At 39.7% G+C, this 144,179-nt stretch overlaps 1 protein-coding gene across 1 annotated transcript; it reads right to left on the reverse strand.

Moving 5' to 3' along the window:
- Positions 1–4,472: 4,472 nt before the first annotated feature.
- LOC126425228 (collagenase-like) lies at positions 4,473–58,686 on the reverse strand. Its single transcript, XM_050088184.1, has 3 exons — positions 58,407–58,686; positions 50,124–50,260; positions 4,473–4,634 (listed from the first exon to the last, which is right to left on the reverse strand). The coding sequence occupies exons 1-3, from the start codon at positions 58,684–58,686 to the stop codon at positions 4,473–4,475; spliced, it is 579 nt and encodes a 192-aa protein (XP_049944141.1).
- Between the last annotated feature and the right edge of the window lie 85,493 nt (positions 58,687–144,179).

The following is a 144,179-nucleotide window of genomic DNA, read 5'->3' on the forward strand; positions in this document are numbered from 1 at the left end:
CCTTCCGCCGACCACTGGCGACAACATCGATGTACTGTGGAGACCTCACGCCCCACGTGTTGAGCAATTCGGCGGTACGTCCACCCGGCCTCCCGCATGCCCACTATACGCCCTCGCTCAAAGTCCGTCAACTGCACATATGGTTCACGTCCACGCTGTCGCGGCATGCTACCAGTGTTAAAGACTGCGATGGAGCTCCGTATGCCACGGCAAACTGGCTGACACTGACGGCGGCAGTGTACAAATGCTGCGCAGCTAGCACCATTCGACGGCCAACACCGCAGTTCCTGGTGTGTCCGCTGTGCCGTGCGTGTGATCATTGCTTGTACAGCCCTCTCGCAGTGTCCGGAGCAAGTATGGTGGGTCTGACACACCGGTGTCAATGTGTTCTTTTTTCCATTTCCAGGAGTGTAGAAATGGAATAATTTCCCATATGGTCTTATGTATTGGCAGAACCCTAGGCATTTTAATTAATTAATTCTTCTTCTTCCTTCACCTTTGCATTTCAATGCACTTTTTGCTGCTGACACCACTGAATGGAAACAGTTTTTTAAACCTCCTTGGGTTTCTTTTTATTCTTTAGGGTATGACGAGCAGTGCACGTAACTTGTTGGAAATTTACTTCCAAATCCTATTTATACTCCTGCATTGTTTTATAAGTTGCAAATGCTTCACTGCATTGTTTGATAAATGTGTCTCTTCTCACATGTATTGTCTTAGCTTGATCTGCTGTGTGACATTCTGCCTGACTCTGATTTGTAGCATATGCACTACATGCTTCTTGCACGACCATTCAACATATTAATTCTGTTATCATCATTTGTTAACTGTTTTTGAAACTATGTCCCATGTCCATTGTATTAATATGTTGAGTTGTGTATTCGATTGGTATTTCATGTATAATACTACCGCCACCTGTGATGCACTTCCTACCACACATGTTATGCTACTGCACAGTTTGATGTTTGCAGGTCCTGTAATACAGCAAATCACAGGCATCCGGCCAACTATCATCTAATAATGGGAAACCAAGCTACTTAACTAAAGACCTAACTCTTGATGTATTATGAAACACTCTGTGAAAAACATATCTGACTCAGAGCTTTTCTCCAATTCGTCTGTGTAAAAACGTCCAGCAGTTTCTTCACCTTAGTATCCTTTAAGATATACATTCCAGCGTTTGTTCTCTGCTATTCTGTACGTATGATTTATCAAATGCAGTCTTTTATTCTGAAATGCACGCCAAATCACCTACATTAAATATCTGATTCTGTGGATATGCCATTTTAATATGGCTGTATACAGTATTTAGAGTCTCATTATTACGATTGTCAATTGGTTTCTTTTGGACTGTGTGAGGTATATTTCAGTTACACTGTTCAGTTCTTTGGGGGATGATGTCTAGCCATTTGTATGACACTCAAAAATTAAAATGCATCCAAATTTGGTTTTTTATTGTCCTATTCAATCATTCCAAGATACTAGATTTAATGTGGGAGGACGTAGAGTATTGGTGTGTTCTATACTGCTCCATCACCAATTTGAAATGCTTATTGTAAATTTCACGTCCATGGTTAGTTTGAAGGTTTCCAGGCTGCAGCATCAGTTGTTCAAACATCTGTGCAACAACCTTCTTCCTTTAAGGTTTCACATGTAATGCCCAGGAAAATGTGGAGAATATATCAGTAACCATTAATCATTTGAATCCTTTATTCACTCTTAAATATTGCATTGTATCTACAAGATCAGCCTGCCACATGTCATCCAACCCAAGAATAATAACATGCCTATGGGAGAATATTTCGTGTGCTGATCTGCGTAGTTCTCGAACTACTGTCCTCATAATTGTTCCATGATTTGCCTTTCCCTAAACTCAGAAGTGACATGTGATTTCATTCATATGAACTGTATTCCCAGCGGTGTCTGATGATGTGAACAGGCATAGCTGCCCTATTATTTGAACTGAGTCGTCATAATATATGTAGTCCCGAGACTAACTGTTCATCCTTCTATGCTGAATGTCAAAACATTTACTGGTGCTACCACACAACATGTGTTTAATAATTATTCCATATTTCCTACTGTGAGGGCTTTTTGTTCGTTTATTTTCCATAAGTGTGTTTGTCATATGTAATATTTCACCATATATTTTTGAACTTTGGATGCATGCTAGGCATCCTTGGTAGTTTTTGAGAATATTAGATCCATTAGACCAAGTGATCTTTCAAATACTGTTGTCTCAACAAATAAGACATGCTTAGGTAAGCTTATAGGCTGTGGACCCTACATATATGGTTCTTTCCCACTGACCCAATACGTGGAGTCTATTTCAGTGTCTCAGTGATGAATAAAGAAATCAGCAACAGCACAGCCTTCTTATTCTTCTGCTTTGCCCCCATTTCACTTAGCAGGTGTGTATGAGAGTCGCTTGATAGATACAGTTGGATCAAAATTTTTTCTGAGAGACTGAACTCATTCTGAATGTTCTATTCTTAGCAATAGTAATTTCTGTCGAATAGCCTTCTGTGCATCGACAAGATGCTGTTGCATACTAAACTGATTTCGATACAATATGGAACTTGTAAGGTCTCTGTAGATTTATTATTTACCAACTTTCTAAAATTCGTTCATTGTCATTAACCTTTACATTTAATACATCGATTAATTTCAGTAGGGTTCTGATATTTGCTTCTTATTGAGTGTTTGTCCCCTTAGTCTCTTCAAGCTAGTGTTTTTTGTATCTTGTAATGTTTACTTAATTAACATTGCCCTTGCACTTTGCATATTAATTATCTTCCAAATGTTCTTGCACTTCTTAAACTTTGCATCAGTGTGCTGATTAAGTGTCACAAACTTCATGTCAACCATTTCAGTTGATTTTCTGCTAATGTTTTTTTTTTCAGTTTTCTCACTATGATGTGATAGAGTCAATCTTTGCATCCATCCATGGACTAATTTTCTGTGTATTATACCTCTCCTCTCGGACTGAATAAATGCCATACATGTGAATATAGTCATCATGTAATGTATACTGGTACACTCAACTCCTTCATTGCAATATGTAGAGACACTGCTGAAAGTTCCATCTTTATTGTATTTCTCAAAATTTTCCTGTTTTATCAGTTATCAAATACCTACTCTCTCTGTGATACCAATGGACTCCACATATCTATATAAATTCATTAAATGTCACAGAATTTCGTACATGTACTTGATAAATGTGTTTTTAATTCATATTGTCTTGTTTAAAAACGATAGTAAAGTTTGTATTATCCCATACCAACTGCTTTGGAGTCCTATGTCAGACTCATATAAAAATGTGGAATCCCATATGATGGCAGATAGAGAAATACTTCAGTACTTGATCCTGGTTTTCGACTGCAGCGTCATCGAAAATATATACACATGTTCGAAGCAGATTCCATCTGGATGTGTTAGTAATGACATGATAACATTCATGTTACCACAGTGAGATGGACCTACAATTATCGCTCATGTACTATCAGAGAGCAGTGTTCCATTTTTCTTCTTCCAGTCTTCTGTTGTAATGGAGGGCAAGTTAGTTACTGCGAGGTCTGAGAAGCTGTGAAACAAAACTTTAACCTTCAGTGCTATGTTACATACAGTAAGCATCACTGTCACTCATTAATCGTACAGTCTGCATTGTCCATCCTTTCCTGACAGACTGAACTGTGATGATATAAGCTAAATACCCTATATAAGAGTCCTGACTCAGATTTTGTGAATGAAGAATTTATACTGGTGGTCAATGCAGTGTTCTGCGGCAAAATAATACTAAAACTAGAAATTTAAGAAAAATTATGTAATTCACCTAAATTTTAGGACCTGTTCAAACTGATTAGTATTTTTGTTCGAAAATTACTGAAATTTTTGGAATATTCAGAAAAATTAATGTCCAGTGCCTAAAAACTATGAAAACAGTTCCACTGGTATTTTTAGTACAGGTCGTTACCGAATGTAGACCCAGTAGTACATTGAGAACATCTATCACTATGTTGTTGTCATGAAACAATAATAATTATTCATTAGATTTAAGTATATTAAAATATTACAACACTGTCTAAACACATTCTAGCCATAAATTACTAAAAAGAAACATAATTCTTATATTAATTTTATTGCCTGACACCATGCTGACACAGAGATAAACAGTTTTCTTCAATCACACATTGTCACTTGCTGGGAACATCAAGAGACGAAAACAACCAATCTGCAGAAAGCACATGGTGTAAAGTATATGCTACAATCTAGCACAGCGAGTTCAGTATACTTCCTCATAAAAAAAATAATTGGATGTTGTATATATGCTACCTTAGCTCTGAGGTGGACAATGTTCTCAGAACCTATTTTTAGGCAATTATTAAGTGTTATGTACTAATTTTTAATTTTAATTAAAATACATGCAGAATATCATGTAGTAACGGAAGTGTGTCACAGGCAGTCCCAGCTTCTCAATCAATATCGATTCCAGCAGTTCTTGTGATCCAGTTGAGGAAGTAGGTTACCCGGGTGTAGCCAGCAGGTACAGGTACCTCACACTTGTCATAATAAAAGCTGGCAATGCCAATCTGCTTGAAGCTATCTTTGAGAACAAGTGGTGCACCATGGTCTCCCTGCAATGTAGGCAGTTATTACCTGTGAAACATCTAGTATACTTCTATGGCTAATATTAAAAGCTTATGGACGATATTACACATTGACCTACATAAAGGATGCATTGGGGGAATAGAGGCCTCTTTAAAATCTGTTTACCAATGACACAAGTAAGCTAATGAAAGGTACAAACACACCCATACCAGGAACAGCCTGTGAAATAACGTAACAGTCTCATAACTGGTTCCCAACAAACAACTTGCCTTCCTGCGAAAAGCTGTATTGTTGGAATCCCGGTATCATAAGTAGATATCAGTGGAGGTCCACAATGGATGGGACTCCACATGAGACGTTCTTTGACATCGAGGTGCATAACAGATTGATGTCACACCATCATGTGGACATGTTTGGCAAGAACGTTTAAGTAAAACTGCTATTTAAGAATTTGTGGAAGTCTCTTCAATGACCTTGGCATTATTAAACTTGAGTGGCAGTACATATACTCTCTAATCGTACTTGAAGTTATTAACAGGAGCCTATATACAATGAGCTGTGGAAATCACAACAGTGACAGACCTATTACACTGCCTGTGGAGTACTCCTTACAACCTAAGTTTCTTTTATATCTGTCCACATCAGCTTTGAAATCCTGAACCCAGTCTCGAATCTGCTTCAATCCTCGGAACGTTTGCACTATAGTTTTCATTCGAAAATGTGAAGCTGTATCAAGTGCCTTAGGGAATCCAGGAAACAAGTGCATTGCTACACTTACAGTATGTGAATAAAAATGGACACAGTTATTCAGTCAATATGAATTATGTTATATAAATGATATCTGTTATCGTACTATGGACAATAACTTATTTTGTCCACCAAAATAAAGTTGCACTGGTACGAAATTTATGAAAGTAATCACAAATTTGTGGCCTTAAGAATATAAACTTATAGCAAGTCCTACCTATTACCCAACAAATTTATGTTTCTGCTAGTAAATAATGACGTACCTATGTTTTTAAACTAAAGTCTCATAACTGTCAGGGCATTTTGTTCATTTCAAACTGGTTCTATCCACAATTATTTTTGTCAGTAATTTTGTGCAGTTTCTGTACTTTTCATCTAGGGGTTTCTTTGTGTTCTATCCATAGATGCAGTATGCAAAGGCTTCTTGCACACTTCTGATTTCACCATCAAACTGATGTGAAAATTCAATGTTGCTGAAATTTCCATTACATACCTACAGCATACCTACAGCAAAAATCGTAGGTGTGAGGCCTGGGTGAACTACAGGATAGTATTCATAATTTTATGATAATGCCATCTGATTTAGCTCATAATTTTAACTTCTTTGTATCGTCTCTGCAAAGTGTATCTCTCAGATTTAATGGTTCAACAATTTCCACTGATGGTTTCAATTTTTTAAATATTCTTATACACTGTTGAGTTAATCCAATTACATTCCCACGTTTCTACTAAATGATACCCATTGTTCCATATTTATGCATTTTTTATGAACGTTCTTTATATATATCATTCATTGATTCATTATTTTTTATTATTAATCGTCTCAGTTTTAAAACATTTTTTACAGCCATCCCATAAACAGCCATAGTTCTGATAAATGGTATTTTTTATCAAATCTATTTTTTCCCGCTATTTTTCTTCTCCACCACTAAGGGCTTATTGAAAGTTATTACTGTTTAAACCATTTAAACAAGCTATATTTTTTTTCTAGAATTTTCTTTTTGTTTTTTATCTAATATTACAATTTTTCTGTTAGGTATCATATTTAGATCTGTAAATATTTAGATTTGTAAATACCCAAACAAACTCTGGTAATTCTTAAATAACAGGGTGGATAAATATTTGCTATTTATAGAAATTATTTTCTTAACACTAAACAATCAGTATATCTACATCAGAATGACAGTAATAATAAATTTCTTTCCTTGTATTGAATACATAATTTTCGTGAACTTTCTGATGATACCATTTGAGAAATATTTGTTTTTCTTTTGGTTTCTTATTGTCAGCATAATAATATTCGATGCCAGGAATTAGTCCAAATAATTTTGTATTGAATAGATGTGGGAAGTAACCTATCTTTAATTCTTTCAAATGAAACACTTTTGGGAATTTACTAAGTTATGCTGTACAAAACTGCTGCTATTTATAATTTTTAAACCAAACTCTTGGATCTCAAATAAAATTAATTTATTTCCTGTTTATGTGGTATGCAGTTTTATTATATATTCAACATAGTACTCGGAAACAAATTGTGAATCACAACCTTTATCATAATTTATAAATCTTCCTTTCTTTAGATATCATCCAATTACATAATTCGATATTTGTTTTGAATTTCTAAACATCGCCACCAAAATTATCATAAATAACAAGATTATGAATCTGTATTCCTGTTTCTTGTTGAGCGTCATAATAAAAAATTGTATTTTTCAGTTTATTTCACTTGGAGATCCTTTTTGATAACATTTAAAGTCTTTTTCTTCAGTTATTTTATTGAATGCAACATAATAATAATCTGTGAATTCTCTATTTGTATGACAACCAATGTTATTACAATTTCGGCATCCATCGACTACATAGCCATCTCAAATTTTTCTTTTACAAATACCACATTTTTGCAATCTGTACTATATGTAACATTGATGAATTTTAATTTTTACTTCTTTTTTAGAGTTTCTACATTTTTCAGTGCCACACTTATGCTCTTTGGATATCTAACAGATCTTGTTACATCCTCCACAATTATAAGCTGCATTGCAAACACCATGGTGATTGCTTAAGCCTTCTTCATTATAATGATATCTACTACATTTTCTCCAATATATTTCATTTTCCACAGTTTCAGGTTCTGGACAAAAGCATACAAGCACTTGTTTTTATTTTACACAGATGTTTTTTGTTCTTATATGTTTTGTTATATTTACCACAGAAATATAAAGCTCCTAAGAATGCTGCCATTCTGCTAATTACATCAAAATGGTCGTGATTTTTATAGAAATATATCTATATCACCTTCTTGGGACCAAATAGATAACTGAAATAACATTTTCAGCATGCACAACATTTTTATGAATATCTAAATATCGCTGAACATTTTTAATATTGTCTAGAGTAAATCCATCTTTGTTGTATTCACCTAATGGGTTACCTATTATTCTAATTGCCTTAATCTCACCAGCAGGTAGTTTTCTTCCTAAGATAATATTTGTGTAATACATTAACGCAACTCTTATTCCGCTGGGGCAACATAGGTTATCACTCTCATCGATTATAGTAATACATCTTTCAGTCCTTTTGTCATCAATTTAGTTTTTTACTTTATTACATTTCCTACTTCATGGAATTGTTAACATGTGATTATTAAATATAATATTTGTTACGTCAATAGATTCATCACATGTTAATATATCTCTGATTTCATTACGCAAATCTTGATCCAATTGTTTAATAATATTTGTTACTATACATCCTGCACAAAATGGATAAGCCATTTTTGAATTTGAAACTTTTATGTTCAGTTTATCTCCTTTTCTGAATTTAAGCTACTTGTACCATAGAATTGAGTGCTTTCGTTATATAATCTATTTTTCCATAACAATTTCGAGTTTACTAATCTAGTCGTTATTAGAACTTATTTTATAGTCAACAGACCAAGCTTTAGATTTTTGGATAAATTTAGATCTTATTTCTTTTATCTCAGATGAATGTTTTTCGATGGCTTGTTTTACTCTCATTCGAATAGTTTACTACTGAATGGATAAATTTGGTCAAGTGTCACTACTTTTTTTCCCTGTCTCACTAGCTGAATTTCTCCAACACTGTCGGCTACATATCTGTAAAAATAATTTAGAACTGACACACGTTTTGGCATTGATTTGGAATGTTTCTGGATGAAAATCTAATACAGTAATTGAATTAATTAATTCTGATTTCTTTAATTTATTGTAGCCTTTAATACCAAGATTTTTGGTGCTGATATTGAGTTCAGCTACTCACATATTACTGAAAGTCCTTGGAGGTACAGCTTTAGTAGGCCATTAAAACAATATAATGTACAAGTAGTAAGGTGCAACACTCTGGCAATGCCGAGAAAATCAAAGGAGAATTTTTACACATCTGTTACATAACTCATGTATCTGCATAGGGACCCACTATATGAATTGATGTGGTCAATAGTTTAGCATTGAGCTTCATAAGATGAACATGTATGAGGTGACAGTTCGAGTCCTGCTCAAACCATTCTATTTATAATAAAGTGTAAATATGTGATATTCAAAAAAATTGCACCTACACTATTCGTTCTCACTATGTTATCACTACCAAGGTTAACTGCCAAATGGGCTCAGTCTCTGTGTCTGCAGCATTGAGGCGCAAAATAGTTATTGGTAACTTGCCAGACTGCATGTATATGGGATTTTGCAAGTCACAACAGCATTTATTTTCAGGAAAACTCTATGTGTTTTTTTCATTTACTTGTCAATAGTTATAAATATGTCTGTTCTAATAATTAAATTTAATCAAAAGTAGTCAGCAGTCAAATAACATGTACTCACTAAAACTTCATGCAAATACATGTATCTTCTAAAACTATGTTATCTCTGAAATAAATTGAATAATATGACCACTGATGACAAAACATAGATTAAAAACTAAATCTGAGCAGTAGGCGAAAAGTCGCCTCTTTCATGTTTGTCTCACCATGCACAAAAACGACCTGCTTGGCCACCATGAACTCTAAAGCAGGACACCTATGCATAGATATCTCAGTTATATAATAGACGTGTAAAATTTGTGTTGCAATTTTCTTGGAATTGCCAGAGTAGTGCACCTTACTATTTGCACATTATGTTGTTTTAATGGCCTACTAAAGATGTATAGAGTTTGAAGTGAAACCATGAACCCAACATCTTGACCTCCCCTTATAAGTAACCATAATCATTCAAATACTTTAGAAACTTCTTTAGTAGTCTACAGACCAGCCACAGCCGAAGTAATCTCCAGAGAGTGTTGGGTACTCATTTCTTTATTTCTGTCATCCGCAACTACTATTTCCACAAGCAACAGTACTAGAAGAAACTTAATTTATATACGTAAAATACTATGAGATTAATTTAAACCCCTCCAGTCTCGAGGTACTGAAAGGAAATTAAAAAATCAACCACATTTATTAATGAATTTTCAATTTATTAATAAAATTTCATGATTATAAGAATAAAAATGCTAATAAAAAGGTTTTATGAAATTGAGCTAATCATAGATCTGGTGCAACCTAAAGTGTGCTTGAGCAGCTTCTTGATCAATGAGAAGATTACATGTAATAATACGCCAGTGGTTATGATAAAACAAGAATAAACCCTGGTTTTATGCAAACAAAGTTTCCTGTCTTTTAGGATGTGAACACCACAGGAAAGCAATTTAAGCCCATCTTAAACAAAGATGTTGTAAAACATGAAAAATCATTGTAGTCCTATTTCGGTATTACCTAAATACACAAAATTGAACATAATTTATCATAACTAGAGTTCCAAGATGCCTTTTGCAGGAGATTTCAAGATTGGATTTATGAAGAAGTTTTCCCATCATTTCGTAAATATGGCGAATACAAGATTAAAAATGAAGTGAAATAAATGTATTAAGGTGAAATTTAAATAAAATTCAAGATCACACTCAAAACTTAAATAAATTAGTTGATAATGAGTTAGAAGTAATACAAGAAGAACAGAGACATAGATATATTATTATCTCATGACACACCTCAAACAGTTAATGAAAATTTAAGGCCTACTTTTTTCTTTTAAAATTATTTGATGAACACTGTTACATAATTATTATGTCATCAGAACACAATGAAACATTTACATAAACAATCGAAGACGGACACACAAACTGTGAAGAAATGTGAAGACTGAAATATAATCATAATTCAGTTGATCTATACCAAATAATGAAGGAAACTTTAAGAATTCTTTATTGGCACAATTATTTTAATATTTTGGATGAATATACACAAGAGCAATGGATTAATGATATATTTGATGGCAGACAAAAAATTTTTTAATTATGTTGTTTTAATAAGATTTCTACACATTAGAAAAGAACCATGATCTGCTAACCAGTTACCACTAAATTATTTATGAAAAATACGATTACATTTAGTTTTTACAAATTGATAATTTTGATCTGTTAGGCATTTAGAACAAGTGATTGCCTCAGCAACTGTGTGGTAGCGCCATCCACTCCATTCTTAAGAATTAATTATTTTATAAGGTCATACTATTTTTTGTATGAATGATTCAAATAGTTTTTTGACAGCATAAAATATTTTCCAAACCTATTTTATCCTTAAAGTCTATTGCAAAATCTTTAGACAATACTTACTCACTTGATCTACTATCCCAATCTAATTTATCTTGAGATTCATGCATAAAGTCTTCATGTAATTTTTGATTTTATGCTATTTTATCCCAATCTATTTTATGTTGAAATTTATGACCAAGTTTTCAGACAATTCTTGCTCAACTGATAAGTATTCCCAAGTTCATATGTTTTCAAATTCTGTCATAAAATCTTCAGATAATTCTTGATATGTTGATATTATTCCAACCATATTCATTCTGATATTGTCTTATAATTATTCAGATGTTTTTTGATGTGCTGATGTGGCTTTATTTTCTATTGGAATTTTCTTATAAAGTCTTCAGGCATTTCTTGCCTATATGATATAGTATCATAATAAATTTTATCTTGGAATTCTCTAATAAAGTCTTCAGATAATTTTCGATACAGCATAAAGTACTTTATCTTGAAATTCTCTAATGATAGCTTCAGATATGTTTTGTGTCCTTGAAATACACCCAAAATCTAATCTGTCTTGAAATTCTCATATGTAGCTTTCAGACATTTTACGATCTTTTGGTATATAATGCCAGTTATCTTGATCCTGAAATTCACTAATAAAATTGTCAGACAGTTTTGGATCATATGATATAGAATTCCATTCAGATTCATTGCAAAAATTTTTCTTTTTAATGTAATCAACAACTGTATTACAATATGTTTAATTAGTTATATACTGATTACAGAACTGTTCAGAATTCAAATTTTCACCCATAAGATCAATAATTTGAATAAGTTTTTGTTGTTTAGCTTTCAGTTTACTCATTTCATTCTTGTCGTTAATTTATTCCTAACGAGATCAATAAGCTCTTGTTTTCTCATTATAGAATATCCTTTTATTTCTAAGTGTTTTGCTCTAGCATTTAATTCGTTGAATTTTAGGGTTTTCAAGCTCTCCATTTAAAAGAATTATTTGTATTACACAAATAAAAACATATTTTTTCCAGATGCCAGTAATTATGAAGGTTTTGTTCTTTATTCGTTATGAAATTTCATGGTCTATGAGTCTAAAGCCTGGAAAATTAAAAGATGCAGGTTTACTCAAGATCAAACCTGGAAACTAAACAAAAAAAGTTCATATTAAATTCCTTAAAGAATTTCGTTTCATATCAGCTATCGCAAGTACAACTTTAAGACAGGGATGTAGTCTTTCAGATTTACTGCTCAATCTGTACATTGAAGAAGCAATGATGGAAATAAGAGAAAGTTTCAGGTGTTTAATTTAGATACAAGTAGAAAGGACATCAACGATACGATTCCCTGATTATATTGCTGTTCCCACAGAATGTGTGGACTGTGGGAAAACTGGAAAAATTTAGGATGGAAGTAAAGATCATTATCTGGAATTTCTGAAACATAGTGATATTTTTTTCAAAGAAATACATAACGATAATGCAATTGTTTTAGAATATGAATATATTCAAAATGAAATGACAACATTAAGACCTAGTAATCTTGCTCAGAGGTTATGGATCTTATTGACAGTTGATGATTTTAAGGAATCGATTATCACGATGGATAACAAAAGTAGTAAAGAATAAGAAAGTATTGTATCACTTTAGAAAATATTATTGGATTAAATTAAATATAGAACAACAAAAAGAACAACTATCCATTGACTTCAAAAACAAACTTAAAAATAGAAGAAGACTGAAAATAATAATTTCTTATAGGAAAACAAGAAGAAAAATGTAAAAATTAAAGACACAGCTGGGTAAACTACAAAACATTGAAAATATAACTGAATGATATTATCTACATCACCAAAATTGATGATCAACAAAAAGAACATTCCCTTAAAGTTGGCAGAACAACAAAAGGTAATCAAATCTACATTATCTGCATATGATAACTGAGAGCATCCAGCACCAGCTGAAACAGACTTAAGCCAGTGGCTAGACAAAAAACTTTATTATATGTATTTTCGTGAATATCTCAAGTATAAAGTGATTGAAGAAAAATTTAAATCTGTTATTAAGAGCTTTGGGATTGGAGAAGGTAAAGATATATGTAATCTGAAATTTGATGATACAAAATACTGTAAAAGGATTTAATTTATTACTGCGTAGTCACAATCTCAATAATGAAGAAATTAAAAATATATTTTATGACAATATCTAACACCACGATAATATATTCAGCCTCATTAAGTACCACAAAATAACTTACAAAAGTATTGATAAACAGTACAAATTTCTTCACCCTTATTCCTGGGTAAGCAATTCACCTTCATATTAGTTAATTGATTTATGAATTTATATACAAATCTTCATCTTAAGGATATCATACACAGAGAAAATATGATAGTGTTAATTTTCTCATTCATATTGCAAGATACATGTAAATATAAAAAATTTTATTAATGAAATATGAAAATTTAAGACCATCTAAATTGGATGCCTTAACATATAATGAAAAGCAAGACTGAGAGTTAGGAATATTTCATAAAATAACATTTATGTAACCAACTATCATGTGAACTACGAAATCCCAGCCATTTTACATTTACTTGGTTTCCTTTCTTCCCCAATGCATCCTCAAATACATCTTTTTTCTGTAACTCATACTAAAAATATTACTTTTACTTCTTCACCATTTAATCTCTCAATTTGTATGTGATTGGATTAGAATGAATAACACTTTCAATTTCGAAAAGTCTGTTAAACAATTAGCTGTATAAAGTTTTTCAAAAATCACTTTAAGTTTAATAATCCAAACTTTATCACATATTTTAAATTTTGCGTCATCAGTAGATATAACAAGAGCTTGATTGTAATTTTTTAAAATTGACTTACATTGGATCCATTTTTATTGTTCAATGTTTTGTGTTATTGCGTTCATCAAATAATTTATAAGCTAAATCAACCCCCTTATAATTTCTTTACTATTATCTGTCTGTAAATTTCTTGACTTCCCCTCTCTAAATATTTCTTCAAAAGCATCAACTACATTCTCAGTTGTTTCACGTTTAACTAGAATGGCTGAAGCATATTTTGAATAACTGTGGGTTACAGTTAACAAATATTTATATCCTTTATTTATTTTAGATATTCCTTTTAAGCTACCAGGATCCATTTCTACAGCTTGCCACAAATCATAAATATGAAGAGAAATGGCATTCCTTGTTTTAAATTTTTTGCTCATTGGTTTATGCAATTTATTAACATTTCTCTTCGAATATTTGACCGAAGCCTTACCTACAAAATTTTTTAACGAATGTGCTCTTTTTAGTTTTTACATACTATGCAAACAGCTTCAATCCTTTGTCTTCCATTTTTGATTGTTACTGTGTGAGGACTATATGTCTGAGTGAATTTTTTACATTACAAACAGCAGATACGATTTACTGACATAGATTAAAAATTTAATAAATTTAAAATAATTGCTCCATTCTATCACCACGATTTGATTCCAAAATCAATTCTCCCAACATGAGTAATTCTTGTGAAACACGTACAGTTTTAAAATATTTATTTGGGGATATAAATACTTTATTTTTCATTTCCATTTCAAGTGATTGATTATTGAACTGTGTTGGAGATAAAATTAGCAGTTCGTTGACATCATGTTTTTCATCTCTGTTTTAAAATCCGTAGGTACCAAGTCACCATTTACACTGGCTCCAAATAAAATAATTCTCTTGTTGTTTACAACTTACTTAAATGTGTAATTTAATACAGGGTGTACACAAAATTCCAGGAACACTTTTAATTAGTTATTGCACAAAAACTAAACATTATACAGGTGTTATACATATTGCATTTTGAAGAGAAACGCTGAAAGACTTTTTTTTTTTTTTTTTTACAAATATCCAAGATGTGAACCATGAGTGACCCTGCAGTCATCAATATGGTAATCGAATTCGTGCCATACCTGTCCCAGCATGGCATCATCAGCTGTGGCAGTCGCTTCCCATATTCTCTCCCAGAGCTCTGCTACGTAACGTGGTACATACACCAGAATTTTTATGTAAGCCCCCACAAAAAATTCACGATTAGTGAGATCTGGTGATCATGGAGGTCATTGCATGAAAGAGCTCACACTGCGCCTGAGGTCGCCATGTTTGCGACTAGCACTGACTGTCATCAAATTATGAAACTATGCTGTAGCGGTATACATGAAGATGTTTCTCTTCAAAATGACATATGTATGATATCTGTACAATGTTTGGTTCTTGTGCAATAAATAATTTGAAGTGTTCCTGGGTTTTATGTGCACCCTGTATGTTTTGTGAAGTGTTCTTATTTGGAGATCAGTTAATTGACTTAGATATGGAGTTTCATCTTTTCCTCGAGAAATAATTTTTAAGAGCTCTTTCTATTTCCTTTATTGTGAAGTAATTTGTAAAAGTGTAGTAGTTATCACTAAGTAGTTGATTACACTTTTCATTAAATATGTTTTAGTGAGGTAATTATTGCATTGTGTTAGAATACTTGCATAGTCAGTCTCTGTAACAAGATTAGCTAATTCATTTTCTAAACATTATTTGGTAACTTTGTCATTACAAGTTAGTGGATATTTTAAGTCTGATAACATTCTACCTTTAAAATCAATATAGCCTTTAGTTACTTCAAAACCGTCTCATAGTTCTTTATGAAACTGATTACATTTTCTATTTTTGCTTTTAATTCATTTAAGTTTATTTTCATTTCACTGCAGTCTTTAGACTGGCTACAGCTGAGGCCATCATCAGACTCTGCCTGTGTCTATGCCTGCTGCCTATTCCCAAAAATGTACATTTATTACATTCAAAATATCATTAATAGTTTTAACACATATAAACAGAAATGACTGAAATTATTTCATTAAAATTTTGTATTTGTTGCCAATTACAATGCAGCTCACTTGAGCCAAGGTATTTAATCACTTCTTCAGGAAAATTTCCTCTAAATAAACAAAACATAAATGTTTTTCCTTTATTCTTATAATCCAGTGTGAGCCACCATGTTCAACTGTATCTAAATTTAGTATTCCAGAGTCATATTCTCTAGGATGGTTAGCGACAGCTGAATGAGTCTTAGAACTGGCGACCAGGAAGCAGCGGCAGCTGGAGCAGCCTCTGTCGCTACACCAGGCTTCAGAATGTCTCAGTGTCATAGTAGTTCATCAATTATAAAATCACCACAGAAATGTTTAATTTTTAATTGCTTAGCAAGTTTTTCTATATCAAAATTACTTAATGCATTATGATATATATACGTGAATTTTTTTTGCTTTTTTTTACTCCACTGACAGATGAAGCAGCCTTGGGATTGAGCCTAGCGCCAGCCATAACAGCAGAAATCCAGCTTCATGTTTTGTTGTTCCTGAACTTTCTTCCTTTTTTTAAATATTGAATAATATATTTCTTTTGCAACAGGAATACCTAATGTTTAAAGCAAATTTCCACCAGTTTTTGTATCTCTCTTTCTTTTTTTGCATCAGTTAAAAAATTATCTGTACTATCTCATTGGTTATTGTTTAGTTTATTTTTAATTGATTTTGGTTTAGTCTTGTCATTAGGTAGCAAAGTATAATAAATGCTGGAGTTATTCCTTTATGTAGATAAACTGTTTATAAGAAGAATGAACATCTCTAGGCAGCACTGAAATGGTGCTGCTTAAATTTTTATAATCTCCAACCACTATCATCAAGCTGCAGGCCAAAGTCTGGGCGTAGCCCTAAGGCTGCTTCATCTGGCTCAAGTTCATGTCCCAAACCTAATTTTCGTTTTCCATACATTACTCCTCTATAGTAAATAGACAGATTATATAATGGTAAGACAGAGATTTAGGAACCAGGTTTTAAATTTTAAGACATTTCCAGGGGCAGATGTGGACTCTGACCACAATCTATTGGTTATGAACTGTAGATTAAAACTGAAGAAACTGCAAAAAGGTGGGAATTTAAGGAGATAGGACCCGGATAAACTGACTAAACCAGAGGTTGTACAGAGTTTCAGGGAGAGCATAAGGGAACAATTGACAGGAAGGGGGGAAGAAGTACAGTAGAAGAAGAATGGGTTGCTCTGAGGGATGAAGTAGTGAAGGCAGCAGAGGATCAAATAGGTGACAAGACAAGGGCTAGTAGAAATCCTTGGGTAACAGAAGATATATTGAATTTAATTGATGAGAGGAGAAAGTATAAAAATGCAGTGAATGAAGCAGGCAAAAAGGAATACAAACATCTAAAAAACGAGATCGATGGGACATGCAAAATGGCTAAGCAGGGATGGCTAGAGGACAAATGTAAGGATGTAGAGGCTTATGTCATGGGGGGTAAGACAGATACTGCCTACAGGAAAAATAAAGAGACCTTTGGAGAAAAGAGAACCACTTGTATGAATATCAAGATCTCAGATGGAAACCCAGTTCTAAGGAAAGAAGGGAAAGCAGAAAGGTGGAAGGAGTATATAGACGGTCTGTACAAGGGCGATGTACTTGAGGACAATATTATGGAAATGGAAGAGGATGTAGATGAAGATGAAATGGGAGATACGACACTGTGTGAAGAATTTGACAGAGCACTGAAAGACCTGAGGCGAAACAAGGCCCCAGCAGTAGACAACATTCCATAAGAACTATTGACGGCCTTGGGAGAGCCGGTCCTGACAACACTCTACCATATGGTGAGCAAGATGTATGAGACAGGCGAAATACACTCAGACTTCAAGAAGAATATAATAGTTCCAATCCCAAAGAAAGCAGATGTTGACAGATGTGAAAATTACCGAACTATCATTTTAATAAGTCACAGCTGCAAACTACTAACACGAATTCTATACAGACGAATGGAAAAACTGGTAGAAACCGACCTCAGGGAAGATCAGTTTGGATTCCGTAGAAATACTGGAACACGTGAGGCAATACTGACCTTACGACTTACCTTAGAAGCTAGATTAAGGAAAGGCAAACCTACGTTTCTAGCATTTGTTGACTTAGAGAAAGCTTATGACAATGTTTACTGGAATACTCCCTTTCAAATTCTAAAGGCGGCAGGGGTAAAATACAGGGAGCGAAAGGCTATTTACTATTGGTACAGAAACCAGATGGCCGTTATAAGAGTGGAGAGGCATGAAAGGGAAGCAGTGGTTGGGAAGGTAGTGAGATAGGGTTGTAGCATGTCCCCGATGTTGTTCAATCTGTACATTGAGCAAGCAGTAAAGGAAACAAAAGAAAAATTCGAAGTAGGTATTAAAATCCATGGAGAAGGAATAAAAACTTTGAGGTTCACCGATGACATTGTAATTCTGTCAGAGATAGCAAAGGACTTGGAAGAGCAGTTGGACGGAATGGACACTGTCTTGAAAGGAGGATACAAGATGAACATCAACAAAAGCAAAACGAGGATAATGGAATGTAGTCGAGTTAAGTCGGGTGATGCTGAGGGAATTAGATTAGGAAATGAGACACTTAAAGTAGTAAAGGAGTTTTGCTATTTGGGAAGCAAAATAACTGATGATGGTCGAAGTAGAGACGATATAAAATGTAGGCTGGCAATGGCAAGGAAAGCGTTTCTGAAGAAGAGAAATTTGTTAACATCGAGTATAGATTTAAGTGTCAGGAAGTCGTTTCTGAAAGTATTTGTATGGAGTGTAGCCATGTATGGAAGTGAAACATGGACGATAAATAATTTGGACAAGAAGAGAATAGAATTTTTCGAAATGGGGTGCTACAGAAGAATGCTGAAAATTAGATGGGTAAATAACATAACTAATGAGGAGGTATTGAATAGAACTGGAGAGAAGAGGAGTTCGTGGCACTACTTGAGAAGAAGAAGGAACTGGTTGGTAGGACATGTTCTGAGGCATCAACGGATCACGAATTTAGCATTGGAGTGCAGCATGGAGGGTAAAAATCGTAGAGGGAGGACAAGAGATGAATACACTAAGCAGATTCAGAAGTTGCAGAAAGTACTGGGAGATGAAGAAGCTTGCTCAGGATAGGGTACCATGGAGAGCTGCATCAAACCAGTCTCAGGACTGAAGACCACAACAACAACTCCTCGAACTGCAGTTGCAGCTATTTTTTCTTGAAGTGGTGCACGGCTTCTTTCTTTTGCAGCTAACTGAAGTTCTTTAGCTGCATCATATCTTTCTTTTCTATCTCCTTATTATCTCTATAGGCAATATCATGCCTTTTACAGGCTTCATCAAATAGATTTATTCTTTGATCTCCTCTAGCTAATCTGTCACCTAATTTGGTCCCTGGGTCACGAATCTGGTAGCCTGGTACATGCATTTAGAAGGGAAGTTTGTTACCCAAATTGTTTACTAAACCTTTTCTATATTTTTCGCTTTTCCAGAATGTGAGGAAGATTATTCAAAAATCTAATCAAATATGGAATTCGTTTTGAATTGTTGAATATGAAAACACTAAGCTTATTTCTTTACATTTGTGCTATCCCTACTTTTTCAGTATAATAATGTTTATTTGCAGCTAATTCTTCTCCATGAGTTAATGCTAATCTATATGTTTAATCCCTAACATCATTCATTCAAACATCTTCAACTAGTCTTTCCGTATACTAATTTCTAGACCTTCACTTGATTTTTTGGAACTTGCACATTCTCTTATTTTCCACCATATTGCTTTTATTAATGCACCATATGTCTCATCTTTACTTGATTTAGGTTTATTGGAATTTGGATTGTTATTTTGAAATATAGCAGTTCTCAATATTAATATAGCTTCATAGTTTTCTGTAGCACCCTCATCGTATTCATTGTCAAAATTATTTTTAGTCAAGAGTTCAATTACATCTTCATTTTGTTCACTCATTAAGATGTGGTCATTGTTAAATTTAACTTCAGAATCCACAATATAGTCATACCATTCATAAAATGAAAGCAAAAACTGTATCATTAAGAGCACCAATATACTTTGTTATTGTTGGACCAATATAGGCACTTAGAAATTAAACTTGTTTTGGTTCATTTTTAGTTTCCCTTTTCTTCTACATTTTTCAACATTTCTTCAATTGGTTTTCCTCTTTGGGGTGGTGGAATTTCATCATCTTAATGTAATAAACTTTTCTCACATGAACATTCTGACAGTGTTGATGGAATAGGAATCATGTCATCATACTTTTCTTTGTAATGATGGTAATAAGGAACCGTCAGTTTTTCAACCTCTCTATTTTTTTCAGTAGCTTTCAGAATATTATCATCTAAACTCTCATTTACCTGTTTAACTTGTTTGGTTGCTTCAGTAACCTGTTGATCTTCTTTTTCATGTTTTATGTAATCTGCTCTTGGTTATTTTTTCAAAATTATTCTATCACTTCCTTAACTTTTTACTATTTCTTTTAGCTTTTTTTAATAACTTTTGGGTGATATTTCGAAATATCATTAAATTTATAGCTATCAGGTAACAGTTTTAACGCAAATAAACAAAATGACTATGTTTTAGATTTATGCTATACTGTTGAAATATTTAAAAATGAGATTATCTATGCATAATTGTTTAGATATTTCTGAGAAAGTTTGAGCTATATAAAAATAATGTTTGTGTTTTGATTTCTTCTCTGCAATTCTAATTTTCAGTTCCCAATTCATTTACATTTAATGAAAATAATATTTATTAAGAACCTTCAACAACACAGCACATCAGCAATCATTGGTTTATAAATTAAAAACTAGAAACCCACCTCGATTGCGAAAAAAGCACCTAGTGTTAACCTAGGTTTTGGCATAGATAGGTGCTTTTTTGGCCGTCGAGGTGGGTTTCTAGTTTTTAAAATATTTATTAATATGAATATATACAGGAGTAGATTATTTCTATTATGTGGGAAGTCTCTGTTCCCATAAAAAAACTTAACTGTAGCCTGTATGAGACAGCTTTATTAATGTAGCACTACTTGGTTTTATACAGCATTTCTAACTCCAAATATTGCGCAAAAAATAGTAAGGAGAAACGATCGAAATTCCTGTTGGCCAATACAGTAAAAAAGCTTAGAAAATTTTATTGATACAGGCAGGACAGATATTCACATTGAAGCAGATGAAATTTTAAATAGCATTATTATTGAGAGTGACGTTAAATTATATATGGATATAGAAGATAGTATTGGAAATGTGCTTGGTTTTAGTGAAGTTAATAGAAAAGGCCCTAAAATTATTCTATTCGAATTAATTAACATAAATTTTAATTTACCTGATGGAATGTTTGTAAAGCATACTGATCATTTTCATTGAGAAACTAATATTATTGCTCATTGAAGCCGAATGCAGAATTTGTTGTACCAATAATTCATGAACCAAATTATCCTGTATATATTGTAATTTTTGATCCTATTCAGGATTTAGAAATAACGATAAGTGGCGAAAAATATAATTTGATTGACTTCAGTGGTTCTAGTATAATCGGTGCTCTAGAAATGACAATAAACTTTATTCTTTAGTGCATAATAGTGCAGAATAGAGAATTATTACTTTTACTCACTCCCTGTGAACGAGAAATCTAAAAGTAATTTAAATTTACCTAACACAGATAGAGAGATTAATTTGAATAATGGCAATGACTGGATACATCCTGGCCACACACAATTATACATGAGCTTCAGTATGATTGGAGCTGATGGTACAGTTTATCGAATATATCATGAAAAATCCAATAAAAAGTTACATAGCAAAGCTATTTCATTTTATAACTATAAAGAAATTAGGTAATATTTCCTCTATAATTGGGCACACTTTTATTTCATTATCAGTTCTATTGTATTTGACTTCATCTGTTTCTGACAAAATAGGTGTCGAGGGACATATACTTAATAATGGTAAAATAAATAAAATTGGTGGTTTCTTTAGGGAATGCAAAGAAATTTTATGGGAAGGTGATCTTAGTGTAAGTTTTACTTGGAGTTCCAGTACTGGAGATGCTCATCTTTGATGGCCTGATAAAAATTATGCTGGAGTCGAAATCAAAGATACACTTCCAAAAGAAGAAAAATTCGTGTACTAATTATGAAACAAATTACTAACTGGAAAAATTAGAAAATATACTGAAAATCCTAAAATTCTGATACCTTTTTATGAACGATGAACTATAGCATTTACTGGATTAAGTGGTAAGAAAAATTTTGGCTTAGATATTACGGATTTCTACAACTCTGCGGAGATTGATATGCCGCGTTCATATTTGTTGCATATAAAAAAAACTGTAAAAATAATCAGTTACAGGACTCTTCTTTATTCGATCACTTTTAGCTACGGAATATGTACCAGAAAAATGGAAACTATTAATCCATCTAATAATTTTCTCAAAGCATATGATGCATTTCTAGATTTTGAATGAGTTACACTACTCAAAGGAGATACTGACATAAGTCCATTTAATTTCGTAATGAACTATCCTATCTGTGTGATTAATATGACTCATAGAAAAAGTTTTGTAACAACTTAGAAGACAACTCTGAAATTAGTTGTAACTTTTAACGGAAATATTCCTGGAGATACTTTAGCATACATAGTTATGTGTGGTAAGAAGTGCCTCACCTACAATGTACAACACAAATCTTAACTGAGAATTTTTAAACTGAAAAATCACGTTTGTAGTTATATCCAGTTTTATTCATTATTATTTTCGTGAATAGCCACTTCCATGTAGATTGTATTAGCATTTTGAATTTTAAAAATCGGTCGAACACTTTTTTCATGAATTAGGAATTTCCTCAGTGACAGCAACAGTGGAAGATAAAAACCAGCTCATGACTCAAGGCAGCACGCTCTCTTACACATATCTGTGAAGCTTCACCAGTGCTGCTGACAGCCTTAAGAAAGAAGTTTGTGTAGCGAGCATCGGATAGTGCAGTTGCCAGCATCCGTTCACATTAATCGACGAACATCATTTTAAATGCAAGTTATTCTTTTTCAATGATAATTTGAGCTTTGTCGTTGATATTTACATGTTCTTCGAATTTCACTTCTTCAAATAAATATAATGTTGTGAAGAAAATAATTCATTTGTACCCGAGAGATTGATGAATAATTATTTACTTTGAACTCAATTTTGTCACTCAAATACCAACAATATACAGATTTGAGGTTTCTTTACTTCGTCAAACGTTGATACAGATATGTGACTGAAGGATGTGGCCATTATCTGATGGAGTTTTAAGTGCATCATGCTTGAGGAGAGCATACGGTTTGACGAAACATTCTTTATCCTCGCTTCAGTACAACTCATCACCATCCCCGGGCTGGTTTGAGGCTGACCTAAAGAAGGAGTGGTGCGTTTCAGCCCAAATTAAAGGACTGCTCTGTTAACTCAGAGATGGACACTGTTCCATGCTTTTACAGATGGTCAGAGGCCAAAAGCTCGGCGAGGGCGTGGGTGATCACCAAGTGCAAGATGTATAATAGGGAATGATTTGCACTTTTTGAGAATGAATTATGTTTTTAAATTAATTCTACTGTGCTCAATCTACTCATAAAAATTGTTATAAGTACTAACTTGGTACACTGAGTGTTTTTAATGCCCAACCGTTTTTGACGAATTGGTAAAGGAATAAAGGGTAGCAAAAGCAATTGCTGCAAACATTTCTGACTGTCAAAAATTTAACCCTCTGGTTTGTCCAAATCGGGTGGACTAAAAAGTATAATTTTTGCTTATCAGAAATGTTGCCAGCCTTAATTTCTTTATTATTTCGTAAAAGACTGTGTATTAAAAACATTCCTAATGCAGCCAATTTACCCACTTACTACTGTTGGCAACATGGATTCCACTACAGCTGAGTCAGACGACACAGTGCACAAAAACAAACATAGCAGCACGCTCAGGCAGTGAAGTGCACAGAGTGTTTTGACCTGAACTGCAGTCCACATATCGCAAACTGTGAAAATATGTGTAGTAATGAGCACAATTTTCCATGTGCATTCGATCAACAATACTCATGCACATAAAGTAGTCTCAGTCTAGTCAGTATACAACATTCATCAGTTGTAGGGACGGCGCCTCCAGTCATTGACTTCTTGCTTGAAGAAAGCTTGAGTAAACAAGAGATAGTTTCAATCTTATATGGATGAAAAGGAATCTATTCAAGCAGTTGTGTTCATTCGAAGATTTAAAAATATATTACCTAATACTTGGAGTGAAAGGCAAAAAATCCAGTTTATTTTGTTTCACATTCAAAGTGAACAAACATTATGGGCCACACACGTGGCAAAGAGTTCGAAAAAGCATTTCTAGCAGAAGGCTCGTCAACTGGTATTCATCAGGGTTTACAAAAAAAAAAAAATCTATAGTCCAGAATTATATAACTAAAAACAGTGTTCTCTGAGGACGTATTTCGAAAGATACATAAATAAAGAGCATTACTGGCATGAACCAGTCTCTAATAAAAACCACATTTGTTTATTGAAGGCTACGTTACCTCACAATATCAATGAAACGTTACTCAATGTTTCCGAAAACGACCTTGAGCAACTTCTGTCCACGCTTGATCAATGCTTGACTTTATTGACCTTATATAGGAAGACATGAGGCATAGTAGTGAGCATGGGAGCAATAGCGCATCTCTACCTAAGCGAGGTAGACGCAACCTTTCACCACATGGCAACGGCAGTAGAGGTGGTAGGAAGAGTGATTACAATCACAACAACAGTAGACAACAAAACGGTCACGGAAATCAGTCTTTAACCGAAAAAGGGGCCACGAAGAAGGAAACCACTCAAGCCCTCATAATATGCGAAATGGAGAAATACTAGGAAAGAAGGATATTACGTAACATCAGGGTCCACCGCCTAGTAATTCGAACATGCAGAGTAACATCAGCCAACCAGTTGTGCAAGCGCTAAATCTGCATGTACAACAATTGCAAGGTCCTAGTATAAGTATAAAATAGAAATGGGAAAAATGTTCACCTGCATTACGTCTTCCTCCCAAGCTGGTGTGTATCTTTCAAGCGTAATAATTTTACTTTGGTATAAAAAAAAAGAATTTTCTAGTTTTTTTTAGAAGTTCTTGCTCCGTATGATGCAGCATTGCATGTTATAGGTGGGCCTCTTCATCTGAAATTATGGTCCTGTGTTGGTAATGTTCTCGTTTTCGTGATATATGCTACGTAATACCTTTTTAGGCACCGCATCTGTGTGTTGTATTATATTTTAAATTTACCGCCCTCTTTTGTATTTTTACTGCGTCATAATTTTTGGATAAATGAATGCACAGGTGATGCTTCTAGTAATTCTATCTTAGTAATGTTTTATGTGCATTATATTTATAAAGTTTTTAGTGGCAACGTATATCCGGTTAACGATCTCTCGTTCTTACTAGCAGCTGCGTGGCAGCGCCATCTAATGAGGTGATTCTGTGTTAGGCGTCAGTACTAGCGCATGACGCAGTGGTGCATTATGCTTACTACCAGAGCCTCATCTTATTTTATTATTTGCTCCTGTGAACGTGTACGCGTTATGCAGGTCTTGGAGTCACTCATGTGCATCTAGAAAGGTAAGGCCTTATCATAAGACTTCGGCAATATGATTACATTCTGAGTGTTCGATCATTGGTCAATTCTCTTATTCGTTTTTACTGTTTTACATTTCTAGTATTTACTGAGGTTAACGAAGGTGATGATGGCCAGATGTACTCGACGACGCCCTTTTGCTACACTGTCTAAAGGATAGTCCATAGAAATACCACATTAAATAGATGTATTTGTTCTCTGTTTTCTATGTAGATCACCCTGAAGATACCTAAACAAGGTGAAACGCGTGGCTGATAAATAAAAAAAACTAAGACTGCAACCAAGACTGTTTTCAACTAATAGTAATAGGATATTTATTATGGATATTATATTTATCTAAGTACAGAAATTTGTGTTTTGTGGAAAATGGCTTTTAAGGTTTTTGCTTGTATTTTACATTCTTTTAGAACCGTCCAGCACCGTAAGCAGGTTCTTTTTCATTTTCTAAATCAGTTTTCTTCCTTTTCACATTCCTATGAAGCACTCTTCTTGATTTTATCACCTCCAAAAATGATTTATCTGCTTTCAGTACTCGATCTCTCTGTCCCTTGCATACAAAGTTTTGATGCAGTTCACTCTGTACTTAATTTCCATTTTCTCTAAAACATAATTCCTGCTTTGAACACCATCATTAAAACATGAAACTGCATCATAAACACCAAAGCAGGTGGATTTCTTCCCACAAAAATTATTTTTGTCAATATTTTCCGTACACATTGGTTAAAACTTTCATTTGGAGATTGGGTACCACCATGAAGACATTTCTTCAATAAGTTTTCATTGGCAAGGTACCTGAATATAGGTCTGATGGCTTCCATTACAGCAGTTGGTAGAGAATTCCTGTGATGATATTCTTCACCATCAACAATTGACCTTTGGTAGCCACACCTTTTGGGCACACGTTGTGGATAGGATTATTGTATGTGGACATTTTGTGGAAGTATAAGGCACGAAATGCTTGTTTCATATTTTTCAAGTCAGTCTCCTGTGTTCCTTCTTATTGCCAAGCCATAATATGTTTGTAGTGTGTCAATTTCTATATCTGTCAGTCGGCCTCTCCCTTTTATTCCCTTCCCATCAGATAATTTTTTCCTGACAAATTTTGTCTCAGCCTTCTAAGTCTAGCGCCAAGTCTTTTCTTTACATGTACCACACATTATAACTTCTGCACAATAGTATCAGCTCCATATGGTGCATACTTTTGAACCTCAAGGAAAGCTTTACTGTCACCATCACCAAGGTACTTCACATAATGCGGGCCATGGGAGGCAACAGATCTGGCAAACAAACGGACAACTCTACACCCCCACTTGATTCTTCATACTTCATATTATATTAACAATCTGGAATCGCTGTCACACAACTATGACAAAATTTGCTCAACACTTCAACACCTAGTACTTCACCAGTATCAACAGATGTTGTAACAACACCATTCAATGATGTTTGCCCACTTTTTTGCCAGGTACCATCAAAAGCGGCCACTATGTCCTGTCACCATCATTTTCGATGATAAATTCTTCTGCAGTACTTTTCATTGATGATTCTGCAACTTCTTTTACAGCCCCAAGCCATAAGCCATAATATCTCTCAAATTTTGCTGGAGCAGGTGAAAGATTCATCACTGCACAAAGAGTTCTGACTGCCTTCTGTCCCTTACCAATACAGCACAGGCCATATTCTGCCCTCCAATTCATATCATAGCCCTTATTTACGATTTTAGATGTTATGCAAGACTCACCAACGTTGCATTTGCTGCATATCACAGATAAGTTCATAGAAAGGCCTTTCCTGGCAATCTCATATTCCACCACAGAAACAGACTGCACACCAAAGTAATTCTTGCACATAACATTGTCCAGTATTAACTGTGACAGTATGTTAACGTCAATAAAAAATATTACACGAACTTTCAGATTCTCAGGCCCCATTGTCATTAGCACCATAAACAAGTTTCCTTCTTGAAGCACTCAACGGTGGTTTACTGGTTCTGAGAGGTTGCAGTCTTGAGCTACTGGCGTAACATTTGTTGTAGAACCCTTTACTGTGTATGTGTTGCCCTGGTGACGCTGTTTACGGTTCAAGAAAAGAATGATAGGAATCTTGTGCGATAATATGCCACAAACGAACACAAAACAACACAGACCAATGGAAATTGTTTCGAAATTCACAAAACCAGACTGCATGCCTTTAAAAACAAACAACAAAGAAAATCAGCGATCAAAGCAATGCACATCGATAGCAGCAGAGAGTGTATCGATATCAACAGTCCTTTGTTTCACATATGACAATCTTGGGCGCAAATATAAACATTCGAGTTCGATAGAGCGAAATATACTTACGTATGGCAGACGAATGCTGTGCAAATGGGTGTGGTGCTGCATCTTGGTACAATTAAGACCAAACAATGTTCCTTATAATCTAGAATGAGATTTTCACTCTGCAGCGAAGTGTGCGCTGATATGAAACTTCCTGGCAGATTAAAACTGTGTGCTGGACCGAGATTCGAACTCGGGACCTTTGCCTTTCGCGGGCAAGTGCTCTACCAACTAAGATACCCAAGCACGACTCACGCCCCGTCCACCGCTTTACTTCTGCAGTAGCTCGTCTCCTACCTTCCAAACTTTACAGAAGCTCTCTTGCGAACCTGGCAGAACTAGCACTCCTGAAAGAAAGGATATTGTGGAGACATGGCTTAGCCACAGCCTGGGGGATGTTTCCAGAATGAGATTTTCACTCTGCAGCGGAGTGTGTGCTGATATGAAACTTCCTGGCAGATTAAAACTGTGTGCCAGACCGAGACTCGAACTCGGGAACTTTGCCATTGGCGGGCAGGTTCGCAGGAGAGCTTCTGTAAAGTTTGGAAGGTAGGAGACGAGGTACTGGCAGAAGTAAAGCTGTGAGGACGGGGCGTGAGTCGTGCTTGGGTAGCTCAGTTGGTAGAGCACTTGCCCATAAAGGCAAAAGTGCCGATTTCGAGTCTCGGTCCGGCACACAGTTTTAATCTGCCAGGTTGCTTTATAGTCTCTCAAATATATATGTTCTACACATCAAATTATTTAGGAAGATGTACACTACAAAATAGGCATAATTTTGAAAAACCGAATTTCTTTAAATTTTTGACTTCCTATCCGCTTTAATAAGGAAGCTAAATATTTGGTAGACAAATTCGTTTGTGAACCGGTAGTGCTCGTTATAGGTCTAACAGACATATATTCATCCTTACCCTTCTTGTGACCTTTAGGAAGCCCATAAAATCTCAATGGTACTTATAAGCACTCTTTTAATTGAGAACAATATTACCAGGCTTGTTCTCATACAGGTTAGAGATGATCGATGGTGGAAATAATTAATAGCATCAAGGGCGTACCCAGGATATGAACTGGGGGGGGGGGGGCAGGTCATACTAGTCTCAGGAAACAAGAACTCTAGACAACATACAGCACTTCTTACTAAATAAAACAGTAAACTAGTGAAAAACTGCTTTTAATAAACATTTTAAATACAAGAATGCACTTATACAATTTATTATTAAATAAAACAGTAAACTAGTAAAAAAACTGCGAATACCTTCAAGGGGGGGGGGGGGAGCAGCTGCCCCCTCTGCCCCTCGCTGGGTACGCCCATGAATAGCATTGAAAAAGTTTTAATTAAAATTATCCATATACACTCCTGGAAATGGAAAAAAGAACACATTGACACCGGTGTGTCAGACCCACCATACTTGCTCCGGACACTGCGCGAGGGCTGTACAAGCAATGATCACACGCATGGCACAGCGGACACACCAGGAACCGCGGTGTTGGCCGTCGAATGGCGCTAGCTGCGCAGCATTTGTGCACCGCCGCCGTCAGTGTCAGCCAGTTTGCCGTGGCATACGGAGCTCCATCGCAGTCTTTAACACTGGTAGCATGCTGCGACAGCGTGGACGTGAACCGTATGTGCAGTTGACGGACTTTGAGCGAGGGCGTATAGTGGGCATGCGGGAGGCCGGGTGGACGTACCGCCGAATTGCTCAACACGTGGGGCGTGAGGTCTCCACAGTACATCGATGTTGTCGCCAGTGGTCGGCGGAAGGTGCACGTCCCCGTCGACCTGGGACCGGACCGCAGCGACGCACGGATGCACGCCAAGACCGTAGGATCCTACGCAGTGCCGTAGGGGACCGCACCGCCACTTCCCAGTAAATTAGGGACACTGTTGCTCCTGGGGTATCGGCGAGGACCATTCGCAACCGTCTCCATGAAGCTGGGCTACGGTCCCGCACACCGTTAGGCCGTCTTCCGCTCACGCCCCAACATCGTGCAGCCCGCCTCCAGTGGTGTCGCGACAGGCGTGAATGGAGGGACGAATGGAGACGTGTCGTCTTCAGCGATGAGAGTCGCTTCTGCCTTGATGCCAATGATGGTCGTATGCGTGTTTGGCGCCGTGCAGGTGAGCGCCACAATCAGGACTGCATACGACCGAGGCACACAGGGCCAACACCCGGCATCATGGTGTGGGGAGCGATCTTCTACACTGGCCGTACACCACTGGTGATCGTCGAGGGGACACTGAATAGTGCACGGTACATCCAAACCGTCATAGAACCCATCGTTCTACCATTCCTAGACCGGCAAGGGAACTTGCTGTTCCAACAGGACACTGCACGTCCGCATGTATCCCGTGCCACCCAACGTGCTCTAGAAGGTGTAAGTCAACTACCCTGGCCAGCAAGATCTCCGGATCTGTCCCCCATTGAGCATGTTTGGGACTGGATGAAGCGTCGTCTCACGCGGTCTGCACGTCCAGCACGAACGCTGGTCCAACTGAGGCGCCAGGTGGAAATGGCATGGCAAGCCGTTCCACAGGACTACATCCAGCATCTCTACGATCGTCTCCATGGGAGAATAGCAGCCTGCATTGCTGCGAAAGGTGGATATACACTGTACTAGTGCCGACATTGTGGATGCTCTGTTGCCTGTGTCTATGTGCCTGTGGTTCTGTCAGTGTGATCATGTGATGTAGCTGACCCCAGGAATGTGTCAATAAAGTTTCCCCTTCCTGGGACAATGAATTCACGGTGTTCTTATTTCAATTTCCAGGAGTGTATAATCTCTCATCAGAATAATGCCCGCAAAAAAAGTAGTGCTTCAGCGAAATCAAATAGGGTTCAACGCAGCTACTTTTGTTTCTAAAGTCTGCTTTATTAACCAAGCGTGGGTATTGTTAGTTCTCTTGTCTTGTTTTCTGCACTCTGAATAAGTCTACGTAGCTGTGGCGTGCGACATGGGTGCCTGGCATTTCCGTTTACTACGCTACGGAAGGGATCAGGGCACATTTGTTAAACTGCAAGAAAATTGACTATAGTTCATTTACATGGGACAGACTTTTGTGGTTAGGCCACGGACTAAAAATATCTGATGAATTGTGTGGGCGAGAAAAAGTATCGCTCAGTATTAATTTTATTACCTGTCGAATAACCGATGATAGGATTTGTGGACCATGTGAAGGGACGTTAAACTGAATATAGAAACGGAACTGGACACTTAGCTTTGTGAAAGTAAATGCGTACGAAATTTGAATGACAGTATCGAAGTACAGTAATGGGCCATAGTCTTTGCTGTAATATCTTTGAGTGACGAACTATAAAAATCGCGGACATTTTAGTTGCCGTATTTAATTGCTGAGAGCAATTGTGAATCAACTCTCCTTTTCCCTATGCACAAAACGTAATCATTCATGATCATTTAATTATTATTGAATGTACTTAATCGAAAAAACCAAAGTGATTTCCATTATAGCGTGTGTGTTAGTAAATCTTAACAAACATCCAAAGACGTTGTTAACTACATCGTCTTCGCTAACGCAGCAACAAATGAAGCGTGATCGTCTGAGCGAAAAGTTAACATTAATTGTTAGTATTAAAACCCCAAATGGATGTTTGCATCTAGTCCATCTGAGGTATAGATATAACGGAAAGTCGGGCACATACAGTAGATGACAACATCAATATCTTACGTCAGAGAAGTCGACGACAGCAGATTGACGGAGGGCGGCTACATACTGCACCTCGCACTTTTAAACTTCTTTGGTAGAGATGAAACGTTCAGCAACGTATTGTCACCTTGTTGGTAGGATCTTTGTTGATCTTCCTGTATGCACCAGAACTAAGTAAACTACAAATCTTTTCCTTGCAGCCTTCCTGAGGCAAAAGGACGGTAGCATTATGTTTATCAGCGCTCAGGGCGACTGTGTCAGTATCCTCACTCAGCTTTCGTATCGCAAATCTCTCTTCCTTGGAAACATTACTTCTCTATGGACGATGTTTCGGAATTGCTCGGCAGCTTTCACCTCTGATTTCTTCAGCTGAATCCTCTGATAGCGGTCGTACAGCTTCTTTAATGGCACTGATGAAAGGTGATATCGGCAAAGTCTTTGGAGTAGTGGCAAAATTTAGCTCTTTACTTAAGACAGATAGGTAGCTTTGTCCAGATCCTTACCCGTCAAATTTATGAAAGGAAGTCGAATAACAGAGTCAACCTGAAGGCTGGTCTAATCGGTTATACTTGACAATCTGTCTTTTTGTAGCCACTTCACGAACCCAGTCAGACTTAGCCCATGTCGTGCCATGAACCTACCCATGTGAGTCAAGAGGTAAAACAGCTGCTATCTTCAGATGCAGATGATACAGGTGTTCAGAAGTAATGTCCAACTTGAGACGAGTAAAACGAATTGTTTCTCTGACAATAGCAGAAGCAGCCCTAAATAAAATTTTATTTACTGCTGCGTTCTTGACAAAGTGAACCAACCTTGCAAATTCTTGGAACAACTCCGTGGTCCTGGCACTTCAGTAAGAAACTCAAGGAGCTCAGTAGTCCAGTCCTCTTCTGTCGTAATTCGTCCAAACTATGGACCCATGAAACCCTCTCCTCCCCGAAGAGGTATTTGAAGTGCATTTTCAACATTTCACGGCATAATGAATAATCAGATAAATCCATTCCCCTCATATTTCGCCCGCCTATCGTCCGACCATCCTCAGAATAAGTTGCAAGACTGAAGATAAGGTGCCAAGCGCGGTCTCATATGCTCCATCGCGGCGATACGCACCTGCGAATCACAGACGCTGATCGGCAGAGATACGCTTACACACGCGCCGCCTGTGGAGAAGGCATACAGCCTTATGACATATGTTCGGCGGAGATGACATCATGACGACTTCTCTGCAGTTTAATAATCGCAAGAGCCGGATTCCATTCTTTGTCCAAATTAATACCATTATCTCCATTTATTAAATTATTACTAGTCTATCTAATCTCTATAGCTTCTTTGAAGACAGAATCCCAAAAGGAAGAGGTGGATGTTAGAATCTTCTAGTTCATGGAATGCCCTGTATCAGTACAATGTTCGGCCATGAATTGTCTGGCTGTGGTAAGAATGTGTATATTCGATGTTCCACACATCTCTCCTGAATGGTACGTGTTCTTGACCTATGTATGACTTCTCACAATTTCCGCAAGGAAACTACACACATAAAAAAAAAAGTTTTGCATCACCCCGGTTCCCAGAACGATGACTGTGGATATTGTCTCACAGACACAGTCCCTTTGACCTTTCAGAGATGTTACTAAACCCACCTAAAGATATAAACAATCTTGCATGAGTGGCGCCCACTAGACGAAGGGGGTCCGACAGCCGATCAGTTCCAGTCATTCCACCAGGAAGGAGGTACACGACTCGTGTTGTCTGTAGCTCAAGCACACATTGTTACTTTGTGCCAGGAAGGGCTCTCAACAAGGGATGTGTCCAGACTAGATACAATGTGCTACGAAACAGTACAATTATATCTGTTGAATGTTACAGTGTAGTATGTATATATTTGATAGCGTCCCTCTCCTTGATATTCTCTCTCTGAATCATTTTCTCTGACTGACCTTGTTATAACTTCTCTCTGTGCCTTCAACGCCTGTACTACGGTGTTATTAATTGTGAAATTTTTAACTTAAACTGTTATTTAACGCGTTCATTTCTTAGTTGTGATGGTCCTGTGTCAAATAACGAAGCATTTACAGCAATTCTAGGACGCTGGGCATTCGAGGCAACGTAGCATCGCAGGAGCTACAAGATAGCTGCCATTACGGTACAAATTTGGATTTTAATACTCTTCTTCATAGTTTCGCGACTGCTCGCGCAGTTAGTATATTTCTATTCCACAGGAGTCTGCGGATCTGGAGGAAATTCTATTTATACTGAAACAAGGAGGTGTACAATAAATGACTGATTTTTCACCTGGCCTGGCTACGAACTAACAAAGACGCATTTCCAACTCATATTGGCTGCTGATTTTTGGAAGTCTGAAGTCTAGTTCCGGAGACGGAAAGTAAGTGACTCATGTTATATAGGAAATGTGTGGGAATATGAACTGTTAGACAATTATAGTGAAAAACATTTACAATGGCAGTCATTTACAGTATCGTAGCTCATTCTGTGCTGCAAAAATAGGTACTTAGACGTATAGTCGGACGCCTATCGTCACGACTATACGTCTCTGAAGCATTTTCTCTGACTGACGTTATTATATAAGTTCTCTCAGCGTCTTCAACGTTACTGCTTATAACAGCATTTACGCCACGCAGTCACAATAATCAGATGGAAGACTCAATTCATGAGTATTAAAGTAAATGTGGCTAAGAATTGTCCTGCAATTTACGTCGCAAATGAAAGTGCTAAGCTTAGTGCAATATTTTATGAGCTAATTTCCAAACAATACTCGGATTTATTCAAAGAAAAGCATAAAAGCATTTAAGTACCAAAAACAAACATAATTTTCAATCTCAGGACGCCACATACTGCTTTCTAATGGAGGGAAGTGTATTGCACAGCAAATTGATACACAGTAATTGGTGAAGCTGGGGAAAAACGAAGGCATCTCCTACAGATAATGCACACTAAAACTGACAAATGTTACTGAAATAATGCAACAAATTCTTTTGGTTTTGCCAGGATTCCAATACGCCGTATTATTCTTCTCTCTTCTGGCTAGAAATCCTATTTCTCAACATAATCTCCGTTGAATCCGATGGCCTTACACAGCTTTACTGGGTGGGCAAGTAACCCCTCTGATGGTGGACGTCGGAACCAAAGTCTTGCTGCATAAATAACTTTTCCGTCATCCACGAAGTGCTTCCTGCAGAGTGCATCCTTCACTGGGCAAACAGGTGGTCCTTCATCGGTCTTTATGCTCTTTTGTTAGGCAGCGACGAACCCAGTGGGTCCGCAGCTCGTGGTCGTGCGGTAGCGTTATCGCTTCCCACGCCCGGGTTCCCGGGTTCAATTCCCGGCGGAGTTAGGGATTTTCTCTGCCTCGTGATGACTGAGTGTTGTGTGATGACCCTAGGTTAGTTAGGTTTAAGTAGTTCTAAGTTCTAGGGGACTGATGACCATAGATGTTAAGTCCCATAGTGCTCAGAGCCATTTGAACCATTTGAATTTGAACCCAGTGGGCACATACCTTTGAGTACCCCAGCTGCTGGACGAGTTTGTCAGCACTACCAGCAGAGTCGTCCTGTTAAGCGGCGAGGTGTTTGACTAATTTGTCGATCACCTCAAATGAGAGTGTCCACACATTCCAACACTGCAGGAGACAGAGGAGTGTGCGACCAGCCGGCATGCAGGAGGTTTGACAGTTTTCCACGACCTCGTTGCGATGATGACTGACGCCTAGCCCAACGACTCACCGTGCTTCTGTTCACTGCCAGTTCTCCAGAGACATTCTGTAACCGCCTACGAATATCTGCGATGCTCTGGTTTTCCGCCAAAAGAAACTTAATGACAGCTTTACGCTCGAAAAGCACCTCCATTATAGGCACCATTTTGAGGGCTACATATAGCTTCGAGACCGTTCAGAACTTCACAAAACTATAAACACCCAAGCGGGAATATTCCACGATGTCCCACAGCAAATTCCGCATTTTTTCAATTGAAATTAGCCGAGAAAAAAAGCGTTGTATTACTTATTGAATGCCTCTCGTATATGGTGCAACCGGAGTAGTAATATCAGTGACGCAGCTGGAAGAAAGAGTTATTGCACAGTCAATGGCATGTTTACTTCACATCTGAGCCACGGACATATTGTGAGCCGGCCGGGGTGGCCGTGCCGTTCTAGGCGCTACAGCGTGGAACCGCGAGACCGCTACAGTCGCAGGTTCGGATCCTGCCTCGGGCATGGATTTGTGTGATGTCCTTAGGTTAGTTAGATTTAAGTAGTTCTAAGTTCTAGGGGACTGATGACCTTAGACGCTAAGTCCCATAGTGCTCAGAGCCATTTGAACCATTTTTGATTCACGTGGCCAGAACTGATGCACCATCGAAACAAGTACGCACCAAGCCAGTTTACATATGACACATTTTTTTGGTATAAGGTATCACAGTCAGCTAGCTGCCAGTCTTGAGAAAGGACCTAAGCTGGTCCCCAAGTTTACAAGTCTACAAATCAATGAATATATCAGACTGCAAGGCTCAATCAGTCCCCTCTTAGACTGTGATGTTGTTAGTCGTGGCACTGCTGTTGGTGCCAAGTCCGATGATGTGGACTTATCGCTTCCCAACCAGTGGGCCACTTGCAGGGCGTGTTTCAGCTGCTTCTACCTCCCACGCGGTTCGCATCCAATGACATGCAACCGCTCGTCCACCATCTCCTGGGTATGCAAACTTCTTTCAGCTTATTTGGGCAGGCTCTGCTGTTGTGAGCTGCCTCTTCTGCATGCGTCGACAGCGTGACCGTCCATGCCTTGGCTATCTCTATCTGGGGCTGTAATGGCATCAAGTCAGTTGGGCCTATGAACTGTTCTGTCCTGCTGGGTCAGCGCTTTTGCAATTCCAGTGCCTTCGCCACTACACCACCTGCAGGTTGCTGAAGTGTTGGCAGAAGAGCCAACACCGTGTTGCTAGAGGAGGCCGAAATGCACGCTTTTAAGCTCACGCAGATTGGCGTGAGGTCTGGAACATTACAAGGAAATGAGAACTTAGAAAAACGGCCGCAGTTGCTGTAATACTTAACTTTAATCCATAATTGTAGAACATCGCTCTTGTTGATACATTAATATAATCTCAATATAACTGGTAATGGCGCCTTGCTAGGTCGTAGCCAATGACGTAGCTGAAGGCTATGCTAACTATCGTCTCGGCAAATGAGAGCGTATTTGTCAGTGTAGCATCGCTAGCAAAGTCGGCTGTACAACTAGGGCGAGTGCTAGGACGTCTCTCTAGACCTGCCGTGTGGCGGCGCTCGGTCTGCAATCACTGACAGTGGCGACACGCGGGTCCGACGTATACTAACGGACCGCGGCCGATTTAAAGGCTACCACCTAGCAAGTGTGGTGTCTGGCGGTGACACCACAGTTGCCATGCACCACGTGATGAATGTGGCATCTTCTGCGACTGGGTACACACTGCTTACATCCCGTGAGTGATGGCGTCCTGGGGCATCATCACAACGGATGCATTTTGATTTATAAATGAATGAGTTTCCACTATTTCTCTGGCATATCACCCAGCATCTAAAAAGCACCAATTCACCACTCTACTGGGACTCTCGTCTTGTGTGGTGATATTCTGGCAGCATGATCACGATCCACCTCGTTCTGCCATCCACGATAGAGGTAGTCAACATAGTCGTTATAATACAAATCTTTCTCTCAGTACCATCTCTAAATTTCACCGTCATCATTCCTCATCTTACAGTCTGACCGACACTTTAACCTCCTGGCACAGAGCGACACACATGCTAGCTTATCACATACCAAAAAAATGCCACAGTGACTCGACAATGACAAAAAGTGTGCCTAGCGTACTGAGTGTTCTAAAATGTCAGACATGCTGGCTAGCAGGTGTTAAGAAAAGACTACGAGCTTAGGAAGCACAGTACTCTTACGTATTGTTGGGCACATTCTGTTAGGTTGATGGTGGGGCGTTTCTGGTAGGAGGAGCTGCAGCAGGGGGCTCATGAACTTGCTTCAGTGTGTCAGCGGTCACTGGAAGCCAGCCAGAGTCATCACTAGCGGACATAGAGGCCACGCTGTTGCCTTGGCAACTGCTGGTGCGAAATTCTGCTGCCTCAGGCTCTCCACACTACGAGTATCATAGTGACAACTCATCAGCATTCGGGCAGGGCCGATATGGGGACACTCTGCATTTTTGCCAGATGTATCCAAGATGGCGGCAATGAAGTCATCGAAGATGGCGCCGTGTAGACTTGGCAACATCGTATGACGTCATCAAAGATGGCAGATTTTGGCGGGAGGTTTGAATATTGGCGGAAGAAGGTCAGTTGGGCTACCTCCACTAACCTAACCTCCCCTTCCCCTGAAAAATTGCGGGAAGCTCAAATTCCAGCAGGACAATGCATCACACCATGGTTATCTCTACTAAGCAAAGAAATTCGCTGAAAGAGGTCACTTGGACTACCTCCACTAGCCTAAGTTACCTCTTCCTACGAACTCGTGCCAAGTTTGAATTTTGGTGGTAAACAAAGGTCAATTCGCTTATCTCTACTAAGCTAAAAAAATGGCGCGAAAGAATGGACACTTGTACTAACCCCAGTCGCCCGACGGCCACATCCTCCTACGGATTCGTGGGAGAAAAGGACTTGGAGATAAGTCTTTATTATTTAACCAATTTCATGCAGGTGTGTTCACCACGAGGTCCAGAGCACAAGTGACTTAGTACACATCGCCATCAGCAGAGGGCGCTCTCGTTTAAGACGTAATATAAGATGGCAGCACCCAATATGTCCACCACGAGGTACAGAGCCCAACTGACTTAGTACATATCCTCCACCGCCAGAGGGCACTACCGTGACGTCAGGTGATGACATCAGTACTATAATCCAAGCTGGCTGCATACAGTGTGTTCACCACGAGGCCTAACACACAGTAAAACCAGCAGAGGGTGCTGTCGTCCGTTTCATGACGTAATCAAAGATGGTGGGGGACAAACTGCGGGAAAACGACCCTGGACACAAGTCTTTATTTTGCAGGCAGCCTCTCCACCACTAGATCTAGAGTCCAACTGACCTAGTGCACAGCACTGCCACCAGATGGTTTTGTCTTCCCTCATGTGATGTAACTCAAGATGGTGGTCTGGAGGGGGAAAATAGCGCGGAAATGACTCAGCCTGCTCTGGGTTCCTGTATAGAGCAAGGAAGCACTGCACTCTATTTATTTTCAAATAGTTTATTTAGGTATGGAGTATATTTATCACACTTACACAAAACACACGCTCTGACATGCTTGTGGCCATCTCACACAGCCCATAAACCTCTAAACTACTTCTAAATAACGCTCTCCTGACATGCAAACAATTCCTAATTTAACGAAATTATTTCATTACATACTTGCAGACTCCTCCTAAATAATGCAGCACAGGGATGTGTAGACACGCTCAGTACTCTTAAACTGTCCAAATAACACATAGCACAGCCTAGAGACCTGCTCGCAAAATAATGCAATCAACGTACGCAAGCGCCCTCCGCCAACCCCTGTCCAGTAGAGCGCACTGGCAACTTCAAAGAAGTGGCGCAGCCATCAGCTGTCAAACCACGCACAGGCACTCGCATCACATTCATACTTGCTATCTGAGAAATTCCTATGTAAGTATGTGCTCACCTAGGCACACATGCTGACGTGATTGGGCGGTAACACTGACACGAGCTGCCGCCAAACGCAGGTGAAAAATGCATCTCGGCGCCATTGATGATGCGACCGGACGGGAGCGAAGACTTATTTACAGAGTGCACGCTCCAAGCAGGGCCGCGTGCATGGGTTCGCCGCTACCCTCGCTCTAACTGCGGTCCTGCGAAGACGTTGCAGACATCCACTCCACAATAGCACGAGCTGCTTTCTCCTTAGCGATTCTAACAGACCATGCATAACATTTGACTGACACTTCGCTGCGTGTAACTACTTACCACCGTAAGCGCATCTAGCAACGTTCTCAGTGTTGTACTGAAGCCACATTGCTATCTAAAATAATAACCAAGTCGATCTCTAGTAAATTGCGTAGTCCCCCAGAAGTACTTAACGTGCACTTTTGCAGGAGTTTCCGTATTGTCTCAGCTTGTATGCATGGAAATTCTTGCCCTAACAGAACCTCTTTACGAAAATAGCGCAGAATAATATAGAATGCCGTCTTCCTCGCGGACGTAACGTGCTACCCATTCCATCACGTGCTACCCTTCCTGCTTTCAACATACACAAATGTTCTCACAGCTATGTAGAGGCTCCAATATCCCGGCACAAAGGATGTGACTGAATCGAGCATTATGATTGGCTCTTATCGAATTTACTCGCCGAATTACAGATGCCGCCGGTATCCAAGCACCATCTATCTCTTCTTTCTGGGACTTCCAGCGGTAAAATTATTTTTCACAGAACGCTAAAATGCATCGATAGTTAAACCCATAAACTTGTCTGTAGATCATCAGATACATACGAGACTCACAAGAATATTGGAAGCCAGGAACATATCTACCAGTGTAACTACAATTGAATATTACGATTGCTGCTAAAGTCTGACACCGATCTATGTACAGGTAATGTCTCCTCTTGACGGCTGTGCTTCTTGAACCAATCTCATTATCTATAGCGCACATAATTTTCCACATAAACAATCTCTCCCTTTTATCTATGTGCTGAATGTATACGTCCCACATGATAGGACACACAGTCATCCTCTCTAGTCGTGCCACAACATAAATCACAGTAACTTTAAAATGCAATATATACACATTTTACACAACATAAGCCACAGCAACATTACAGTTCAATATATACGCATTTTACATAAACAGTGCAGTTATCTTTCATATCTGTACAGCACCCGAAAAAATTATCGTATGCGTACATTCACACAGGCTAAATGTCATGATGCCCCCCAGTCCTAGGGAAGCACAGTCTACCTCTTCTTTTTTTCTACAGACGTGACATTCAGCCGCAATAAACTATTTAACACTCATCGCCATATTGCACTGACAACTAAACCTCGCAAACTGACATACATATAGTCAAATACGTAAAGACACCTACTGTGTTACACTGTCCTCCCACTGGTACTAGGAGCCTGAATATTAGTGCGTGAAACCATTCTATAACTCAGCATTATATCAGCGCGTACCGTGTCGATCTATTAAACATACAATTCGTATCCTACGCCATACAAAATCACCCCTTTTACAGCAGAAAGCCCTCAGCGAATCGAAGTCACTCTCAGAACTGATGTGCAAAGACAGACTTTCCCCCTCAGTACAAACACACTTCTGCTTCTGGTCCGGACCTGGCTTCTTGCTCGCATTTCTACACCCATCTCCAGACTCTGGAATTACACGAACACAGCTATTTTCGCATCGTCCGCCATAATGATATATCATTTTCGCTGTACTTCTCGATATCAGGCACACAGCAGTAGCCTCCCAATCACTCACACAACATAATTTGCGAAGATATAAACTGGAAATTGTTTCTCTACAAACCCGAAACTTTAGCTAGGTGAGGCGTGCTCTAAACCACTGAGTGACTAGAAACAAACAGATGAAAAATGATATTTCCACCTGCGAATACCGATCGCGCTAATTTAAAAAATTCCAAATCATCCCTATAATTTATAAGCCAGCTAAGGCCTTTCCCATGTCTAGAGAACAGGCAACCGTGTCTTCCACATGCCAGATGCACACACCACAATCGATATTTTCTCAACTAAATAAAGGTGTGAAATGTGCAGAAGCAGTGAACCAAACAATTTACATGGGAGGGAATAATGGTCCAGGACAAACGCACCTCCATACACAAATTTCCATTTGATCACAAAAGCTGCTCATCTTATGATCACGGTGTCAATTGAACGTCACTCAACAATGAGCCAATATTAGAAATACACCATGCTGTTGACAGTGGCTCTGCAAATATAAATATCAATACGTTTCTTATGACTCGATATACTGTTCCCTTTGCTATCACAGTACTCCAAGCCAAATACCATACATACCCTCCTTATGACTGGACATAGTCATTTCCTTTATACAAACTCAAACGTTATAAAACTGATGCTCACACATGGACCTATCATGCATCCCCTACCACGTAAGTATTGTAAGCGTTGCTTCACGCAGTGGAGAATGGCAAAACAGAGGCATCCCGGCGACCGAGGCGTTGCGAAGTAAGCAGGCACAGAGAGCCTGGCTGACAGCATCAGTCTGCCAACAGGCTGACGCAAGGACAAACAGAGACCGAGCGCCGAGCGAAGCCTGGAGAGTGCTGAGTAAGGGGAAGTGAGGCCAGCACGCTAAGTTACGCTGCAATATACTGCGGGAGTAATAACAGAAAGCTACCACCGAGGGTAAAAAACGTCCTCCTGCCGGATATAAATAGTGGAGCGCAGGCAGCAACAGACAGAAGCCATTAGGAAGCAGTTCGGATCTGAGGACGGACGTGGTCCATGTCCGAATGTTCAATCTTCGTAGGTGACGATTCCGGAACTCTGTTCCAGCTCACAGGAGTCATCTGTTCTCCGCCAGATGTCAACTTCAGCTCTGGAGGTCAGCCCGAGTTCGGTCGGCACCATGGCTGACTAACTACCATGAGAACTTCCAGCAGGACCAGAGTGCCTCTGTTTTTCCATTCCCCACTGTGTGAAGCAACGCCTACTACATGTGGCCGCAACAGTATAATAGATTGTCAATAGATGATAGCCTACTATATGATGTATCTTATATTTCTTCCTGCGAGTGCTACCACTGTGTCTTAGAAAGCGATAAGTAATCGGCCAGATGTTAAAAAAAACCATCGCAACAACTACTGCATATTACTGTCACAAGCGATCTTCGTTCTACACTGCATAAAATTATCCATGTTAAAGCTATACCCGCTTTACAAATCGAGGTACGACATTACTCCTGAATGAGGTTGTTTTTTCCTGACATAGTATGAATGTGATCGTAGAAATGTGTACTATCAGCCCACGATGCAACCTCGTGATAAAATTACCACATTTTCAAAGTGATTCGGGTAAGAAACGTAGTATGTAAGCGGTATTTGCCACGCCCTCAAACCGATAATTCTATAGTATTTCTAGCGCATTCTGTCTCGAGATCATATAAAAGGTTCTGCGATATATCCTCTGAGTTATAGGCGATGACTGATTGAGGAGGAACACAAACAGTAGTAGTAGATGATGTGCCGAGTGAGGTCGTAAGAAAATGTACACTATCTTCCGAGATCTCTAGTGCTACACTTTCCGCTAGAAATGATGTCCATGATTTGGAATCTGGTCTTTCCATTCAAACACATACCTGCCTTTTATCCTACTGACAATTCCTTTAATTATTACAACCACTACTCGATCATATTTCTGGCACTGTCATATGTCGAAGCGAGCTACCTTTCCTGAAACTAGCTGCTACAGTAAAATTCCAACATGATTTTAGTCACCCCCTACGCATCTTGCAACTGCTCCCGTTTCTACAGCTTTCCGCATGTGATCGTTCCAATTTAAGTCGGAACTGAGCAAAAGTCGGAGAAAGAGATATCCACCACCTTCTGCAATCCATGTAGAAACAGAAAGATAGGAGTTAATGCAACAGGACCGTGTTTTGACTATTCTGCAGAAATGCGTGCAATGTTGCACGTCCCCAAACTACATACAAGTACTACAGATACACGTCCATTCAAATCAGTCAGCCAAACATGCTATAATAGTTACTCTCTACCCCCCAACAGAGATAAATTACGAACTATAAAAGCTCATCTGATTTGGAAGTCACCTAGGAACCGATGCTGGTGCAAATGGCTCTGAGCACTATGGGACTTAACATCTGAGGTCATCAGTCCCCTAAAACTTAGAACTACTTAAACCTAACTAGGCTGAGGACATCACACACATCCATGCCCGAGGCATGATTCGAACCTGCGACCGTAGCGGTCGCGCGGCTCCTGACTGAAGCGCCTGGAACCGCTCGGCCACAGTGGCCGGCCCGATGCTGGTGCAATGACGCATAACTGCGGTGCAGTCCAGCGCGGAGAAAGAGATTTCACAATGGTCCCTGATGCAAAGCTGCCTTGGGGCTCCAGTACGGAGAACGAAATTTCGCAATACTCCCCAGAATAGCGCAGCGTGCAGCCATCAAGCATTCCTAACGGTATACACAGTCCCTCTCTGAATTTAAACCTCGAACTGCTGCTGCTACTCCTGCTGTGTCTTACGGCTGATAGCATAACACTGGATGATTTTAAATAAAAGACACAACATAAGCAAACTGGAAGTGTTTGCTCACTTAGTGCAGAGTCCCCAGTCTGAAGGTCATTCACGAGCTCTACATTTAGACTTGTATGTCACACGGACGGAATAGCTGATAACTCTACGTTCCATTTTGACTGATTCCTCATATTGCAGGCATGTACGCGAGCACTGTTTCACTGCTAGCAGCCCTCAGAAGGTGTCACCCATCCACAAAACTTTCCCCAACTCAGACAAGCGCTGTCAGTCAATCATTATGTGCCAACCAGCACCGAGCCAATGCACAGATGGGATGGAAAAGACACCGCCGATGTACTGTAACAATAAGCATCAGTTGACAGTGCGGACAATTTTACAGTAACTTCAACACTGGCCAGTGATGTGACAGCATGTCTCCCCAATTTTACTATCATAGGTAAACCAACCCTTCTCCACTGTGCAAGTATCACTGCGATCGTGGATACATGACTGCGCAGTACATCCATTCAGTGTTAATTCTCGAACACATAAATCATCAAAGTATACCAGACAGCGCTCCACATATAAAAACTCAGACTTCCGCGGCCGGTGTCATATTGATTAAAATTCTTCTGAATATTATGCCGCGTCATTGCTAAAAACTAACAACAATAATAAACTAAAACCAATGTTTCATCCGAATTGCAACGGCCTTCCTCAGGGCAGGACTGGTTTTGCATGGGGATAGGTGCTTCTGTGTATTTATTACAGACTATCGATGTCTGACGTCACTGTTGTAAAACTTTTAATTGGCCCTCTAATATGATTGGCTAGTCATGACGTAAGGGTAGATGGAAGGAATGAGGCTATTCGTGGATGTCCATGTCGTCAACGATTGGTAGCTGTGCGCCAATCAGCGTTCGGCTTCTGGTCTGGAAGTTTTCCTGCTGGTGTGCGCGGATGTGGACTGACAGTTGCTCTACAGCTGGTTGTGCAGATACGCACGTGTCCCGTGTAGCTCCTGCCCCGCGACTGGGATGGCCGACAGCCAGAACCTTGGGAATTTGTAGCAATCTTCTCTGTTGATGTTTTCAGGCTGCTTAATAATTTCGATCGCCTCCCGTATTTTGCGTTCTCGCATCCACAATTCTTTCGCCAGTACTCGGGCTTCCTGGAACCCGATAGGTTGTCCACAGTCACGGTGGTGTTCCGCTATCGCCGATTTATTATGTTGTTGTCATCGTACATAGCATCCGTGTTCTGCTACTCGTAAGCTGACAGATCTCCCTGTTTCTCCTATGTAGGCAGCTCCGCACTCATACCTGCAGTGTTAAGATTGTTGGCTACATCGCCGGCCAGAGTGGCCGAGCGGTTCTAGGCGCTACAGTCTGGAACCGCGCGACCGCTACGTTCGCAGGTTGGAATCCTGCTTCGGGCATGGATTTGTGTGCTGTCCTTAGGTTAGTTAGGTTTGGGTAGTTCTAAGTTCTAGGGGACTGATGATCTCAGAAGTTAAGTCCCACAGTGCTCAGAGCCATTTTTGTTGACTACATCCTTGGTGGAACCTATCATTTCGTGGATCCTGTGACTGCTTCGAAAAATCGGTTTGAAACCTCGTCGGCGGAGGACGTTGCCTAGCCGTTCACTGACACCTTTTACATATGGTAAGTGTACCAGTGGAAGCTTGTCTTCTTTGCCTTCTTATCGTGTTCTTCTCCCTTTAGTTTTAGCTACCTTTCTTATGATGTTGTCATCATAGCCATTGGCACGAAACGTGTGTTGTAGCTCCTTTAATTCTTCTTTGATGTTATTTTCATCGCTTATCGGTAGGATCGGGCAGTTAACGTGTGCGGAACAGAATACTTTTGAGCTGGGTGGTGGTGGCTCTCCGCATGCAGGTACCGATTAGTGTGCGTCGGTTTCCGGTACACTTTGTGTCCCAGTTTACCTTTGGCAGCTCTGTATACTTCCACATCCAGAAATGGCAAGGTACCATTGTTTTCAGTCTCAAGTGTGAACTTTATATTTTGTGCAGGCTGTTTAAGTGCTGGAGGAAGTTTCCCAATTCCGCTTCACCAAGAGGCCAGATAACGAATGTGTCGTCCACATATAGTAGCCAACAACTGGGACGTAATGGAACAGAAGCTAACGCCATTTGCTCAAAGGCTTCCACAAAGATGTCCGCAGCCACAGGGGATAGCGGGGAGCCCATTGCCACTCCATCTAACTGTTCGTAATATTTTCCCCGCCAGGTGAAGTACATAGACGAAAGGCATATGCGCATTCTACAGGACTGGATCCCACCAGATATCTGCGATCGTGTCATCAACAGTGACTAGATGTAACTTCCGCCTGCGTATGGCGGCAGCTCGTGTCTGCGCTCTCGCCCAATCACGTCAGCATGTATACCTAGGTGAACACATACACTGCTGGCCACCGTAAATGCAACACCAAGAAAGACAAGAGGTAGCACAACAAAATTTATTCTGTAGATAACATGTTGACCAAGTATCAAATGATTACGTTTACAGACGTCTGTGATATGTAGTTCCTGCCAGAATCAGTAGCCAGAGTAGCCGCCATTGTTGGAGATCACCGCTGCCACACGTCTCGGCATTGAGTCAAAGAGACGTTGGATGTGTTCCTGGGGTACAGGAGCCCAAGCAGCTTCCACACGTTGCCAAAGATCATCTGGTGTGGCAGCTGGGGATGTAATCTGGGTCACTCGTTGAGCAACCATGGACCACATGTTTTCTATCGGCGAAAGATCCGGAGAGCGAGCCGGACAGGGAAGCAATTCAATCTGGCTATTGACGAAGAACATTTGGACAATGCGTGCCACGTGTGGTCGCGCATTATCCTGTTGAAATATGGCTGTGGCCGAGCCCTGAAGGTAAGGAAGGACAACTGGCTCCAACACCTCGGATATGTAGCGCCGGCTATTTAAAGTACCGGCAATGCGTACTAGAGGCGTGCGAGAGTAATATCCAATACCGCCCCATACCATAATACCCGGTGCAAGACCAGTGTGGCGGTGCATAATGCAGCTGTCCAGCATCCTCTCTCCACGGTGTTTCCACACTCGAATCCGACCATCGTGGTGCTCCAGACAGAAGCGTGCCTCGTCAGTAAAGACAACGTCATTCCATTCTGCCGTCCACATCCGTCTGTCATCACACCATTGGCGACGGAGACGTCTGTGGTTCTGCGTCAGTGGTAGACGAAGCAATGGACGTCTTGCGGACAGACCACTCTGCTGTAAACGGCGTCGAATGGTACGCGCAGACACTGGATGATGCGTTACAGACGCAATGTGCTGTGCTATGGTTCGGGATGTCACTGAGCGATCCGTCACTGCCATGCGCACAATTTGCCTATCAGCACGTGCAGTGGTGCACCGAGGTGAATGCGATCGACCACGTCGGTCCGTCGTACCCTCCTGCATCCAACGGTCACATATCCGCATTACAGTTGTTTGGTTTCGTCCAACACGACTAGCGATTTCTCTGTATGATAATCCACAATCTCGGTAAGCCACTATCCTTCCTGTGTCGAACTCGGATACTTGATCAAACGATGTTCGCTGTTGTCTACGAGGCATAACTGATCGTCTTCTGAAACAACCACAAGGTAAACACACGTGCCGAACGTACACTCGTCGAAATCGCCAAGCCTTAAATGGCGCTATGAGGTGGCGCCACAGGCACGCGTGATGTGCGTCTGCGCTGAAATTCTAATCAGTTGCATATCTTATCGCTGCAAACCCATGGTGTAAATTTCACTTGATTCGGATGCTTCCTTCAGGGTGTTGCATTTACGGTGGCCAGCAGTGTACTTACATAGGTGGCCTGTGCCCTCTACTGGACAGGGGTTGGCGGAGGGTGCTTGCGTGCGTTGATTGCATTATTTTGCGAGCAGGTCTCTAGGCTGTGCTATGCGTTATTTGGACAGTTTAAGAGTACTAAGCGTGTCTACACATCCTTGTGCTGCATTATTTAGGAGGATTCTGAAAGTATGTAATGAAATAATTTCGTTAAATTAGGAGTTGTTTGCATGTCTGGAGAGCGTTATTTAGAAGTAGTTTAGAGGTTTATGGGCTGTGTGAGATGGCCACAAGCATGTCAGAGCGTGTGTTTTGTGTAAGTGTGATAAATATACTCCATCCCTAAACAAACTGTTTGAAAATAAATAGACTGCAGTGCTTCCTTACTCTATACAGGAACCCAGAGCTGGCTGAGTCATTTCCGCGCAATTTTCCCCCTCCAGACCACCATCTTGGGTTACAGCACATGAGGGAAGACAAAACCATCTGGTGGCAGTGCTGTGCACTATGTCAGATGGACTCTAGATCTAGTGGTGGAGAGGCTGCCTGCAAAATAAAGACTTGTGTCCAGAGTCGTTTTCCCGCAATTTGTCCCACACCATCTTTGATTACGTCACAGGATGGTTGACAGCACACTCTGGTGGCAGTATTGTGCACTAGGTCAGTTAGAATCTAGTTCTTGTGGTGGTGACACTGGCTGCAAAATAAAAACTTGTGTCCAGAGTCGTTTTCCCGTCATCCCCCCCAGCATCTTCGATTACATCACGAAACGGACGACAGCACCCTCTGCTGGCTTTACTGAGTATTAGGCCTTGTGGTGAACACACTGTATGCAGCCAGCTTGGATTACAGTACTGACTTCATCACCTGATGTCACGGTAGTGCCATCTGGCGGTGGCGATGTGTACTAAGATATTTGGGCTCTGTACATCGTGTTGGACATATTGGGTGCTGCCATCTTGTATTATGTCTTAGATGAGAGCGCCCTCTGCTGGTGGCGATGTGTAGTAAGTCATTTGGGCTCTGGACCTCGTGGTGAACACATCTGAATGAAATTGGTTAAATAATAAAGACTTATCTCCAAGTCCTTTTTTCCCATTAATCATTTTCTTATCTTAGTAGAGATATGCAAATTGACCTCTGTTTACAGCCAAAATTCAAACTAGGCACCAGTTCGTAGGAGGAGGTGGCGGTCGGATGACTTAGGTTAGTACAAGCGACTTATCTTCTGGTAATTTTCTTAGGCTGGTTGCAAAACTCCAAGTGGCATTTCTTACTGCAAAAATTCAAACTTGGCTCCAGTTGGTAGGAGGCTGTGGCAGTCGGGTGACACAAGTTAGAGGAGGTAGCAAAAGTGACCTATCTTTGCGGTATTTTCTTTGCTTAGTAGAGATAACTGTGCTGTGATGCATTATCCCATTGGAATTTGAACTTCCTGCCATTTCCTGGGGGAGGGGGTTAGGTTAGTGGAGGTGGTCCAAATGAACTTCTAACCCCCACAAAATTCAAACTTCCCACCGAAATCCGCCATCTTTTTTGACGTCATCGCCGCCATCTTGTCTGACGTCATGCGCTGTTGCGAAGTCTACACGATGCCATCTCGGATGATGTCCTCGGCGCCATCTGGGATACATCTGGGAACAATGCAGAGTGTCTCCATAATGGCCTTGCCTCAATACTCTCAGCACCGCTATACACGCTCACAATGAAATGTGCAACAACACAGATATACGATGAAAGGTCTATAAAGACTAAAGTGGTCCTGAGATTGTGAGTAATGCAGTGAGAAAACTGCTGTGGTTTTCATTAACAGTAATGTGTGCTGGAAACATATTAATTGTGTTGTCCTCATCGTCATTTCATCCTCATCTCTGGCGTGCAAGTCGCCCAATGAGGTGTCGACTGAAATAAGACTTGTACTTGGTGGCCAAACTTCCCCGGACGGAGCCTCCTTGCCAACGATGCCATATGCTCATTTCATTTCCATTAATCATGTGAGAATAAGCCCTATGTATTCACTGCAGTAAATTTATAAGCGATCCAAAATACACCTACTCTCCAGAAATAAAACGATTGTTTCACTTCATGTTTATATTCCTAAAGCTGATGCACCTACACCTTTCATCTGTTAATGATTGGAAGTAGCACATTGAGGCATAATTTTGTTTTAAATTAATAATGTATATTAGTTTCACAGCCCCTGACTATAGAAATTTCCATCGACATCTAACCTGCCTGAGAGTGTAGCTATCAACAAACCTATCAATAAAATGTCATGGAGAAGAAATGCAGTGGACAGTTTCACCTACCTCTAGTTTCACTCACATTGACATCTGATGACAATACCAAACTAATAACAGAAAAACTTAGGAGATCGGGTGTCGCTGGTAGCTGTATTACAAAATACGTTGATAGTTTATCAATGTTTACAAGCAGACAGCATGACTTACATATGAATAACAAATTCTGTTAATTCTATGGAATAGATTGTTACAATATTAATTACTTACAAATTAGCATTTTAAAAGTCATTTATGAAAAGTCATAGAATAAGAAGCTAATAATCAGTAAGTTTTCGGGATGGACCACACTTTTTACTCACACTGCAGATGCCTTTGTTCTTGTTTCCAGCACACAGCGTACTTTCACGAATGAAACCTGGTTTATAGTCCAGCTCGCATACTGAGTTGGGAATAACTGTCACATCAGTGTACTGGAGAGTCTGAGAAGGGTCTTCCCCTGTAACGAAAAGAATTCAATCATGTCACATTTGTGTCTGTTTATGAACGTGAGCATCCAGTTACTGTACTCCTCAGCACCAACATAACATAAATAACTAACATCAGTTCCAAGGTGTTTGCAGCGTAAGGATCTCCGGACTGTGAATTGCTAAAACCACAATAACAATTATAGCAAGAATTTTTGCACGCAGGTGGATTATTTACCGAACTCAGTTTGTCCAATTTGTTTTGTTATGACAGTGATTGAATCAGTTTGCATCTCACGAATAAATCACATGCTTGTGTACACAGTTACATCCTGACTATTCATCGATGCAGGGACACCGCATAGAAACATACAACATTTCATTATCACATATGTACATAACAGTTTTAAGCAAGTCGAACAGTACTTGCAAAACTTACCAAAATGAAACTAAGAAAGTAATATGTTAGTCCTCTTGACAGTTCAAGTAAATTTACGTCTAATCGAGAAACATCAGTAAAAGAAAAGGAGTTCCCGAAAACAAGCAGCTTCAGATAAACACTACACGTCTTCTGTTATTAAGGGTCGATTATTGTGACATTCTGGTGTGCTGTTTGCACGTGCAAGTAGAACTTTTTTCAAGAACGTTAAAGTAAACACTTTTTGTATTTTATGTTTCTGACTACTATCCTTTAACAAATTCGCGATGAATGAATTATTTATAACCAACTTTATTAGCAGTTATATGTGCTGGAGGAGATGCAGCTACGCTTCTCTAACTCTTCATAGAGAACTTTTTAAAACAGTAGTGAAGGAACAGTAATGTTTACCATCACTGTCCACTTCTACCACACTTTTGTTTATAGAGATGAACTATTTCAAAGTCATTTTGCAAAGGACACAGGTGAGAAAAAATGCAGTATGCACCGATCAGCCAGAAAATTATGACCGCCTGCCTAATAAACAGTATGTTCAATTTTGGCACGGATAACAGCGGGGATGCGTCGTGATATGGAAGCAATGAGCCTTCGTAGCTCGCTGGAGGGAGCTGGCGCTACATCTGCACACACAAGGTTTCTAATTCCCATAATTTCAGGGGAGGGGGCGATGAGCTCTGACGTCATGCTCAATCATATCCCAGATGTGTTCGATCGGGTTCAGATCTGGCGAGCTGGAGGTGGGGGCAGGGCAGCACATCAATTGTAACTCGTCTCTGTGTTCCTGAAACCACTCCATCACATTCCTGGTCTTGTCGAATGGCACATTATCTTTTTTAAAAACGCCATTGCTGTTAGGAGTTATGTTCAGTTATGAATATGTGTACGTTGTATTCAGTGTACGACACTCCTTGGCTGTCATGGTGCCCTGCACGAGTTCCAATGTACCCATGGGTGACCTCGTGAATATTCCCCAGAGGCATAACAGAGTCGCCACCAGTTTGTCTCCATCCCACAGTACAGGTGTCAACGCGCTGTTCCCCTCGAAGACAATGGATTCGCGCCCTTCAATCGGCATGATGAAGAAGGTATCAGGATTCATCAGACGATGGAACTTTCCCCCACTGTGTACACTTCCAGTTCTGATGGTCACATGCCCAGTTCATAGTTGCCTATGTCATGATTCGCACACGCATGGATCGTCGGCTGCGGGGGCCCGTCATTAGGAGTGTTTGCTGCAGTATGTGTTCAGACACACTTGTACTCCGCCCAGCATTAAAGTCTGCTGTTAGTTCTGCCACAGTTCGCCGCCTGTCCTCTTTTACCAGTCTGCTCAGCCTACGACATCCGACATCTTATGGGGGGTGACCGCCCAATCCCACAACGTCTGGGTGTGGTTTCACCCTGGTTTCGCCACATGTTTGAAGACACTCACCAGAGCAATTTTCGAATACCTGACAAGTCGTGCAATTTCCGAAATTCTCGTGCCGAACCTCTGGGACATCACAGTCTGCCCTCAGTCGAACTCAGACAGGTCGTGCAGCTTGCTCATTATACACACAGACAGCACCCTCACTGATGCTGCATGCGGCACGCGTGTGCCTGACCAGCAGCCACTCGGCTCCAGGTGACGTCGCTGTCGGCTGGTTTGGTTTATATCGGTAGTGGGTTGGCGGCCACAGTGCTCTAGCCGATCAGTGTACAGTGATACAACGATTTCTTCCCTAGATGAACAAGGAATTAATGTTTGAAAATTGCTGTGGCATTTAGTTGAAGAAGTTAAGTAGTGTTTACAGCGCATTACATATAAAAAATCAGATCAGTGCCACGCGGGGTAGCCGCGCGGACCGAGGCGCCTTGTCACGGTCGGTGCGGCTCTCCCCCCCCCGGCCCCTCCGTCGGAGGTTCGAGTCCTCCCTCGGGCGTGGGTGTGTGTGTGTTGTCCACAGTATATGTTAGTTTAACTTAGATTAAGTAGCGTGTAGGCTTACGGACCGATGACCTCTGCAGTTTGGTTGCATAAGGCCTTACCACACATTTGCAGATCAGTATGTATTTTTTTGAATGTCTAACATGTTGCTTTTTCAGGTACTGTTCTTTATCTTCTACCTTTATACTTGATATTAATAATTACATAGAAAGTGCAGAAAGACAAATCAGGACTGGATGGTGGAGAAATATGGAATTTTTATAGTCATGCTTGTGTATAGCAAATAAAAATCTAACACATATAGGAAAATTAAAGTCACCTTTGGGCAACAAACAAGCAGGTGTATGAACATCAAGAGCTCAGGTAGCAAACCAGTGACAAGCAAAAAAGTGAAGCCAGAAGGGAGTAGACAAGATATGGAAATCTTCGAAATGGGAAGGGGGAATTGTAAGAGGAAGGGGAATAGAAACCACGAGAAGAACTTGATAACGCACTGAGAGACCGTGTAAACTTTTTCGTCATTACTGGATTTAAATTTTTATCCAATTTTAAGTACTTCATGTTGTATCAAACCACTTAATATATACGAAGAAGGAAATACTCGACCTAGAAATAGAGCGGAAAGCTCATTTATGGAGACAATGAAAAATAAATTTAAAATATGAACTTTCTTTTTAACATTTAAACTATTATTTAGTAAAGAAAATTAGAGTGTACTTATGTACAACATCAAGTTATATAATCTTTGTATAAACATGAAGTATGTAAGCAATTAATGAGCAATGTATATTATAACTAATTAAAACGCTTCTTGATGTGGTGAGATGGTGCAACTAACGCTGGCGAGTGTTGAACAATGTGAAGAGCAGCTGTGCTGGAGTGCAGTGGGGCAGCTCTAGCAGCCGTGCGGGGCTGTGGCCGGCTCTCAGCGAATCGAGCTCAGATCAGGACGGCTTGGCGTAACCTAAGGTACTGCGTGTCTGTCAGTTGCCAGTACTGAGTGGAGCCGTCGCACGACATATATGGAGGACTCCGCTTTTATCTTAGAAACTGGCCTAGGTTATCAGAGAAATTAATATTGGGAGGTGTGTTTTAAATGCTGATAGCAGCGTAGCATTGGCTCATACGTTTGCTATTGTTATTACGATTATTCTTGACCATAGGTGACTTCGCACATTAAAATACAGGCTAAAAACCGAAAAACTGCATGGACACATTCCTGACTAGAAATAGAGGAAGAGAGGTCCTAAGGACATGTGTCTGGAAATGTAAAGTGTGCATGCAATGGCAACAGATCGTCCCAGAATGCAGTACACAGCTGCATTGCATCCATGTCAATACAGGTGTTTAAAGTGGCCTTCATGAGATGCAATGTACACGTTCACACGTGGCATCGCGGGTTGCTGCACTCTTTGACGCCTTCCAGCCTCTCTCCAAATAGTGTCACAGGCGTCAAGAACACGATGCTGAAGGATCGGCGCACCAGGAACTGGTTCAGCATACACAACTCATTTCAGATGCCCCGAGAGGCAAAAATACAGGCATTTAAGGCTGACTATCCAGTGGAAGTGGGGTGGTGCTCCGTCACGCAGAAAACACGTAACATATGGTATTTTCAAGGACAAATCCTTGAGCAGCCCAGACAGTGTATTCCATAGGAAGTCTAGGTACGTTCTTCCAATTCCATGTTGTGGAATAATGACCAGACTAGGTATATGGTCGCTAGGAATGCCTGTCCACACGTTGATACTGAAAAAACGCTGATAAGGCGCCTGAGCCATGCCCTGAGGTTTGTGTGTAGCCCACTGATGACAATTGTACAAAATGATGATGCCAGTTCTTTTAAATGTTGCTTCATTGGTAAAGAGAAACGATAGCAGAAACCACATAATTGTGATGGTCTGGTGCTAAAATCATAGACAAAATTCTTCCTGTAGAGGCAAATCCATTGTTGATAATCCTTGCACTCGTTGCAGGTGACAGTCATGCAGGATACACACAGTCGTACTTTGGCTTACACCGCGTTGGCGGGCTATTTGCCTGGCGCTCGTATTAGGGTTCATGTTAGTATCCTGTGGAATCTAGTTCTCCAAGCCTGGTGAACGCACAGTCCGTGACCTTCCTGGACGTTTGTCTGTTTGAAAGGATCCATGATCACACAAATGCCCAAAAAGCGCTTGAAATTTTGTGATATGTGGTCAGTGTCTGTAAGGGGATTTGTTTGGTATAGCAGTGTTGCCTCACTACCGTTTCCATCTGCTTGGTTGTACACAGCCGCAAATAACGGATTATTTTGCTTCTTAAAGTACGCTGCGTCAATCACACATCCTGTAGTACACAAGAAACACGTGGCCTGGGGTCAGAGGAAGTTTCATTCGCTACCTCCATCTACAGTGGACACGATGCATTTCTGGACACATGTTCAAAATGGTTCAAATCACTCTGAGTACTATGGGACTTAACCTCTGAAGTCATCAGTCGCCTAGACTTAGAACTACTTAAACCTAACCTAAGGACATCACACACACCCATGACCGAGGCAGGATTCGAACCTGCGACCTGGACACATGATCATCGCACCTTTTTTCCTTTCTTCCCAGTCAGGAATCCTTCCCTGTAGTTTGTCGGTTTTATTAATGTTCACCCTGCATGAGTAAGACTACATTTTAATTCAAAGTTCTGGACGCCCTTTTGAAACACAGCAACTGATGGCGATCAGTTGCCATGTTGATAGTTATGAAGGTATAGAGCGTTATTTTATTTGTCGCAGAAATATAATAAGGGAATGCTTGATTACTAACATTAAGCGCGTTTTCCGTCCACCTCCGAAAATGTATGCACTCTGAGGTACAGTGAAAGACGACTTGGGGCTCCAAACACTGTGCCTTTACCTCATCCCCTCTAAATGTGGTAATGCATGTGTCAGGTAGACTGTGCGGATAATTGAAGAAAGATATAACAAACACAGAATTCACACCGAACTTAAGCAACCAACAAAATCAGCGTTTCCCAAATATTGAATGGCCCCAAGGGACTCAGTGGAATATGAAGAAATGGAAGTATGTAGATGCACCACATCATCTAAGTCTGTGTTGTGATGGAGGCTACTCAAATACGAATAGCCAAAGAGCTGATGAACAGAGATTTTGGCTTCACATTCAGCAGATATTGTGGCCCCATCCTCACCCAACTAATATCAGAGCATTGGCCAAACACAACTTCCATACCTGACAGGGGCTGCAGAAGCGCTGAGGGAATGGAGTTTGCACCCAGCCTTCCTCAACCCCATCACTACCCACCCTCCACTCTACACAGCATGCGGGAAGGTGTGGGGAGCGATTACAGTGTAAAGGAGGCGGGATATAACGAAGATGCTCCACGGGCATTGGCACTGCATTCTAGTGCAGGTGGCAGTATGGCGTAGACCTGACTGGCGAGGCTTTCATAAAGAGAAATTTTTCATCATTATAGAACGTCGCTTTGCAAGAAGGGCCACACAGAGATGATCGCCCCCCTCCCCCTCCACCCTTCCCACTATTTCGATGGACTCGATCCTGAGCTCAGACCAAGAGCAAGAGAGAAACGCCACAAGTAGAAAATTGGGGTTGAAATGCGGATGTGGATGCAGCCTTCGCCATGAATGCACATCGCTACAACCAAATTCAATCAGATAGGAGGAGTGTGCCTGCAGACATGACATACTCATTGCTACACAATGCCTTGCCACAGGCAACCTGCTCTACAGGCACAAAGAGAACAACGCAACATTTTCGACTGTGATGGCGATGGTTTGTGTCCCATAAAATAACATCGCTATGATGCAGTCCTCTACCACCATCTCAGCTGACAGGAGATCGCAGTCATCCATGGCCACACCTGACATGGCAGTACAAGATGCTCCAGCAGACAAAGCAAACCCTTTGTACCAGATGATCGATTCCCTAACGGCAAGTCACACGATGGGCCCATGTAGGCCATGAAACTCTTGTGGAGATGTGCTTCTGTAACAGACGAGGATGTTTCCACCCTTAGGTCACCATACACAGGCCACGGGCGAAAAAGTATCACAGAAAAGAGATGCTCTGTCAACATCAAAACAGGAAGAAGAGTACAGTTTCGTCGTTCCCCCGCAGAAGCACGCGTCCAGGAATAAAATGTGCTAGTGGTTGCTGCCAGAACTGCTTCAGACAACATCAAGCACACAGAAATGCCGGAAGCAGTGAGTCACTTGGTAGTTGGTGGTTTCATACACAACATCGCTGTTACAGTCTATGAAACCAGTTCATAGTTATTGGCCACTGATGGCATAGAGTATATAATTGGAGATCATACCCTTAGCGTCAGTTAAGGCCTGGAGATGGTGTACTGGATCACTAAAACTGGTAGCTATATAATGAATAACATGGAAAGTACAGCTGCAGGTGTCCCATTTTATTACACTTCGTTCAGGAGCCCATCCTTCCGCATGGAAACATGCGGAAGTTGTGGCTGTTCTGAAAACCCAAAAGTACGCACGTCAGAAAGCCAGTCTCGGTCCCACCAGCCTGCTCTCAACTCTCTCGAATGTGTCCGAGTGGCTGAACAGCGAAAGGCCGATGCAACACAACATTCAAAAAAGCTTCATACTTAACGAACAGTTCGGATTTGAGAGCGGCCACTCCATCTCTCACCGGCTGTTGTGACTGCCGACACAGGCGATGTGGGACGGTGTTTCTCGATGCGTCCAGGGCTTTCGACTCGATGGCCTCGCGCACAAACTCTTTCTCCACGGGATACTGACGTCACACTTTGTTCTCCTCCAGTCTTATCTCGCTGGGACGACCATCCATATGAGTACAGACGACATGTCATCCACCGAGCGGCAGATACATGGAAGGGTGCCGCAGGGTCGATAGTCAGGCCCTTGCTGTACTCCTTGTAGAATGTTGATGCACCGCGAGTGGCGCGAGTAGAGTTGACGCTTCACACCGATGATGCAGTGTTGTTCACCTGCAGCATGAGTGTCCAGACGATGAGACGCCACTTCCAGATCGGGTTCATGATCGACGAAGTGGCGCTTGAAATTCATAACCGCCAAGACCCACGCAGTAATTTTCAGCCGAAAGATGCTGTTGTCACATCAGCCACCTGTTAACACCGTGGGAGGCCGCATCCCACGGACGCAGACCGCGAAATAGCTCTGCGTGACCCTCGATCATGGGTCACATGGGCGCCACATATACGTGACACTAGAAACAGAGCTTTGGGGCGGCCCGCGCCGCGTATCCATCGCATAATCGTCGGTCATCGGTGCGTCCGTGCCACGGTATTACGCTATTAGGGGAGAGCGGGGGAAATACACGCACCTAAGGAAAAATCGATGTGAACCATTCGATACGTCATTAAAACCTACGAAAATAAGTACATACCATACAATGGACATTTCTCCACGTATTCCAATCGTCTGTAAATAGTTACAAACAGTATCTTAATTTTGAACATTAAAATAAAAAAAAGTGCAAATGCGTGGTATTCCCCACCCCTGAGGGTAATGGCACGCAAAGTACTGGGTAATAACACTCAAAACAAACAAACCAGAAAAATGTACAATACTTGCTATTTTTATTTGCTTATTAGTTACTACAAGTAGTAAACAGTATATTTAAGAACGAAATAATGTAATTCTACTAACATCTCTTATAATTTTCGTTTTTTACATTTTTATTGATGTGAAAAGAGTTCATTTTTCTCATACAGCAAAGATCGCACTTGTAACCTTTTGGAGTGTTCCAGCCACTACATTCTTCATGACTCCATCTGCTACAATAAATACACCGGTACCATAGTTCTCCATCTTTCCCAAACTCTCCACAAACTAAACATACGTTTTCTGGAATCGCCAATGGATCAATATCGTCCATTTCATCGTCATCACAAATGTTCTGCAAGTCCAGATTTAGGTCATTCTCGCTGCTGCTTTCACTTTCTTGGTGGTGTTTCTTCTTATACAATGTCTGTTTCTTCTTCGAGACTTTTGTAACTTGCAGATTTCTGCTCTTATCTGCTTTATCCTTAATACTTCTTTTCTTGTGTCCTTCAGCTTTCTTTTTCATGGCTTCTTTTTGTTTCTTTATTGATAACTCTGTTAGCAGTTTATTCTTCTCTGACTTTCCCTTAGGCTTTCCCTTGGCTTGTTTCGTCTTAGGAAGAAGTTGTTTTTGTTTAGGAACAGGATATATGTGAAATACACTAACGTGCTTAACACATGCCCTCTTAGTTGATGTTGTGACCTCTTCTAGGCCTACTAGTAGTGGAACATCTTCTGCTGGAGATCCAGGAATCTGTTCTTGACTCCTTTTGGGAATATGTGGCTCGTTTGTAGATGCAACCACTTCATTTCCATTTGTTGCATTCGGAACCTCTCCATCTTCAAGGAAAACAAATCTGAAGATCTCACATTGTTGTAAGTCATCATGCTGAAATTTGTTTGGATTGAAAGAGCAAATCCCACCTGCCTTAAACCCTGATGCCCTTTGTCCATGGTAGCGACCTTAATATACGCCTTATTAAAAAGTCCTGCTAACTCACATGGTGTAATTTTTTGATACACCTGTGACTTCATATACATGTCACATACACGATTGAAGGCTGATTTCAAAGAAGAAAAGAATGTAACATCTAGTGGTTGAAGCTTGTGAGAAGTGTGTGGAGGTATATGGTTACCATGAAAATAGAATCTTTTTTTACAAAATTCAAAAATTTCAAGTGAAATGTGGCTGCTGTGATTGTCTAAAATCAGCAGCACAGGGTAATCAATAGATGATTTTACATTGGTCTGAAAATGTTGGATCCATTTGAGAAATAATGACTCATTGGACCAGCCATTGACGGAACAAACATATATTGCTCCAACTGGCCCATCTTTACTTAAGAGATTTGACATCCTCTTCCTGGGAAGATAAACGTAGGGGGGATGTAGGTACCAGCAACACTGAAACAACATATCACAGTCACGTTTTTCCCCCTTTCCCAAGACGTGGCCCCACCTATTTGTTTAACACCTTTAGGAGCCAAAATTCTCTCGGACTTTTGTACAGTATTTATGCCCCTTTCATCGACGTTGAACACTCGCCCCTCATTAAATTTATATTTTTCAAAGATATGTGCAAAGTTTTTAAAATATGCATTAACCTCTTCTTCAGTAAATGCCTGTATTCTGTTAATGCTAGTTGCTTCAGGTTTTCTCATGCGGGTTTCTTGTTAAAAATAGAGCTAGCCAATCCTTTCCAGCTAACCTACATGACTTATCAAAATTGTTTGCAATGTTGTTAGCCACTGCATGCTCAAATGCAATCTTTCGCAGTTGGATGCATGTAATGCCATAGAACTGCTTGGACATTGTAATAACATGAACCCTAATCTCATTTTCCTGTTCTGTCGAAAATGTTGGGTTTCTTCCAAGTTTTGGACCCTCGGTATTTTTAACGTTCATTCTCGTTCACAGAGTAGCTTCATGAATCCCGAAAGCTCTTGATATTTCTCTTATTTTTCTTCCAGATTTGATGGCATCAAGAGCCTTAAAAAGTTCCTCTTGTGTCCATTTTGTTTTCTGGGTTTTTCTTTTATAATATCTACCCATCTGAAATTTAAAAAAAAAACTCGTCAGTATCGAAAATATAACCTGCAAGGGGGAATAACACGCACTTCAACAGCTGCGTGGCATTACCCCACTGTAAGTTCGATGACTAACCTAAGTATAACTCGGCACATAATTCAAATAGCAGGACAAATCTACAATTAAATTAAAGGTTTCATCTAGGATTAGTAGTTGATATGCAAGAATTACATTAAAGCAACTTATAGTAGCACTTACCTTGCAAAATACAGCTGACCAAAATTACATGAGACACGCCAAAAGTAGACAATAATTCACTGCTCCAACAATTCCACTGTAAAATGGCTGGCGTAAGCTGCATAGTAGTTGTTACTCCTGCTGGCAGGCTGTAGCACCAACTGGGAACAGCTTGCGCCATCCAAACTGCGTAAATCAGCCTGGGTGGGATTACCCACATGCGTGTAATTCCCCCACCTTCCCCTACGCTCTATGTCTCCCTAGTGAGTCCTGTGTTAAGTGTACGCTGCCGTGCTGTTGGGGAAAGTCGTCAACATTGACACAGTAGCACTGCAGAGGGTGCAGAATCAGGTTCTTAAGCTCGCTTTGCATCTTCCGAGGCTACACTCAGCTCGTCTGCTGCACGAAGAGACACGCACCCCGCTGCTGCGTATAAGATTCCAACAGATTGCTCATGTAGAAGATGGGTCATTCCCAAACCTCTCACATCACCAGAGCCCAATACTGCTGTGGCATAATTTTCCCCATAGCAGCTCGAGGGAAAAACCATGAGGGCAATCCAGAGAGTCAGGTAATCATAACAGCACATCAAGAGATTCAGCTGGAATAACATTTTAATGTTTAACCTGCACACATGCCAAACAAGGAGTGCTCACTGATAAACATCAGCCTCAGAAGACGCTTATTTTACAAGTATCTTCTGAAGTGCAATGTTCTACGTCTTGGGGAGTCATTTTTAAATCGAAGAATAAAACTAATGACGCATAAATCCTTCAAACCTCTTCAAATTGCTAAAAAATTTAAAGAAAATAAAACGTCATCAGTTGATGGAATAAATACGATCTGTAGTGAAATTTCTGATGAGCTAAAGAAATACAGTCCACTCCCTTACTGGACCAGAATACTAGGGAAAGAAGGATGAAAATGTTGTTCTATCAGATACACTGTATGCTGAAGTAACAGTAAGTAAAGGAGCAAAGAAGAAACGTGAAATCATAGTATTATACAATGCAAAAGCAAAACAAACCCGCAATAACTGATTAAAGTGCACAAAGCTGTGCGAGGAAAATGTGTGCATAAATTGGAAACCACTTGCGCTAAGTGTATCTAGCAAATCCCAGTGATTTGAGTAAAATGTAGGACAAAGCCTTATGTAGAACACATGCAAGTAAGAGACCACTTTCCATCGTTTCATAAATGTCAGAAACTTTGCAAAATCATTCTAAAGCTGCAGATCATTTGTAAGTCTCAGATTACCGTCGGTAGTCTAGCTATAACAATGATTGTGTGTGAAGAGTTAAAAAAATGGGGTACAGTGGTCGAGTGGTCGATCAGGTCGTCAAAAACCACAAATTTTGTATTGATTTGGACTGATGAATCAAACTGTGCCCTCTGGTAACCAGATTTAAGAATTAGGTTTGTGCGTATGCCTAGCACACATTGCCATGCATCATGTATTAGTGCCAAAAGTGAAGTATGGATTAGGTGTTGTTACAGTATCATAGTGTTAGGAGTTAGCCCCAACCTACGCTTAACAAAACACTAAATGTGGAAGGATGTGAAAATATTTAACAGAATTGTATGCACCATACAATAGACAGACAGTTTGGAGATCATATGGTCTATCGATAATAAAATTACCGAAATGGACTGGTCTGACCAGAGTCCCAATGTGAACGCAATGGAACATATTTTGATAAGACAGAATGTCTACTTCACTCCAGACCAAGCGTCCAATACTAATACCCACTCTGGTACTGGCTCTTTCGGATTAATGGCTACCATTCCTGCTCAGACATTCAGATCCATCATTGTAATTGTCTCCAGCAGAGGCCAAGCTGTCATAAAGACAATGCATGGACACACCTCATATTAATCTGCTAATAGGTGTCCCATTACATTGACCCACTAGTGAATGTCTAAAATGCCCCCAGCAGAATGAACACCTTACAGAAAACTGCCAAAACAGTGCAAACTGTCCCCTGCATAAACAAAACCACCTCCATAAACAGGTTCATAATTTATAATACCTAACAGTGATAGTTGGGAGCCCCACACCAGCTGTGAGGTTTTGCTCTCTTGTAAAGATAAGTTATTTAGTTTCAATAGCAGTTTGTTTAGTAAAAATTACAAATTAAGTAGGAGTACAAGATTTGTTTCAAACTTTGTATTAAAGGTTTAACTTTTCTTTATGTATTATTATTCCAGAAAAGATGGAAATATTATAAAATCGGGTTGTAGGTGCAATTTTGTTTTTGTTTTGGTCCAGTATAGTAAGAGAATCCCGTTATATTGTTCTGTTCTTGTTTAGAGCAGTTTAAATGGAGCACATCCATTCATTATAAGCTCATATTTCTGTAAAGTAACATAACTCTTAAACTGTTAGATTTAGGAACTTGCATAGTATTAGTTTCCTTACATTCCGTTTGCATTCATTAAATGTTACATTAAAATTTACTTTAGTAGTATGTCTATTAGAGTTCCAGATGAAAGAGCATTTCCTACGCAAATTTCCAGGGTGCCAACCAAAGATATAATTGCCCAGTTCCCCCTGACCAAAAAATCTCACTTCCCCCCATATCGAAAAATTAAATTTTACCTAAATACAAGGGAAATAGAAATTACAAAGAAAACTGTGCTATTTAAAAAAACTTAGAAAATCATAGCAAAGGAAATCTTAATTTAAATCAAAGAATAATACCAAAATTTTAAAATTTTTTCAAACCTGATAACATGAATTGGGCAATCTTTATTTACTGTTTTGCCTCTATAAATAAAATGTAAATTTACAAGTTTAACTAACTAATCATCATCATTTTTAAAGATTTTAGTATATCGATCTGGAAGAGTAATTTTTTATTTTTCATCTAAAAGTAATAAAATTGTATCTCCAAATTTAGTAAGTAAGTTCAGCTTTTGAAATTACATGAGATTTATGTTTTTTAAGTTCTGAGAATTTAGGGAACACTTGTAAACAACCATTACTGTAAATATTCTGTTCACTTAATAGATTTTCAGTGCTACCACTCATGGATTTTTTTTAAAGAAAAAATTTAAGAATGAAAAAAGTAAAATCTTTCCCAAATGTTTGGGAAACTTAATAATTAAGAATTTTCAGTAAGAATTCTATATTGGAAATGATAAGTAAAATTCATTGTACCATACAGAATAACATAAGCAAATGTATCATATAAAATATTCTCATTGCAGTATGCATGTAATTTCATTATTCTTTTTTGAGTAGTTAAAGTATTTATTCTTCTAGCCTGATTAATTTTATAAATAGGATAATTTTCAATAAAATTGAAAAGATACATTTATATCATTATTAAATTGAATTATCCTTTTAAAATCACTAAAGAATCATACGATTTTAAGAAGTTATTTAGTGGATGAAGATTCCATAATTCTCCAGGAAAACCTTCATTTCTTCCATTTATAATGTAGATGTTTTGTGATTTAAGATGACCAAATAAAGAAGAATCAAGTAATTGAATGTTAATTCTATTAGTTTGGAAAACACCAAAAATAAAGTAAGGCATATAAAATTCTGTAGAATTATAATAATTAGTAATACCTAATACAGAAGTTCGTTTTCCCTGTAATCCAGCAAATTCAATACTTTGAAGTTCGAAGAAAGAAATTGAAATTTTTCGATTTGTAAGTCTTTCTTGTTATAATTCACGTGAATATTCTGGTTCATATTTTACAACAGGAAGACGAATTTCCATACTTTCAACAACAATTTTACCATCTTTTGGAAGAGTAGAATTATCATTATCATGAGTCCAATGAAGAATTGAATCTTCTTGATCTTTTCTAAAAATCCAAGTAAAAACTTATATCCTTTATAATCTTAAAAAAACCGCCAAATAATTCTAATGGATAAAGAGCTTTGTTTTGTTTACTTTCAATTTTTGCTTGATTTATATTTAATAAATTCAAAAGTGAACAAGTTGAATCAATATGAATTGAAAAAGAAATAAAAAATATATTCTGTTCTAGATAAAACACTATTTTCTTTTTAATAGTAATGGTAATTATTAAATAACTTTTACATTTCTTTCATTTCAGTTAACAGTATATTTGTTCATGGTTGATAGTAATGTTCAGAATCACTTGTTCTTAATAAGATGTGGTTTGATGTTTTAAAATTATGTTCTTTTATTTCATCTTGTCTTTTAAAATGACAATAAAATTAAATAATAAATTTTTTTGATCTCCTTTGAAATAAAACATTCTGTAATTTGGTGTTTATTGCTTCTTTAATTTGTTAAAAAAATTCTTGTGGTTCCACAGTTTTATCAATATGATTAATTCCATAAGCTACTATTCTTGTTGCGAAAGTTGAAGCTTCTCTATAACTGTATTTAGTTGATTTGATAACATCTTCATCACCTAGAAAATTGAACCCTGGTAAATTTTTATGGTTTCTCTTTTGTTTAGTTTCTTAATATTTATCTCACAGAATCTTTTGAAAGGACTTCTCATTATCGTTATTAGTAATTTTACTTTCAGATCTATTGATAAGATTGGTTAATTGTTGTTACTTAAGATAGGATTAATTTTTTAAAATTTCCGTTTGACAGAATTGATGAAGTTCTTTTAAAGATTGTTTACACAAATCGTTATCATTATTAATTTTAACTACAGTTCCTTTGATAAGATCGATTAATTGACATTTTCTAAATTTAGAATATTCTTTTATTTTGCTCACTTTACAGGACTGATAAGGTTTTACTTTCAATTCATTACCAGTATCACTGTTAATAATATTGTGAACATGATCTATAATAAGATCAATTAATTGACTTTTTGGAAGTTCATAAATACACCTTAATTTTACTGTTTTAGCAATTGATCACAGTTTTTTTAAGGTTTTAGATTTTAGTTTGGTCTTATTTATTTCTTTTTTTATTTGTTTGCTGTTAAATTAATCAATAAACTCAAACAGCTCTCCTCTTTTTCAGTTTGTGTAACCATTTTCGTTAGAATAATATTGTAAATCTCTTAAACTCAATGTATGCTTTCCTTTAATTTTCTAATATCGTAAAGAGCTGAGCTTTCTTATTCATTTCTTTTTCCATTGTATTTATAGAGAAGGAAATTTGAATTTTTATTTTTATTAAAACATTTACTGTTATAATGTACCTTTGAGACTTTATGGTTAGGGCTTTCATTTATAGAGAATAAAATTGATCAGTTTTGAAATTTTTTAAATGAGAGAATGAGTCATCAGTTTTTTAGATATAGGCAAGTGAGGTTCCATGGTTTCTATTTAAGATGGTCACTCCAAAAAAAAATGCACTCTATTTTTGTAAAAATACAGTTTCCATTCTACATATGTGAAAGATTTACAGTTTGTAGATATATCCTTTCTGCTTCTTTTCAAACTTAGTTCAACCTGTTCCTGTGTGTGGCGCCATCGCAGCATGTCTTCAAGATGGCTGCTACACTTGACGTTCATCAGAAGCAACGTGCTGTCATAGAATTCCTGTGCTGTGAAAACGAGGCAGTGGGAAACATCTACAAGAGGTTGAAAAAGGTGTATGGAGATGCTGTTGTTGATCGCAGTACAGTTAGTCAGTGGGCAAGCAAGTTATGTGATGAAAGCGGGCACGACAATATTGAGGACTGTCCTCACAGCAGAAGACCTCATATTGCACACACTCCAGATTAATTGGTGACTGCTGACAGACGCATCACAGTAAACGAATTGTCACACTATGTTGGGATAGGGGATGGAAGTGCTTGCAGAATACTGAAAGTGTTGGCGTTAAAAAAGGTTTGTGCCTGGTGGATTCCCAGGATGTTGAGACTGGCTCACAAAGAAACAAGAAAAACGGTATGCAGCGAAATTTTGGAATAGTACGAGAATGGTGGAGATGAATTTCTTGGAAGAATTGTGACAGGTGATGAAACATGGCTCCATCAGTTTCCACTAGAGACGAAGAGGCAATCAATGGAGTACCATCATGCAAATTCACCCAAGAAAAAAATTCAAAACCACACTTCTGCTGGAAAAGTTATGGCTACGGTGGTTTTTGATTTCAAAGGACTCTTGCTTGTGAACATCAGGCCAAGTGGAACCACCATAAATTCTGATGCATATGTGATGACACTGAAGAAACTTCAAGCTCAACTGAGTCGAGTTTGACCACTTCGGAAATAGCAGGATGTTTTGCTGTTGCACGACAATGCACTGCCACATGTCAGTCAAAAAACCATGGAAGCGATCACAAAACTCGAATGGACAACACTGAGACACCCACCTTACAGCCCTGACCTGGCTCCATGTGACTATCATCTCTTTGGGAAACTGAAAGACTCTCTTCGTGGAAGAAGGTGTGATGATGATGACTCCCTTGTGCATGCTACCAGACAGTGGCTCCAACAGGTTGGTCCAGAGTTTTACCGTGCAGGTATACAGGTGTTGGTTCCAAGATGGCACAAGGCAGTTGAGAGGGATGGAAATTATGTGGAGAAATGAAAATATTGTTCCTAAACGATGTATCTACACACTGTAAAACTTTCAAACATGTAGAATAAAAGATGGTTTTTAAAAAAAAAGTAGTGTGCATTTCTTTTGGAGTGACTCTCGTATAAAGAATAAAATTTATTAGATTTTAAAATTTTTGAATAAGAAAATGAGAATTTGATGTTTGCAATATAGGCAAATAAGATTCAATGGTTTTTATTTGTAATGAATAAATATTATTGAATTAGGGATTATTTAAATGAGAAAGTGGAAATTTGGCTTTTTGATATAAACAAATGGGATTTTTGGGAATTTCGATTTTTTCTTTTAATTAAATTAAGATTTCCTTTGCTAAATTTTTTAAAAGCTCAGCTTTCTTTTTCATTTGTTTTTCTATTGTGTTTAGGTACAATTTAATTTTTAGAAATGCGGAGAATGAAATTTTTTTGTTGGGGAGAAATGGGAAATTATATCTCTGGCTGGGATCCTGGAAAATTGACACAGAGATGCTCTTTGAGCTAGAACTCCCATAGACATACTACCTACATTATATAGTGAACAAGTTAATTAACAAATACTTCATTTATTTGAGTGCTGAGTTGTTATTGTAAGCAGAAATAATTATTTCTTTACTTTACACTGATCAGTCGGAACATTATGACCACCTACTTGATAGCCAATACGTCTGACCACTTTTGACATCAATAACGGCGCCGATGCATCGTACTGTGGAAGCACTGAGGCCTTGTTACGTCACTGGAAGGTGCTGTCAATACATCTGCACATACAAGTCACCTAACTCCCTTAAATTCTGTGGAGGGTGCAATGATCAGTCACATCGCAAGTGTTTTTGATCGGCTCCAGATTTCATGAACTGGTCAATTGGAACTCACAACAATGTTCCTCTAACCAGTTCATCACACTTCTAGTCTTGTGACATTTCGCATTATATTGTTGAAAAAAGACATTGCTGTTGGGAAACATGATCATGATCGAGGGAAGTACGTGGTCCGCAACCAGCATGCGATACCCATTGGCCATCAAGGTGCCTTGCATGAGCTCCACTGGATCCATGGATGCCTATGTTAATGTTCCCCAAAGCATAATGGAGCCACCACCAGCTTGTCTCCGTCAACCAGTATAGATGTCAAGGAGCTGTTCCCCTGGAAGATAGCATGGTAAAGAAGGTATCATGATTGATTAGACCATGTAACACTCTGCCACTGCGTCAATGTGCCACTGGTCACACATCCCTTTGAATAACGGCTGCCAATGTCATGGTGTAAACATTGGCACTTACATGGGTCTTCGGCCGCAGAGCCCCATTCTTAGGAGTGTTCAGTGCACTGTGTGTTCAGATACACCTTTACTCTGCCCAGAATTTAAGTCTGATGTAAGTTCCGCCACAGTTCGCCAGATGTCATGTTTTACCAGTCTGCTCAGCCTAAAACATCCGACACCTGTAATGAAGGGTGGCCGCCTATCCCTACTACGTCTGAACATGGTTTCACTTGGATGAAATTTTCACACTACAGCGGAGTGTGGGCTGATATGAAACTTCCTGGCAGATTAAAACGGTGTGCCGGACCGAGACTCGAACTCGGGACCTTTGCCTTCTGCGGGCAAGTGCTCTACCAACTGAGCTACCCAAGCTCGACTCACGCCCCGCCCTCACAGCTTTAATTCCACCAGTACCTCGTCTCCTACCCTCCAAACTTTACAGAAGCTCTCCTGCGAACCTTGCAGAACTAGCACTCCTGGAAGAAAGGATGTTGCGGAGACGTGGCTTAGCCACAGCCTGGGGGATGTTTCTAGAATGAGATTTTCACTCTACAGCGGAGTGTGCGGTGATATGAAACTTCCTGGCAGATTAAAACTGTGTGCCGGACCGAGTTCGAGTCTCGGTCCGGCACACCGTTTTAATCTGCCATGAAGTTTCATGGTTTCACTTGGTTTTGACATGTGTTGAGAACACTCACCACAGCACTCCTCAAACACCCGATAAGTCGTGCAGTTTCCGAAATGCTTATGCTGAGCCTCTAGGCCATCAGAATCTGCGTTCAGTGAAAATCAGATATATCGTATATCTTCCCCATTCTTCATGGGGCACACACTTACTATATGCACTGCGTGTGTGTCTGACTAGCAGTCATTCCTGTCTAGATGAAGCTTCCATCGCCCGGACGGGTTTATAACTATAGCAGATCTGTGATTGTAATGTTCTGGCTGATCAGTGTATATCACACACATGATGTGCTAACCTGTAGGCTCAATTTTTGTGACTCATACATAACGAAAATTCGTGTAGTGTAGTGTGTGCTGCCGGCCGGTGTGGCGTGCGGTTCTAGGCGCTTCAGTCTGGAACCGCGTGACCGCTACGGTCGCAGCTTCGAATCCTGCCTCGGGCATGGATGTGTGTGACGTCCTTAGGTTATTTAGGTTTAAGTAGTTCTAAGTTCTAGGGGACTGATAACCACAGATGTTAAGTCCCATAGTGCTCAAAGCCATTTGAACACTTTTTTTTGTAATGTGTGCTGAATGATTTAATTATATTTTTAAGCGTATGAACTGTGTTGCAGTGTATCATAAAAGTTGATGTGATCGTAGAGCAGACAGTGTAGATTGTAGTAGGCTGAAATTTCCAAGGGGGTGACTAGCCAGGAACTGAGTTGGGAACTCAGGAACTGAATGGACTTAAAAAAAAAAAAAAAAAAAAAAAAAAAAAAAAAAAAAAAAAAAAAAAAAAAAAAACAACACAAGTGAGCAACTGAGCAGGAGACAAAGATTTGTACCCTTCAGGCCTAATTATAATACGTGAAACTTGAAAGAGAGAGGTTCAATGGGAAAAACGATCATGCATGTTGACTAAAGGTAACAAGCAATTGGCGAAAGGGCAACAGTTCTTCAACTTCTTCATCCGCATTTGAGCTTACACTATGGAATAAATTTGACTTGTTTCCTGAAGAAATAAGGGAAGAGTCTCATCTAGCTGCGGGTCACAATAGGAGCAGCAGACTTCTAGCGAAGAAGGTAAGTGTATGTCGATATCAAAAGAGAGTATTATGGAAATGCGGTACGGGGCTGAGCAGAAGTTGAATGATCGCTGGAGCAATTGGACCTCGATGGACGATAGAGGGCAGCGTAGCCGCAGCGCTGCACTAGCCTAGTGAATGCTGCACCGTCTCGCCATCAGAGTGCCCCGCGGCCGGCGTTAATGCCGCCGCACCACGGCCGCTCGGTCGGTCGTGTACTTCGTCTGACAGCATTACTTACCCTCTCCACCGTACTACTGACTACTCGTCATCGACTTCTTTGGTACTGGGTGTCCCCTTTGGTCCCGATTTGGATTGTGGCTTGTACTTGATCTGTTGACAAGTGTTGCGTCGAAAGTCCGTTGCACTTTGTTGTCGCACAAGTAGCTATTGACTTACACTTTTTGTGGTGGCTCCAGTCCTGTTGCTCGACGCTGGAGTGGGTTTGAGTCCCGTCCGCGGGCAGTCTTCCCGCCTTCCGTCACCATCGTTTCTGTCCTGTTTTTGTGACGTGAGCGTCGGTATCGGGCTGCTCTCGGCTATAGCAGAAAACACTCTTCCTGCTAAGTAGTACAATGGGAGGAGTGTAGGCCACATGTTAGAGGACAATGTAGGAACAGGATACGTGGTCCCAAATGTAGTGGAGCCAAGTTCTGGCCTTAGCCAGGTGACAGAGGACATAGGGAATTCGTGGAAAGGTTTTAGCAGAGAGGCTCAGGTTATGAGTAGTAGCTGGACTGGGGAATGGCCTGGGTAAGAACAGTAATATTAAAGCGCTAGGGGTGACCCAGCTAAAGTAGTAGCAACTACACACACAAATGTGAGTTTCTTGGAGATCTTAACAGCAGTATGACCAGTCCTGTGTTAACACTGCTGTGATCAATGCGAACAATGAGTTGAGCAAGCTGCTGCTGACTGAAATGGAATGTCGTGTAACTGCAGTGCTACAGGTAGGAGATGCAGATATCTTGGATACACCTTATACTTGCATGGGAGAGGCAAAGAAGGTTGGCTGAGCTTCTTGCAGAAAATATACGGGGAGCCTCCACCACATAAGCAAGATCCGTGTGGTTATTTGTGTCAGAGATGTAAATTTTCAAGCTGAGATCGGGATTCAGGTACCCTATTTCTAAAGAAGTCAGCATAACAGAAGCGCCTCACAAAATGCTTAACGATGCACAGAAAATTAAGGTTCGCTTGTTTCATCAAAATAGTAGAGGATTGAGTTAAAAAAGGTACAGGAGGTAGATTCATGTCCGTTTGGAAAATTTGAGAGTTGTAAAAGGATAGACATCCGGTGCCTATTTGAGCACCACATAACATACAGTATTACATAAGTTACACATAAAGTATTGTACTCTAGCGTCTTATTAATGCAGGACCAATATGGGAAAGGAAGAATTGTTACATATTTTATGACAGAATGGAAGTTCAAAAACATGTGGCAAGTAGATTTTGTAGTTATCAGCAAAAAGAAGTGTATTTTTGTGAATTAATGCTGGAAAATAGTTCACTTTTAATTGTAACTATACATAGATCTCCACTGCAGATTTTGAAATGACTGTGAGGTCTCCCCCAGGGGCCCCACAACTTACGAATACGCGTGTGGCAACCACATGGCCCCTTAGAAAAGTCTGACATTACTGCCACTTACGTGTGTCAGGCTTCTTCTGCATTACTTTCTATCAGCCTACCCTGGCCATCTCTTGTTTCTCGACTCCGAAGGAATTAGTTGTCGAGGCATGAGGATGACGTCTATTTTCCATTTGTATTTCTAACGTCGGAGACGTTGGACAAGATGGTATGGCGTCGTGGGCATAGAAGGAAATCTTAGCGTCTGTTTACATAGAGGCGGCTACAGACAATATAGGACTCATGTTGGGTGGCTCAGTATGGCTGCACAACCATATGCTTATGAGGATACGAATGGCATACTACCACATTATTTTTCCCAGAAAACATGATGTGACTTTATTTATGTAAGAATCCAGAGGCAAAACATCCCTTCAATCGATTCTGAGATCTATACATTAGTGTAGGTGGAGGATGAAGAAAGAATGACAAACGAAGTAGGAACTCGGAAGGGAAATTGAGGATTGGAGCATGGAGTATGCCCACACAACTGTAGACTGAAAAGCTTGAAAATGCTAAGAGGGAATGATGAGTAAAAGATTGGATGTATTAGGTATGTGTGGAGCAACATAGGGGAGTAAGGAAGAAATGGAGAGTGGACAGTACGAATTGTTTTACTCACACAGGGAGAAGAGAAGCAGCTATGGTGTAGCAGTCGTAATAGGGAAATGTCTGATGAAAAAATATTGAAAGTGGAGTACATACATGAAAGTCTGATGGTATTGAGATCAAGAGGTGACAAGAAGGATATCATATTAATAGAAATATACATTCCGGTAAGTCAGTACGATGATGAGAAAGTAAAGGACGATTGTGAATAGACTGAAGAAGTTATGGATAAAGAAAAAAAGAAACGCCTGCATCATCGTAATGGGGAAAAGAAGGGGGATGGGTTGGAAGATTTTCACTGGGAAATAGGAACGACAGAGGTGAAAGGCTGGGAAACACATTGCTTTAACGTCACAGAAGACGAATTATACATGCATATCTAGGTCGAATGAAAAAGGATAAATAATTGGTTATATCATAATGCAGAACAGATAGAAAATCCGCATAAAGAAAGCCAGAGGATATACTGGAGCAGACATAGGTTCGGGCTACAGCTTCGGGATGGTAGATCTGCTAATAAGGTTCAAAAGAGTAAGAAGAGGAAAACCAAAAGAGAAATTTGATCTAGAAAGACAGAAAAGGAAGAAGAAAAGGATGCTGAGATGGAAAGCACAGTTATGTCAAAATGGGATAGAAGACGAATGAAGAGAGTGTGAACGAAAAATGGAAGAGAGTGGGACGAAAGTCTAGGGAAACTGCTGTAGAATTTGTACATGTGAGGACATTTGAGAGAATAGTATTAAGTATGGGTAGCAACTACGGTGTTTGACGAGATGAAACAAAGAAGAAAATGGAAGACAGTAACAACAAGAAGGGAGATGAATGGACGCAAATGAGAATAATGAATTAAGGAGAGAAACAGAACAGGCAAGGGAGACATGGATGAAAGGGAGATGTAAAGAAATATACATATTGAAATAGGGAGGAAAAATGTATAGATTATCTGTATAGATTATCTGCCGCCCTAGTTTCTGAAGCAAAGTAAAGTAGCACAAATATGGAAGAAGGAAGAAGTGATTGTACAGTGGTACATGAACTGGAGGAAATGATGTGGAGGTGGCAAGGATATGTAGTGCGCCTATATGAGACTGATCAAGAACCAAACGATACAGAATTAGAAGTACAGATGAGAGTTATAGTCAAGCCAAAGAATGTTGCATCTTGGTACGAGAAGTAGAAAGAGCTTTAAGAGAGATGAAGAATCATAAAGCAAGTGGAATTGGTGGATTACCAGCAGAATTGCATAACAGGCTTTGGAGTACGGGTGTGAATGAGTTAACTTACCTATGTACTAACATACATGTAAAAGATGAATGGCTAGGTGACTTTCTCTCAGCACTAATGATACCGATTGAGAAAAAACGCAGTGACAAAAAATGTGAGGATTTTAGAGCTGTAAATATGATTTCTCATGCGGAAAAAATTCTAGTAAGAGTGACAAACAGAAGCCTTCATGGAAGACTGGAAATAGTATTACATAGGAGCAGCACGGATTTAGAAAAGAGAAAGGTACAAGAGATGCAATTGGACTGTTGAGAATTATAGGTTAGAGATACATTGAAAGTAGAAAAGAAGTTTATACTGTATCGTTGACTTGGAGAAATCCTTTGCCAGAGTATAGTGGAATAAAATAATGGGCGTTCTAAGGGAGATTGGAATTGAATAGAGGGATAAAAGGTTGATTAAGAATCTATATACGTTACAGATGGGGATGAGATGAAAGAGAAAAGTACAGGTGGAAGGGGAGTGAGTCACAGCTGCTGTTACTCCCCAACATTGTTTAACATATATTTGGAGCATGTTATTCAGAAATGTTTGAAACGAAAAAAAGGGTGCAAGTTGGTGATAGGAGGATAACTTGTATTCAATTTTCAGATGACATGGTGTTATTGACAGAGATCGAAATAAATTAGATTGGAATGTTAAAAGTATTAAATGAGAACTGTGAGGAATTTGGAATAAGAATTAATAAGAAAAACATAAAATGTATGATGATAAGTGCAAGACATTTCTTTTCATTTCATCTTACAATAGCATCTTCAGCAACAACGAAGTTGGGACAGAAAAATAAATAAAAAGTTAGTGCTTTCAAATATCTGGGGAGAGGAATAATTATGGAAGACATTAGATGCAATAAGCATGGAGAAACACGTATAGCAGTAGCCAAGGAGATGTTTAATAAGAAGAGGAGGCTTCTATGTGAGTGCATGTATAGGGAGCTGAGGAAGAGACTAGAGAAGTGCTTTATATGGAGCGTAGCGTTATAGGAAGCTGAGACGTGGACACTGAGGAAAGAGGAAGAAAGAAGAAGAGAAACACTTAAAATGTAAATTTGAAGGAGTCATCGATATGAGCCTTCGGAGCCAAAGGCCCTTTCGTGTACCCTTGGTGACTGCACTACACAAAGCGTTATGCCTCGCCTGAACTCTTCAACACGGACAATGGACTGTTGATGACTTGAAACATGTTGCCTGATCAGAAGAGTCTCGTTTCAGATTCTGTCGAGCGGATGGAGGTGTATAGGTAAGGAGACAACCTCATGAATCCATGGACCCAATACATCAGCAGGGGCTGTTCAAGCTGCTGGAGGCTCTGTAATGGTGTGGAGCGTGTGCAGTAGGAGTGATATGGGACTCCTGATACGTCTAGGCACGACTCTGACAGGTGACACGTTCGTAAGCATTCTGTCTGATCATCCGCATCCGTTCATTTCCGCTGTGCATTCAGATGGACTTGGGCAATACCTGCAGGACAATGCGACACCCCACACCTCCAGAATTGTTACAGAGTGGCTCAGGAACTCTCTTCTGAGTTTACACACTTCCGCTGCCCGCCAAATTCCCCAGACATGAACATTATTGAGCACGTGTGGGATGCCTTGCAAAGTGCTGCTCGGAAGAGATTTCCACCCCGTCGTACTCTTACGGATTCAGGACAACGCTGCAGGATTCGTGGTGTTAGTTCCCTCCAGCACTGCTTCAGGCATCAGTCGAATCCACGCCACGTCGTGCTGCGGGACTTCTGCATGCTTTCGAGGGCCCTACGCGAAATTAGGCAGGTGTACCAGTTTCTTTGGGTGTTCAGTGTATTTCGTTTATCTTGTAAACCCAGCCCAGTTACATTTCTGTAAACAATTATCAAAACCAATAAAAGTGATATTGTTTAATATGTTGCTGTATTAAGCCAAATTTTTATTTGAATATGTTTCTAAGCCAAAAATAGTGTTACCAGATTAACTTTTCACTCTTGAGTGATGTTTGTAGACACCGCAAACTCGCAATAAAATCGCCTCGAATGTAAGTGGAAGTTACTGCCAATTTCTCGAAGGAATTAGACTTGTGCCTGTAGATATTTGTTTTTCAATATTTTCAGGCCGATGATGTGTCAGGCATGCTGGGGTGTGATGCAAGAGTGGTTATTTTGTTTACAAAACACAGAGTCTTGCGAAATTCCCGATACAAATTTCTGGGACCTGTAGTGCGGAGTGAGTGCATAATATTTTGAATGGAAACCCATGTCCATATACGAAATGTTTCCGTTCTATGACGATTTCAGTACAGATGTGTAGCGTGTCGACGTCTGCTGAGAGAAAGAGAAACGTCTCAGAGTTGGTTTCCTGGTATGCAATGGGGTAGACAGGATGAAGTGTGGTACTGTACGACGTCAGACGGTCACCTCGTGTGGGGTCGTATGCGAAGTTTAATTTACGAGACAGAGGAAGATCTTCTGGCACGAGTTGTGGCTGCAGCACTAGAAACTGAAGAAACACCGGGTGGGGTGGAGAGTGTGTAACAAAACATGCTTCATAGGTACATAGTCTGTTACGACGTTGGTGGTCGTCACATCGGTCTGCGGTTGTAATGCATCAGTGCTGTTCTGCACGTACAGTATGCTGCGTTATTTTTGTTCTGTAATAATGTAAACATGTGATGTTTAACTGTTAACACAAATAAATGAATATTTCCTTAACATTGCCTTTCGAACTATTACCTAATAACTGTACTGCGTCACGCCTAATTCAGTTCCTCAATCAGAAGTGGATGAATTAAACATCTGAACTCAAAATGTCGCAGAGTGCAAACGGTACGTTTCTGGATATGGGTTCCTATTCAAAATATTATGCACTCACGCCCCTCTACACGTCCTAGAGTTTTGTTACGGGAATTCCGAACATACTGTACATGCGCGTGAAACCGGCAGTATTTCCTTACCGTGTACCCAGATCAGAATAACGAAGTGTTTCGCAGCGAAGCACAGTTGAGCGTGGAAGGGGTTGATTATGTCAGCTCACTGGTGTGTGCGCGCGCAGTACGGCTGCAGCAGCTGCTGCTGTTGCTTACTGTATCACCTTCACACCGGCTTTTAACATGTGGTATTGAGTTCACTTTACAAGATCTTGACATCCTTGTGGAAAATCAAACTCACTCCCCTCTATAAAATGATACTGTGTTCCTATTAGTTGTATTTCTCAACAAAAGCGACAAATAGCTCACTGTATTTTACAGTGATCAGAATAAATAACGTTCAGTTGTCGTATACGATACGAAAAGTGTCATAAAGTGGATCTCAATCGTTCATGTATGTACAATAACTAACAACATTACAATAGTACAATCTGCTTGAGTATTTACCATTCATTGTAGTGTGTATGTAGAGTGTTATACCTGTGGAGGGGGATATTCCTTGATAATGAGATGAGATTTATTGTGCAAATGCAGTACACACCATTCAGTCAAAAATACCAAACACAAGCACAAAAATAAATACGATTTATGGCTAAGGTTAAATGCCACTTAGTTCAGAATCACTTTCTTCCTCTACAGTGTCGTTATCTGAGCTCTGATCTGTGGACGAGTCGCTGGAATTGCGCAAGGATATAATTTTATTTTCATTATTACTCTACACTCATTTCAATTTTCAGTGGTTCTTAAACAACAGTTTCTGCGCAGTTTACAACATTACTACACTTCTCTGGCGTTATTTCTGCTACTGCTTCCTCTAACAGTCTTGAATTTCTGACACAGTGAAGCTTTTGTTATTTATTGCCAAGTCATGTTTAATCTATGCCCAAATCATTTCGACGGCTTTGAAGTGGCAATGGTGTAGTGTAAGCCTAGGGACTCTGTGGCAGTGTTCTCTAGCTACCTCGTCCAGAACAAACTGTTGAATCTGTTTCCAAGAGCTGCGTCTTATATAAATGTCCTGAATTTTCACACTGTGGCGTTTCAGTCATTCGACAAGCTCGGCCTTTTTAGTTGCCATCGTTGGTGCTTTATCCTTAATAACGGACTGGCAGGGAGGATTATCTATTACAATGACAGACAACCGATTTCAGTTTTCCAACAGTTGTCCCTCGAGTCACTTCGGAAAACTATCGTGGTTCATGTCCTGATGGCAGTTGTTTGTTTTCCGCGATTTGTGAGCGAGGAGAGAGTTAGGTACGAAAACAAATGCAGTTTCAGCATGGAAGACAATTATCCATACGCCGTTTCCTACGGGAATAGCATAACTTCCACCACTGCTCTCATCTGTCCTGTCTTTTTTCACGGAAAGACGGGCTTTTATACAGGTTTCTTCGAGCCACACAAGGCCTTTAATCGGCACTTTAACGATGTTGCTTGAAAACTGACAACGCCAAGGTACGATGTCAGCTCTCTCCATTATAATTTTCCGTCCATTAATTTTTTGTACCGAAAACCAGAGGGTTCTGACAACCGTTAACAAGGACGCCTTGCTGCCACTGAATAACTCTGTCTCGTGAAGAGTATTCCACGGCCTTTTATTGTTGGTAACCGCAGTTTGGACGGACCAGACTCTTCCCTTGCAGCACAGTATCGCTCCCTATAAATTTTAGCTACTGTATTTTTATATATCTCCAAAGCGTCTGCAGTTCTCCGATTACCTTCGTTAGAGGCAACAGAGATGCGACATTGGCTTTCTCCACCTCGAAATATTCCTTCACCGGGCACATAAACTCACGTGTCTGACGAGGCAAAACATGGGCAGATCACTGAACTTTCCCTTTAGCAGCCTCACGTTTTTTGAACACTTACACTACAAGCTTCAGACATTCAGTAGACCAAAATGAACTCTCCACACAGAAAAATAAAGCACAGTGAAACAGCCCCCCAACTGGTTACGTTACCAGCTGCGACCGTCGTCTGTAGCTGACTACAATAGCCGCTACCTACAGTAGAAGAGAGACCGTGGCTCAGCGCGTTCTCCGATTGACTATTGCTGTGGTAGCAGCCTTCCAAACAGCCAGATGTCAGTCACACTTATTTTGGTCTGAGTTTATTTACATAACATCCAATAACCTAGAAATTCCACAAAAAGTGAACTTCATAGTATTCAACACTGACTAACGCTGCTGATCAATATGCGAATGTCTTTCTTAATGTACAGATGGTCGTTACTGAACTTATGTCGTTTGCAGCTATATTTCGTCGCGAAAATAATCAGAAATGCCCAACAATGGTATGCTTCCCACTAAATGGGAAGGGATGCTAGATTAGTAGATCAAAGCCATTTGTGGTGCAATTTGTTGGTGCAGGTTGCCTACATCAGGGGCATGTATGCACTCAGGGATAAACCTGTTGTTCTCCTTTGTTTCACAGGAACTTAACCTGTTGTTCCCCTAACCACTCCCACTGCCCTCCCCCCTCAGGAAACCTCTATGCCACCCCCTCCCCTTCGCTGCTACAGGTACACTTTCAGGTCTGAGTTATTAGAATAGCCCCTCCCTTATCAATTTGATTGACTACTTAATTAAATTGATCAAATAATTAACCTCTTCCCACCTGGTAAAGCCCCTTCACCTCCCCCCCCCCCCCAACCGGAAATTGGCGGGAAAAAGGCTCACTTCATCGGTCATTTGGAGGGGATTCAGTATCTGTGTGTGGAATATTGTTTAAACATTTTAGGCAATGTATAGAATATTATTTAATTATTTATAGCAGTGAATAGAATATAGTTTATTTATTTAATTAAAGAATTTGTCTGCAACTCGATTGCTGTGTATGGAATATTGTTTAGATTGTTTAGACAATGTGTGGAATATTGTTTATTTAAACAATTTATGGGATTCAAGGCAGTGTATGGAATATATGGAAATTAGTGGCCTGTTGGTGGAGAGGAAGGGTCTCATAACAGGACATTCAAGGCTATGTTGTTTATTTATAAAAAATTCAGTCTGTGTGGTTGGATTTCTCTTGCTCATCATTCTCTGCAGTTTGGAAACATGTGCGTCTTGTAAGAAGTAATTACATGGGGAAAACATGTTGCATAAGCTAATGTTCATCCCTGTACTCTCGGTGTCTTAACTTAATGTTTGGCTCTTTGTTGGCACTTAACTTATTGTTCTGTTAAGCGGTTTTTCATGTCAGTCCCATTTCCTTAAATTATTGTACCACCTTTGATACCAAATTAAGTAATTAGTTTGGTCCTCCCACCATTTTATGGTACACTTTTCGAATTTCACACGCTTTTGAACGCCATTTCTGGCGCATTCTTCTTTGTCACCCACTCCCTTAAACTATTGTACTGCGTTTTGCATAAAAATTATGCGAATTAACCTAGTGTTCTGCACTTAACCTGCTATTTTGCTCCACTTCACCCACTCACTCACAACTTCACCTTAACTACTGTACCAGTAACACCACGTTGATATAAAAAATTGCCTCCCATCTTGATCGAACCAGTCTGTAGAGACCCATACGTCCCAGCACAAAGCATGTCCTGTGAATGAATCGAGCATTCTGACTGGCTCTTACTGAATTAACCCATCAAACTGCTGCTGCTGCCGGTGTGGGGGCACTATCTGCCTTTTTTTCTGCAGAGACGACTTTCAGCGGTAAAAAACTATTTTGTACGGATCGCCATATTGCACTGACAATTAAACCCTGCAAAAATGGTCTACAGTTCGTGAGATACACCTCACGTACTCACTGTGCCACAGTGGAGTGCCCACAGCCGACCCCTTGCCCCAGGAGGATCTAAGTGGTAGGAGTTTGAGTGCTGTCAATACTCCCAGTGCAAACACTCATCGTGTTGAATCATCTCAAATTTCTGCAGAGTATACATGCAACACACACGGTCCTGAAGGCAACTGAATACAAACTGGGTATTAGTGCACTATTTACTCGTCCAGGGGAGCCGCGAGCCGAATTGTCATAAGCCAGAAACTTTCTTGGACGCTCTGAACCGATGCACAAAAGATGGGCAAGCCACAGCTCAGAACAAAGGCATTACTGTTTCTAGTCCTGACCTGCTTGCTTGCTGCTGTGCTTTCTACGGCCACCTCACAAGGATATTGGGGACCAGGCACATATCTATCAGTGTAAGTACAATTAAATATTATGATTGCTGCTGCAGTCTGACAGCGATCGATTCACGGGTAATGTGGTAATGTCTCCTCTTGACAGCCATGGTTCTGGAACCCATCTCAATATCTATAGCGCACATATTTTTCCACGTAAAAAAATCTTTCATTCCCCTTACGGCTATCGATGTGCTGAATCTATACATCCCTCACGATAGCACACCCACTAGCGACCACCAGGCTCTCGTACATGTATACCACAAAGACTGCTGTACAAAGGCTAGGTCGGTTCCCTTCGGCACAAAGGAGTCACGGTTTCTGGCCCCGACCTATTTGCTTGCCTACTTGCTTTCTACATTCATCTGCAGACTACGGAATTACAAGAACATGTGTATTTTCACATGGTTTTCCAGAATATTATACCATTTACGCGCTACTTCTCGAGCACATAGCAATATCGCTTCCATAGCACTATCGCTCGCGTAACATTATTCCGAAGCTATAAACTGGAAATTATTTCTCTAGAAACCCGAAACTTTAACTAGATGGAGCATGCTGTAAACCACAGAGTAACTAGAAACTTATCCCGTCTGCAAAGACCTCGAAAAAAATAGAGTAGACTGATATTTCCACTCGCGAATACCAATGTCGATGATGTAACAGGTTCCAAATCACCCCTATAATTTACAAAGTCAACATATCTAGAGAACCAGCAAACGTGTCTTCCACCGGTCTTTCACCTGCTACATGTGCACACCACAATCGATGTTCTCTCAGCTAAATAAAGGCGCGAAATGTGGAGAAGCAGTCAATCGGACAATTTGCGCGGGAGGGAATAATGGTCCAGCGCAAACAAACTTTCATATTGAATCTTCTCAAATTTCCACGCTATCATGAAAGCTGTCCAACACGTACTAAGTATTAGATCGCTATTTGGCCGTGTAGAAGACGACACGGTTTGGTCAGCTACATTCCTGCGTCCCAACAAGCCTCTCCATTTGCACAGCTCCTACCCTTAGCTGCCGCGCCACGCACCCCTAGGCAGAATCGTCCTACATATTTGATCGCTATACTTGCAGTTAAATGTCACGATTGTGGTCTCAGTTGAACGACATTCAACAATGAGCGAAGTATCGGAAATACACCCTTCTGACGGCTGTGCCTCTGGAAATAGAAATATCAATACCATTTTGACATACTCTTCCCTTTGCTATCACAGTATTCCACATGAAATCTGCACTAACAAATTGCACCATAAACGGCTTTGGTCTACTACTTGCTAGAGGTTCTGAATGATAGAAACAAACTTAATTCAGTACTGCACTTAGATAGGTATCACAAATTGAACTAAGCCAGGAACTTACTGTCACCTGTCTTTCCCCAGCCGCTGATGAAGGAACGTTTTCCCACGAAGGTTTCGTTGACCTCGCTGAGGGAAGGCAACGTCACCAGCGAAATGTAACCTTGAGGACAAAATGTTAAATTATGTATACTGACAATATTTTATGCTTGAATTGCCTAAGTTTGGAAAGCAGTACCATGTAACAAAAGATATAGAAGAATATAATACACCTTGGTGTCGTCATGTTAGCTTGACAACAAGTCATAACCAGCAATACTATGAGGTGGTACTACAGGCGATTACCAGAATAATAGTGGCAGGCGTTTTAAAGCAGTCGCCAACTGTTCCGCGAAAGCATACTTACGAGGAACCATTATTATTAAGTGATGAATCTCGGACCATGCTACAACCATCTATGTACCGCTCCCTGTCAGGTGACAACTTTCACCAGACATGTGGTTATATGTTTTTCTCTCTTCCCTTTCATCGGCCGTTGTCTTAGTGGGAAAGGCAGATGAATTAATTGACGTATAGTCAACATAGATTTAGAAAAATCTTTCTAGTGACATACAGTTAGCTCTTTAATTACACATAGCGTTGACGGCTATCGACAAGGGATTTCAAATCGATTCCGTATTTCTAGATTTCCAGGCGGCTTTTGACAACCTATATCACATGTGGCTTGTAATCAGATACTTAAGGAATATCGTCCCAGTTATGTGATTGGATTCGTGATATCCTGTCAGAGAGGTCACAGTTTGCAGCAATTGACCGAAAGTCATCAAGTAAAACGAAAGTGATTTCTGGCATTCCCCAAAGTACTGGAACAGCTATCTAAGGTTGTTTGCAGATAATGTTGTAGTTTATCCTCTAGTACGAGGGTTATTCCAAAAGTAAGGTCCGATTGATTGCCAAATTGAAACCACAGTGAACATCAGAAATGTTTTACTTGTAACAATTAGCTACACCTTTCAGCTACTTCTCTACGTAGTCGCCGTTCTGACTTAGACTTTTGTCATAGCGTTGTATCAACTTTTCAATAGCCTCATCATAGAAGGCAGCCGCCAGTGCTTTCCGCCAATTCTCCACGCTGGCCTACACCTCGTTGTCTGTGTCAAAATGTTGTCTTCAAAGACAGCGGTTCATGTGACCAGAGATGAAACTCAGGGGGAGACAATTGCGGACTGTATTGTGGGTAATCTAACATTTCCATTTGAAAACGATGCAGGAGCATCTTCATTGCCCCTGCAGAATGCGGCTGAGAATTGTCGTGAAGACGAAACAGCACGACAGTTATGTAATGTTGGCTGCATAGCTTCAGGCGAAATTTCTCACCAGGCCCTCGTACTTGGCGGCAGACACTATTTTCTAGACATCTTTACGCACTCACTGCGAGCTCAGAAATGAGAAGAGCGACGTGATGCTAACTGGGGTTATACTAGAGACACTACCCAACACATCTGTGCAAAGCTTTATCGGATTTTCATAGTCGTTTCCATTTCGCGACCGATCGGACCTTACTTTTGGAATAACCCTCGTAAAATCATGCTAAGATCAAAAGAAACTTCAAAACGATTTACTAAAGGTATCTGCATGGTGCGTAAATAGGCAATTGACCCTATATGATGAAAAGTTCGAGGTCATCCACATGATTGCTAAAAGGTACCCTTTAAACGTCGGTTACTCGATAAACCAATCAAATCTAAAGACTGTAAATTCAACTAAATACTTAGGAATAACAATTATAAACAACGGAAATTGGAAGGAGCACACAGGGAATGCTGTGAGGAAGGCGGACCAAAGACTGCGTTTCATTGGCAGAACTCTTAGCAGATGCAACAGGTCTTCTAAAGTGACTGCCTACACAATGCTTGTCCATCTTCTTTTGGAGTGTTGCTGTGCGGTGTGGGATCCGCATCATATAAGATTAATGGGACACATCGAGAAGTTCAAATAAGAATAGCACGTTTTGTATTATCGAGAAATAGGGGAGAGAATATCACAGACATGGTACAGGATTTGAGGTGTACACCATTAAAACAAAGGCGTTTCTCGTTGCACCGACTTTCTCCTGTGAATGCGAAAACATTTTGTTGACGGCAACTATATTGGGAGAAACGATCGTCATGGGAAAATAAAGGAAGTCAGAGCTCGCATTGAAAGACGTAGTGTTCGTTTCTTCCATGCGTTGTTCGAGAGTCGAATAATGGAGAATTATTGTGGATGACGACATCCATATAGCCCTAAATGTGACGAAAATACTGGACTTCTGCTCAAAATATTACTGCAACTCTTTCACCATAGTTGGAGTCGAACTAGGCCTAAATGTGACGCAGATATTGGATTTCTCGTAACATAAAGTGCCACTTGTCCAAGCTCAGCATAAATTGTGCCACATGTAACTGTTAAGTATGTTTCAGAATATTCCTGAAATACAGGATTATATCATTTAGATGTAGCATGCCCTGTTTCAGCTACAACCCTCACAACAGACCATCCAACAAACGGTGGAAAATCTCCATAACGCCACGCATCGGGTATACGTCCTATGCTATCTTCCTGTTACAGAAGTAGTAGTCTCAACAAAAGTGATACACCTTTTTACAGCCATCCAATGATTTTTATCCCAGACCATAGACTGTTACTAGTTTCTATAATTCGGTCGTGAATTTGCTGATTCATAAAATCCGCCATAACAGGCCTCTTAGAGGCTGGGGCCTCGATCCCAGTGGTAATATGATGTTCTGCTAGTGGCCTAGCAAGGAACGGACCTGAAGGAGTAAGCAACTCTATGTACTCTCCTAAGAGCTTCTCCATTGCAGTATTTGATGCAGTATAGCCATCCAGTGTATTCACCACGAGGTCCAGGCTCCAACTGATATAGTACACAGTACCACCACTGGAGGCACTGTTATCCATTCCACGAAGTAATCCAAGATGGCCACTGTGACATCAGCTGATGATGCAAGTACCGTTACCCACAATGGCGGGAAACAGTGTGTTCACCTCGAGCTCTGGACCTAATACACAGTACTGCCACCAGAGGGCACTGTTGTCTGTTCCTTGATGTAATCCAAGATTGGGGGAGGGGGGGGGGCGGGAATGGAAGGAAACTCTGTGTTCACTACAAGGTGTGGACCTAGTACACAGTACTGTCACCAGAGGGCACTGTCATCCATTCTGTGGCATAACCTAAGATAACTGTATGGAGGGGAAAATATCTCATCTTGTGCTGGGCTGCTGGAGAGAGTAACGAAGAAGTATACTTTATGTATTATGGGCAGTTTATTTAGGGAAGGATTTTGAAAAATAGTACATTTTACACACTGATACAAAACACACACTCTGACATGCTTGGAGTCACACCACACAGCCCACAGACCTGTGAACTAGTCCTAAATAACGCTCAGCAGCCACGCAAACAACTCCTAAATTACCCAAATAATTTCAGTACAGGCATGCAAACTCTCTGTAAATAATGCAGTACACTGATGTGCAGACACAAAGTCAACTCGTAAACTGTCCAAATAATGCATAGCACAGCCTATAGACCTCTAGCAAAATAATGCAACAGTAAAGCAATCAATGTGCGCAAGCACCACCCACCACCCCTGTCCACTAGACCAGAGAGGAGGCCAGCGGCAGACCCGCAAAGTGACGTGGCTGTTAACTGCCATGCCACACACAGGTGCCTGTTCGAGTCCCTCAAGTATAAGGTGGCGGCATCCCGTTCATACTTGACACCTGAGAAATTCATCTCGAAGTACCTAGGCACCAATTCTGACTCGCCGGTCAGGAGCGAAGAACTATTTGCAGAGCGCAGATGCTCCAAGGGCATGCATGCGTCAAGGTCACCGCTGTACACAAGGCAACATGAGCCACTGCTTTCACGCCTCTGCTGCCTGCAGCGACTAGGTGAAAGTTGCTTCTATTTTCGGGTATACAGTTAGAGTTCTCTGAGTGTTATACTGAAGTTACAGTACTCCAACGCATGCTCACGCTGCCCCATACACGAGACGCCTCTGGGCAGCATGAGTGTTTTACCATTGATGATTTGTACCTGGGGATACTGACATCACCAAATAGGACAGGGTGCATTGTTCCTAACGGGGCATGCGAGCTACGTCTAGCCATGCTTACCTGCTCTGGGTGGAGACTCACCATCTAAAATGTTCTCAATCTTATACTGATATCAGATGGCTATGTAAAATGAGAGCCAAGTCGACCTCTCGGAAATTGTATAGTGCCCCTGAAATAGTTAACGATCGCTTTTGTAGTGTCTCGGCTTGTATGCACGGAAATTCTTGCCCTAACACAACGAAAATAGCGCGGAATAAGGTCGAATACATTCTTCCTCGCGATCCTAACATGGCACCCTGTCCATCACATGCTACCATTGCTGCTTTCAACATACACAAACGTTCTCACCACTAAAAGCCTGTACACGCTCGTGAAAACACCGTTAATCATAAAAGCATTCTTGTTGTTTGGAAAGAGAGCACTCTCTAAACACAGGGGGAAATCAGAACGATTACGCAAACAGAATTCGAAGCACTGTCTTACAGAAGGGAAAAAATGACCGGAATTTTTGCTATCCTACAGCTACAGGTCTGGAGATGTCCTAATGCCACAGTGGCGGATGAGTGATGGCAATCCTACCAGAGATGGATTGTCTGCTTCAACTTTGAATACTTGCTTTCTCAGAACTTTCCGTACATACCTCTCCTCCACCTTGTTCTAACCAGTTTGTAGATGCTTCTATGTCCCGGCACAAAGGATGACTTGTGACTGTGTAGAGCATTATGATTGCATTTTGTACAGATCACTATCTTGCATCTGACAATGAAACCCTGCAACATGCCCTACATATCATCAAATACAGAAAGACTCTTACGCAATTACACTGCTTTCCCACTGACGACAGGAGCTTGAATATTAGAGCACAAAACAGATTTCCATCCCAGTAATATATCACAGCATACCATGTCGATGTAGTAAACATTCAATTCATATCCTGTGCCATAAAAAATCAGTCGTTTTACATCATTCGTACACATGCACATATACCGTGAAGATAGACAGCACCGTAGACACTCCTCATTGCACTAGATATTTCCGTGTGTGGTTAGCATTCATCCACCCCAATGGGTCACCAGAGTGCACTCAGCGGACCGAAATCACTTTCAGAACTGTTCTACAAATTTGGGCCCATTTTCCCCTAGGCAGAAATGCGTTCCTGTTTCTGTTCCGGACCTGCTTGCTTGCTTACTTTTCTACACCCATCCCCATAATCTGGGATTACAAGAACACATGCATTTCCGCATGGTTTGCAATAATATTATACCATTTTCGCTGTACTTCTCGATATCAAGCACGCAGCAGTATCCTACCGATCGCTCGTGCAACGTAATTCCTAAGATATAGACTGGAAATTATTTCTCTGGAAACCCGAAACATTTGCGAGGTGGAGCGTGCTGTAGGCCACTAAGTAACTAAAAACTTATCCCGTCTGTGAAGACCTTTACGTGAGGACTCGAAAAAAAATAGAGTAAACTGATATTTTCACTCACAAATACCGATTTCGGTGATGTAGCAGATTCCAAATCATCCCTATAGTTTACAAGGTCAACTAGGGTGTTTCTAATGTCTACAGAACCGACGAACGTGTCTTTCACATGCTAGATGCACACACCACAATCGATCTTCTCTCAACTAAATAAAGGCGCGAAATGTGCAGAAGCAATCAACCAAACAATTTACATGGGAGGCAATAACGGTCCAGCACAAATGCACTTCCATATACAATCTTCTCAAATTTCCATGCGATCACGAAAGCTGTCCAACACATACTAAATATTATTTCGCTAGCTGGTCGTCTAGAGGACAACACGATTAAGTCAAGTACGTTCCTACAATCCAACAGGCCTCTGCATCCGGGCAGATCTTGCCGTTAACGGGAAACGTGAATCATTCCCATCACCTGCGCTGCATGCCAAGCAAACATTGGTAGAACCACCCTAGGAAACTGGTCACATACATGTTTTATCATTGTAATTACAATTAAATATTACAATCACGGTTTCAATTGAATGACGTTCGACAATGAGTGAAGTATCGGAAATACACCATGCTGGTGGCTGTAGGTCTGGAAATAGAAACATCTGTACCATTCTTATGACTTGCCATACTCTTCCCTCAGCTATCACAGTATTCCACAGTCATCTCCTACCACGCATCTCCTCCTGATGATGAGGTCCCATACTCCAAGGAGCGTAGGGGACGATGCAGGAGACCTGCACCGCTGTACACTACTACTAAGTATAACACTTGGCCAATAACTGATTTCAGACGATACAAAATAATACTGAGAGAAAATCAGCGATGGGTAGACATGTCTCATAACTTTTTCTCGTGGGTGTTACCACTGTGTCTTAGAATGAGAGCCATAATCGCCTGGATGTTACAAAACCCGATCGCAACAACTACTGTGTGTTACTCTCATAAGCGGTCTTCTTTCTACAGGTGCACACAAGTATCCATGTTAAAAGCTATACTGGATTCATAATCCGAGGTATGGCATTACCATCGAATTAATTGGTTTTTCTGGACAAAAATCGCTGAATTTTGAAAGTGATTCGGCTAAGGAACGTGGTAAGAAACCGCTATCTGCAACTCCCTCACGCCGCTAGATATTTCTCCAGTATGTATAACGTTTTCTGTCTCGATGCCATGTCAGAGGTTCTGCGATACATCCACTGAGTTATAGGCGATGACTGATTGAGAAGGATCACAAACAGTAGCAGATGGTGTGCTAACTGAGGTAGTAAGAAATGTACACTAGCTTTGCAGATCTCTAGTGTTACACTGTCCACTAGAAATGATGTCTATGAATTGGAATCAAGTTCTTCCATTGAACCACATAACTGTGGTGGATCACAGCCACAAGTGAATCATATTTCTGGCACTAGCTTTGCAGATCTCTAGTGTTACACTGACCGCTAGAAATGATGTCTACGATTTGGAATCAAGTTCTTCCATTGAACCACATAACTGTGGTGGATCACAGCCACAAGTGAATCATATTTCTGGCACTAGCTTTGCAGATCTCTAGTGTTACACTGACCGCTAGAAATGATGTCTACGATTTGGAATCAAGTTCTTCCATTGAACCACATAACTGTGGTGGATCACAGCCACAAGTGAATCATATTTCTGGCACTAGCTTTGCAGATCTCTAGTGTTACACTGACCGCTAGAAATGATGTCTACGATTTGGAATCAAGTTCTTCCATTGAACCACATAACTGTGATGGATCACAGCCACAAGTGAATCACATTTCTGGCACTCTCATATCTCGAAACGAGTCACCTTCCTCGAACCTATCTGCTACAGTAAATCTCCAACGTGGTTTTAGTCAGTCACTATGCATCCTGCAACTGCTCCAGTTTCTGCAGTTTTGCGCATGTGATCGCTCCAGTTTAAGTTGGAACTGAGCAGAAGTCAGAGAAAGCCGTATCCAACAAGTTCCGCAACCCATGTAGAAACTTGAAACACCCCCGTTTAATTCCTTCATTGGGTTTTGTGTAATTTATCGAGGCCACCAAACAGTTAATTATTATTATATATGACCGTGTGCTTAATGGATGAAAGGCTATCGGTTTTTCTGCTGTGGTTTCGGAGGTATTTCAACCGAGTGCGGCTGTTCTGAGATTGACTAGTGGAAATGATAGAAAGTTTGTCCATTGTTAAGGACCACAAAGGTTGTGATGTACAAACTGTATTATATTTTCTACGAACACACAAATTCTGTGGCAGTTGCTACCTTCGCCTTACACGTCTAATTACGGTTATATCTTTTTATTGATGGCTGATTTTCAGTGCTTCGTCACACGCAATGCTGATGGTTAACATTCACAACAATCCTCACTGCAATCCATGGTTGTTGCTGGCCGACGCGGTTGACGCGAGACACGTAATTCGGCACTTGTCACTTTCGGTTTCATATCACTTGCGAATCGGTATTAGTGAGCGTCAACCCCACGACGATCAGGGGGACGTGCTCACTCGACATACTCCGGTGAATTTTACTCGACCACCATTCTTGCCCGTCTTTCCCGCACTACTTCTCTCTCGACACTCTCCAGTGCTACTCCGCACTCGATACTAGTCTCACGGCCTCCTGCAGCACTCAACAATCGACTCCTGTCTACTATCGACCTGGGCGTCGGATACTAGCATCTATGTTCGTGGGATCATGGATCCCTTACAAACTGTAGAAACAGAACGATCTGAGTTAGCGCAACAGGAACGTGTTTTCACCATTCGGTGGAAATGCGCGCATTGTGATGACAGATACTGCAGTCCGAAGCAGATTCGCATCCATTTACATCTGTCATCCCAACATGCTGTCATGGTTATTCTGTACCATCCGACTGAGAAATATTACGAAATATAAAAGCTCCACGAACTTCATCCAATATAGAACTCACCTAGGTGCTGATGCTGGTGTGATGATGCATAGCTGCATGTGGGTCTGGCGCATAGAGAGAGTTGTTATGATGCTTCCCAGAATAGCATTCCTCCTAGCATTCCTAATGGGACACACCATCCGTCATTGAATTTACCTGTCAAACTGCTGCTGCAGCTGGTGCTGGATGATCCTATTAAATATACATATTTTGATCCACTGCAGAGGCCAGTTTAAGGTTTCATCACCTGTACTGTAGGAGGATGATTGTATACTGAGGACTATACTCCACATCGCAAGAGACGCTCCCTCTGGCCTTGTCTCGTTGTTTGAAACATTATTTTTTTCTGCTGTAACACGCTTTGTTCACTGGCATACATTTTGTTTTTCTGCCATGAGACCCACGTCTGTGTCAGGTTCTAAACTGAGCTTAAGACGTTCTGATCCACGGCCTCTTGCAGAAAACTAGACATCACATAATGTCAGTCATATTGTTGGTGAGGCTACCATAACACGCCACAAACACACCTGTCCAGTCGCGCCTGAAACAGTGCCTTGGTGATCACTCATTTCGTGAGGAATTTCTCAGGTGTCAAGTATGAACAGAGTGCTGCTGCCTCATGCTTGAGGGACTTGAACAGGCACCTGTGCGTGGCTTTGCAGTTGACGGCCATGTCACTTTGTGGGGGCTGTCGCTAGCCACATGTGCGGTCTGGTGGACAGGGGGTGGTGGGCAGTGCTTGCGCACGTTGAGTGTGTGACTGTTCCATTATTTTGGTAGCAGGTCTGTAGGCTGTGCTATGCATTATTTGGACAGTTTACAAGTTAATTTCGTGTCTGCACATCAGTGTACTGCATTAATTAGGAGGAGTTTGTATGTCTGTACTGAAATTATTTATGTATTTTAGGAGTTGTTTGCATGTCTGCTGAGCGGTAGTTAGGAGTAGTTTAATGGTCTGTGGGGTGTGTGGTGCGTCCCCAAGTATGTCAGCGCGTGTGTTTTGTATCAGTGTGATAAATATACTATCATTCAAAATCCTTCCCTAAAAAAATTGTTCCAAAATAAATAAAGTACACTTCTTTGTTACTCTCTCCAGCAGCCCAGCGCATGCTGAGACATTTCCCCCTCCATACAGTTATCTTGGGTTATGTCACAGAATGGATGACAGTGCCCTCTGGTGACAGTACTGTGTACTAGGTCCAGACATCATAGTGAACACACTGTTTTGGCCATTCCCCCCCCCCCCTCCCCCCTCACCCAAATCTTGGATTACATCGAAGAACAGACAACAGTGCCCTCTGGTGGCATTACTGTGTACTAGGTCCAGACCTTGTGGTGAACACACTGTTTCCCGCCATCTTGGGTAATGTTACTTGCATTATCAACTGATGTCACAGTGGCCATCTTGGATTAATTCATGGAATAGACAACAGTGCCCTCTGGTGGTGGTACTGTGTACTAGGTAACTCATCGTGAACACACTGAATGGCTATACTGCCAAATTGTTTAAATAAGTAGTGCATGCAAAATAATAAAGACTTATGTCCAGCACAGGTTGAGTCCTTCCTCACCAATCCCTTGGAAGAGGTGGTGGTCAGATGACTTAGGTTAGTGGGGGTAGCCCAAGTGCCCTTTCTTTCCTGCCATTTCTTAGGTTATTTGAGATAGCCCAAGTGAACTCTCTTTACCACCAAAATTCAATGTCTCCACTGGTGCTCTCTACATTCCTGCTTCTTATGGCTTTTGGGACCACATCTAAGACATTTCACATTCATGCTGAACATAATCTTCCTTCCTTGTGCTTTGATAACAGAATCTTTTTCCACTAATGACAACATGATTTCCATTGCTTGGCTTGACGGCTTCAGAAACTCCATTCGCAATTTCCTCGATTTTCAGACTCTAAACACCATAGGAATGCATCTAGAGCCCTTCCTGTAAGATAGCTGAATTGGCCTCATCATTTTCCATGAGTTCATACGTATTGATGCTAATTTTGCACATGCGATCCACGAAATTCGAAACCGACCCCACATGCCTTCGATAGACCCTACTGAGCTATTCTCGGTAGTACCTTGCTGGGTTCTTTCTGTGATGTCTGTCTACAAGTTTCCTCTGAAAATCCTCAAGGGACTAGGCTTCACTTAATTTTAGTTGCACATAAATATGTGCAAGCATCCCCTGTTAGATTCAGCCTAACCACACTCAATAACTGCTGCTTAATCGAATTATCTAACATGGCAGCTGTTGTCAGATAATCGAAATAAATTCTCCACTGATGGCCCTTAAAATAGGGTTACTAAAGCCACAGTGTTGCTACTCATTGTTACAGGGTCAGGGCATGACTTCTCTCTTCACCTTTGTATCTGCCTCTAGACCTGCTCTATGAGCTGCTGAATGGTTCCTTACCCGAAATTTTCATTATGTCCTATCGATTCAGGCATATATATATATATATATATATGCTGTTGTGAACCTATTGGGTCGACCCTTGTCCTGTCTCCTGTTTTTCACTTTGGCTATTTATCTTTGGGCATATATATGCTTGAATCGACAGGACATAGTCATAATGAAAATTTCGGCTATATATATATATATATACCCAACAAAGTGAAAGACAGGAGACAGGACAAGGGTCAACCCAATAGGTTCACAACAGCTCTTTGAATGCTGTATTTTATTTTTCTATGTGGGTAAAACCCCTGCTGCTGCAGATCTGTGTTGCTCGGTGTCATCTTCCAGTTGCTTGTCCTCCACTGTTCCCTGGATGTCGTCCTGACACCATTGTAAAAGGAGGCAGGAAATATCATGACAGTTGGTATTGCGAATTCTCTGCCAGGAAGTGGACAGCTGATGATTCCTGATAGCAAATATGAAGCCTTTATTTCAGTAACAAGGCATAAGAACTGATGGAGTATCCTCAGTGTGAATTTACATTCCCTCTAATGCACCGTCAAAGACGACAGCTAGTGGAAGGCATCAGGGTGCCTGTCGTAGCGGCGTGTGGCAGGGGAACGCCCCACTGCAGCGTAGACTGGGTGTCAGCGCTCTGTGGTCTCTGTTTGTGTCGGAGTGCAGATGGTGCAGCCTTATGAGGAGTGACGTCAATGGCTGCGAGTAGGTACGTCTTCTGCCTATAGATCATCACTGTGGCAGCAGCTGTCTGGTGGGCTGGCAGGCCATGGTCCAGGGCTCGAGGCTCAGGCACAGTGTCCGCTGTGTCGGTGGTGCTGAGTGGCATAGGTGGTGCATCACTCCACTTAGGGAAATAGCGGAAAGGTCGGGGAAGAAGGCCAGTGCTCACTCTGTCTGCTTGCCGGGGGGTTCCATGCGAGATGTGGAGGAGGCCCTGCCGGCGGCGATAGAGAGCACTGGGTGCTCCCGACTGCAATGACTCCTGCCGTCTGGGTTCAGAGGTCATCCTCAGTTCGTACCGGCGGTTGGCGGAATTGGTGAAGGCGGAAAGCCTCGCTCGCGAGGTGGAATCAGAGCTAACTATTTGTAGTATCGTTCCCAGAACCGATCGCGGTCCTCTGGTTTGGAGCCGAGTAGAAGGCTTAAACCAGAGGCTCAGACGATTCTGTGGAGATCTGGGGTGCAAATTTCTCGACCTCCGCTATCGGGTGGAGAAATGTAGGGTCCCCCTGAATAGGTCAGGCGTGCACTATACGCCGGAAGCGGCTACAAGGGTAGCGGAGTACGTGTGGAGTGCACATGTGGGTTTTTTAGGTTAGTGAATTCCCTCCCTAGGCCCGACAAGACGCCTACTGAGACGCGGCAAGGTAGGAGTAGGCGAAATGCAACAGGGAATAACAATATTAATGTGCTAATAGTAAACTGCAGGAGCGTCTATAGAAAGGTCCCAGAACTGCTTTCATTAACAAACGGTCACAATGCCCACCTAGTACTAGGGACAGAAAGTTGGCTGAAACCAGATGTAAACAGTAATGAAATCCAAAACTCAGATTGGAATGTATACCGCACAGACAGGCTGGGCAGTGAAGGAGGAGGCGTGTTTATAGCGATAAGAAGTGTAATAGTATCGAAGGAAATTGACGGAGATCCGAAATGTGAAATAATTTGGGTGGATGTCACGGTTAAAGCAGGCTCAGAGATGGTAACTGTATGTCTCTATAGGCCCCCTGGCTCAGCAGCTGCTGTGGCTGAGCACCTGAAGGATAATTTGGAAAATATTTCGAGTAGATTTCCCCATCATGTTATAGTTCTGGGTGGAGATTGTAATTTGCCGGATATAGACTGGGAGACTCAAACGTTCATAACGGGTGGCAGGGACAAAGAATCCAGTGAAATTTTTTTTAAGTGCTTTATCTGAAAACTACCTCGAGCAGTTAAACAGAGAACCGACTCATGGCGATAACATATTAGACCTTCCGGTGACAAACAGACCCGAACTATTTGAAACAGTTGACGCAGAACAGGGAATCAGTGATCATAAAGCGGTTGCTGCATCGATGATTTCAGCCGTAAATAGAAATATTAAAAACGGTAGGAAGATTTTTCTGTTTAGCAAAAGTGACAAAAAGCAGATTACAGAGTACCTGACGGCTCAAGTGCCGATAGTGTTGAGGATCAGTGGACAAAGTTCAAAACCATCGCACAATATGCGTTAGATGAGTATGGCAAAGCAAGATCATAAGAGACGGTAAAGAGCCACCGTGGTACAACAACAGAGTTAGAAAACTGCTGCGGAAGCAAAGGGAACTTCACAGCAAACATTAACATAGCCAAAGCCTTGCAGACAAACAAAAATTACGCGAAGCGAAAAGTAGTGTGAGGAGGGCTATGTGAGAGGCGTTCAGTGAATTCGAAAGTAAAGTTCTATGCACTGACTTGGCAGATAATCCTAAGAAATTTTGGTCTTATGTCAGAGCGGTAGGTGGATCAAAACAAAATGTCCAGACACTCTGTGACCAAAATGGTACTGAAAAAGAGGATGACAGACTAAAGGCCGAAATACTAAATGTCTTTTTCCAAAGCTGTTTCACAGAGGAAGACTGCACTGTAGTTCCATCTCTAGATTGTCGCACAGATGACAAAATGGTAGATATCGAAATAGACGACAGAGGGATAGAGAAGCAATTAAAATCGCGCAAAAGAGGAAAGTCCGCTGGACCTGATGGGATACCAGTTCGATTTTACACAGAGTACGCGAAGGAACTTGCCCCCCTTCTTGCAGCGGTGTACCGTAGGTCTCTAGAAGAGCGTAGCGTTCCAAAGGATTGGAAAAGGGCACAGGTCATCCCCGTTTTCAAGAAGGGACGTCAAACAGATGTGCAGAACTATAGACCTATATCTCTAACGTCGATCAGTTGTAGAATTTTGGAACACGTGTTATGTTCGAGTATAATGACTTTTCTGGAGACTAGAAATCTACTCTGTAGGAATCAGCATGGGTTTCGAAAAAGACGATCGTGTGAAAGCCACCTCGCGCTATTCGTCCACGAAACTCAGAGGGCCATAGACACGGGTTCCCAGGTAGATGCCGTGTTCCTTGACTTCCGCAAGGCGTTTGATACTGTTCCCCACAGTCGTTTAATGATCAAAGTAAGAGCATATGGACTATCAGACCAATTGTATGATTGGATTGAAGAGTTTCTAGACACCAGAACGCAGTATGTCATTCTCAATGGAGGGAAGTCTTTCGAAGTGGGAGTGACTTTGGGTGTGCCGCAGGGTAGTGTCGTAGGACCGTTGCTATTCACAATATATATATAAAAGACGTAATGGATAGCATCGGAAGTTCACTGAGGCCTTTTGCGGATGATGCTGTAGTATATTGAGATGTTGTAACAATGGAAAATTGTACTGAAATGCAGGGGGATCCGCAGCGAATTGACGCATGGTGCAGGGAATGGCAATTGAATCTCAATGTAGACTAGTGTAATGTGCTGCGAATACATAGAAAGATAGATCCCTTATCATTTAGCTACAAAATAACAGGTCAGCAACTAGAAGCAGTTAATTCCATAAATTATCTGGGAGTACGCATTAGGAGTGATTTAAAATGGAATGATCATATAAAGTTGATCGTTGGTAAAGCAGATGCCAGACTGAGATTCATTGGAAGAATCCAAAGGAAATGCAATCCGAAAAGAAAGGAAGTAGGTTACAGTATGCCTTTTCGCCCACTACTTGAATACTGCTCACCAGTGTGGGATCCATACGAGATGGGGTTGATAGAAGTGATAGAGAAGATCCAAGGGAGAGTAGTGCGCTTCGTCAGAGGATCATTTAGCAATCGCGAAAGCGTTACGGAGATGATAGATAAACTCCAGTGGAAGACTCTGCAGGAGAGACACTCAGTAGCTCGGTACGGGCTTTTGTTAAAGTTTCGAGAACATACCTTCACCGAAGAGTCAAGCAGTATATTGCTCCCCCCCTACGTATATCTCGCGAAGAGACCATGAGGATAAAATCAGAGAGATTAGAGCCTACACAGAAGCATACTGACAGTCCTTCTTTCCATGAACAATACGAGACTGGAATAAAAGGGAGAAGGAGTATGGATGTAGATGCCCAGCTGTGTCTGACAATGATGGGCTGGCTTGTGGGTGCTATGTTGCTTCTCCCCCACTGACGTCTGCTGTTTTCTTCTGGTCAGTAGGATGATGGAACAGTCCAGCACAGACCGATGCTTCTAGCTGATGTAATTGGAGCACTGTTATTGCACCCACTTCGGTGTGGAGCGCACCGTCGATCATCACGTAACCCATCCGTTGTAATACTCGGTTCGCCATCCTGTCATCCACCTTGGTTGGACAACGACCTACTTAAGACACGTTCTCGTACTCCTGTGAAGCTCAAAGAAGTCACAGTATATCTTCAAACCTTTTTCATGTTTTTAACCAATTGAATCACTTTCTCACTTCAGTGCACAATTTTAGAATTGGCAGTGAGAGTACATCTTGAGATAGTGAGCTAAATATTTTTTCTCTGTTTTCATTCCGCTCAGCAGTACCAGGTAAGGTGTAATCGAGTGCCTCATGATTTGGTGTCATGTAAATGCAGTGTGACTGAGTAGACTTTCTTTGGAACCATAAGACTTAGTGAATATTAGACTAAGATTAACATTCAGTATTTTGAATATGTTTGCATGCCATGTACTCGTCATCATCAAGAGTTAGTAATTCGTTAATTCATTCCCCAAACAGATTGGTAACATTTCAGTGCCTTTTCTAATATTATCGGTTGAGGAACAGAGCAGGATTCAGAGGGTCTGTCATAATACTTATTGTAATAAATCGACAGTTTATTTAATATTTCCATTTTAAGTAATTTTGTTGTACAAATGTTGTAGTAATAACGAATAAACGTTTTGTGATTATGCTAGTCCGGATTTGTGACATACTTTTCCTACGTAATGTGTCTGTGAGAAGTCACTGTTGCATAATAGGGCGAAATATGTCAATGTATGGTAAGTCACGCTGCCGAGCTCTTATGTTATTCTTTTTGTGTGGTGTGCCATTGTCAGTCCCTGTCTGAGTAAAACATACCTACGATTTGGTTTCTTTATCCCATATATGAAGATAGGAAAAGGGCATACAGAGGCAGTTTATTTGTTGAGAAAATCTTCAGAGTAATGATAGATTTTACTGCTGCATAGTATATGAACTGGTGTCACTTTATGCTTGCTTGCATATAGTCAGATGCATAGCCGTACGATTACTAGATGAGTACACGCGATTATTAACAGATGATGTGTTTGTACCGACCTAACCTTCCAGGATTTAATTTAGAAGATTTCACGATGTTATTTTTTTCTTTTAAGTTACATTATTTTGTATAATTTTGAAGCTTTAGGCAGTGATACAGTGTACATTATTCCACATGGAGTATTAATATTTTTCTGCAGCACTGAAAATTGATTTTTGCAGGTTGACGCCTGACAGATCTTTTTTGTATGTTAAGGATTTGTGAGAAAATTCTGAGTTTCAGTTTTGAAGAAATCAGAGGTAGAAGAAGATCAAGGGTTAAGGACTCTGATTCAGATAATTTTTCAGTTGGTTTCATTAGTGGCGTTATCGATGAGTCAGAACACGTTACAGCTAGTGTCAGGAGAATTACATAAAAAAAAGAAGGTGACATTCAAATTAATGGTGTTGTGGTTCAACCCTGGAAATTAGTAATAAACATGACGAAAAGGGATATCATTCCTCAGCCTTGGCAGTATGTTCTCCACAGGTTGAACAACTGAGTGTTAGTATAATTACAGAATAGATTATGATAATTCTGTATGCGAATTACAACTAGGCTTGAGGAAGGAACATGATTACATTACTAAAGGAAGAGTTGCAAGTGGAGTCTGACGGTAGAATTTCTAGTGTTGAGAATGATCTAGCCTTAATTGAAGAACAGCAAAAACAGTTCCAGTTTTATATTAATGATTAGGTTAAACAAATCCAAAACAATTTTCAAGATGTCAGAACTGAATGTTAGAAAACAAAATTAGAATAACCATACAGAATAAAGATGACGTCTGGTCAACAGGCATTAATTCAAATGAGAAAATAAATTTTGGGTCTAACAAGACTGATACTAGGATCAGAAGAGACCTTTAAGGAATTAAAACTTAGTGCTGAAAAGGAGTGTGAAGAAGTGGGTTAGATGGTAGATGAACTTGGACATTTAATTGCTCAATCAGTCAACAATTCAAATCAGAGTCCTCGCAGTATGTCCACAGTCAGGATTGGTGAGCATCTGGAAACTATATCCAGATTCAAAGATGGGAAAATGGAATTCTAAAGGAGGAGTAGGAAATCAGCGAAAGAATGAGGGACTCTCAAACATTCAAAAGTGGATTGGTGAAGGTGTCAGTGAAGATTTAAAAAGTAAGAGAGGTCAAGCGTATGGTGAAGAGAAAAATACTTTCAGTGTAGTTGCACCTAGTTCTAGGTGACGTTGTAAAAGGTAGAGCTTACAGCAAAGTAGTATAAATCGTTATAGAGATGAGGTGCATAGTGGAAAATATTTACTTTTGAATAGAATCACTGATTAACTATTAAAATTCCACCTAATTGCATTTATCCTCATGCTTGGTTGGAAAAATTTGATTATTCCCTTTCACCTACTTGCCAGGTAGTTATAGGATTGAATTCGTGTATGATTATCTAGAAAGTGAGCCTGCAATATGTAACTGTACATTAATTAGAAGTTCTGAAACATGTGGTGAGTCTATACAAATATTTTTATCTGCATATTGGTCTGAAACAGAAGGCAACAGAGGTAAATGTAATATCCTGATGATGAAAATTTTTAACAGTTCTGGATTTATGTTCTGCTCAGATCTTTGAACTGGAAAAGGAGTGGGATATGTCGCGACTGTTGCGATCACGGGTTCTCTGCCAGGAGGTGGGAGGGCGTGGTCAGCAGACGACTTCTGATGGCAAACAAAAAGCCTTTATTTCAGTAACAATTACTGGATGACCTCAGAATAGCTGCAGGCAGCAGAGCGACTGCATATTGTTGAGCTAGCGGCTGTGGAATGCGACACTACAGTTATGGAATGAGCGTGGGTCTTGGGCAAATGCTGGCTGCATCAGGGGGTGTGACGCAGCTGTCGCGCATGGCCCGATCTGGCAAGGTCCTGACCAAGGTGAACTGACAGTCAGTCCAGTACTTCAGTTAGATGTCACAGGAATTGTTCTAACTTATGTACTTGACACCACCAGCCCTGTGTTTGTGTTGAGGGAAGCTGTGTTTCAAAAGTGTAAAAGGGTCAGTTCTTGGGTGACCCTTCCTTTGCTATGAATTAAGTTTAAAGACGAAATTCCAGGGAAGAGTGTTGATGTAACAAAACAGGTATATATGGAAATTTTGTCAGGCTGAAGGGTTTTTCCGAACTTCAAGATTGTTTAAAATCCAGTATCTGATTCAATATTAGTTGTGGACTTCCTGTCTACACATCAAGCAGTAAAGGACTTCAGTTACAGTGATGCTGGTGTACAATGGATTGATGTTGAAATTGTACTTCGATGAATGTGCTCTTACGAAAAAGAATCCTAGCAACTCCTAATTTTTTTATTGAAGTGAAGGGTACATTTAGGGTAATGGTCTATTGTGAAAGAAAATACATCTGGTGCCATTCTGTCACTAGACTGCAACACTAGTTCTAGTGCTGAAAAACAGTTTGGAATAGGGATGAACACATAGAAAGGATCAATGAAACACTGAAATGAAGTCTGTATGAAGCTTTATGTCCTCACTTTTTTGTATTCCCTGGATATTCAGGAATATTAATGAAGTTTCATATCACTTTAAACTTAGCATAAGAGTTTCTTTGTTAAACCATATTTGATATCAATAATTTACAAGCTGAGATTGAGAAAATCTTGAAGAAAGGGGTGGCTGGACAATGAGTTAGCTCCGATAATAATAAAGTGTTTAGTTTTGCGGAAATGTGGACACAATATTAGATTAGTGTTAGATTTCAGATAAAGTAATACAATAATTATGCCAGAAAACAATAGACCATGCACACTAGAATAGTTAGTGCAGAAATTTTATGGTGTGAAGGACCTATCCACAAATGATGAGTCAGCTACTGACTGATACAGCTGCATCACTCATGCAGGAAATATACAGCATTCTTATGTAATGATTGTTGCTGACTGTTATCTTTGGCTTGAATGTTAGTGTGGCTGCATTTATTACAGCCTTTAATAGTTTTCGTCTTTCGGCTCTAAGGACGATGTTGGCAACATTTTTTGATGATGTGGATCAGAATCATAATAAGGTGTTGGATATGTTGCTAGGTGTTTTTATCAACGAAAACAAGCTAGTTTCCTTGGTCACACCATATCGGCGTCAGGGATTTTACCTGAGCTGGCAGAAGTAGATGTCACTAGAGGCTTCTCTGTACCTAAGAAAAGGAATTGGGTTTGTCTTTTCTTGGGTCAATCAATTTCTAAAAATGGCTCGTACATTTCACTGTTTTGCCCAGCCATACTTATACACAAAATCCGGAAGTGTTAAACAGTTTCTTGGCGAGGCGTATCTTTTGTCATATCCAGACTTTAGTTTGGTTTTTTGCGCAAACACAGACACTTCCAGCGTAGGAGTTGCTGCTGCGTTGTTTCAGGAATCTGAAGGAGGTGGAGTGGTGAAGCACCTTATGAGCGCATTTGGAAGCCAAGCGTTCTTGCAGTGTGGGCGCAACTACACAGTAACCGAACTGCAGACCTTAGCCATTGTATGGAGCTTCATTAAATTTAGGTGTTATCTATTCAGCCAAACAAATAAATTCTGCACTAACCATAAAGGATTAGAATTTTTAATGAGTGAGAAATTAACTCACTGTCATTTGTCCATGTGGGCATTATATCTTCAAGGTCTCAGTTCCAAAAGACTTTACATTCCCAGTAGAGTCAACGTTTTTGCTGATGCACTTTTGATGTATCCATTAGAGTTGAAACATGAAACTCATGAGAATCTGAAGGTGAACAGTTTCAGCATTATGTACTTGTAGAATGTTACTTTTATTAATTGTATTACATATCCTCTGGAAAACATTGCTAAGGACTGATACAAAATCTGAGATGGAAAGAAGTAAAAGAAAAATGGAGAGATCAGAACAGTTTTACCACCTAACAGTACTACATAGTTTAAAATGATATTTTATTCAAGAAGAGATCTTGGAGGGAAGTGTTATGATTGTACTATTTAGGAGTGAAGAGCTGTTCATGTAATAATGAGTATCTTTTACTTTCTAGGTGGTTAACTTTTCGTAAATATTTGTGTACCAAAACCATTTGCAACTACAATCCAATAAGGAGTGAAGGAAGATGGTGATGATAGCTAACAGAAAAATATTTTACCTAGGAGGCGTAAAGACATACTGGATTTGTTCAGAATGGAAGAGAAAGTGATGAAGGAAGTAGTGTTCGATCCTTTGACATGAATGCAGATTGATAGTGAGACGAATGTTAGTAAGATATTGTAATTTGCAGATTATTCACGATTTGTGATTTTATTTTGCTCTCTCTCACAATGCTGTATCACTTTGAATGTGTAAAGCAGCATGCAGATGTGCCTGTCTATAAGTATCGATGTGATTTGGAATGTATTTGATTATGCTTATTTAGATTTGATTGAGTTTATGTTTCGCTAAAGGTTCGTGTTGAAAGTGCTGAAATATTTTGTCATTTCAAAAGTTTCGTATTTCTCGTTTCTGCAATAATGTTGAACATAATACTGAAGATGTTGATGATACCCAGTAATTAGATGCTTAACCATGTTTGTCTATCGTCAGTACTGTTGTTGTCTACTCAGGGATTCTTTGAATTAACGCCTAGGTTAAAAGAATTGTTATCTATGGATGTTGCTATAAACGCCCTTGTCATTTTTTTCCTGTCAGTGTTTATCTATAAGAAGGTGTGTTCTACCTCATAAATGACTTAGACTTACTGATACTTTCTACCAGAGATTCCACTGACTGTTTACGTTTCTCAAGAAAATAACTGAACATTCCTTATGTTTCCAGGATGAGATTTTCACCCTGTAGAATGAGATTATCATTCTGGAAACATCCCTCAGGCTGTGGCTAAACCATGACCCTGCAATATCCTTTCTTCCAAGTGCTATTTGTGCAAGGTTCGCAGAAGAGCTTCTGTGAGGTTTGGAAGGTAGGAGACGAGGTAGTGGCAGAATTGAAGCTGTGAGGACGGGTCGTGAGTCGTGGTTGGGTAGCTCAGTTGGTAAAGCACTTGCCCTTGAATGGCAAAAGTCCTGGGTTCGAGTCTCAGTCTGCCATGCAGTTTTAATCTGCCAGGAAGTTTCACTAGTAGAATTATTTAAGGAAGAAGAACAAAACAGTTGTTTAAGGATTGGGATAGAAGCATTAATGACAGAAGAAGACAGGTAAGAGGGAGAGGAAGAGTTACATAAGTCAGCCGATGGAATCTGCTGTGTATGTGACGATCCGTTATTGTCATCTACGAAAGTACAACCAGCAGTGATTGTTGAACCGTGGCGAAATGTCATGGTTCTCTGCGTTTCCTCCTTGTCTGTAGCGCGTTCCTTTTGAAATTCCCGCTTCGCGCTCTGCTGTTTTCTTACCCTAGCCAGAGGGCGCTGTGGCTTTGCTGCGGCCGGCTGCCTGCCGTGTTTGCGGGAGAGCGTCGGTTGGGAGGAGGGATGTCTGGGAGTGTACAGGTGGCCACGCCGTTTTGTTGATGGTGGATCCAAGGGGATGAGGCCTGGTTGTCCATTGAAACTCCTGTCCTATGGATGTCATCGGACTTAAAGTAAGACGGTTTCAACATTATCTGCGTAATTTGCAAGCAACTTGGGATTCCGGCGTCTTCAGTAATTCGGCGAAGATTATTTGTTTCCTTGGTGTGTAAATGATTGATTAAGGAGAAGTTTATTTAATGTTCACCTTACTCTCGTGTTCTGCGTGTGCTGCTTGCAAGTGTAAACTTGAATCTCACCTTTGTCGGTTGATTTTAAGCGCGTCGTCAAATACTGAATCCAAGTAGTGACTTTTAATTAATTAGCAGGAGAGCCTAACCTGTAAACTAATTAAGGCTTGTGGTAAACAAAGGTATTTAAGTATGTTGTTTTAAAATATTATCTGAAATGTGTCAATGATTTATGTTGCGCTAGTTGATTCTGGCGTGTGAACGGAAGTGTTGTCACGTCTGCCGTGTAAGGGAATCCTGCTAGTTTTGATTGTTTTGGAAACTTTAATTGAGAGAGAAACTAGTATGCTTTAGTCCTGCCTTTGGTTAGTCAATCTATAAGCATGCTATTCTTAATTTTGTTACTCTAGGAAGCCATTAAGTTGCCATTTTTAGGGTGTTTAGATGGAGTATGGCTCCTTTGAGTATAGATTTGTCAATTTCCAATTAAGTGTTTGTCCACCAGGTTTTGGAATATAAATGTTTTTTATTACTATTGAGCTGTCCTTAATGTCATATTGTAAAGAAAGGAACTTACTGGAGGTTAATAGTCGCCGTAAGGTATTGCGGACGGTCCACTTTCCTGTTATTAACCTTAATGTTCTAGTCGATGAGTAAACTTCCTGATTATGTTCCCTTTAAATGGAGTGTGCCTGCCTTGGGGTTATAGGTGATTGTTTCATAACCAGTTCTTTAACACGCCTACTCTCATATTTATATTTAAGGGAGAACTTAAATTGTGTTCGCCTGTTGAACTTTAACTAAAGAGCAGAAAACTGAATCAGCTGTTTATTATTGTTCTAGTGCTATTATCTGTCAAGTGTAATGCGTGACACTTTCTTGATCTGTTATCAAGTGTTACAATAAATGCAAATTTCAATGAAGTGATGCGCTATTTCAGTTGTTCCCGTAATTTCCTGTCTCCACATATAATATTTAATTGTTTGACATCAGACTAATTAAGCCTTTGTTGAAATATTGGGGGGAGGTGCACGTGTCTCAATTGTAGGTATAGGATACCTAGAGATCGAAGTGGATGAGATTCGGAAACTCTTAGTATAGGTACAGAAATATTCGTTATTCCTGGATCGATCGAATTGTTTGCATCCAAATATTTGGATGGAACATTTCCAATACAGACTTCCATATCATGGTCTGGAGCGTACAACATAATATTCATATGCACACATCCCCAGCAAGAAGCGACAGCCACGACATGCCGAATGCAGGACGTCCGAAGCCATTATTACGTGAGTTGTGGAAGCGAGAGAAACAAAATCATGTTACATTAGAGCGTTGATGATGGAGCCGTAAGCTGAATCATAATTTTGCAGCCTAGTTCAATTCTTCAAAGAAATGGTTCGAAGAAACTGTTCCCTGGATACACTACTTGAACAGAAAAAAATTACAAAAAACTGCCAAACTAAATTCGCAAAAATACAGAAGGATGTTGCACTTGTTAGTCGAGAAATTAATTATATCTGTGCATTCTTACATTTACTGGATGAATTATGGTACGACTACGGAGTAGATGTCAGAGAATGAGTGCACTTCATGCAGTGCTCTATGGAGCTGCACATTATGGACTAACCAGCGTGAACCGGTAGGTGATGCATCTAGTCTTCAAGAATGGAAACATGTGGCATGGGAACAATCAACTCTATCGAACAGACGACAGACAGCATCACGAAGGAACGCATGAACGGATACACATAGAGGGTGCAGCAGTTGTAAAGTTACGCTTTCCAAAGCCATGAAGAGATCAGGGCAACAATGACAGAGAGAGAAATTCTGGGAGTGACTGGCCAGTGGCAAAGGCTGAGACTTCAGATGGTACCCAGTTTTCTTTAGCATCACTCGTTAATATATTGTAAAGGTTTGTAAAGGACACTCTCAGAAGATGCTGCTATGTTCTAGAACTGGACAGAAAATATTAAGTATCCCAACCTGATGTAATTCTGAGTGACATAACAAGTGCCATGTATTGTGGATTCAGATATTCAAATCTCGGTACATGATAACAATGTCTATGAAGAAAGTCTATGAAATGTGCGACAAAGAAAACAAGTGGCCATACGAAAAATTTCGACAGCACCAGCGATAACGACGTGCTGAGGACGTAAGTACTTCTAAATTTTAATGTAAAAATTGTAACGTAATTTGAAACTAATGAAAACGTACACAAATTATGAGGTGTGTTTTTTAAGTAAGTACCGTTTTGAAATTAAAAAAAGAAGTGCTAAGATATCTCAATAATTTTATTTTTACATACCAAGATGTCACATACAGGGAACTTAAAGAGACCTTTGGAGAAAAGAACCACCTTTATGAATATAAAGAGCTCAAATGGTAGACCAGTCCTAATCAAAGAGCCGAAACGTGAAAGAAGTGTATAGAGAGGCAATACAAGGTGATGTACATGAGGGAAATGGAAGAGGACGTAGATGAAGATGAGACGGTAGATATGACACTGCATGAAGAATTTGACAGAGCACTGAAAGACCTAAATACAAACAAGGCCATGGGAGTGAACAAAATTTCGTTAGAGCTACTGATAGTCTTGGGAGAGCAAGCCCTGACCAAACTCATCCACCTGGTGGGCGAGATGTATGAGATTGTCCAAATACCTGCACTCTTCAAGAAGAATATAATAATTCCAATCCCAAAGAAAGCAGGTGTTGACAGCTGTGAAACTTACCGAACTCTCAGTTTAATAAGTCATGGCTGCAAAATACTAAAACGAATTCTTTACACACAAATGGAAAAACTGGTAGAACCCAACCTCGGGGAAGATCAATTTGGATTCTCTAGAAATGTTGGTACATGTGAGGCAAGACTGACCCTACGACTTATCTTAGAAGATAGATTAAGGAAAGGCAAACCTACGTTTCTGGCATTTGTACACTTAGGTGAAGCTTTTGGCAATGTTAACTGGAATACTGCCTTCCAAATTCCGACGGTGTCAGGGATAAAATACAGGGAGTGAAAGAATATTTACAATTCGGACAGAAAGCAGAAGATAGTAATAAGAGTCAATGGGTATGAAAGAGAAGCAACGATTGAGAAAGAAGTGAGACAGGGTTGTTGCCTATCTCTGATGTTCCTCAATCTGTGCGTCGAAGAAGCAGTAAAGGAAACCAAAGAAAAATTTGGAGTAGGAGTTAAAATCCAGGGAGAAGAAATAAAAACCTTGAGGTTTACCGATGTAGTTCTGTCAGAGACAGCAAAGGACTTGGAAGAACAGTTGACCAGAATGGACAGTGTCTTGAAAGGAGGTTATAAGATGAACGTCATCAAAAGAAAAACGAAGATAATGGAATGTATTCAAATGAAATCAGGTAATTCTGAGGGAATTAGATTAGGAAATGATACACTTTAAGTAGTAGATGAGTTTTGCTATTTGGGCAACAAAGCAAGTGAGGATGGTCGAAACAGGGAGGATGCAAAATGTAATCTGGCAATGGCGAAGCAAGTGTTTCTGAAGAAGAGAAATTTGTTGACATTGAGTATAGATTTAAGTGTAAGGAAGTCTTTTCTGAGAATATTTATATGGGGTGTAGTGATTTATGGAAGTGAAAAATGGATGATAAACAATTTAGACTAGGAGAGAATAGAAACTTTTGAAATGTGGTGCTACACAAGAATGCTGTAGATTAGATGGGTAGATCACGTAACTAATGAGGAAGTACTGAAGATAATTGGGGAGAAAACGAATTTGTGGTACAACTTGATTAGGAAATGTTATCGGTTTGTAGGACACGTTCTGAGGCATCAAGGGATCACCAATTTAGTACTGGAGTGTAGTGTGAAGAGTAAAAATCGTAGAGAGAGACCAAAGCTTGCACAGGATAGAGCAGCATGGAGAGCTGCATCAAACCAGTCTCTGGACTGAAGACCACAATACCAATAATTTAGTTCCTGTGTAGATAGTATATGTGTTTATCTTATTTTCTACACAGTACTTCAGAATAAATTATGAATCATAATCCTTAGCTTATGTGCTATAAATGTATAATTATTATGTACATTAGATATCATCAATCTACAGAATTCATCATTTGTTTTCAAGTTATAAACAGTATCACCATTAAAATTGTAAATTATTATGAGATTTGGAATATGTATTTGTCTTTCTAGTTGAGCTTCATAATCATGCCACATGTATTTTTCAATATAGGTAAAGGAATTCCCTTTGGGGATCATCTTTACGACACTTAAACTGGATTTCGAACATTAAAAAAATAATAATTTTTATGTTGTCCATTAACAAAACAACCATTTAACTACATTGTTGACAACCTTTGACTGTATATTTCCAATAAATTTTCTTTCACATAAACCAGGTTTTTGTATTTTGTTTAGCATATAACATTTACGATTTTTATTTTCTACTTCCAGACCATAGTTTCTACATCTTTCAAAGCCACAGTTATGTACTGTAGACATCGAACAAATTATTGTGCATTCTTCACAAACTTATTGTTTAAGCATCCTTCATTATTACAGTATCTATTACATTGTTCACACTATATCTTATTGGGTATTGTACCATTGCATTATTACATATTTTTCTCTCTGTCTTGCAATTATGTTCGTTCTTGTTTTTTTTACATTTATCACAGAAATATGATCATTCTGAGAATGCTGATATACTGTTAATTAAAACAAAATGATTGCAATTTTTATAAAGATATTTTGTTTCTGAAGACCATATTAGATGACTGAATTGGAATATTCAGCACATACAACATATTCTTGAATATCCAGTAGTTGCTCAACTTTTTTAATATCGTCTAGAGTAAATCCTTCTTCGTTGTATTCACAAAATTGGTCACATAATGTCTTGTTAACTTGCTTTGTAGTCTGTACATATCTCCTCTAATTTTCGTAATTTCACCAGTAGTTAGTTCTCTGCCTAAGATAAAATACTTGTGGTATGTTAATGCAACTATAATTGCTCTAGGACGAAACAGGTTATCACTATTATTAATTCTAGTAATACATCTTTTAGTCTTTTTAACATCAGCTAAATTAAGTATTTAATTTCCATTGCTACCTTTTGAAATTGCTGACATTTGAATATTAAATGTAGTATTTGCTATATCAATAGGCTCATCAGATGTTAATAGATCCCTGATTTTAATGCACAAAACTTGAACATGTTGTTCAGTATTATTAGATGTTTTATGTCTTGTAGAAGTTACATAAAGCATTTTGGGATTTGCTGCTGTTATATTCAATTTATCGCCTTTTCTAAAATTAGTTCTCATTTTAGCTACTTCTACCATAGATTGTGTGCTTTTGTTATATAGTGTGTTTTCTCACTAACAGATTAAGTTTATTAATATTAGTGTCCTTAAAGACCATTTTATGGTCAACAGACCAAGTTTTACATTTTTTGTTAAATTTAGGTTTTATTTCTTTAGTCTCAAATACGTCGTTTTTCGACGCTTTATTCTCTTTTTGTTCCTCAAATAGTATACAGCTGAATGGATAAATTTGAACTAATCTCAGTTTTCGTTCTTTTTTTGGTGGTCGAGTTTTTTTAGAAACATCATCTAATCTGTAAAAATAAATTATATTATGTACAAGTTTTGGTCTTGTGTTAGTCTTTTGGAATAATTCTTGAAGAAATGGAAGATCTTGGAAAATTAGTAAATTAATTAATCCTGAACTTTTAGGTGTACTGTAGCCTCTAATACAATGATTTTTTGCTCTAGATTTGTGTTCAGCTATTTTCATGTTATTGAAATTCCTTGTAGGAATAGGTCAACTAAGTGACATAATTAAATAAATTAACTCATCTTTATTGAAATAATTTTAATTAGTAACATTACTTTTCCTGCAACAATTACATAGTCGAACAAGTGTGAACTGCTCCATTTTAGTCTCTTATTTACTATAAAAAAATTATTTAGGAATTTCAAAAAGACTCAGGCACATTTCTTGTTTTTGATATATTCACAAGTACATTTACTAAATCTGCTTATGTATTTCTCTTTACACAGTGGATATGAGTAAAAACAATCTAAAACTTTAAATTTTTGATAGCCAGCTCATTTTTTACCTACAGTCTGCTGATCATCGTTTTTCGATTATAACAATACCTCAAATGTTCTTCACTCAGAATTTGTTGGAAATGATTTTGATAATAAAGTGTAGAAACACTTTTTCTGCATACACACGCACATAGGGAATTTCTTTAATATGGTATACTCTTATATGACATTCACTTATAGACTGACTACACTGACCATCTTTTGTGTATTTCTGTAAAGTTCAAGTACCAACTGACATCTCAGTTTTACAGCATTTACACAGTTTACACTGGATACTGTCCACTACTCCTTTAGCCATTGCTTGATGGCTTTCATTTATATGGAAAAAGATTTTGCTAGACAAAAGTAAAATTTTCAAGTTATAACAATGTATCTTTTAATATAGTTATTACCTCAGGAACTAATGTTGATAGTTTATTGCAATCAGTGCCAAATAAAGATAAATGAGCTGCACCAGCTCTAAGCATTTTTTGTGAATTCATTATATTCGCAGAATGTATCGTCTTTGAAGAAATTCAGCAACCATTAACCCTTTGAGTACTGAAGACGTGATATGCCGCTGCGCTCCACCTTGGCACGGGGCCTGTGGATGTTGTTTGCCACTGACGTGGGCTTTCCTGAGGGCTGTGCAGAAGGCATTTGCTGCGCAGGCTGGCCGGTACTTGAGTCCTAATGACAGCTTATACCTCAGCCCTCCGCTGCCTGTGGGCCTGCAGACGTCAATAGCCGGTCAGGGCTGCATGCCAGCCCATCGCAAGTTCTTTTGTCCTGTGCACTCCCCAGGATGGATGTACCCTATTCATTGTTCTGTGCCACTGTCCCTGCTATCTGGGAAACACTCTGCTACAGATTTCGCAGTTAATGTTCGACATTCGTGTTAGCTGGTTCGTGTGATCTTCTGCATTCTGCTTGTGTGGAGTCGTTTAGCCATCTGCTGTTTCATCAGGATTTTTACAGTGCTGTCACTTTTGAGTTCCACAGACAAATGACATATCGGCGCCGTTGCACTGTCGAAGAGATACTGGAGATACTGACAAAGAGTGACAGTGACAGTGAGTGTGGCATCTTCAATGAATGTAGTGACGTTGAAAATTCATCAGAAGAATGTCATAGTAGTACACCTCCACACACGTCACCTAGTAGAGGTCGCCAGGACAGTTCTTCTTCAGATTCTGAAAGTGAAGACCAATCGATCCGTAAAAGGCCACACCATTGTGGGAATGAGAAATCTGATTGGCAAAAACGTGATTGCTGTCCAGCACTTCATGCATTTGATGACTCATCTTCAGGACATAATTGCCAACTAACGCCTGATTCAAGTGTTCTGACCTTTTTCATGCTATTTCTATCAGAAGATCTGTTGAAATTTATAGCACTTGAAATGAACCGAGTTTTCACTTTCACCATGGCAAATACGTCGGAATCAGTTCGTTCTCGACTATCCACCTGGAAAGATACAGGTTTTGAGGAAATGTATAGCTTCATTGGTATTTGGCTTCTCATGGCTCGTGTTAGAAAGTTGAGAATAAAGGAATATTGGTCCAGAGATGTACTTCTGAGTACGCCAATTTTTGGCGGAGTTATGTCCCGTGACCGTTTTATGCTATTTTTGAGAATGTTTCATTTTAGTGACAACTCGGCCAATCGTGGAGATAGTTTGTTTAAAATTAGGGAAATAATTGATACAGTTCGTATGGTGTTCCACAGTGCATTTAATCCATACAGAAAACTCTGAGTCGATGAAAGCCTATTCTTGTTCAAAGGTTGCTTATATTTTAAACAATGCATTCCTTCGAAACGAAGTAGATTTGGAATGAAAACATGCGTGTTGTGCGACTGTAAAAATGGGTACGTCTTGGATTTCATTGTATACACAGGCACAAGAACAGAAATTGAAGTCCATAATTTGCGGAAATCTGGTGATATTGTGACAACACTAATGAAGCCATACCTTGAGCTTGGACATACTCTGTATGTCGACAATTGGTATACAAGTCCAGCCTTGTTCCTCTGGTTTCACAACCAGAGAACAGCAGCAAGCGGTACTGTACGTAGGAACAGGTGCAACTTTCCGAAGCTACAAAAGAAACTGAAATGAGAAGAAGTTGAGTTTATGTCAACTGACGCAATGCTTGCGATCAGCTGGAGAAGTGTTCATACTGACTGCCTGCAACACAACAGAAATGCGTGAGATGGGAAAGATAAACAGGACGGCTGGCGAAAAAGTAATGAAGCCGCAAAGTGTTGTTGATTACAATGCAAAGAGAGCAGTAGACCACTCTGATATGCTATTAAACTCTGTTGCATCTGTACGTAAATCTGTTAAATGGTACAAAAAGTTTTTTTTCATGTTGTGGACCTTTGTGTTTTGATTGCGCACACTCTTCACAGATCGGTGACAGGGAGCAAAATATCATAAGCGGATTTTCATCATTTATGTCTGGTACGAGAACTTACAGAACGGAGAAGAGATAGGAAAGGAAGACGGTCTGATGACGGGAAGCCACTGTACTGGGATGCACTTTCCACATGTCATTCCAAGTGACCAGTCCAAGAAATGCGGACAATGGCGTGGATGTGCAGTCTGCTCGAAACAGATTATGCGTCGAGAAACGGAATATGAATGCAAAACATGCAATGTACCTTTGTGCGTTGACCCATGTTCTGAAACAAACCACACAAAGAAGAACTTTTAGCCAAGTTGCTACAGCTGGAAGATGAAATGAAGCCATTACTTCTGGAAAAAATTACTTAAAAATAAAGAAATTTTAAAAAATGATTACAAAAATTAAAAAAAATATTTTTAACTTCGCCATTGCCGCCAGTCCAAACCCCGGATGAGAAAGAAGGATGGGAAATATAACTATGGAAAAAAATCTGTGAATTATCTGAGCTTGAAGAGCCTCTCCAGATGAAATACTTTGCCAACACTCTATGTACATACATGTGAAGCATCCAGTCTGTGCTGACAAACACAGACTGGATGCTTCAAATGTTCATACAGAAGGTGCAAAAACAAAAACTTAGTACAAATTTATGGATTCTTCCATAACGTCTTGGTAGAAGTTAACCCTTAAATTTAGTGGAAATATCATTAATTAAACAAAAATTTCTAGCATTATTAATACTACAAAATTGTAGCCTGGGTTGTGGTATAAGATATATATTTAAGTGGTGACTAGTTTAGAGCGAATGCCATTTTCAAACCACCATGTAAAACAAAGACTGTGACAACCACATTATAGCTGTAAATAAAACCATAGAAGATGTATAGCTATCGATATTCTATGGTTTTATTCACAGGTATAATGTGTTTGTCATATTCCTCTTGACATGGTTGTTTGAAAATGGGCTTCGCCCGAATCTAATCGCCACTTAAATAAGTATCTTTTATCGCAACACAGGCTACAATTTTCTAGTAATATTCAGTAACGGACTGCTGTCCTATTTTTCCAGGACACTGGCTTTGTGAAAAAATTCTAGGCCTACACTTGGAAAGGGCATCTCGGCACACGTTGATCAGTTGCACACACTTGGCTGTTTCTGAAGCACAAAAGCTCATTAGGAATTAATGGTGACATTTAATTAGGTAGTTTAGAACCTTGAGCATTTACTTATCTAATTCTTAAACAAAAGTTATACATCGTTGTTAATTTATACTGTACAATAACATTTGCGTCCTACATAAAAAGAATTCAGAATTGAATTTTTGGTTTTGAAGTTTCCTTGGGGATAATTTATTGGGTTAATGCTCTCAAAATATAGCGATTAGCCTCGAAAGTGTGTCTCGGCATCCAGACACTTCCCTCAAAGGTTGTTGGCTTGCGAATTATTGCGCTAGTACAGTAGAAAGTCAACATTTGGTCGTTACGGATTCTATAGCGTTTACATCGTAAGTTGCGTACAAAAATCTGATAATTAAGTATCAGTATGCCAAATAAAACACATGTATACTGACACCTTATGACGATTCTCAAGAACTAATTACCAATGAAAGAAAGCCTTTGATAAGGAGTTATGTGTTAGTAGTGTAGACAGTTTCAGTGTACATTAGGTCTGTCGAGCAATTCATCTCCAGATTCAAAGCACTCAAAGGGTTAATGTATCTAAATGCAGATTTTATTCCTTTGGGCAATCCAGAAAATCTCTGTTTACAATACCACACATTTTATTATTAAAACTACATTCATCCATCTCTGCATGGAAAAAATTATGAAAGGTTATATATGTTTTACCTGAGCATGTGTTTACTACACTATTTAATTTAATATCTTGACATAATCCTGTATAGTCCTGTATAAGGTAGTGTTTTTGGATGTCTGACGATTAATTTTAATGTATTCAAATGTATCATATATATATCACGCTGTGGACAAATAAAACAACCTCATTACTTGATCTTTGATACACTATGACTTTTTTTTGTAAATCTGGTGGTAAAAATGTTACCCAGTGAGTTACCAGCTTCGATTTCATTTCAAATTTGTCATATATATCATACCGTCGACAAATAAAACAGCTTCACCACTTGAGACATTCCATCTACTATTTTTAAATATTGCGGTAAAAGTGTTAACCAATCAGTTATTAGCTGTGATTTCATATCACTACCTACCTTTACCCACTTGTGACAAAAGATATATAAAATTCCATTGACAAATAATAAGTGAGCGAACATTTTCATTTGACATAAAGATACAGTTGGTTCAGATGAAACAACTGCAGTTCTATTCTTTATACAGGGCTGTGTTGTTGCCTGCATTTTTTACCATAGAAGTTTTGAATATCATCAATACCATTTCCAGATAATTCTAAATGTGGACCATTATAGTATGGATACATTACTGTTCCATCAACATCTGTGTATTCTAAACCTAATGCATGACAGATGTCATGATTTTTTTTGTGGATTCCCATCAGTCTCCATGTATCACAGGTCTTTGTCATCCACATGTATTTCCACTGGATCATTATTCATATTCAGAGAAAAATTATTACCTAATACATAATCTTTTCCATACCAAATATTTCATAACTATGTACTTGTATTTTATTTACAATTAAAATACCAAAATTATTGTTATCTTGATGAAAGTGAATGTCAATATAATTTTTCCATAAATCAAATTCAGATTTGGTGCTTGTGATACATTTTTAGCTGCATCATTACGATACCATTTTGCATTTTTCTTATTCCATTTATGCATTGTAATTCTACAGTCAGTATCTATATTTTTTTCATCACTTCTAGGTTTATTCATAAAATTTATAGTTTCTTCAGTTAACTCACATTGAAAAATCCTTAAAACCTTTTGATGGTGATGATACTATTAAATTAGAAAAGTTAAACCCCTCAATTTGGAGGTCTTTGAAGGAAATGGAAAATCAACTATTTTCGTCAATGAAGGAGGCCTATATTCCTTAATTTTAAAATCACAAAAGGAGGAAGCTAGACAATTTAAAAACTGAGCTACACATGAAGTTTTGTACAAAATTTGTAAATATGGAGAATATAAAATTAAAGAAATGTATCAAGCCCAAATAACACACATGAAAAGTATAAGGATGACTATATAGAACATTTAAATGGAATAAATGATAATGCTTTAGAAATATGACAACAAATAAACTGACAAATGAATATTTCGTTATATCATGTTGTTCCTCAAATAATCGAGCAGAATTTAGGGCAACTTTTGTTCTTTTAAGATTATTTGATGAAACCTTTGAATATAATTGTGTAATCCTTGCAGCACAAAGATAAATTTTCAAGAAGCAATTGTATAGAATCGAAGATAGATATCCTAATTGTGAAGAAATATTAAGACTTAATTAAAATCCAGAATAATAAATTAAACTTTAAGAATGCATTCTTGACACAATTATTTCAATATTTTAAATGATTTCACATAAGAGCTATTGATTAAAGATATAACTATATATTAGAGCTATTGATTGATGATATAACTATATATAAGAGCTACTGATTAATGATATAACTACTCTACAACTGGACAAGAAGAATGATCTATGAACCATTTGTCAATACATTCTTTATGAGAAACATGATCTCATTTTGTCTTTACAGATTGATGAATTTGATCAGTTAAATATACAGAACAATCATTACATTCAGACTAATCCATTATTTCACAACCTCCTATTACTTTTTATATCAATATACACATAAATTTTGACAGCTCAAATTCTTTCCCCACTTAATTTTACCTTTAAATTCCATTATAGAATCTTCAGTCAATACTCGATCACTTGATATACAATCCCAACATATTTTATCTTCAAATTCTGTAATAAAATCTCCAAATAAATAGCTTCATCGTTCTCTAATTTATTTGGTACAAACCCCTCAGTTACTGTCAATACTAATTCTTTGAATTCAAGGCACATCTAGTCTACACTCACATTGTTAATTTGGAAGGAGAGGAGGTTGTCTATCTGAAAGGCATTAAGAGAATTTTTATCTGCTTTTTTGAATAGGTATATTTTTGTTTACTTTTGGAGAATTTGGGAATTACAGTATTCAGTGTCTGTACAACTCTGTGTTCACTAATCCCAATATCCATTTTGATACTCGTTTACACTATATGTGTGCTGATGTTATGCCTGGCAAAGTCAATGGGAATTGTTAACAGACCAATAGTGCATGTTTTAGCTGTTTTCCCATCGATGTTTGGTAAATGTGCCTTCATTACAAAACAAGATACACAATACGCATTGAATATTCCATCTTAATGCCCATGTACAGAAGTTAATGCAATACTCATAATAACTTGCATGCAGCTCTCGATGGAGAGAGATGTCATAGGGACGGAATCTGCGTCAATGGAGACTGTGTGGACACTTGTCTGCTTCATGCCATTTCATTGTGCGACAGTGCGGGAGCTAACATGCGTGTATAAACATCGATTTCTCCGTCTTCTTTCGTCACGTATTTCCTTCTGTTATGTTGTCTAATAAATAATTGCCGAGATGCTGCAAGTCGCAATGCACTCAAGGAACGCACAAGCACACTTTTAGAAAAGATAACAACATCTTACCTAGCAACAACGCAGGTCGAATGGCACAAACAAGTTTCGTCGTTGAAACATTTCAAAATACGATATCACGGAAACGACTCGCACTATAACCCTCCAACAAACACTGGTGGCATTCTAATTTACTCTGCCTTAAGTCTTCTAATGTCAATGGGCATTGCTTCATTTACCAAAGTGTATGTACTCGTATACACAACAAATACACTTTGTATGTATTGTTACAGTCTGTGTATTAGCTGATAATACGAGCTCCTGAATACCAATCCATCCTGTGAAAACTATAGATCAGAAGCACTTTGAATTTCCTCAATATTTGCGAAGCAAGTATGTGTGTGTGTGTGTGTGTGTGTGTGTGTGTGTGTGTGTGTGTGTTTGCGGGTGGGTGGGTTTCTGTTCCCATACTGGGCGCCTGCCCAGGTGTCGGATAGAGAAACAGTCATCAGATATGATGGGTACTGAGGAAATGAAACACTAGCAGTGGACCAAAAACTAGCACATCAAATCAGGTGCAACGCTATCAGAATGGGTGGCTTCCTGCTAGGCGCCTGTCCACTGAGAGGTGAGGTTGCAAATAAATACTCCAGGGGCCAACAATCCCTGGTTCTAATTTCACTGTGAACCATTGCAAGGGTAAGGTTACAAGGAACCAGTCCACCCATCAATGGACAGCAACCAGGAACATGTATTGTGGGGAATCTGTACATACACAGCCACAGAGAAAGTCGGAGTTCTCTGGCAAACTACTACATTTCTTCGAACATTCGATATAAACACACTGATCAAACCAGGGAAATTGCGCAGTCTAACATTAGAGCTCATAAACAAAAGACAATGACACCTGCCTTGCAGGAAACACACATTACAGACGAAAAGACAATCGATTATGGAATCTACCGTATTACAAAGAGCAAGGAAGAAAAACGAGTCGCTAGGGGTGCTCAACTTGTGGACATGGCCTTCATGGTACGCAAGAAGATATCAGTTCAATCAGAGAAGTCACCCCCATAAACGACAGGATAATGACAATGCACCTGCAGTGCACAAACAAGAAATACACCATGATGAACGAACAAGTCCTCATAAATGGGGATAACAAAAAAGACCCCAAATTGACAGAGAAATTCTGGGCAACATTAGAGACAGTGATGCCCAAGATCCCCAAAGAAAACCTAAGTTTGAAAAGTAATTTGAACGCTGGAATCAGCAGAGAAAGAAGTCATCAGTAAACAGATGGAAAGTTTCGCACGCACAAATATACAAACAAAAGTGGCATGAGTCTCGTAGAACTATGTCAGCAGAACAACCTGCAAATTATATCAACATCCCTGAGGAACTCCGCGTGAAAACAGAAAACATGGTCACCTATACAACAGATGAGAGAATTCCAAATAAACCATGTAGCGGTATCCTACCCAGTGCAGGAAGAGACCATGACTTTCATGTTCACAGAGGTGTGAATTTTGATTCACACCTGAATCAAAATCAAATTTACACCAAAGAATAAAAACCATCAGAATAGAGCACACATAGATAAGTTTGACACGAAACAGATCAGAGTAGAAATGACAAAGACAGGAAGCAAAGACATGAGAAGACTTCAGTAGAAAGATAACACAAAAAAGCAAAAGTACTGATACCAAGGAAAAAGAACAATACACAGCGATGGTGGGACTCGGAAAGTCAACATGCACTAGAAAGACGCAACAAGCTTTCCAAGAACAAAAAAGTAAAAAAAAAAGCCGAAAACGTTTATCATTTTAACTAGTCCAGAAGGCAGGCAGGAAAACGCCTTAGACAAATCGAGAGGAAGTACATGAAGGAGCAACTGGACGCTATAAAGGATAATTTCCAAAAATACAACAGGAGACAATCCTACAGAACTTTCGCAACGAAAGTGTGTAGAGACCTATGCTGCAGAAAACAAGATGGAAAACTCGTATTAACTAATCAAGAGAATTGTAATGAACTTTTATTTACCTCTCGAGTCTCCTTAATTATACTGAAACTGAAACAAGATTCCCAACACGGGACTGCACCTCCAATCACTCAGAATCACTCCCACCAACGTGTGAAGAGATACACAAACATACAGACTGGACATACACTGAAGAATGCATCATTCCGAAACTGCTAAAGAACGTCGGACCCAAGTCTTTACAGGAACTTATACAAATAATAACAATCATCTGTCAAACAGAAAAACTTACTGGGGCAGAAAATGTGTGCTTCTCCACCCGCGACACAAGAAAGGAGATAGGATGACTGTACACAAACACAGAGGAATTTCCCTGCTACAAGTCACATACTACATTTTCTCAAGATGCTTACACCTGAGAACACAACAACCGTTAGAACACAAAATTGGTGAATACCAGGCAGGCTTCCATCCCTGTCGTTCATGCACAGAACATATCTTCAATCGGAAGAAAATTTTAAATTACAAGGCTATCAGTAATACTCCAGTCACTTTCATTTTCATAGATTTCAAGAAAACGTACAATTCTATTGACCAGCAATCCTGATTCAAGATCTTAGAAGAACAGGGACATGACTCAAAAACAATATGACTAATCAAATAGACATTGACTGGAACTACATTCAAAGTTAGATTCATGAGTGTTTCGCAGACGACCTGGCCATACCCTCGGACAACAAAGCAACAGCAACCAGACAAACAGAAACACTAACAAGTTGGCCTGCAAATCTCTTTTCTGAAGCCTAAATTATTCTGCTCAAAATTGAACAGTTAAAAATTAGACACAAAACACAGCAAGATAAACAGAGTTACACATTTCAAATATCTAGGTGAAATCCTGGAACCTACAGGTGGAGAAAAAATGTCACAGAAGATTCGACTACAAAAAATGAAGAGACCTTACAGCCGAGCACAACACATATATAATTAGAAAGTCATGAGCATTCAAACAGAAATGAGACCCTACAACACAGTAATCTTTTCTGAAATACTTTATGCAAGTGAGACACTTACACTCCATACGAAAAGCGACATGCAAAGCATACTGAAGGAAGAACGCAAAGTCATGAGAAAAATTCTCGACGCAAAACTAACAGAAGGGGGTTACAGATCACTATCTAGGAAAACCACAGAGAAGATGTCAGACTAGCAGCAGACGTCAGAAAAGAAGATTAAAGCTCTACGGTTACATCAGCAGGCTACCACCAACAAGACTCAGCAACACGATTTTGACATACATACAAGGGGTCAAGTCAACAACAGCATGGATCACATAAATCAAAATTGACCTAGAAAAAGCACAAATCGATCCAACAGAAGACAGAAAAATATACAGGGACAAGATATGTAAGTGGAATGATACATCAGAGAGTGAAGGCCAAAGAAACCAATGACAAAGTGGACTGACAATTCATCCCTGATTGAAGACAGAAGTTTATCTAGTACAATCAGTTCAGGTGCATTTTAAAAACAGACGAATGCAAACGAGGAGCTGGCAACACTGTCACATCGTGCAGTGTGTTGGAATGCATAGAGGAACATGTATAATCCTGAAATACCATGCTAGCCGTCTTACTTCACCAAGTAGACTGCTCGGACGTCAAACACACATCCACTATGGAGCTACAGTTCGATTATTCGTCAGTTTCCTTTTTCATTTTTTAGACATCCGTTTCCTACTTGCAGTCGTTTGTAACCAGGCCATCATTTTGTTATATGACAATAGCCTATCACTTAGCAGTGGGATCTATTAAACTACATGTACTGTCTACTAACCCTAAACAGGACCGTCGAATTCAAGTAGAGTGGATTCCCGATGGAACACACAAACGATAAATACATCGTCATCCATTTGGGACTGGGTGCGACCGATAACCAAGCTGCTGCTGCTGGTGCTCGTGCATATGCTGCACAGTACTCTCGAAGGCGCCATCCCAATAAGAATGTTTTTCGTTGTCTGGAGAAACGCTTTGGAGAAACCAGTAATCTTTGTCCACAAGTAATGGACAGAGGTTGTCCCAGGACTAGATGTATTCCATAAACATAGTAAACGAATCTTGGAACCATTCAAAAGTTACCTCGATGAATTAAATGTGACATCGAAGGGCACTTCCAGATATCTCGAACACTGGCTGTTGAAGTGTTTCTCAATGAACTGCGTCCATATCATAAAATGTTAACTCAACACCAGCAGCCAGGAGACTGCTTTCGATGAGTACAGTTTTGCACAAACTGAATAACGAACATACCTTTATAAATAACATGGTATGGACTGACGAATCTTGCTTCACTCGTGAAGGTATTTTGAACATCTACAACAGCCATTATTCGTTAGGACACAACCCGCAGTTCACCCGTGAATATGGCTTTCAGGCAACCTTTGGCATAACCCTGTGCACTGAACCGTCGGAGGAATGCTTTTGGGTTCTTATACGTGCAGGTGGGCAAGTTGAATGCGACCTTGTATCGTATGTCTTTTTGCAATGTTTTCGTGATACATTAGAAAACGTTCCACTTGGCATTCGACGACAACTGTTGCTTCAGCATCGTGATGCACTGCCACTCTTTGGAATGAATGTGTGTAACTATTTAAATGAAGTGTTTCCAGGGATAATTGTTCGTGGAGGTCCAGTGTATTGGCCTTCATATTCGACAGGCCCTAAACCATTAGATTTTTATATGTGGGAACTTAAAGGATGAAGTTTATTGTAGTCCACCCATGGATGTACACGATCTAATAGCTCGCATTCATACCATTTCAGCAATGGTGGATGCGGGCGCGTTGCATAGGGTTAGAAAAGTACGATCGGCCAAGTGGCAAAGTGTTTGCTTTCACATGCAGGTACTGGCTCTGTGAACATAATACTGGACGTCAAATCTACAGAACGGAATTATTGCGTGCAACATAATTTGCAATCTAGTGTGCTTTTTTACACCACTGGATATAGACTGAATACAGAAGATGTTACTATGTCCATTGTTCTCTGTTGGCTTTATTTATGTCATAAATAAACAATGTAGTCTTTTATATTTGTAAAAAGTTCATTTTATGTTTTAATGTTTAAAGAAACAGCGACAGAAAGTAATACACAATATACCGCATCGTGGAGGTGTAAATTAGATAGAATTGATGATTTATCCGAAGAAAAACAGAACTCAAACATTGGAGAGTCTGCATATTTGTTTCCCACAGCATCGCTTCATCTCACTGAGCTAATAGGACAGAGAGTTCATGCAACCTGTTCTTGGCTATACTGCACACAGTTACAGAATTGCCAGAGCCCTTTTTTTTATATTACATTTCTATGAAACCGGTTGGTGAGGCTAGGTTTTGCTAGATACACTTTTGTTTTGAATTAGGATGAGGAACTGCATGCTGACCGCCACGTGCAGCATCATATATATATATATATATATATATATATATATATATATATATATATATATATATATATACACCTTAATTTGGAGAAAACCCAGTACATGACATCAGACACACATGAAATGGGAATCTTCACAATTAATGGTGAAGATCTGACTTGTGTAAGCTTATGTACCATGGTCCCACGATCGCTATTGATGCTGACTCTCTGAAGAGATCAACAACAGGCAGCCTGGATGAAGTGGCGAACAGCAACCAGACTCAATTGTGAGCGCAGGATGAAAGATAATTTAAAATAAAAAATCTGTCGCACTGTCATCTGACCAGTCGTCTTGTATGGCTGACTACAGTTGAGACGGACTGCCAACTAAGTCTAATGGAAACAAAGACGCTAAGGTGGACAGCGGAACTCACTAAGTTAGATCACGTTTCCAATGATAGCATTAGGAAACAATCTGGTGTAGCACTGATCCAAGACAAGATGCGTGACAATCGTCTTCGATGGTTTGAACATGTTTTGCGGGTCGGTGTTGACTCTGTTGCCAATGCTGTTTACATACTTGAAGACTCAAAGGATGACCTAAGCGACGTTGGGCTGATACTATTCATGAAGACCTTAACTGCGTGAACATCCACCAAGATGCAGCCAGTGATAGAGTGAAATGGAGACAATGGACCCCTGTAGCAGACCTTGCAGGCACATGCGACAAATGCTAAAGAAAACGGTCTCTCTCTCTCTCTCTCTCTCCTCTCTCTCTCTCTCTCTCTCTCTCTCTCTCTCTCTCTATATATATATATATATATATATATATATATATATATATATATATATATATATATAGGTGTGTATGTATGTATATGGATATACATACATATATAAAGTGAGTTTTTGGATCATATACAAACTCTGGGGATTGATCTATGAGAGGGTATGAAAAAAAAAGTTCTAATGAACTTATGTCTGGAAATGCAAGGTTTCCACACTGGAGACCATTTATTCAGTAATAATGACATGATTTATATGAGTAATAGCCAGCTGCACTGAATGAACAAATCGACCTAAAGCACAAAAAGTATGTAGAAAACTTCAATCAGATTATAAAGTAAGAAAACGGGTAAACTAATCAATCAGAGATGCTAAATAATACATATCCATAGTAAAAACGATAACAACATGAGGAATATTAAACAGAGACAAAGCACTAACATAAATCATATACAATAACAAAACTATTCCGAAAAAATTAAAAATGTAAAATTAAAATCTGAAATAAAACTAAAACAAACCCTACAACCGAATTTCGCATATTACTTATTTATAATCGTAACCATGTAAACAAGTAATATCGCTGATCCACTTCATACAAGGTGTCAGAAAAGTAGCATATATGGAAAATAACTAAAATCCGATATACATCTGCAATTTGTACCCAGGAGGAAGTAATAATTCTATAAAGGACAGGACACGACAGCAACGATGTTACATGTAAGGTAAAAACACTTAATGATGTATTATAGCTTTTCAGATCATAGTTACAAGTCCATTATATTAAGACCATAGCATACTTATGTATTTACAGAGCACCTGATGATATCAATATAACGAAATAGGCTCATTGTCAATGATATAAAATACAAACCATTCACATAGCAGTGTAGCTAGCTGTTATTCATAATAATAATGGTGTTTACCTGCAGAAAGGCAAATGGCAACGGGTAGTGGGCAATGAGGTTGAATCAGGAGATCTATCCCCACCAATAACAACCACAGCATTCAACGTTGCAACAGTGTTTCGCCATTTGTCTGAGACAGGGTCGTTTCAGGAAGCAGGAAATCATGAAGGACATACCAAAAATATTTAAAAACTAGACTTGGAGGTAAATGTGATTAACAAAGCGTGTCCTGCATGGCGTGGCCTTGTGGTTAGAGGCACCACGTCACGAAGTGCGATGCCCCTCCCGCCTGAGGTTTGAGTCCTCCCTTGGGCATGGTTGTGTGTGTTGTGCTTAGTATAAGTTAGTTTAAGTTAATGTAAGTAGTGTGTAAGTCTAGGGACCGACAACCTCAGCAGTTTGGTCCCTTAGGAATTCTCTCTTACACACACATTAACACTGTGGAATACGACTGATGTGTCAGTACCAGGCAATTGGCCTGCCAGTATAGTGTAAGCCAGACAACTATGTGGAAGATTCTCCATGAAAATTTGTACTACCATTATCACTTACAGCGTGTGTAGGGCTTACTAGCTACAGACTTTCTACAAAAGGAGCAGTTTTGTCGCTGGTTTCTACACCAAGCGGCCACAATTCTGGGATTTGTGTCATCCATCCTATTCACAGATGAGGCCACCTATATGCAGAGAGGTATTCTCAGCTTTCATAACAGTCATCTGTGGGATAGTATGCAGAGCGTCCATGCAGATCACCAGCATCAGTGCAGCCGGAATGTGTGGGCTGGGATAATAAGCGTCCTTACTTTGGGATTAGTCTTCCTTCCACAGTGTCTAACAGGCCAGAACTATTGGCGTTTCTTGTGGGTGACATTGCCTCCCCCGCTGGAAGAAGTGTCGCTGATGATTCGAAGGGTTATTTGGCTACTACATTATGGTGCTCCAGTACACTTCACCGTTAACATCTGGATGCATATACATCGTGTCTTCCCTGGTCGATTGAGCAGACGAAAGGGTATAATTGCATGGCCTACTCGTTCACGAGATCTCGACTCGATTTCTGACTATGGGGCCATCTCAGAAGTATCGTATATGCAGAGCCCATTCCAAATCTGGAGATGCTGGAGCAGCATACTCATGCTGCCTTTGACACTATTCGGATGTAGCCTGGCTGATGTGAATGTGTGAGATAGAACATGCATGTGTTGAGGGAGATGAAAACCATTATCAACACATACTGTAGCTGTGGCTGCATGGTACAGTGCATATAAGACCACAGTCTCTACAATATACACATCCATAACTTATTTGTTCTGTGTTCTCTCATTGATGAATCCCTAGGCTTTGTACATGGTGGAAAAAATCACCTTGTATACCAAGTGAAGATTCATATATATATATGTTGAAAGAAAATAAATTCTACACTTGGTGCTCAGCATATATATCTTGTGTGTGTGTGTGTGTGTTGTGTGTGTGTTTGTGTAAAGCAGCATGCACGTCTTTATAAGTTAGTGCATGTCTGGGATCAGCTGCCAGACCCCGAAAACCACAACCAAATTTGAAACACAAACAGAAAACTTCATGAATATCAGCACTGTGTGGTTTATAACCTAACGCCAATAGGAGCAGAGATATGGGCAAATCCTTGTTTTTCCATCCCCTGCAATATAGGCTGGCATACACAATGTGCGTATTGTGTGGGAAAAATATCAGGCTGCCAAATCAACCTGCTTTGCAGGTCAGCCTGCATAAACATTAGGGGCAAGAAACGCTTTTCCAGTCCCAGAAACGTTGGTTGTCTACACACAGTGGGCATGTTGTATTGGAATAGTATTGGGCTACTTTATCGAGCTGTGTTGCATGGCAGGCTCTGCATCAGGTCGGAAAACTTGTTCCCAAGCCCTTGATGTGTAGCTTGTCCTGCACAACACACATGTTGTGGGAGTGATCAACCTACTGTGCATGGGTTCGTATGTAGATAGGAATGGCTGTGTGTTGTTTGAGATAGACAGATGTGGGGATATGCATGTTGTTTGAGATGGACAGATGTGGGGATGTGCAGAGGTGGGTGGAGAGGATGGAAAGACAGAGTGGTCGGAGAAGATGGACATATATAGTTGGGAGGAGAGCCAGAAGAAGGAGATCTGCAATATATGGGCTGAATGTGGACTTGAGCACAGATGGCGGAAAAGGCTAGTATCCACATAAAATGCAGATTGATTGAATGTATGTTTGTGTGTATATCCAAGATCTTCTCTTAACCACTGGATCAATTCTGGCAAATTTGGCACACAAACAGCAACCTTTATGCACAAGCGCAGAGAGCTTTGCAATATACATATCAAAGGGCAAAAACACAAGATATATAGGCTGCCATACACAACAGACTTGTTGTTATACTTGTATAGGCCTGATTTACTGATCTATTTTGTCTGGATGATAGTCACAGATGTGGTGAGGTAGAGATGGACAGACGAGGGGATGGACAGACAGAGAGGGGTGAGGAATACATATTCAGAGAGATGGTGTGAGGGAGAAGATGTTGTTGTTGTGGTCTTCAGCCCTGAGACTGGTTTGATGCAGCTCTCCATGCTACCCTATCCTGTGCAAGCTTCTTCATCTCCCAGTACCTACTGCAGCCTTAATCCTTCGGAATCTGCTTAGTGTATTCATCTCTTGGTCTCCCTCTACGATTTTTACCCTCTCTGCTGCCCTCCAATATTAAATTGGTGATCCCTCGATGTCTCAGAACATGTCCTACCAACCGATCCCTTCTTCTAGTCAAGTTGAGCCACAAGCTACTCTTCTCCCCAGTTCTATTCAATACCTCCTCGTTTGTTATGTTAACTACCCATCTAATCTTAAACATTCTTCTGTTGCACTACATTTCGAAAGCTTCTATTCTCTTCCTGTCAAAACTATTTATCGTCCATGCTTCACTTCCATACATGGCTACACTCCATAGAAATACTTTCAGAGACGACTTCCTGACATTTAAATCTATGCTCGATGTTAACAAATTTTTCTTCTTCAGAAACGCTTTCCTTGCCATTGCCAGTCTACATTTTATATCTTCTCTACTTCGACGATCATCAGTTATTTTACTCCCCAAATAGCAAAACTCCTTTACTACTTTAAGTGCCTCATTTCCTAATCTAATTCCTTCTGCATCACCCGACTTAATTCGACTACATTCCATTATCCTCGTTTTGCTTTTGTTCATGTTCATCTTATACCCTCCTTTCAAGACACCGTCCATTCCGTTCACCTGCTCTTCCACGTCCTTTGCTGTCTCTGACAGAATTACAATGTCATCGGCGAACCTCAAAGATTTTATTTTTTCTCCAATACCTACTCTGAACTTTTCTTTCGTTTCCTTTATTGATTGCTCAATATACAGATTGAATAACATCGGGGAGAGGCTACAACCCTGTCCCACTCCCTTCCCAACGACTGCTTCCCTTTCATACCCCTAGACTCTTGTAACTGCCATCTGCTTTCTGTACAAATTTTAAATAACCTTTCGCTCCCTGTATTTTACCCCTGCCACCTTCATAATTTGAAAGAGAGTATTCCAATCAACATTGTCAAGAGCTTTCTCTAAATCTAGAAATGCTAGAAACGTAGGTTTGCCTTTCCTTAATCTTTCTTCTAAGATAAGTCATAGGGTCAGTATTGCCTCACGTGTTTCAACATTTCTACGGAATCCAAACTGATCTTCCCTGAGGTCGGCTTCTATCAGTTTTTCCATTCGTCTGTAAAGAATTTGCGTTAGTATTTTGCAGCCGTGACTTATTAAAATGATAGTTCGGTAGTTTTCACATCTGTCAACACCTGCTTTCTTTGGGATTTATTATATTCTTCTTGATGTCTGAGGGAATTTCGCCTGTCTCATACATCTTGCTCACCAGATGGTAGAGTTTTGTCAGGACTGGCTCTCCCAAGGCCGTCAGTAGTTCCAATGGAATGTTGTCTACTCCCGGGGCCTTGTTTCGACTCAGGTCTTTCAGTGCTCTGTCAAACTCTTCACGCAGTATCTTATCTCCCATTTCGTCTTCATCTACATCCTCTTCCATTTCCATAATATTGTCCTCAACTACATCGCCCTTGTATAGACCCTATACTCCTTCCACCTTTCTGCTTTCCCTTGTTTTCTTAGAACTGGGTTTCCATCGAAGCTCTTGATATTCATGCAAGTGGTTCTCCTTTCTCCAAAGGTCTCTTTAATTTTCCTGTAGGCCGTATCTATCTTACCCCTAGTGAGATAAGCCTCTACATCCTTACATTTGTCCTCAAGCCATCCCTGCTTAGCCATTTTGCACTTCCTGTCGATATCATTTCTGAGACGTTTGTATTCCTTTTTGCCTGCTTCATTTACTGCATTTTTATATTTTCTCAATTTCATCAGTTAAATTCAATATTTCTTCTGTTACCCAAGGATTTCTACTAGCCCTCGTCTTTTTACCTATTTGATCCTCTGCTGCGTTCACTATTTCAACCCTCAAAGCTACCCATTCTTCTTTTACTGTATTTCTTCCCCCATTCCTGTCAATTGTTCCCTTATGCTCTCCCTCTGTACAACCTCTGGTTCTTTCAGTTTATCCAGGTCCCATCTTCTTAAATAAGAGGTAGGAAGAAGAAATGGGGAGGAGGAAATGGTCAGAGACATGAGAATGGAGGCAGGAAATTGGAGATAGTAACATTGAAGGTGGATGGGCGGATGGACAACAAGACAGGGTTGGAAGAGATGGGCACACATGGTGAAAATAGGGCGAGGGGCAGGATGAAGTTGACAGATAAGGTGCGTGGGAACAGAAGGAGATGGACAGGTAGGGACAGTGATGCCAGGAGGAGAGGGGCAGTGGAACAGATAGAGCATCAGGGACACAAGAGGGGAAGGACAGATAGAGCAGATAGGAGGAGATGTACAGGAGATGAGGATAAGGGGGAAAGGCAGTGAAGCTGGGTGGTAGGGGTAGCATACTAGCATATATATAAAGCAGCATATTTGTATGTATGTCTGTGTGTCCATGCAGGATCTCTTCCAAAACCCCTCAATCGATTTCAACCACATTTCGCACACAAACAGCAAACTTAATGAGTATCATCACTGTGGATTTTACAACAACTGCAACGAAAGCGGAGTTATGGACAAAAACATTTTTTTCGGCTCCTGCAGAACAGCCTACACTACGCCATAAGCTTCTGTATCGACCACCTCTCCAGGAGAGCCTGCATACCAGCGATAAAAAACGGTTTCCTAGCATTCGACGTGAGGGATGCCTCCGCAAAGGGTATGTTGTGTTGGAATGCCCTTTGCATGGCACCCAACGTGTCAGGAGCAATAAATGGCTTTCAAGCCCATTCTGGGTAAGTTGCCTACAAGACAGATGTGATGATGGAACAGTCAAAGTGTCCTTTATCGATTTATCTTGCATGAGCTAGAAGTTTCGATGGACATAGCTGCAGGTAGGTTGACATTTATAGAGGAGGTGATAGAGAGTGAGGGTGGAGGAGAAAATGGTCAGAGAGACAGTGTGATGAGGAGACAGGCATAGAGGGGATAATTATATGTGCAGAATTTTGGCTGGAGGAGATGGCAGATAGTGGAAGGAGGGCAGAAAACAAGCTGGAGGTGAAAACTCTACCGAGGTACTGAGCAATTTGAAAAGCATGATGTGGAAGGAGGTGACAGACAGAGGGAGGGGAAAAAGCACATGGACACATGAAGGGGGGAGGAAGATATGATAACAGAGAGAGGGTGGAAAAGGCAAAAATAGGTCAAAGAGGATGGACACGGGAGCTTGAGGTGGAAATAGATGGGGCATGAAGAGGTGGACACGAAGTGGGGGATGGATGTTATGTGTGTAATACAAATGTGAAATGCATGTGCAAGTGAAGCCATGGGGAATATATAAAGCAGACAGTGTATATGTGTGCTTGAATGAATGAATGTATGTGTTGGATCTTCTCCCAAAATTTTTGTCGATTTCTACAAAGCCCCCTCCCCCTTCCTCACCCCCCCCCCCCCAACACTCTTTACATGCCCTAAACTGCTAATGATGCTATCTCATTTCTCTGAGCGGTTATTGCACTTTGATGTTGAACACAGATGGCTGTCACATTAACGTGACTGGTTTGTGTAAAAAAAAAAAAAAAAAAAAAAAAAAAAAAAAAAAAAAAAAAAAAAACTTTAAGTTACAGATTGCCATCACATGGCTTTCGATCAATCACTACACTCTCTCTGTCTATCTATTTTTCTATACATCAGTCTCTATGTCTGTCGATGAAGTAAGAGGGCTACTCTACTTTTCCACTACTTACTGTTGAGAGGAGCTTCGTCAGGCAGAAATACAACAGCCACGTCATGACTGAAATAGCCCTCCATTTTGTAGTCCGGGTGGGCCACGACCCAGCGGGTGACCACGATCCAAGCTGTGGTCTCGTTCTTCGTCCGATGGATGCCACCCAAGCGAATGGTGAACTTGTCATAGCTGTCAGAAAAAATCTATTTTCAGTTGCAAAGCAGTCAAGCAGTGGTAATCATTTTTATCTATAGCTGATGGTAATCAACGCCACCGACAATCCAGAGCAGGTGAAAACTCAAATACTCCCTGTCAACCTGTATTAGATGCATTTTTGTATATATAAAGACTTAAATAAACACAAAACAATATATACAAAGTTAATGAAACTGTGTTCTTCTGGATACAGTAACACAATAAGTTATTTGTGTAATCAGTCAATCATTCATGGAATATTCCAGAAATGGTTTAAATTTGATGAAGTTAAGCCATTTCATAAGAAAATGAAGAAATGCTGTCAAATTTCTGCACAAAATCACATGTTAACATTCTCGAAAATTTTAGAAAAGCTAGAATAAAATATGTATCTTAACAAACTGACTACAAATAACACTGTTTATGAATCAGGATTTTTAAACGATTTCAATATAGACAATGACTATTTCCTCATTGTATTTGAAAAATCATGAGAAAGATTTTTGGGCCATTGAAGGAAGGAACAGGTTGAAGGCAACTGAGAAATGAAGAAATATACGCTAAGGTGAACCAGCGTAATGTTTTTCAGAAAGTAAAAGTTCAGCTACTACAAAGGGCTGGAGATATTGTGAGAATGAGAGACGGCGCTGCTTCAAAAGTAATGCGGGTAAAAAGGCCAGAGGGAAAGAGCCCCTGGCAAATATTATGAACAATATGGGAGGATATGCGACAGCGACACCTACAATCGATAGGAGTCATAGGAAACTGGGTGGAAGCTGTACATCGCTGTATCTTGGGGGGAGGGGGGGGGGTAGAGGAAGGGAGCGAGGCAATTTGTAAGATCGGCACATCATCTGCAAGGTCCTTTATCGCTCGTTAAACAAGTAAATGAGTACTGAGGGCTATAACTAAAGTGCAACTACTGACGGGGGTCCAGTGTGTACTCTGATTATCGTGTGGCAGCGAGACTTGATAAATATCCTAACGGCTAAATGCGGAACCGATTTACGCTACAAAAAGAAGTTCCAATTTCGACCACCACGTGCAGATCTGGTACTGTACATGGTTTTTATGACGATATGTCATCTACTCTCTCATTTGACGAGCCGTGATGTGAGTGAACAGTACGACTATCGAGAAGAGTGTCCATGTGCTTTTAGTGAAACTTTTATATGAACAGCGGCAATTACTGGGCTACATTGAGAGAGTATCACTCACTGAAAGATATGAGGAGGCGTCCAATATCGTTAAATGGCTTAAGAAGACGATAATGTAGTTCGAAAACACAGGTGAACTCAATGTGGAACATGAAAGAGGAAGGTGTCCTGTACTGGTGGAAGTTACTGACGAAGTTGCTGTTGCTGTAACTGAACATACAGCATGTCATACAGCGAGCCCTGGTTAATGTTAGTGCTAGTGCACTGTTATGAGAATTGCCCATTCTACGGTTAAGAATGTAAAAGTTTTGTGGTCTATTTTACGCTGGTACCTCTCCAAAACACAGACTGTGTAACAACAAGTGCAACCTCATGAACTGCAGGAACGTTTTGAATTCACGCTTCGTTTTCGCGCGTGGAAAGGAGTTCATGACACTGGGCCAGGCAATATTTTATGGAACGACGAGGCATATTTTAAACTGCAGGATGCAGTGAATACGCACGACTGCCGCATGTGGGGTGACAGTATGGTGTGGATTCCCAAGCAACTCTATCCTCGATCCATTCATCTTTGGAGAGAATATACCCAGAGAGCCTGTCAGGTGAGTCGTAAATTCTGTGCGTTATGGAAATCTTGTACAGCACGTCATAGCTGAATTGGGAGGACACAACTGTGTGGGTACTCCGTTTTCATGCCAGATGGGGCAACATCTAATGTCGTTCACCAGTAAAATATCCACTTAATGCGACCTTCAACAAATGTGTTGTCTCCAGATGTTACAAATGAATGGCCTGCAAGATCACCTGATAAGAAGCCATGAAACCTTTGAGGATATCTAAAAGAACGGGTTTACCAGGGACGCGTTCGGTCTCTACCTGATCTGAAGGCCAGTACAGAGGCATATATTGGTCAGCCTCCACCAGAACTGCTGTGAGCTAGTGTCGATCATGTTGTTTTACGGATGCAGCATCTCGTTGACGTTTCTGGTGCTCATATTGAAGAAACTTTGTAAGTGACGTGTAAAAATAATATCAACATTGGGCCTTTCTCACTGGTTTGACCTTTTCTGTCCACGTTCCAGTCCAAATGTATTACGTATGGAAACGTTTTTGTACGTTACCCTTGCATCTACAGTGCCTGATTTACACCTGGTGGCCGAAATTGGAACTAATTGCTTCCACTATAAGTTGGTTCTCGATTAATGCGTTACAGTATCAACCAAGTTTCACTGCCATGTGATAATTAGAGCCCATGCTCTGAGTAGCTGCAGCTTAATTATAACCACTTAGTATGAACACATTTAGTGAGATCTTACTTAATTCCATAGTCAGTGAACTATTGCTTACAGGTATATTTTATGATCTTCCAAAAGCATTTGACAAAGGAAGTTACAATATTCTGTTACGTAACTTAATATATTTCAGCGTAACAGGAAGTAGTGGGAAATGGTTGATATCATGTACCTCTGATGCGACACATAGTGTGCCATCGGGACTCAGTCTTATATTAATCTATCAGGGATGATATAACTGGGAATTTTGGGTAACTCATCACGTGAAGCGTAAGTTTTCCATGTCCAAAATATGTGATACGAATTATTTATTGAGTCACTTAAGAATTTCATACACAGGCCTGTCAAACCAAGTGCGGATACTAACTACTGCTTCCCAATATGTATCTTTGTTAGTGAAATTAGTCATAAATAACACACACTTCCTCATACCAAGTGCTCAGTTCGTGGAATTAGTAAGGGAAACAACAATACTCTTCATAAAGATTTAATGTTAGTAGTTTAGTACAGAAAAATGAACGTTATTAAGTACACACATTTTAATAACTTGCCAGTATCCATACAAACTTTAGCTATTAATAATGTTTGCTTTTAGAGCAATTATCGGCGGCCCAGTCATTCTACAACATTGACAAATATCTTAGTAGAAGGACTGATGTGTTTATATGATAATAGACTGAATATTTCGTAAATCTGGCCACTGCTGATTTTCAGTGCAGTAATACAATCAAGTTAATTATGTGTAGCAAACATGTTTTTCACTTTGATAAAGTCTGGCTATAGTAGCCACAAATTATTGTGTATCTTGCATGGTGTTATAAAATTGTATATCTCTGACAAATGTGTTATTACTTCTGAAGTGAAAATATGGTTAAGAATTTATCATTTACTGCACATAGATGAGGACAATTTTGTTTGGGATCTGTAAAATGGGCATTATCATTTCTTCTTTTATTTGAAAGCACATATCCTTGTTTCCCAATATGTTCTACCTTCTTGAGGATCTCCTGACTAGGAATATATGGAATGAGAAGTGCACCTAATCTAACCAGTTCGGTGTACAACAGGCAGAAGAGCAAAGCAGATAATGATAACTTCATAATGTCATACTTTATTAGAAAGGGTGGCAAATGGAAGTGTGACTCTTACACTTCAAAGAAATTTGGTAAGATAATGTGAAGACCGCAAAGCAACAACGGGGAGAGAAATACAAATTCAATAGCAATGTCAATCAACCATATATTGAACTTAGAGAAACGAACAGCTTAATCGATATGCAGTGACGTGTCATGGCATTGACAAGTTTCACATTTAAATAGCTACATGCGATGCTGACCCCACACTCTCTGGCTTCAGCATACAGCGATCTCAGCAGGCTGCTATATGCAAGAATCGAGTCCAGTACAGTTATTCTGGTGACCCTCATGTTCGTTTCCCCATTGCTGGTCGTGATAGATACAAAGAAGCTCAAACAACTCATCTCCATTATGAGATTTTCACTCTGCAGCGGAGTGTGCGCTGATATGAAACTTCCTGGCAGATTAAATCTGTGTGCCCGACCGAGACTCGAACTCGGGACCTTTGCCTTTCGCGGGCAAGTGCTCTACCATCTGAGCTACCGAAGCACGACTCACGCCCGGTACTCACAGCTTTACTTCTGCCAGTACCTCCTCTCCTACCTTCCAAACTTTACAGAAGCTCTCCTGCGAACCTTGCACTCCTGAAAGAAAGGAGTGCTAGCTCTGCAAGGTTCGCAGGGGAGCTTCTGTAAAGTTTGGAAGGTAGGAGACGAGGTACTGGCAGAAGTAAAGCTGTGAGTACTGGGCGTGAGTCGTGCTTCGGTAGCTCAGATGGTAGAGCACTTGCCCGCGAAAGGCAAAGGTCCCGAGTTCGAGTCTCGGTCGGACACACAGTTTTAATCTGCCAGGAAGTTTCAACTCATCTCCATTGTTGTTGTTCATGTGCCTCAATAACAAAGAAAAATTCCAAGGGTAGCCCTCAGGATTCTGTGTCGGGACTTGGCCATGGGAGCCTTGCTACAGTTCATGGGTGTAGCAGGATTAATTGATGACTTTGTTATATCTGCTGGTGACATTTCTTTTTAAGGATGGCGGAGACTCCAAAGAATAAACTGCAATGATGGGGAACACCAAATGGTATGGTATAAAGCCAATAAATCACAAATTGTGATGCATAGGATCGCATATGCCTTCATAAAGAGTAAATTGTCTTTCAGGCAAACACTATACTGAAAGTCTGTCAAAATTCCATGAAATCTAACGATAGTTGCATGTTATTAGCTCTGCTATTAGATGAGAAAAAGGAGTTTCAAGACTCACAACGCTAATGGAATGCACAAGGGCACAACAATTATGCACAATAGATATGAGTTTAGGCATTGCTGGTAACCGATTTCCAGTGCAGGTCGTTAGAGCATATCATGAGGTAATCTCACCAATTTTTCAGGACATTTCTTGTGGAGAAGAGCGGTTTTTTTAATTTTTTTAGTACTGCAAAATGAACATAAACAGCTTCAACCACAAGAAATCTTAATTTTTTTGGTTACCGGTTTTGGTCAGTTTTTGACCATTTTCAGACCCCATAAAAGTGGTGGTAGGCGATGGCAGTGAACAGAGCAAGTGTTACAAGTCCACGAATGGCAACTACTCAATCTTCACTGCATTTTATGGGGTTTAGATCTAATATTTAGACAGATCAATTTATCTCCCTGACAACACTCGTTTAATATTAGTTTATGTAATGTTCATAATTAACTATTTATGACTATAATCCTACACATTGTTTCCTCTTACAATTTCTGCATGTTCCAAAGACAATTTATTGTAGGATAAGCCTGTGAACTGACAAAAAAATTTATCATCACAATGTGACATGAATTCTATTTGGACTAGATTTTCAGTAACTGAATAATGGCTTCAAACGTTCACCAGCCATAAACGTAGTATATGAGATTATCAGTTAGAACATGTAATGTGCCACACCTAAAGAAACAAGTTGCTGACACCATATTAAGTAAATTACGAATCGACATTCCGTTTCCTCTATAAGTACTCAAAAGTAGTCTACTCATTTATGTAAAGCACTCTAGGTAAAGTATTTTCCCAGATATGTAAAAGCAACTAATCACACATCTAAATACTATAGTATATCCTGTTCACACATAGTTTTGGAATGAAAAGAAGCACACTACTCGACAATATACAATGATGTAATACACTGTAAATGTTTGTGAAAATGGAAACAGGTTTATTACTTGATTAAGTATGACCTGATGTAAAAATATTGTTAAAACTTCTTGTCCTACAAATTTTAAATGTGACTGCGACACACTTTGTGGCTCTGAATGGTCAGTCAGTGTTCACACATAATCACATATGCAATACTGCGATGCATCTCAACTACAAATTATCTCTGTGATTCCAAACTTGTTAAAACTGTAATTCCATCAATGAATATATTGATCTTGACTGTGAAGACCATATAGATAGCCAGGTGTCTCAGCCCACAACGTTTGTGCGTGCACATATGAGACAAATTTTGTGTTAACTCCTGTAGGTTTCATATTTGGAAAAATTACCAAGAATTTGTTAAAATGCAGTAAAAATTTGAAATAGAGTGTTGTTCATGTAAGTTTTTAACACAAAAAATTTGGAAAATATCAGTCTGCAGTGCAATCTTACACATTTCCTTTATTGATAACTGAACAAAAATGAAAAATAATTGTTATTGCTTGATGTTTTACGTTAATGCTACCCAACTCAAATTACATTTTATCAGCTTTGAATTAATTATCCAAAATCAGCATAATACAGAGTTACAATCTTGGATTTTATAAATGAACCAATAGGCACTAAAACACTACAAATGTTATAAGTCACTGGGTAACTGTAATGTTAAACTGACATTCTAGAAAATATTGTCATAATTTCAAACAATGAATATATGAAAAGTATTCTTTGAACTAATCTCTATAACAGAAATGGAAGCAATAAACACAAGTAACGGGCATCATACTTCAATGGCCTTAACGTAAAAATGTAATTGCTTGTCTGAAATTGGATTTCAACTACAAGTGAAACAATAGATCAGTAGTGTTTTTATTATTTTATTACGAATTTGAGCATAGACTGTAAGACTTTGCACAAGATTGTTTTCTGATCTGTAAAGATGTAGCAAATGACTAACGAAGAGCCAGTTAGAAACCCTTGGAGGAGAAGATTAAATTTAGGGAAAAATACTTGGATTGAACACTTGCTGAGGGAGATGTAGATTATGAAGAATGAGCTAGACAATCATAAACTGCTAGCAAAAAGCAGTCTAAGTAAACTGGGACATCAGGTAGTAGAAAATGAAAGTGAACTAGATGGTTAAATAACTCAAACAAACAGTTAAGTTGAAGGTTCGAAAAAAATTACAACAGACTTTCTGAAGTGAATTTCTAAATAAAAATGTCCAGATAGCTGAAGTCAAGGACAAAACTGATAGATCGAAATCCACTGCAGAAGCAGCTGAATGCTCTAGTCGATGTAGTTGAACCTAAAATTGTAAATGTACTAGTACTCTTGCTATTAGATTAACAAACTTTTGAATGATATTGAAATAGTCAGTACTATCACAATTTAGGATAATTAAAGTTTGAAAACAGAAATATCTTAAACTGAACAGAATTAGGAAGAGAAATTGAAGGACTTTAGTGTAAAGGAAATAATCAGATTTGTGTTATTAACACTAAAGTTGTGGATGTAGAAAAAATAGTTACTAGTAATGTAGATACATGAAAAACCAGTGTGTGAAACATTATTCAGAATTCCAGGAAAATATCTCTACAAAAAGTTTCGTTAGTAACTGTGGCAGTATTTGGCCTAAGGCACCTATAACAAAACTTCTTAGTGAGGGTAAATTACATTCTCTCCACTCTGTATAAGACTTTTGTAAGAATGATATTCTTAAATGACTGATTTGTTTCAAATTAAATTTGAAAACTGTTTTTAACAGAGAAGCACTTTCATAACTCAATCAGCATGTTTTCAAATATGTTTTATACTGTGATGTAATTAAAATTGTGTTCCTAATAGATTTTGGTCTTAATCAAAAGCGAGTTTTTGAATGGGCCTAACTACAGAGAGGGAAATGAGAATACAAAAGAATTGTTTGAAAAACAGCTTAGAAGAGTAATATATTTGGTCAGACTTTTGGTGAGTTGACTCAAACAGATGCCCTGAAAACAAGACTTCTAGCAAATGCACAATGAGGTATAGTTTATGAACCAGGAGCCTCAACTGAATAATTTATAAAGTACTGGGTGATCAAAAAGGCAGTCTAAATTCGAGAAGTTAATAAACCATGGAATAATGTAGATAGAGAGGTAAAAATTGACACACATGCTTGGAATAATATGGGGTTTTAATAGAACAAAAAGAATCCATCGATTTCGGGCCTTTTTTCTTCGAGGAAATGCTTGATTCTGGTTTAGTAACCGCTACCGTGAAGGGTGAGAGGTACGCCGATATGTAACAGAATACCATCATCCCCAGCCTAGCTGATAAACACCTGCTGGAACCTTGATGTTTATGCAGGATGGCGCTCCACCCTGTATTGCTAGACACGTGAAAGATCTCTTGCATGCGTCGTTTGGTGATGATTGTGTGCTCAGCCGCTACTTTCGCCATGCTTGGTCTCCTAGGTTCCCAGACCTCAGTCCGTGCGATTATTGGCTTTGGGGTTACCTGAAGTCTCAAGTGTATCGTGATCGACCGACATTTCTAGGGATGCTGAAAAATGGCTCTGAGCACTATGAGACTTAACTTCTGAGATCATCAGTCCCCTAGAATTTAGAATCACTGAAACCTAACTAACCTAAGGACAGCACACACATCCATGCCCGAGGCAGGATTCGAACCTGTGACCGTAGCGGTCGCGCGGTTCGAGACTGACGCGCCTAGAACCGCTTGGCCACAGGGTGATGAAAGACAACATCCGACGCCAATGCCTCACCATAACACCAGACATGCTTTACAGTGCTGTTCACAACATTATTCCTCGACTACAGCTATTGTTGAGGAATGATGGTGGACATATTGAGCATTTCCTGTAAAGAACATCATCTTTGCTTTGTCTTAGTTTGTTATGCTAATTATTGCTATTCTGATCAGATGAAGCTCCATCTGTCGGATATTTTTTGAACTTTTGTACTTTTTTGGTTCTAATAAAACCCGATGTCATTCCAACCATATGTGTCAATTTGTACCTCTCTATCTACACTATTCCGTGATTTATTCAGTTTTCAAATTTATACAGACTTTTTTATCACCTGGTATATTGACAAGCTGCACAGTCTGAGAGAAAAATGAGAGTCAGAAATTTAATCGTGGTGCAGTTGATGGTTATGAACTTTGGGGTGTGATCGAAATTATAATGGGAAGAATCATTTGTAGAAAGAAATAGGATATTACAGGAGTAATTGTCAGGGATTATGAAATTTTAAGTGAACTCATGAGAGACATAGGAATGGAAACAGAGAATTTTAAGATAAAGGTAGGCTGTAGGATGGAAACAATAAATCACAAGATAATACAAGAGCAGATAACAAGCAAATGTACTGTGAAATTTATAGTTGTCCCATAGCTAACATGTCAGTTTGGAGCAAAAAATATGAACCAAAACATGGCCAGTAATCAAATGATCAGATTATAGGGGAGAAGAAATTCAAACAGCTGTTTGCAGAATAATATGGGGCCTACAAACAGAATATTTTATATTTATAGTTCAGGAAAGCAACGCATTTTAATGCAACGGACAACAGAAATCCTAAATATTCATGTAATTAAGAGTAAGAGTGGGATGCAGAGTTACTCACAATTGCCTATAGGCTATCAGGAAATAAAATTTCAAAGGGAGAGGAAATGACTAAACATCCAATATAAATAAGTTCAGTATTATTTAGGAAGCATGAGTGAAAATAATATAGCTGTTTCTGATGTTATAACTGATGTTATAAATCTTGCACCAAAAACCATGTCAAAAACTTGCCATCTAGAGTGGCCATGCAGTTTGAGGCATCATGTCACGAATTGTGTGGCCCGCTAGAGGTTCGAGTCCTCCTTCTGGCACGGGTGTGTGTGTTGTTCTTAACATAAGTTAGTTTAAGTTTCTTCAAGTAGTGTGTAAGCATAGGGCTGATGATCTCAGAAGTTTGGTCCTTTAGGATTTCCCACACATTTGAATATTTTCAAAAATTTGTGTCTGCCTTCTCATGTCTCCCACAACAGAATTTTCGCAAGTCCTTTGAAAGCCTGTTATTCTGAGTTGTAACGCATATGGATGAGGGAAAAACCAGGTATGGTAACAAACATGGACATTACCAAACTGAATGGGAAGGCCCAGCTTAAGTGCCCCACAGGGGAGATAGCAGTCAATGCATTTACAAATCGTTAGATCAAATAACAGATTTTGATATATTTTTGGTGCAGCTGAACTGACCTCTGAATTTATTTCACTTACTCCTTTGTGGAAAGCCACTGCAAAGACGGATTCTGCTGCATTTGTCAAAAATTGTCTGAAATAAGTTGAACATGTGGATAAAGTGACTTCAGACAATGGCTCCCAGTTCCATTCAGACATTTGATAATGCACTTTATGCCAACATAAGATTAATCCTGTCTACATTTCTAATTAGTTGCCAACATCCAATCAGGCAGAATGTTTTATGAAAGAACTTAACAAGCCCTGAAGACTGTTTTATCATCACCAACATCTGACAATGGACAAACATGTCAACAATTCCCAAAATATTCGCAATGAGCTACCCCATGATTCTGCTTCACTACAGCCTATACTTATATTCAGGAACAAACAGTTACCACATTATATTGAAGAACTTGTACTTTTTCCAAGTTCACAACAATTACGTCACAAGGAAGTAGTTAATTTAGCATTTAGTAACATTAGGAAAGCTACTGAAAGACTAAAGAAACTACAATCTGCAAGAATGAAGGTAAAGTAATTACATGTGAGACAGAAGATGTTACTGAAATCTCATCACTTATTACATAAAGATAAATAATTAGTCAAAATTATTCTTCTTTATCACAATGGACCTTACTGTATCTTTTAGAATTCTACTCTACAATGTGATAATGTGATTTAGACTGAAACTTTCTATATGCACAAGAACAGAGGACTTCACTGTATCACACATGTGAAGCATTGAGTAAAACTTCATCTAATTTCCTGGGAAGTTGATGAACAGTTTTGACTTTTGTATATTTGTATACAGCTATATTCTTGCATCCAAATATCAATTTTTGATTATGAAAAGTGCATTGCACTACTTTTTATTGTTGTATTTTCAGCCACATATATTGCACAGTAATTTATTACACAAAGGTAAAAAAATTAGTCACAATTATTTTTCTTCTTTACAGTGGACCTTGTAGCATTTGTTAGAACTGTACTCAACAATGCGATTCAGGTTGAAACATTATGTACGTACAAGAGTAGATGACATTACTGCGTCACACATGCAAAGCAATTTATTGAGTAAAACCTCATCTATTTACTGTGGAGTTAATGAACATTTTTCATTTTTGTATGTTTGTATGCAGCTACATTCCTGCATCAAAATGTCAATTTTTGATTATAAAATATGCATTGCTATAATTTTTATTATTGTGTTTTCAGCCACATGTATTGCACTGCAATATTGGGAACGTAGTATTTTGTAGATAGTGCTTTGTACATACTGAAATGTGATTTTTCGTATTTAAGGCATTTGTTGCTACAAATGAAGATAAAATGAAAAATGTATTTTAAATATTGTTGCACAGAAGGAAGTAATCCGTATCCAGCTAACAGAAATAAGTGATAAAAAAAATTGAGTCTAACATGAGTGACACACATAGAAAAGAAGAATACAAGAAATAAAATGTGGCTAGAGTCTCTAGTTGGGTAGACCAGTCGCCTGGTGCAAGTCTTTGGAGTTGACGCCACTTCAGTGACTTGTGTGTCGTTGGGGATGATATGATGAAGACAACACAACACCAAGTCCCTGAGCAGACAAAAACTCTGACCCAACTGGGAATCGAACCCAGGTCCCTTTGCACAGCATTTGGCCACACTGACCACTCAGCTATCGAGCCAGGCAGAAGAATACTTGGAAGCCTTTTTACTTTTCTTCTAACAATATAAGCATTACAGCAGATTTTTTTCTTTTAAATTTTTTTCCAGCCTTAGCATTATAGTTTAACTTTTAATGTTGTAAGATGACTTTATTTATACACATTTGCTTGTTATAATATTCTTTCCAGATGACATAACTTTTCCTTTTAAGACCAACAGTGTTTGATGAAAATGAAGTTTAAGGATATAACGAATCTAGGTATGCAATGGTATAAGCCAAAATGAAGCTTCAAAGCTGGAGAAGAACCAGATGAGATGAAGAAGACTTTTCATTCTGTTTAGTGTGATTGAGAAATTAGATTTTTGATGTGACAGTATGTATTTAGGTCGTTAGCTGTACTTGTGATTGTGGGTTTGAAGAGGGATGATGATAAGTACAGAGGTTAGGGAGTAATGTGAGGCACTTTGGGATGCTCACATGGCAGAAATAAATTAGAGAAGTTGTTTTAGTACATATCGAAAAGTGAATAAAAGTAAAATTGTAAGGAGCAATAGGTGGAAATATATAACATGGTTTATAATGAAGGGAAATATGACAAGGCTTGATGACAATAGTAAGAAATGATATGTTTATACTGAAGTAAAATGCAACAAGGATTAAGGAAGGAATTGAGAATTCATAAAAGTTCAGTGCACTAGGAAAGGAGGTTGCTTACTTCATTTATGCCCATCTTTTATTGCTAACATTATGTAAATCCTCTTGCAATTGTACTGTGGTATCATTTAAACAAAAGCGCCATAGATGAGGCAACAAAACAGGTCATTTGTAACATTATTTAATCAGTATGTTGAGTTTATTTTGGAATATAAGTTTAAAATTTGTATCTTTCCTGTTTTCTGTGTTAGTATAAGATGGTATTTCAAGGTTTCTTCTTGTGGCTGACTGACGACTAATGACTTTCTAATAGGAGTTTTCCTGCAGCTAATTTTCCAAATGCATTCAATGACTTTCTCTTTAGTTAGTACAACCATAGTTGATTCCTAATCTCACATGAATTTGTAGTTCATTTCTTTCCTGTCACTACATGTGTTTGTAGCTGAGTAGCAATAGTCTGTGTTCTGTGCCTAGTTGGGCAATATATTGAAATATCTTAAGTGTATCTATGCGAATAATATTTCTTTTCCCTTCTTTCTTGTCATTCATTGGTGATGTGTAGTATTCAGACATTTATTTTTACATATATTTTCTTTTGTTAGTTGTTTTACTTTGAAATATTTTACCTTCACTGTTATGATTACACTGGATGTGTAGCTTTAGTTTAATACCTTAGGAACAGCTATTATGTCAATCTTTTGTATTAGTACTAAGTTTTTATGAGAAAATTAGTTATATCCGCTTAGGTACATGTTTTATCATGCACATTAGTTCTCATATTCCAAACATTTTGTTTTGTCTTATGAGGTTTATTCAATCTTAGACTGTGACATACATCCTCTTAAGTTTCATGTAACTTTGTCGTACTTTCCACAGAGCTAACCATTATCACCAAAACACACCCACTCACACACACACCCACCCACCAACCCACCCATCCACACACAGTTGTTAGAGAGAAATGGACTTTTGCAATTACAATTTTGTTCTGTTATCACTGCTACAAATGAACAGATGGATTGGGCAGTGTGTCACATAATATACCAATCCAATGACCTATGCTGTCATCAGAAGGGATTCACAGAATTATAAATGGCAATACTGGTCTAGTGGTACAAATGAGTCATCAGCAGATGCATCACCACTAAGAACATTGGATTTGTGGGGTGTCATTAATGAACACATCCCACTGGCCTTGCTCAGTCCACACCTTGTGTTAGGATTCAACAACCAATGACATTTCTACTATGTGATTTGATTCAATCACTACTGGCTCAAAGAATATGGTAGGTGGGTTTTCAGAGGAGGACATATTTCAGAGCTGCCTTCCTGATTCTTCCTTGTAGTTCCCACATGTGTACTGTTTCAGCACTTTATACCGATTTCATCCTTGATTGTACACTCTGGAGAATCCTGATGTGTAGTGGTGTGACGTTTGTGTGAGAACTGCGTGCTATATTTTCCCATTCCTCCCTGAGCATAAAAGTGTCATTCATTTCCCTTGTTGAATAGGTTTTATATTATTCTATGTCTTTTGCGTTACTCAGATATTTATTGGTTAGATCATACCT

This window comes from Schistocerca serialis, chromosome 10 (assembly GCF_023864345.2).
Source record: "Schistocerca serialis cubense isolate TAMUIC-IGC-003099 chromosome 10, iqSchSeri2.2, whole genome shotgun sequence".
NCBI lineage: Eukaryota > Metazoa > Arthropoda > Insecta > Orthoptera > Acrididae > Schistocerca > Schistocerca serialis.

What these genes read in the sequence shown, in the direction of transcription:
- LOC126425228 (XM_050088184.1), bottom strand. Translation starts at nt 58,686, where the DNA reads ATGAAAAAGAAAGCTGAAGGACACAAGAAAAGAAGTATTAAGGATAAA. An exon ending in TGGAGAACTATGGTACCGGT is followed by an intron (nt 50,261 to 58,406) that starts GTATTTATTGTA and finishes TTTTCGTTACAG; the next exon opens with GGGAAGACCCTTCTCAGACT. An exon ending in AGAACAAAGGCATCTGCAGT is followed by an intron (nt 4,635 to 50,123) that starts GTGAGTAAAAAG and finishes CCTACATTGCAG; the next exon opens with GGAGACCATGGTGCACCACT.